We start from the raw sequence: 143,261 nt of genomic DNA on the forward strand, positions 1-143,261 counted from the left end.
GTGGAGCATCCCTTGGTCACGGTCATGTGTGACACCATGGGCTCTGGCTCCTCCCAGCTCAGTAGCACTTGTAGAAGAAGAAGTGAAAATCAGTAACATTCTTTTCCCAGTTTTATATAGAGAAGCAGAAAATATCTGATACATTTCATCTACTCAGTTCGATACAAAACATTTAAAAGGGAACAAATCTCAGGGACAGAATCCATGCGGATGCGGGACCGTGCAGACTATGAACGACTGTGATGCCGGATTGAACACAACCGGAGCTACAGCTACAGATCATGAGTTTCACCAACAACGACCTTGCACTGAATGCTGCTGTGCTTAGCAACAAGGGAAAAACATCCTTCAGGAGAGGGAGAACAGGAATCATTCTGCCCTGGCCAGAGCTCACTCCTGCACACACCACACTCCAGCCCCCCCCGTATTCCAGCATGAAGAGCCTGTAGGATGGACTCTGCTGCTGCTTCCCACTGTCATATGCATTCCCAGGCTGATGCTGGTGGATATTTTCATAGAATCATCAAATGGTTTGGGTTGGAAGGGACCTTAAAGCTCGTCTCATTCCACCCCCTGCCATGGGCAGGGACACCTTCCACTAGGTCAGGCTGCTCCAAGTCCCATCCAACCTGGCCTGAACACTTCCAGGAATGGGGCAGCCACAGTTTCTCTGGGCAACCTGAGCCAGGGCCTCACCACCCTCACAGAGAAGAGTAAAATTCTGTATAGTAATCTAAAATCAAGTCATTTTGGATCAAAGATGACATTTAAGATATGGAACTATTCATTAGAGAAGGAATGTCCAACCCATAACTGCGCAAACCCAGCTGTAATTAAGCATCTGAGCGGGTGTTTATAAACACATGTTCTCATCTAAATGTCTTAGAAACAAACAGCTTTGTTATACCAGTTCCCCCAAACCACAGAAAGCGATGTGACACTGGCACTAAGCAGAGTTACAGCTCTCCTCTGCAGGCTGATGTTCTCCCACATGTACCCTCAAATCTGAGTTGACCTAATTTCAGGGGTAGGATGGGCCCCCAAATGCAAGACAGTTTCTTCAGTAGAATATTCACACACCAACAGAGTAAAATTTCCAGGTATATTCCCAGGAGCACATTATATGTCATGCTTCAAGACACATCCTTGCCTTTATTTAACACTCAGGACCTCTGCAACATCCCCATGCTGGTGACAGAGGTTTCACGGTATCAGAACACTCTGACTTCTGCTATTCCGGTTCCCTTGCATGGGAAGAAGTGTTTCCTGAGAGCTGTAAATCCATTGCATCATTCAAAAAATACCACAAGACAGTTCTGAGGGTTATTTTAAAAACATCTTTCAAAAATGTATTAGAATAAGGAGATTGCAGAGGAAGAGCTACAATTTTTAGAACCATTTTTAATAATTTTTTTTGGAAAAAAATAATATTAAGCTAGCATTGCATGCATGTGTTTTGCATTTTAAACAGCATCTTCCAAAAGTCAATGTGGCCTGGAAAAAACCTTAAAGCTTTAAAAAAAAATGAGGGCAGATAATTGTACTGTAAAATCCATTCTTTTACTTGGCTTTTTCTTTCTTTGTAGAAGAATCCCTAAATCTTCATTTAAACAACTGATAAGACAAAACCATCTTTCACTGACAGAACCCATATTGTGTAATTTATGGAGTGCCATAATAACCATTTTTAGGTACCCATTGCTGGTCAGCACAGTCCCATTGCCAGCATTACCTAGTCACTGTCTCTAAGCTCAATTTATGGTCCCAAATTAGAATGACAGATCTTCACAGATGGACAATTGTCATTGCTCTTTCCCTGTCACCAGAGCTTCGGCCAAAGCCAAGAGGATGCTTGCTCTACACAGGCAGGACAACCTCCTCCCCCTTTATCTTACTTCTCCAAGGCAGCAGGATATTTTACTTTGCTGTTTTACTTCACTGACATTTTTAACTCTTGGTCAGCTTCTGTATTGACAATTTCATGTCTTTTCTTGCCCAGCTCATGTCCCTCAGGCATAGTGGGTGGAAAATGCTGTCCCTGGAGTGGGCAGACCCAGACACTGGGGATGTCCCAGCACCAAGCACTTGTTCTTCAGTTGTTCACAGTCCACATCCAACCTTATGCCAGTGCACTACACATTTGCTTTTTCATTTTATTTGAAAAATGTCAAAATTTGTTAACCTCTCAGTGAAATGCTGCTGTAATTTGTAGTGTTCATTCATTTGTCTTAATGCAAACATCCATATGTCCAGTGCTTACCAGGGGACAAACAAGTACCTCTCCCTGCCCTGCAGGGTCTCAGTCCCTCAGCTTTTTTTGTGGGGAGATTTTTGTCTCTTTTCATGAATTTGCCCCAAAACATCCATCCAAGTAGACGCCTGCCTCCAGAGCTGCCCATGAGCCCTGAAGTGCTTTCTCCGTGGCTTCATGCCCCTCTCCAGTGCAGACCCTCACTCCCAGAACACACGGTTCACTAGACCAGAACCCAGCGTAGTGGAAGGTGTCCCTGCCCACAGGCAGGGTGTTGGAACAGGATCTTTAAAGTCCCTTCCAACCCAAACCATTCTGGGATTCTGTGAACTGTGCTGGGCGCCGGGGCGCTGCCCTGGGCAAGCAGGTGGCCCGTGAGGCCTCATCCATCCATTGTGTGGGGACAGTTGGTGAAGCAAAAGAGGAAAGAATCACAGAACAGTTGGGGTTGGAAGGGACCTCTGGAGATCATCCAGTCCAACTCCCCTGCCCCTGGAGCAGGTGACACAGGAACCTGTCCAGATGGGTTTGGAATGTCTCTGGGGAGGGAGACTCCATGCCCTCCCTGGGCACCTGTTCAGGGCTCTGCCACCTCCCATGGAAAGAAGTTCTCCCTCGTGTTGAGGTAGAACTTCTTTTGGTTTAGTTTATGGCCATTGCTCCTCATTCTGTCACTGGGCACCAACAAAGAGAGTCTGGCACCATCCTCTGACACCTGTTCATGATATTTTTATGGACTGATGAGTTAGATCACCTCTCAGTCGTCTTGTCTTGTCCAGACTAACCAGGTCCAGCTCCCACAATCTCTCCTCTTAAGAGAAATGTTCTGGACCACTCATCATCTTTGTGACTTCCTCTCCTTGTCTCTCTTGTGCTGAGGAGCCCAAAACAGGACACAGCACTCCCGATGTGGCCGAGCAGAGGGGGAGCATCGCCCCCCTGACCTGCTGGCCACACTCTTCCAGCAGCCGCTCCGTGGGGCACGGGTGCAGCCGGGCCCGGGGGGCTCGGGCCGGGGGGAGCCGGGCGTGCGGGGCCGCGGGCTGCACTTTCGCTCCTCGGCCAACAGGTCGCACCGTTCCCCCTCGGCTGGGGCGGGCGGGCGCTGCCCCGCGGAGCCGAGCGAGGCGCGGCGGCGGCGGGCAGAGCCGAGCCCTGCTGAGCCGAGCCGAGTCGAGCCCAGCCGGGCTGAGCTAAGCCCGGCCGAGCCCCGCCGTGCGGCGGTGGCCGCCCCTCTAGCAGCCGGCTGTCTCCACTCCCTCTGCACGTCGGGGAGGCGGAGGGAGGGAGGGAAGGAGGGAGGGAGGAGGGGAAGAGGAGGAGGCGGCCGCCGCCGTCCTCCATTTTGTGGCGGGGGCAGAACCGCCGAGTGCGGCGCTGCCCGCGGAGGGACGGGGCGGGGAGCGCGGGGGGGACGAGGTCCGCGGAGGCAATTAGCGCTAATTAACGGAGGGGGCGCCGTGGTGGCGGGCGGGGTCGGGTCAGGGTCTGAGGCCGGCGGGAGGAGCAGCGGCAGGAGCAGCAGCGGGGGGAGCGGTGCTATCGCCGCCGTGGCCCCCGGAGGGGCAGCTGTTGACTCCCCCCCCCAGCCGGCTGCCGCCCCCCGCCGCCGGTGCGATGGCCGTGGGCGGCTGAAGGAGCCCCAGCGCCCTCCCCCGGACGAGGTAAGGGCGGTGAGGGTCCCGCGGGGGGCTGCGTTTCCCCCTCGGGAACTTCCCGGGAGGAGGCGAGGAGGGGGGGGGCGGTGGCGACGCCCCCGCAGGAATGCCCGGGGCGGGGGCGAGCCGAGCCGAGCCGCCCCCCGGGAGGATCCCGGGGCGGGACGGGAGCAGGGGCCGGCGGCGGGGAGCGGGGACCCCCGGCCCTTGGCCCCGTCGTGTGTCCGTGGGGAGCGGGGGGCGCGGAGGGGGAGCGGGAGCCGAGCCCCGGGCTGGGCTGGTTTTGCAGAAGTGGGTGTGCCAGGAGACGGCTCAACAGGTCCCGACACATTTCTCTGAAAACTGTACTTTGTAAAGGCGATTTTATTGCAATCCGGTGGTTTTAAGTGTTTGCAGCGTTTTCCTCCTTTGGGCAGACTCTCGCAGCTGGTTTTTGACACGTTTCCTGCGCTGGATGGTTCACTGCCTTGGGGATTTTTTTGACATTGGGGGAATTGTCAGATGGAATAACTATATTTTTCCTCCCCTTCATGTTAAAAAAAAAAAAGAAAAAGAAAAAAATAAATAGGCGAAGCTGAAGGTAGATAGTTATGTTTTTCGAGTCGCTGTTGCGGCGTCCACCTTAAACAGCCGAGCAGTTTGGGAGTGCCCCGTTCCCGTTGGTGTCCCGGCTGGCAGGAGAGCGGCTCCCTGGACACGACCAGGAGACCCATCGCCCCTGGAACCGGGGCACGACACACCCCGGACCCTCACCCCGGCACACGGCAGGGCCGCCCGCGGTGCTGCCGAAGGCCCACGAAGGGTTTTGGCGTTGAGCCTCCCCCGCTCGGGACGATTTCCCCAAACCAGAGCTCGCCGGGGTCACCTTAAAATTTTACACGTGGGGCCTTTTTGTTGATCGAGCCTTAACTCTAGCACGCAGAAATAGCAGCGGTGTCGGGGGCTGGGGGAAAATGGGCGGCAGAGCCGCGGGTTTATGATTAAGACGACTGCAAACTCGTGAGTTGGGTCGCTGCGCTCAGGGGGTGCAGCCGTGGCCGGGCTGGAACTGGGGCATTGCCCCTCTGCGGGCTGAGCGCTGAGTGTGAGGCCGTACACAAACTGTATAGGAAGTTTGCCGAGGAATTTACAGTGGTTCTCCAAATATTTATGCTCTCTGCTGGAAGAAAATGTAGTAAATACAAACAGACGAAACTTGGGAGATTTGTTTTCGGTGTGTTTGTTGGAGAGTAGCCGTGAGCGGGCAAAGTGTTGAACGCTAACGAAAAATCCTGCTTTATTTTGAACTAACTTTTATTTATAAATTGGAGATGTATTTAAAGAACTGCGCACGGTTTTTTTGCAAGATTAGCGTGTCGCATTTTAAAATGAACTCGTGCGAAGGTGGCAAAGGCTGTTTTGTGGTGAGGGGTTTGTGTGACTTCTGGAGATTAATAAAGCACGGAGGTTGTGTCTGGCTGGCTCCGGAGGCTCTGTACTGCTGTGAGTGAGGGACCTGCAGGCAGTGAGGGAGCTGACTGGGAAAGGTGATAAATGCACTTCTCCCATGCTCAAGGTGTAATTAAATACCAGGGAAATTTACCTTGCAAAATTTGTGAACCAGGTCCTTTAACAATCCTTACACTTCCTTCATGCAGGGATGGGTGACAGAGCTGGAGAGTGCGTGCAGAGAGGTGTCATGTGCTGTAGGCTGATTTTGAGTTGTGTGCAGATTTAGCAAAACTTTAAAATATGTACTTCCTCCTGACAAGACAGGAAAAAAAAAATTTAAAACCCCTGAAAACAAGCACTGTGTTTGAGGGACGTGGCACGTGTCAGCTCATAGCGTAGTCTGCCCTGCCTTCCTTCTCAGAGCAGCTGAACCAGGCTCGCCAGGCGAAAGATTTAGAGTTTTTATTTTTAAGCTGTTATTAATGTGTCCTTGCTGTGCTAACTTTGACTGCTTCTGATCTTTTTATAGTTAATGGTAAAGTAATGGATTCCAAAGAATTGCTTAACCCGTCGGATCAAGACGAAACAAGGAAAAATGCTCTCATCAGTACCAAAGGAGGGATCGTGATGGACTTCCATCCACCCTTCAGGGGTGGAGCTACTGTCCAAGCCCCTGTGTCTACATCTCCTCTCCCTGCGTCTTCTCAGTCAGATTCCAGTCAGCAACCTGCTTTGCCTGACTTTTCGAAAGGATTAGGAAACAATGTGCCTCAGCCAGACCTTTCCAAGGCAGTGTCGCTCTCGATGGGACTGTACATGGGTGAAACAGACACAAAAGTGATGGGAAACGACCTTGGATTTTCGCACCAGGGCCAAATTGGCATCTCTTCTGGAGAAACGGACTTCAGGCTCTTGGAGGAAAGTATTGCAAGCTTGAACAAGTCCTCGAGCCTGGCCGAGGACGCGAAGGGATCCGCGTCTTCTGAGGTGCCGCTCGAGCCGGATTTCCCGGGCATGGCCGGCCGCAACGTCCCTTTAGAGTCGGGAACTGCAGTCCAGAGCCAGGTTGGCTCAAATGGTGGCAACTTGAAGTTGTTCTCTGAAGACCAAAGCACCCTGGATATTCTCCAGGATTTAGAATTGCCGCCGGTATCGCCTGGCAAGGAGACCAACGGGAGCCCGTGGCGGCTGGACCCGTTGCTCGATGATGGTGGTTTGCTGTCCCCCATATCTGCAGATGATGCCTTTCTCCTGGAAGGAAATCTCGGCGAAGACTGCAAGCCTCCCATTTTATCTGACACTAAACCTAAAATTAATGACCATGGTGACCTTTTACCCAGTTCCAAAATGCCAATGCCTCAAGTGAAAACAGAAAAGGAAGACTTCATTGAACTCTGTACTCCTGGCATCAAGCAGGAAAACATGGGCCCACTTTACTGCCAGGCCAACTTCTCCGGGTCAAACCTGCTGGGTACGAAAGTCTCAGCCATCTCCATCCACGGTGTCAGCACCTCTGGGGGACAGATGTACCACTATGATTTAAATACTGCATCGCTCTCTCAGCAGCAGGATCAAAAACCAATTTTTAATATCATTCCATCTCTTCCTGCCGGGTCAGAAAATTGGAATAGGTGCCAGGGATCGGGGGACGACGCGTTGGCTCCTCTGGGAACGCTCAACCTTTCTGGCAGACCTGCTTTCTCTAATGGCTATTCAAGGTAATTAGTTTTTGTTGCTATTTATTAAAATGCTACAAGTGTGTTTAGCACAGCTCTGTGCATACTGGTTTGTTGTTTGGGTTTTTTCCTTTTTTTCCTGTTTTTCCTTTTTTATTTGGTACATGTGGCTGATCAGACTTCTCTGGGGAGTATTTATTTATTGCCACAGTACAACAGTAGCTTTAACCAACTACTCAACTATTGGTATTAAAGGGATAAAGAGAGAAGGGGGAGCTGGCATGCTTTAAAAAGTAAATAAATACAAATAAAACTTCCAGGATACTGCCTAAAGGGAAAATTGAGTACGTGGTAGCAGGATCCATATGCAGACAGTATGGAAGGAAGTATTTAAGTGTATACAAAAGCTGCTTCGTTCCCAAGGGTTAGAGGATCAATCACTGTGGGCTTTTTTTCCTTCCTAGTGTTACTTAAATGTTATGCACAAAAATAACTTGGTTGCCGGGTAAATTTCTAGAATTACATTTAAGCTGAACTCGGGTTTTCGTCGTGCTCAGTATCACATTTACCTTACATGGACAAGAAGATTCCGAGTGGGAAATACTCAGCAGCTTGTTCAATAACTGCGTTTAAAGAGATAAGAGTATTTGTAATCAGATTTAAACTCTTGAGTAGAATGGTAGAAGGGCTGCTGGGAGAGGGATTTGGGAGCAGGTTGGATTAGGGGACCTGATTAGTAGTACCTGTGGCAAGTGCCTTGGTAGTTGTGTTTTCTTCAAGTAATCCAGAGGTGCAGATATGCCAGTCGGACGCTCCTTGAGGAGTGAGCATGGCTGTGGCAGCTCAGTGGGCAGCTGTACCCGTCTCTGTTCTGATTCCAGTGGGAACAGCCAGTTGTATGTTTTCAGTATGGGTACCCAGTTGCAAGTTTTCGTTAGGATTTCGTGTGAACTCCTAGTTTTAAGTTTTCAGTATGAATACCCACTTGTATGTTTTCCTCAGCTGTCCTGTGTTTGAACAACTACTTGAAAGAGCAGTGTTTGGCCTCCATGGAGGCAGAGGGTTTTGCTTTGGAGTCTGTTAGAAAATGGCTCTACAAGTCCCTATACATAAATCCAGTATTTGTAGGCTTTTAATGAAGTATCTGGTTTAACTTTCTGGGTTTTATTGCCCTGCTGGCAATTGATCCCCAGGGTGTTCCCTGCCAGTCCCAGGGCTCTCCCTGCATGATATTTGCTCCCTTTTCCCATGGTTGGAATGAGGTGGGTGAGGATTTCCCCTTTGTTTCAGGAGGACAACTTTGAGCTTGCTTTCGTTCTCAATTTCTTTCATAGATTCTGATTTTTGTCATCGGTATGTGCTTTTTTTTCTTTGAAGTGTTTAAAGCAATTTATAATGTAAGGGATCCAGAAAAGAAAATCCAAATTAGTGGATAGATTCCACCTTGATATATGAATATTGAACATGCCTTATTATTTATTTTGAGAGATTAGAAATCCTTTCTGCTCACCTTCTGTATAATCAGTGCAATTCTGTGTTTAGTTTGTTTCATGGGGATTTTTTTGGTGGATTTTTTTCCCCTGCTCTTGCTGTATCTTTAATGACAATCATAAACTCTGTATCAAAGTAAGAAGTATTTCTGCACTGGGGAGGAGGATTTCAGGGACTGTTTAACTAAGCAGATTCCCTGGAGATAATGGAAGCGTCAGTTTTGGGAATAATTCTGGGAGTTGCTGCATTGGTTGTGTTTTGCAGAGCTGTGTGGGCAGAACCCAGCACACTCAGAGATGTTTGTCCGGCTTTGGGGAATTTTAAACACCAGTATTCTGTCCTGTATGTCTGATCCTGGAGGGATGAAGATCCCACTCAGGCTGCTAACGTGGGCTGATCCTGCAGGGAAAGGGCCAGCGGCGGGAGATGTTATCAGTGCTTTGTGGAGCAATTTTGGGAGGGTGTTTGTGTTGGCGGGGGCAGGCGGCGATGGGCAGGAGTGTGGGGAGGGCCGGCAGAGTCTGGAGGAGCTCCCGGGACAGCCCGGGGAACGTCCTGGGAATGTCCCGGCAGCACCGGCACCAGCTGCCTCCACCACTGCCCGGTGTTATCCACGCTGGGCCTCAAGTGTTGACGTTCTTGCTTCCTGCAAGGTCGTCTTATATTTTATTGCTTCCTTTTTGCTGTAAGATAATGGATTTTTTTTTTCCTTATGGAATGTGTAAAGAATTTTGAGGTGGCTTCTAGTTGAGTTTTGCATAAAAATTCATTATTCTCAGCTTTATGGAAGCTGTTCTTCCTTCCCGAGGATTTTTATACACTAAAACTGTGACGTCCAGTTCTAAAAACAGCATTGTTTGGGTTTGCTTTATTATTTTTATTCCATAACATTCAGGCAATTCAATTTTCTTTTTACAATGTTTGGGATACTAATGAACCCTGGGTTTGATGCAGGATTTCTCTTTCTTCCTGAACCTTGTCAGAAATATTTGGTCTAAACTGGGTTAGTTTAAGGTGATGTTTTGTGGGTTTGCTTGTTTTTCTTGCAGAAGACTTAACAAAATTGGCATTTGTTTTAGAAACAAAGGAAGGACTCTCTTGCCAGGTTCCCGTGGTCTGTTTTTTTTAGGTACTAATTGTGAGAGGTGGAGGCCAGGATTTTGAGATGCTTAGGTTCCAATAGGAAATATTTCTTGGTGTTGGGAGAATTATTTGGCTATTAATAACCTAATAATTATAGACTGAACATATGGGAAGAAAAGCTGCGGTTCAGTCCTGGTGTTCAGGTTGTATTTAATCTGCCTGTTTAATGGGAAGCCTGGAATGTCTCTTTATATCCACTCAAACTGGAATTGATGTTATGCCATTTTTGAGTGGTTTTGCTTCTAAGGATAGCACAGCATGCTGGCTTTAATGAGACAAGCGATAATCAGGCCTGAGAAAACTAATCAATTTTAGAGAGCAGCAGGAGGGATTCTAAAGTTAACAAGCAGAATGCAAACTTCAGGAATTTGATTAATGGGAATGAATTGGCAATGATCAATAAATTGCTGTCTGTGGAATTGTCAGCCAGTGCTTGTGCTGATGTGCAAATTCTGATGGTAAAACACTGAGGTGCAGTTCCTCAAACCCCAGATCTTGAGCAGCAGGGAGACTGGCTGGCAGGAGGGCTTCGTCTGGGCTCACTTTGGGGTTTCCAAGCACTGAGAACAGAAAAGGTGGATAGAACAGAAGGGAGGAAAGAAGTAGGCTAATGAAGGGAGTTTGCCTTAGATTTTCTTTGATGACCGTGAGACAGCAGCTGGGAGAGGAGTAAATCGCACTGAAAGCATTTGGTGAATGCTTCACTGAAGAACTGGAGGGTTTGCTGTCTCCAATGGGATGTTATTTGTGATTTATTGCAGGTAAAATTCTTCAGTTTTAAGGAAATGGTTTTTTAGCAACACACACTCATAGGGCTCTTGCGTGGTATATACATTAAATCCATTGCTCAGCTCCTATTCCTCTGGTTTCCTGGAGATGTGGCTTGTTGCGGAGACAGTGAAGGACACGGGGAACCGGCCCAGCGATGCAGAGTTTGCTCTGTGTTCTTGCTCTGAGTCTACAGCCAGAATTCACAGAAACTGGGCCCCACTGGCAGTGTTATGGCTTCTCTTATTACAGTTGAAATCATTCCTAGTACTTAAGCTTGTGGGGGATAAGGATCATTAAGGAAGTTTAAGAAAGGGCAAGAGCTGAGAGAAGCCGTTAAAGAGGAGGAGAGTCTGGAAGGGTGAGAAGTTTTGCTGGTTGGTCACGGTCCAAAACCTTGCTTCCAGAAGTTACCTTTCTGTCCTCACTCCTGAACTGGGATTCTTCTTGGGCTCAGGTGTTGTACCAGAAGGAAGGGGAAAAAAGGGATTGTTTACCAGCAGTGGTAAAGGTCAGTTGTCCGTTTGTCTTCCCGCTTTGTTTCACTCGGCTGGTGGCCAAGGCTGGTGGCTTGGCAGGGCTGGATGCAGTGCTTTAAGTGCTGCCTGACTCAGCAGTATATAATGTATGGGACATCCGGAATCGGGTCTTTTTTAATAATTCTATTTTGATATGAAACCCAGACATGTTATTTGGAGTGCTCGGGGTTCCAGCAGTCTGTGTTGTGATTTGTCAGCTTAATGTAATACTGTACTTGGGGTTTGAGTCTGGAAATGCATGGCAAAAAGTCCAGTTGTTTTGGCAGAAAGGGGTGAATCAGGAATGTCCTGCAGAATGTGTTCTATGGTGCTGTGAGAAGGTAGCCAGGTAAATGAGAGGTCGTGTAAGATGTAACCTGCTTTTCCCAGTTTTGGCTGATCCTCTCATTGAGCTGATTGCTGAGTAGTCGAACCCAAACTGTTAAATGGTGCTAATTTATTTCCCTTTATAATGACCTCTATTTGAAACTAAGTTCTAGCTTATAAAATAAGCTGATTTTTGTTGTTGTCCATTCAGTTTTTTTAATCTATCTTCATGGTTGAACCTCTTGTACTCTCCTGCTGCCAGTGAAGGCAGAGCTGTAGTTGAACGAACTGTACTCACGAATCTTCTCAGAAATGTGAAATATAGGTGTTACACAACTCCTACATATATTTACCATGATTACTTTATTGGTATATTTACCTGTATGATTTTTACACTGTGAGAGCAATTTGTCCTTGAGAAGCAAATTTCCCTTTGATTGTTGTTGCTCATTTTGGAAATGAACAAGCTGTGCCTCTTCTACATGTATAAGTAACTGCAAAGTGGAATTATTTTTATGATGTAAAAGGTTCCCAAGTCCTTCTGTCTTCGTGGATCCCCTTTTATAGCTGCTACTCAGTGGGGTACTAACTCTTCTCCCCAAACTCTTGCTTGTGAAGTATTGGAGACACAACTCTATTCATTTTTGGGGTAGGTGAATGCTGCCTGGGCCGCTGTCCCACCCTAATATACTGGTCTGTCCCACCTGTCCCACCCTAATATACTGGTCTAGCATAACATATGTGTTCCTCAGACAGTTCTAAAGGCGTTAGTCTTGAGGTAAACAACATTCCAATAAATCCTGTTTTCAATCCAAGTTAAGAGCAATGGGAGAGCTTTGTAGAGCCGTAGTTACAAATGTCTTGGGTTTATGCTGTTAAAATAACTGCAAGCGTGTCACCTCTGTCGTACAAAAATGAACTTGGAAATGCCTTCCAAAAGTGATCAACTTGGAACTGTTCGTAGAAACACAGAATGAACGTGTGTGCAGCAATGTAATTTCTGGGAAGAATATTTCAGTGTGCTGAATGCTGTGCACCAGGCTCAGGGAGCTTGGGTTAAGCTGCCTTTAGTTTTCCAGCCTTTGTCTCCCACAGCCTCCAGTATACACAAACTTTAATCTTATTTACTGAAGTATTAGTGTGTGGCACTGTGGCATGTACAGATTATTGTTCTCATCCCAGTGGTTTTCTAGCTGATTCACTGTAGTGTGATATCCATTGATACCCATTTATAATACAGCCTTTGCTTAAATAGCCAAGGCACTCGCAGACCAGGAGTTAATCCTGTTCTCAGTGCTGGGTTCTGGAAATACTGGTCAGATGCTGTCAGTGGATGGCCTCATCCCCCTGGGACAGGAGTGAACCAGTACAGCTGGAATAGATGACACATGCAAAAAAAGTAATTTCAGCTCATTGTCTTGGCACCGACTCAGGAGCAGCTCATTTGGGTATCTGTGGGAAAAAAATGAAACGCAGAATCTACAGTTTCTTTGCCCAGTTGTGAGGGTGAGACAAATTGTGGCTGTGGCATTGCTGGTCCACCTGCAAAAGGATGTCAGCAGAGGGTGATCTGCACAGAGTATGCTCCATCCATGTGTTGGAGGAGTTTGGGTATCACAGACTTAATTAAAAGGAAACTGGGAGACTCTGGATGTGCAGCTCTTGGTGCCTTTGGCCAGGAGAACGCGGACGTGTGGGTTGTCCCGTGTGTAACCAGCCCAGCACCTTAGTAGTTACTGGAGGGGCGAGTAATTGTACCTCCAGAAGTGTCATATTGAGTTGGGAAGACAATTTAGCACAATTACTGTGTCTCTCCTAGAGATTTACCTTCTTACCTCACCTTCACTCCAAAGGTGTGATGTTCTACCTGTCCCTCCTGCATTCTGACCTGACTCAGCTCACGCTAACCAACCTCTACTGTGACGTTTTCTGCTGGAATTCCATCCCTGGCTGAAGCAGTGTCTCCTTCTGCTCAAGCCATGCCCTGTACTGCTTGAAATAGAATTATATATACCATGACAAAAGATTTTCCTTCTGCTGCCTGTGGCCTGTCTTGCCAGGTGTATCACCCGGCTGCCTCACGTGTGCCAGAGGTGCGTTTGGCAGGAGCAGGGACATGCAGCTGCAGCTTCCCAAGCTCTTCCTTCGGGAGAGGTAATGCTGGCAAGCACCTGGAGTTGGGTTTTGGAATGGAGATGATGTCAGGTTTGCTTGTTGCTCGTGTGTGAGACACGAGTTTGGATTCCAGGACACGATGTTACTTACCCAGGATATCACGTAGAGTTTTATAATACCGGTGCCTTAAATCAATAATCACCACAATTGTGTGGATTTCTGGAGGAAATTGTGCTCTTCAGAAGTCATATCGACCTCTTGTGTGGAGAACATTTCTGTACCAACCAACTGCCCTCTTAATATGGTCTTGTGTCAGTTGGTCACCATGAAACATCTGTATTCCAGCTGTACCTACAGAGCTCTCGGTCCATACTGAATCGTCCTAGAAAATGACAATCTTGAGGCACTTTGAAAATTGATATCCAGCAAACTACTGATATTTTGTTGTGGAGATGCAATATCATACACAACTTCCACTTTTTCATCAATTTTTTTTTTTTTTTTTTTTTTGAGATTGCAAAGGCAAAACTGCTGGGGAATGATTTCTAAAATAATGATCACATCTTTCTTGAATTCAGTTCACTGCTACTGTAATTTAGTAAAGAAACTGAGTTTCATATTGGATTATACAGTAATACATTCTTCATACTATTTGTAATATGTTTGTACAGTTACTGTGTGTCAGAAAACAGCTGGAGATCATCAAATTTCTGTACCACAGTCACAGAAGATTTAATGTGAAACTTGGGAGCAGCAGGGCACCATTTACTCTTGTGTTGCTTCATTCAGATACTTCTTATTTCTGGTTGCTTTTATTTGTGTAGCTAAGTTTAAAGTTAGAAAGTACTGCTCAGGATGTGAGTTTAAAAGAGAAATGAGGGCACAAATGAGTAGTTTGTCTCAAAATACTGCCTGGGAAACTCAGAAATGTGCTGTGGTGTCAGGGAAGAGCAAATAATGGAGTATCAGTGAGGTACTTAGTTGGTTCAAGTAAGCAAATAATAAGAGTGGCTTGGTTTTCTTTTTTGTTTTGTTTGGGTTTTTTTGGAGGATCTGAGATCTGATACTTTGATCTCAGGATCAAAGGAAAGCTGGGAAAGGTCTTGTTGTTGTCCTTATCCAAAAGATCTGTTGTGGTCTGGCTGCATCGGGCACTTTGGTCTTTTCTTATTAGAAACTTGGGGGCGAGGGTGATTTGGGGAGTTTAATGTGTGTATTGCTGTCTCTGAATATTTGAATACCTGCTTCTCCTGGCTGTACTCATGGAGAAGAGGGGTTGGAACAGGGATGACCTCTTTGTTCACAAGTGGGCAGTAGCTTGCCTGCATGTCACTGGTGAAAGGAGTGTGAAAATGGGATGTCTGTGGTTAGAAATTCTGTGAAATTTTTAGAAAATGAGGTTTTGGTCTTGGATGAGGATCCTCTAGCCATTACACGGCTCCTTTCCAGCTGTGTGAATTGGGTATGACGAGAGAAGACTTTGGTGGCTCTCCTCTTTTCCATCTGGGAAGGACACAGCTGCTCAGGGCGTGTGCGAACCTGACCTTGCTTTGGACTTCAACCCCTCAGGAGCTCTCCAAACTCTGCATGGTATCTCCATGGCTTCACCTGCCATCACCACCTGCTTTGAGAGCACCCTTGTGAAGTTTTGGGGTCCTGTGTGATTTTTGTTGCCAAGCTCCAGCAGGTCCACTCTGCTGCGGGCTGCTCTGCTCTGAGCCAAACCTGGAATCAGTGACAGAAAAGAGCAGCTCATGTGGTTTATTTTTGCTGTCACGGCCTGGAGAACCTGCTTGCCTGGTGTGATTGTGTGTAGGGATGTGGTAATAGGGTCTGGTACTACTCCGTGCCAACGGGGAGCTGTGCCAGGACCACACTGCCAGCACGTCCGATGGTGTGAGTGCCGATGGCCTCATGATGGAGCATCATCAGGAGAACAGGAGACTCTCTGGGGTGTTTGGGGTGGAGAATGGGAACAGAGGGTGCCATTGGACTTGAGGAGGCTGTGCTGGAAGTGCTCCTGTGCCAGACTCCTTGTAATTCATCCACTGACACCTTTAAGAGAGGAGAACACGTGGTTTGGCTGTGGAGGAATTTGACATTTCAATGGATGCGGTGTCAGGAAAGGCTTGTGGGATCTGTCCCATCACTTAAAAACAAGACGCGTGGATACAGCTGTAATGTGTTAAACACTTCATTTTATTTATGATTTCTGTAGCTTTTCATTTGGTAAGATGGTGTAAATGCATTACATTTACACCATATCTTTTAAACAGCAGACCTATCACAGGCACTCTGTCCATTACTGTGTACCTGCATATTTTTAGCTTTTGCTTATTTTAGTTTTTTTTTCTATGAGTTTACTCTTACCTTTCTGAAGCAATTAACTTCCTAAAGCCATCAGCAAAGGCTTTGAATAAATCAGTGCTGAAAAGGTGCATGTGCTGCATGCACGTGTGGGGATTTGTTGTGCAAGAACGCAGTCCAGGCATGTTAACTTCAAAAAAAAAAAAAAAAAAGGACCTTCAGACTTGATAGTTTCATGTCTGATTTCAGTCTGCATATTGATTGCAGTTTCATATTACCTGGATGTTGTTTTCTCTGTTATATGTTTTCTGTGGGTTACCTTTGCTTCTGGGACCTCTGATGGTTTGTTTTACCTGTTGCATTTCTGTTAATATTGTGTTATGTATGAATTTCTCTCAAATTAAATGCATTGTTCCCTATGAAAGTGGTGCACTTGTAGGTATAATTAGACTTTTTTTTTTTAATAAAGAACTCTTCATTGTGGTTCTCTTAAAACGTGGAGCAGGTTAGAATATAAGCCAATATAAGAAAAAGTCTTATTTGATGACAGGCATCTAAAAGGCTTTAAAAATTGGAGATTGCAAACTTGGTATCCAGAATAGGTTTTAGATGCTGGATATGTGTGAAGGAGTATGGAATTTCACTTCACAGTTTAATTTTAGTAAGATAATAAAATGTTTATTGAAATAATAACACTATGTATGAATGACTAAATCAGATTCCTTCTGGGTGCTAGAATTCCTTGTAAATTGGTCTTTAATCAGTGGGAAAAACTTTACTTAGAACAAGAGTTAAACCAGCAGGTGAGTTGGCTGAAGTCAGAAGTTGGCTGTGGGAAAAGAGAGAGGTGGGAGGGGGCTGTGGAGCCCTCTCTGTTGGGCAGGGAGCTGAGTTTTCGGGAAAGGTGGAAATCAGACAGTGCCAACACAGGGCATGTAAGCTGGTACCTAGAGAAGGAAAAGGGAAGGATGTTGGTAAGCGTTGGCATTGACCCCAGCAAGGGCATTAGAGGGGCCTTTGAGGCCCCCCAGACTTGGCCTGTTCTGTCTTTGTACCCTGTAATAAAAGTCGCTTCCAAAAAGAGTCATTGAGGTTGGAAAAGACCTCCAAGATCATAGAGTCCAACCTGTGACCAATCACTACCTTGTCAACTAGACCAGAGCACTGAGTGCCACGTCCAGTCGTTCCTTGAACACCTCCAAGGGATGGCAACTCCACCACCTCCCTGGGCAGCCCCTTCCAATGCCTGGCAACCCTCTCAGTGAAGAAATTCCTCCTGAGTGACATTTTTTGTGTCAACAAGTGGTGAGACAGAGCTTGCACCAAACAGAAACTGAAATGGCCATGGCTCTGTGGGGTAAACAGGGGGAGATTGACACTTGCTGGTGTGTTGGGGTGAGATCTGTGTGTGCAGGTGGTGGGGCCATCGCTCACAGCAAGATGTTCATGTTGGAACCCATCAAACCAAGTCTGGCCAAGCTGCCGACTCGGCGGTTTCTGGGCAGATGTAACCCGAGTGAGACTCAAAGTATGGAGGGCAAGAGGAGGTTATATGTAAGAAATGAGGCTGTACCTCATGTGTTCAAAGGGAAACTAAAAGTGGGAAGAGCAGACAGTGCTGTCAGGGCTGTGTTGCTGCAGATTTAGGGCCCTGTGTGGTTGTACAGCCCTTTCCTGGGGCAGAGGGGCCGTGGCCCTGCCGGAGGTGATGGACACATCTGCCTTGGGCAGAGGCTGGAAAATGACTGGGTGGGAGGAGGTGGATGAGGGGAGGAGTTTCTGCTCAAAACCAGAAGATAAAGAAATTTTGGTGGTAAGAGATGGAGTTAAAGACTATCCTGAGTTATATCTGGCAGTGGGGGGATGGTTTAAAATGGCCTAAAGAAATTAGGTGGTTTTTGCTGTAAGTACAGTCAGAAACAGATTCATCTCTGTGAAACAGTTGTTTCATGAATGCAAGAAACTGTTACCAAATCTCAACTTTAGAATTCAAATGTTAAAATGTTTTAAGATCTTGATAAGGAAACTCCAGAAGAGATAGAAATTAATTTTAGTATGCTGTTTTCATTTATTTATTTCTGTGATCAGCTCTGGTTAGATGATCTCATCTCTAGATTCCAGCAGAAAACATCTGTGATGAGGCTGAAGTTTCACACCACTTCTTCTTAATACTTAATTTTCTGTAAAAGAAATTACTAATTTACTGTATTTTCATTCAACTCAGTAGGATTAGATCTTACTAATATGCTAAATTACTGCATTGAAGAGAGTAATATGTGCTGTATGTGAAAAGAGTGGTCGACAAGGGAATAAAATAAAAAATAAAAAGTGAAAGGTTGTAAGTTAATACTTACATGAAAATAAATTAAGCAAGTTGTTTTCACTACTTTACTGGGATTTTCAAACATAGATTAAAATCAGTTTGTAGAGAATGATTTTACATCTTTGCCTTTTGATTTATAAATGATGTAATCCCTTTTGGGGGAAAGGGGAGACTCGTAATTCTTTTTGGGTTATTTGTTTTGACAAAACGATACTGATAAACTTCAGTTTTAAAGGAAAACTGAACATTAAATTTATACTCTCTGTTATTTGAAGCAGCACAAAGCATGGGCATGATCCTGGATCACAAATACATTCTCCCTCATTCTCCCTCGGTGCTGGAATAGAGCTGTTACTTTAATCCGCATTTCACCAAAAGCCTTTTTGCTGACCTACTTTGTCCCAGCCTAGCCCAGGCTTCTGAGAGGTCGTTTGGCCACCCTGACTGTGTGGGAGGTTATCTGGTGTAGGATCTGAGTCCTGCTGTCGTTTGAGGTCCCTTGGTTTCATTTTCGTGTCGCTTTATGAATTCTGCCCTTCCTGACCACGTGTTTCTGTTAAGCCCCGCACATCAGCCATTTTCTGAACTGCCAAGGAAGCTCCTTGGACACCTTTTTTAACAAAACCCATCTAACAAGTTCTGTGCTGAATTAGTCTCCATAGCTGGAGAAGACAAATCTGTTCTAATGCGGTACCAGGTGATTTGCAAGTTGTGTGCACGATTTAATAAAAATGAAATTTAATGCTCAAACTCCCTCCTATAAAGTGTAAGTGTTGTAAAATCCTGCGTGCTCGGAGTTCTGTATTTTGGGTAGCAGAACTTTCCTTTTTCAGTTCCTATTGAAGGGAGCAGTTAATATTAGGATGCCTGCATGGCGACATCCTGAGTCATCGAGGTACTTGACAGCTACTTTCCAACCAGAGCAACTGGTTTGACAAATGAGCTTGGACTTATTTTATCACTTCAGAGATAAATTTTTAAAGACTCTTTTAACACATTTAAGGTTGGCACAGCTGATATTTTATTAAATAACAATCAAGAGGTTGCTAAGTCCATTTATTTTTGTGCCTTAGTTTGTTCCGTGTTGCAGATCAAAGCTCCGGTTCAGTCACACACCATACCAGTGGGGAGGAGGAAGTGACTGGGTTTCTATTCCTGGCTGACCCCAGCCTCGGAACCGAGGAAGAGCTTTAAAGGAAATGCAGCATTCAGCTCTTTGAATCTTTCCAAGCATTCAGAAGTGCTACCAGCACTGGCTTCCTGCATGCAGCATTCATTTCAAGGCATGGACCTCATAAAACTGCTGTCCTGATTTCAAAATGAAACCAAGGGAACAAGGGAAGCCCTAAAACTTCATGCAAATAGCAAAATTGCAGTTGCAAATTTTATCAAAAACATCCAAAACGTTCTGTTTTTACCCAGCAGGCAGATGTGCAAACCAACCAGGTGGGAAGCAGTGGAAGGAGATGGGGTGGTGAGTGGGCAAGGGATGCCCGGAGCCTGATGCAGCTGCTGGCAGATGGTCTGGGGTCCTTCAGTGTGGGCAGGGAGAGCTCCATGGGGCTGAGGGACACCTGCGAGGGGTCAGTGCAGTGTTAGGGATCTACTGAGTCTGGGTGGCATTTGCCCAGCAGCCCTGAAGGATCTGCCAGCCTGCAAAGATGTCCTCTTTGATGAACCAGCCACCGTGATGGGGCTGCTGGGGGACCTGAAATTCCATAGGACCTGGAGCGCTGTGGGTTGGTGAGCCCAACTTCAGCCCTTGGCAGAAGGGTGGGTTGCAAACCTGTAAGGTCACTGAGCACGTGGAGTCTCTTGCGAAAGAACCATCCTTGCTCCTGGAAGAAAAACACCACCTCAGCCGATGTCCTGGGTCGCTGTGAGGTTGTCAGTGAGCTGTAAATCCAATCGACCTGAATAGATTTGATTTTTTTTTTTTTTTTCCTTTGAGACTTTGACCCTCTTCCTTACCAGAGGCCACTTAAAAAGAAAGAACCCAACAACCCCTGCCTCACCCAAGTTGTCATGGGACTGGAAGAGCGGTTCTTTTATTGTTTGGAGAGAGCTGGAAGTGAAGGGCAGGATATAGTGGTGGCTTTTCAGGATGAGGAGTCACCTGCCTGGTTCCCTGAGGGTCAGTGCTGAGCCGGGGCCTGGAAAGGGAGCATGTGGAGAGATTTCTGGGTTAGCTGATATGGAGCTATTTTGGGTAGTGAGTGCCAGGTTAGAAATCTCTGAAAGCACCGTGAGCGCAGAGTCGAGCGGAGGGGGAGCTCCAGCTGGAAAATATGAAGCTGTGAGCCTGGGGAATATTATCTATGCATTGCTTGTACAGTATGGAGCTCAGAGCTGGCAGCTGGGACTCGGGAGGGGGTTATGGGTTGTCACTGATAGTTTTGGGAAGCCCTTAGCTCAGTGTGCAGGAGCAGCCCAAAAGGATGAAGGGTTTTATTACGAAGGATGAAGGGAACAACCCATGGCCGTATTCCATGAGCCTTGGTGGGCTTGTGTCCGAGTGCTGTCCCTTCAGTACTGCCTGGTCGTGGGGGGGAGCGGGCCCGATATGTTCTTAATTTGCTACCAGAACAGTTTTGTTGATATGTTTGTCTCCAGTGCTTAAGAAATTGCCCCCAGCCAAAATGGAGGGGAGAGAATGGGAAATCCGGGGTGGTTGTGGTGATGTCTTCCTGCACAACATTTTTTCCTTTCCTCATTTTTAATACATGGGTGTGTATTCCCCCTACCCCGTGTTTTATATTCCATACTTCATTTTGTCTTTAAAATTGCAAATAAATCAAGGTGATTATGAGAAGCAAGCTCTTCCAGCTGCTGCCTGGGGAAATTCCTACGGGCTTGAAAGCCATCCTTCACTTGTTTCATGCTGTAGTCATCGTTCCAGAGACATCTAGGAAATTAAAATCTTCTGTTATAAAGATGGGTTACTCTGTCATACATATTATCGTCAGTAATTTCCCGGGCTGTCCCTGTCGTCCCCACACACTTTGTTGTACCAGCACTGAGGAATTGTTTTCCCTCCTGTGCTGCTGCTGTGGATCTGCCACCAAAAGCAGCCAGATCCCAGTCTGACAAAAATCAAAATTCTTCTCTCTTAACATCTCTGCTTTCTCTCCAGCTTAACTGCAATATATTTGTGGTAAATAGTGTAAATATAAGTTTAATGGGATTAATACAAATTTTTAATTTAAATGTAATCTTAAGAAGTGATTTCTCCAAATGCAGCATACTTTGTCCTTCAAGAAAAATGAGACATTGACCATGTTTTAGCCATTCCAATAGCTTATTTTTCTTGATTTTCTAACAGCAAAGGATAGAACTCGGTGCTCTCATATCTCTGATCAGCCTTTCCCAGGGAAGGTGATCATGTTTGTTGTTCCTGTGGTAGCAATGTGCTCTGGTACTTCCCAACTCCTCATTTCATGGGTGCATTAATGTGGGGGGTTTCCAAGCTGAGAAAATTGACTGTGGGGAAGGAGCTGGTTCTTATTTCCCATGTGCAGTTGTGTGTGTTTGGAATATGCTCTGGTTGAGTCTGGAGGTGCAGACCGTGCTGTCGGGAAGATCTGTGGGATCCCACCAGCTGATCTGAGAGGCCTGACCAGGTCCCTTTTCATACATTCTCCTTGTGTGCAGTACATTGTGTTACTGCTGTAACACATTCATCATCATTTCCCATGATGATGAATCTGTAAGTTTTCCCAGAATTGTAATTTTAGTTAATAAAGCTGTTCTTGATGCTGAAGCAGGGAATGGTGTTGAGGGTTTTTCCAGTTCTTTCCAATAGAAAGTCATCGTGCAGATACTGCAGAGTATTAATTGCTTGGACTTACCCTTGTACAACATGTGAAAATTAAGAGTAATACAAACAAGCTGACGACTAGACGCTGCGTTGGTAGAGGCTGCTGTTAAAATATGAATTATTGGCTTCTCCAGCTGGTACTTTGAAGACTTTTTCATGCCTGTAAGTGAGACCAGACTGGGAGCAGCCAGTGGCCCTGTCCTCCCTGGCTGCTGCTCTGCTCCAGGGCATGTTGCTTTGCTCTTATTTCTGGAGCTCAGTCAAGCAGTGTTTTCAGATAACTTCAAAAGAAGTATTTTTTTTTTTTTTTTAAGTCAGTCTTTGGGCAGTATGTCCTTGCTGGAATATGTCACAGTTTGTCCACAGAAGTGGAAAAGCAAAGCTGTGTGACTGCACATGGGGGCAGTTTCTCGAGGAAGAACTGTTTTACCATCCTCACTGCCCTGGGCTACCCAAGATTCTCCTTCTCACAGCCCTGTCTCTTGGCCTGAGCATTTGAATTTCTTTTGACCCTCCAACAGTACATGTTCATGTTGGTTTGTCACCATTATTTTCCATTTACAGAAGAATACAGGAGAATGTTATTACTTTTGTCTTTCTTCTGGTGACTGAGTTGTCACATGCCTTTATTAATGCCTTCAGAGCATCACACTCACTAAATGGTGATGTTTGGTGGGGGGTGCTGTAGATGTTACAATCCCCTTTCTCAAAAATTGGAGTAAAATATTTGATTATAATTTTGTAGCACTCTTAACAATTGACAGGAACCTTTTATTTTGGATCCCTGAGTTAGGCAAGTCTCTACTTTCTTTTTTTATTATTAGTGGCACAGTGAAGTCAGGATCCCAGAATGGGTTTTGTTGGAAGGGACCTTAAAGCTCATCTCAGTCCAGCCCCCTGCCATGGGCAAGGACACCTTCCACTAGCCCAGGTTGCTCCAAGCCTCATCCAACCTGGCCTTGAACACTTCCAGGGACGGGGCAGCCACAGCTTCTCTGGGCAACCTGTGGAGGGCCTCAGCACCCTCATGGGGAAGAATTTCTTCCCAATATCCCATCTAACCCTTCCCAGTGGCAGTTTAAAGCCTTTCTGTTTTGTCCTGTCACTCCACGCCCATGTTAAAAAGGAAAGTGGCTTTTGTCTCCTTCCACATTACCTTTTGCCACTCCAAATTTCAGCTTTCAGGCCAGTCAGTGTGAATTGTGTAATTGCCTTTGGTAAATAAGCAATATCTGGGTTTGCATTTGACAGGACAGGCGTGATGGAATTGACTTGCTGAAGCCTTTTCACTGATAAATGCTCCTTCTTCCCATCCTAGCGATGCTTGTTTCTGTTATATCACCAGCTGTGATTATATCACTGCATGCAAGTAAACTGTACATTCTTCATTACAAAACTTCTATTTAATTAGATTAAAAGGCACATATAGAAGGGCCATATTTAGTATTTTTTAGAGAAGTAACAGGCCAGTGGTGTCTCAGTGTAGACATGCAAATGTAAGACAAACACTTTGAGTCACAGGTTTGAAGACCGTTGGTCAGTCCCAGCCTGTGGGACAAGATTAGGATGTCTGGTTATGAGAGATGGTCGAGGATCAAGTCTTCTCATTAACAAACTTCGATTTTTGTAACTGTCCATCTAAAGCAAGAAGGGATCTCAGCCGCTGTCACTGGCCAGCTCCTTATCACCTCTTCCCCAGCCTGGTTCTGGCTGGAATCACGGGAGCGTGATTAGCACTTGCCAGTGGGCATCACATGCAGGTGCAAATCCAACCCAGCTGCTCTGGGCATGAGGGACAGAGCAAGGATCAAACACCTTCTCACTGTCTCTGAACATCTGTGATGCCTTTTAGGCTGATTAACAGAATATCTGTATGCTGGCAGTGGTTTTTGGAATCTGTGGTGGTTTTATGCAGTAACTGTGTTTGGCTCGGCCTGCTGAGGTGGGGGTGCTGGTGACAGCAGCCCATGCTGTCAGTCACCATGGACCTTCCACAGCTGCTTCTCCCAAAAGAGCCCTTGGACACTCCCCCAGTGCCTGAGGTCAGTGAGGGGTGCAGGCCCAAAGCTTCATCTGCTTTGTACAAGTAGAAGTGAGGAGGAGCTGCTTGGGAAAGCCACTGCTTCCTGGCTTGGGAAGAATAGAGGCACTTCCCAAGGCCATCCTGAGGCTTCAGGAAGTTGGCACATGGCAGGTGCCATCCAGTGAAACCAGGACCTGGGCACCAGGACTGCAACTCCCAAACTTCCTGTGCAGTAAAACTGCCGTGACAGTGAGTGTTCTGTGTACAGTGTAACACTTTGCTTTCAGCCTTTGGAATATTTACCAGCACCCGTAAGTTGGTCTTTTTCTCTTGAATCATAAGATTAAACCTGGTCTTAAATAAGGTAACAGATGCCTGTGACATGTCTCTGTTTCGGGTTTGAATGTGCTCTGTACTTGTGCTTGCTCAAGGAGCACAGAGCCCTGAAAGCTTGAGTGTTTGGTGGGGAGCATGTGCATAGCAGCATTATTTCTCTATAACAGTACAATTGCTGCTTGTACCTAAATGCTTTTGCTTATTTGATGCATAAGAGTTTTAATTTTACATGAAATTTTTAATCATTTTTAAAATAAAAGCTGTACCAAATCAGAAGTGGCTGTAATAGACATCAACGGGGAATACTTTTATCATTGTCTGCTTTGTTCTTCTTTCCTCTCTGAACAGAAAACTTGGTTCTTTTTTGGATTCATGGGTGCTCTCTGGAGTTATCAGTGGTTAGTCAACAAGTAAACACGTACTGTACGCGGGCTGGCGGCCAGCTGGCCCCGTCCCCCTGCAGCTCGGGACTTGCTCTCAGCCCCAAAGAATGCCTGTTTGCTTGGTCATTTCCTTTCCTTTCAAATACAAAAAATAAAACTTTTTTTTCCTCCAATTAAATTGCTTTCCTGGCCTAAATATTAAAATCGAGGAAAGAGCCACTTAGATATTGGGGCTTGGGCAATTTGGAAGGAAACCTTTGAGTTTGCTTAGAAGCCTTCGTGAAGCAGTTGTGCAGATGCCGGGCTGGGAAGTGGCTGGGTTTGAAATTCATCTTTTTCTCATCTTTTCTTTGTGGAGCAGTTTAACACTGATCTTCTCTCCCTAGCTGAGACCTGCGTTGTTTGTGGGAGGTGTTGGGACACACACAGCCCTCGATGGCCAGTCCCCTGCCCCTTGGCCAACTCAGGCACAGCTCCTGACCACAGGCTATCTGTGTTCCTGACACTGAGCTTACTCTGCTTGGAAAATCACCTTTCACAAGAATATTTTCTGCATGTTTTGAACTCCAAGGTGTAGAATGTTACATGAAGCTCTCTGGTAACATGAAGTTACCAGGACACACCTGGCCACAGTAACCTGGCATTTTGCACCACCATGACTCCTTTTCTTCCAATATTTGAATGATCAAATTTCTATAACGTTGAGTTGAAAATATCTGTGCTGTAAGCTGGAGAATAATTAGACTGAATGCGTGCCTGTAATTGATCTCTTTGCCGGTGTAATTATACTGAAGATCTGCCAGGAAATCTGCTTCCTTTCCTGCGTCCCTTTCCTTCCCCCCTCAAAACATGCTCACAAACTCCAAAACAAAATCCTTCTACTGGGAAAGCCTCAGCACGTGGATTGAGGGTCACAGTTGTGGCTCCATTCTTTGACCAGAGAGGGATTTTTTCAAGAGTACCAACACAATGTGTGTATTATTCCTTCCAGCTTGTGGATTCTTCAGTCTGGGATAATGTATGGGCAGGTTTGGAATGGGCTGCCCAGGAAGGTGGAGTCACTATCCCTGAAGGTGTTCAGGGAATGACTGGACATGGCACGGAGTGCTCTGGTCTGGTTGACAAGGTGGTGATTGATCACAGGTTGTACTCGATAATCTGAGAGGTCTTTTCCAACCTCAGTGATTCTGTGAATCTGTTTTCTTGATGGCCTCATTTCGCCAAGTGCTACATATACCAAGAAATTTATCACTGAATGTTAATCTGCTTTTACAAGGAACTTTACAGTAATTGTTTCCTAAATAGCACTCTTAGATATAATCTCTGTTCTTGGCCTCTAGTCTAAGGTCAAAAAGAAATCAGAGAATGCCTTGGCAATGCAATTGAAACAGCAGCACAGGTATTCTTGGGGTTAATTTACTTCTCCTACAGAACAATATTTCCAGCTTAATTTCTTCTGTTTAAAAGAAGACTCTTTGTCCATTTAATGCTGTTTTGCAATAGCAGTTGCACTTCTGGCAACTACTGGGCTGGTTTTGCCTCCTTGGTGGTGAAGGAGCTGCCTCTGCACCCCGCCAGTCGTGCTCAGGGTGACAATGGTGAGGGGGAAATTTTGGATATGAACACATGGATAAGTCTTCTGAGCCTCTTGCAAGGCTTGAGAAAGTCTCTAAGGAAGAGACTCAACATTCTGTAACTTGGGAAATCAAAGTAGTGGAGGTTTTTAGAATAGAGTGAAGACTGATGGTAGGAACCACCTTGTTTTCCAGCTGCCTCCAATAAGTGAAGTAAAATGCTTATTTTACACAGGAAGAGTGTGAGGGAGCTTGCCTTTAAAAAGTGTGTGAAAACTTTCTTTTCATATTGTAATTCAGGATTGAATTTAAAGGCTATTTTGGAAGCAATAACGCTTAGTAGAAACTGGTTTTGAGTATTTTGAATGCTTTTCTCCATTATTAATTTTCCATTTGGAACACTTTAAAGCATATCAAGTCCATTTCCTATCTCCCCGATCGTGTTAAGATTACTTGGTGGTTTCTCTGATCTCAAGGCCTTGGTTTCTGTAAATGACAGCCCCTGTGATATTTATAAAACACTGTTTTTTACTTGGTGGTGTTATTAAAAAACATTGAACAGAAAAAGTCAGTCTGAAAGGAATGAATTTGGTTATTTCTGACTTTGCACTGCTCTCAGGTGGCTCTCGATGGGATAAGGAAGGAGCTGGTGCTGCAGCAGGAGAGCAGTAACGATGGGTTTATTCCGTGTCTTGATAGGTTTGGGGGGGAAGAAAACCGAAGCTGAGCACACTCATTACTGGCTGCAGTTAAGGGTGTAATTAGTCCTTTGCCAGGCTGTGCCATGTGCAAACCCTGTAGGGCTTCAGGCATCTGAACATGTTATATTCCCATAATACACAGAATATTTGGAAAATATGTGCCTGTATGTGTAGGGTGTGTGCAGTTGGACACAGCCACAGGTACATCCCCCATGGCTGGTGATTAACCTCTGACAGCCCATTAATGGTGTGCTCTCTCTTTCTGGAGCCAGGATTTCTCACCCGGTGTTAGCACTGAGCCATGGAATTTGTTTCCTCCTTCATCGAAGTCCTTAAAGTATTTCAAGTTTTGCTTTTAAAGCTTGAAAACACTACCAGGTCACGGTTTGAAGCTCAGCTTAATCATAAGATTTAGTAGGTAATTTCCTTTCATATACTAAAATATTTTTTTCTCCAATTAAATTGCTTTCCTGGCCTAAATATTAAAATTAGGGAAAGAGCTCCTCAGATATTGAGGCTCAGGCAATTTGGAAGGAAGCTTTTGAACTTGGCTTAGAAGCCTTCAAGAAACCGTCGTGCAGATCACAGAATCCTGGGATCATTGAGGTTGGAAAAGACCTCCAGGACCATCAAGTCCAACCTGTGACCCATCCCCACCTTGCCACTCAGACCAGAGCACTGAGTGCCACATCCAGTCGTTCTTTGAACACCTCCAGGAATGGGGACTCCACCACCTCCCTGGGCAGCCCTTTCCAATGCCTGACTACCTTTTCCATGAAGAAATTCCTCCTAATATCCAACCTGAACCTCTCCTGTCACAGCTTGAGGCCATTTTCTCTTGTCCTGTCCCTTGTTCCCTGGGAGCAGAGCCTGATCCCCACCTGGTTCCGCCCTCCTGTCAGGGAGTTGTAATGAGTGAGGAGGTCCACCCTGAGCATCCTTTTCTTCAGGCTGAACACCCTACATACCGGGCTTGGAAGTAACTGGGCTTGAAATCACCTTTGCTTTCTTTTTCTTTTCTTTGTGGAGCAATTTAACACTATTGTCTAGGTCAGAAGTGCTGCTTTTCTTCTTTTACCCTCCTGCTTGTGCATTTCTCAACCCAGAACAGATTTTCTGAGAAAAGAGAGATTCTCCTAATTGTCAGCCCTTAAGCGAAGCTAGAGGAAAAGTGCCAGATGCTGCAGGATTCATGATTAAAATTGCAAGAATAAGCAATCCAGGAAAACACTTATCATTGTCTCCTTGGAAAGGCCGGCCGGCTTATCTCCGGCGTTGGCCTCACCCGCGCCGGCTGCAACTGAGATGAAAAACTACAGCCCTTTAGCTTGATTTGTTACTTCTTTATGGATTATTGCAGGGGACAAATGGCTTAAGTTGTGACTGTTCCAAGCTTTTTGAAGCACCACAGCTTCCAAAATGCAGAGAAGTAGCATAAATAATGGAAGTTGGTGGGTTTGTTACTGTTGTGTTGTCAGAAACAGTTATTGTGTTTCTCTCGTGGTGCTTGCTCGGGTTTTCTTTTGGAACCAGGGAACCCTCAGTGTCCACAGCTTTAGAAGCCGCTAGGAAGTGACAAGAGGGCACACCTTGGAGAATGACTTCTTAGGCTGCACATACAGAATAGGGGTTGACAGGAAAATCTGTATTACAGATAGGAAAAGCTGTATTAATGGTGATGTGTTCACAATCAGGAATAAGATAATACAAAACTTAAGACATTCCTTCCTGTCAATTTAAGTATAATTTATATTCAGACCTTGGTTAATCACATCTAAATTCAGATGTACTGAGGTCTCAAACTCAAGAGCATCATAATTATCCAAAGTTTAGTTTTCTGCATGAAGCACTGCGGAGGAGAAACAGTCTGGGATTGTTCTTTGCTGTTCAGTGTCTCTCTGTATTGCCTATGTAGTACCTCCTTTGGTTCCTGAAGTTGGGTGGAATGAATTTGGATGGTAAGTCTGACCCTAAATTTACATATACTTTTTCACATATATATATATATTATTCTTAGGATGTGTTAGTTCTCAGTTATTTTGATTTTTCCTTTTCTGTGATGGTGGTTAATTTGTTGATACTCCCAGTTGTATTTTAAAAATGGGTTGAGACACTGAAACATTACGACTCTGTCCATCCTGTGTGATCCAGATATTGCTTTAACTCTTAACCTGATTTGTCTCTCAGCCAGATCCTTTATTGCATAGTCACGAGTAGCTTAGATGGAGGAGGCTTCCCCAGGCAAGGTGAAAAGGAGAAGCCCTATGGGGATGACTCCATAAAACCAAAGGACTCCTTATCTCCTGGGAAGGGCAGGGGGATGACTCCATAAACCCAAAGGGTTCCTTGTCTCCTGGGAAGGGCAGGGGGATGACTCCATAAAAACAAAGGGCTCCTTTTCTCACAGGAAGGGCCAGCACAGCAGAACCCCATCTCAGACCCCAGTGGGTACCACCGGTGGTCCTGCAAATGCAGCCACAAACCTGTGCCAGATGAATCCCTCTCCAAACACTTGTTTATCTTCAGGTTTAAGCAGAGCTTTCCCCACACAAAGAGTTAACTGTGCAATCAGTGCTGGGTTTGTTCCCGGTGCAAACCTTGTGTTTGTCGGTGTGACCTTTGTTTAATGTTTCTCTGATGGAACATGTAAGTGACATAAGAGCAGTTAAGAAATAATCTGACAGATTTTAGTGCAGCCTGGAAATACTGCAAGGCCTTGGTCATACACTTTTTGTTGCAGCTTAAAAATACTCCTGAGTTTACCAGGGACTGTTGAGAAGCTGGGCTGGGAGCGCAGTGCTGGAGGAGCCAGGCTGGTCCTGTGTCCTCTGCTTTCAGAGCCTTGTTTGTGTTGACATGTTTGGAATCTCACATGCTGCTTTGGTCTGAACTGCCATTAAAATAAGGAAAGATTAACCACTTTCCCATTTCCTGAAGGTGTTTTGTTACTGGGTTAATTCCTCTGAAGCTTCACTAAGCTTCTCTTATTTGAGTGAAAAGCTTGTTCCGTGTGTATGATTGTGCCTGTACGGGGTCTGCACCCTGGGAGTTTTCAGTGCTGCTTTGGTTTGTTTCTGTGGTACTTGCTGCTGAAAAAGGTGATTGTAAAGCTGGGACTGAGGAAAATGAAGTGTGCCACAGTGGGGTCTTCACAGTAATGTCTGATTGAAATGGATCTTTTTTGCTCCTTTGCTTTATGTTAATATTTTTAAAGGTAGGATTTGACTGATGGATGAATTGACTGATCATCTGACGAATTGAAGGAATTGGCAGATAAACCTTCATTTTTTTTTATCTCCCTATCCTACATCTTTAGCTTTGCCAGATTTTGTCTCTGGCATGCTCTTTTCAGGTGCCCATAGCACTGTCTATGCTTTAAACCCTTCATAGCTTCAGCTCAAGAAGCAGGTTTTTGTATCTTTATATTGTTTGATTTCATCAATCGTGTGGAAAACTAATGGCACACCTGTTCTCTTATAGCCTGGAGCAGGGTCTCTAAACTGAACAGGAATGACTTAAAAACTTACAGGAGTTGTGGATGCAGTATACCCTACATTGAGTAAATCCTGGCCAATGACATAGTTAAAATGTTCTATTTGAGATACCGTGACCTCTTCCACTGTGGCAAATCTGAGTGGCCAAATTGTCAGTGGAAGATTATGGTGAATAGTGAAGGGTCGTAAAATATCTGTCACAGCCATCAGGAGCTTTCTAAGAGCACAGCTGATTGTGATGAATATTGAAATTCACCAAAAGAAAAGAGAGTTTCTCAGCAGGGAAGTTTTTAATACTTTTCTGAAAGAATGATGGAATTCCCACTGTTTGACACTGGCTGTAAGTGCAGCCACAAGGACACACGAGGTGCTCTGGGAGGAGAGCTATGGAGTGGAGGTGGGTGTGTAAGACTTGAGGATTGTCTGACAGTGGATTGTCTGACTATTGTGGGGGTTGTGTGAGAGAGGTAAACAGCCCATTAATGAAGTTTACAGATGGAGTTTAGTTGGGAGGGGTTTCCAGTGCTGCTCAGGAAGAGAAAATACACAAAGAGGCAGAGATGAACAATGTGGCCAGGAAATGGTGTGGGGTTCAGTGAGGAAGGAATAGAGCTTCCTTCAGCTGACAGGGAGGGGGAGAGGAAGATGACGGAGGAAAATGGGTGAAATAATGTGAGAAAGAAGAGAGAGAGAGAAAGAAGGCAAGAACTAGAAGTATCATGGGGAAAAAAAACCAAACCACAAAAAACCCCAAACCACCAAGGCAAGAATTGCTTGTAAAGTCCGGGCGTGTGCAACAGGAGGGATGTGGTGAAACATTTTTATAGTCTTCAGTGTGTGACATGGTTGCCAAGTGGAAATAAAAGCAGGTAATAACCTACTATGTGTGCATGTTATAGCAGAAATTGTATCTGTAATTGCTTAACAGTGTTGACAAAAGTAATTACAGCCCTCTACTAGATAATTCAATAAAGTTGACTTAAAAGTGCCATGGAAAATACATGCAATATACACGTCATACAGGTCTGTGGTGTGCTATTCCTTGCTTGGCCTTCTGAGAATATTACACAAGTTTAGGTGTTTGATTTTGTGTCAATAAACAAACTCATGACATGCTTTTCTTTCTGTTCATGTGGGGAAGAGTGGTTTCATGTTTGTTCTTTGCATCCACTGTGTCAGAGACCAGTTAAAATGAAGTGAAAGGGTGTTCTGAAGAATGTTAAAAGTGGTTATAAGAGTTTGGGAAATGCCTTTTATACAGGTTTCCTTGGTTTTAAGCTCTGTTGTGTACACACAGAGATCTGGATATGAAAGATAAAATGCACTGAAAATGAAATGTGAATCATGAAGAAAAGCCTTTTGGTAGCATTTGGGGGAGGCCTTGACCTTTCCCTTGGGGGCCTGAGCCCTCACAGTGCTTGCCCGGTAGCAACTTTCTGATTTTTAAGTCACCAGGAATTTTGAATTTTCTCCTTATCTTTCCTGCAAGCGTTCCTGTTCCTCTCTTAGGAGGTAAAAAGGGAATCTACCCTTTCAAGTGATGTTACTGATGACTAAGTGGGGAACATAATCCACATGAGTTGGTGCTGGACCTCAATTTGGGCCTTTGGTGCTGAGAACATATTGCAGTCGTCATCCTCTGTGACTAAGATCTCAAAATCGTCAGAAATATTTTTGTCTTCCAGCAAAGTACCCAAGATATGATCATTTTATTGGTTTTTGTTTGTTTTTTGTGCTCTTGAAAGCTGTCATGAAAGCTGATTCCCTCCTCACTGGATTATTGTTGCAAAAGCCCAATCTCCCTTCCCACTGCATTACTCTCATTAAAGCCAGCTCGGGCTCCTCCTTGGCTCATGTCTTTAGCTGCTCATGCGATTGCTGAAAATAAGTGGATATAACGTTGAATTTCCCAACAGGGGATCAAAGCATACTGAAAACATACATAAAATTGGGGTAGAATGGAGTGGAAAAACAATGAGTCAAATTGAAACCAACAGGAATGAACCACCACTATTCCCGCTGGTAAATGCAGAACGTCTGTGTGAGTTCATTTCAGGTCACATCCATGTGAAACACACCTGTGTTTTTAAAACGTACACCAGTAGTATTTATGAGCATCTCTTCTCCCAAACAGAAGTCTGTCTTCAGGACCAAAACAGTAACTTCTGGGGTTTATGTTTTTTCATTTTCAGTTTTAGGTTGAGCATTGGCTGAAGCGAATGACCAGTGTGCACATCCATACAAAATTTAAGGAATTTAAGGAATGTTGACCATCCAAAATTTAAGGAATATGTCACTGTTAAAAATACAATCCTCATTCACCAGTTGATTTATTTTGGAGGGGAAAAGGTTTGCTTCTCCTTCCTACAGACATTGGGAACATAACAGACATTTTTTACTGTGAGGTAGGTTTTGGTTTTTTAGCTGTCTCTGCTAAAAGCAAATGTCATTTAAGGAGAGTATTTTTCTTGCTTAAGAACATTGTTTAAACTCTGGTTTGGCCTCTTTCTTTTTGGTTCACTGGTGTTTTTTGAGCTTCTGGACTCCTGTTCAAAGTTTAAAGAACAATAACCAGTCAAATGTAAAATAATGTCAATTGAATCAACCTATGACTCAACAGTCAACCGAGTCATCCTGGACCTGCACCAAATGGACTGAGGCCAAACCCTAAAATTGGCATGCATCCCTGTCCCTCTTCTCCATAGATCTCCACTGAAGCAGAGCCCAGGGTGCAACGTGCTGGTTAATATTCCATAATAAACTGCTCCACGTGTAAATGTATGTTTCTCATTGACAAAAACCATGAGGGCATGTTGTGCAAGGCTCACCTGGACGGACGAGGAAATGGGGTTTGTGCACCGAGGAATTCACCAGCTTCAGTTTCTTCAGTATCAGTTCCTCTCTGAGCAGGGCTTCCTGGAACGACTGGAGAAGGAATTAAGGAAGGAACGTTCCTTTCTGCTTCTCTTGCCCTCTCTTCATCTTTCCTTTCTCCTCTTCTTCCTCCTCTTCGGAATTAAGGTTTTATTTCTACTCATTTATTTGTGTTTATTGAGTTGTATTGCTTTTAGTTTCTTTCTTTATATTTAATTTTTGTTGTTGTTGTTGTAAAACAGGAATTAGCTCTGCAGTGCTGCTAAAAGCACAAACTTGGGTAAGTGTGTGTGTACAAATTCATAAAAATCCACGTCTGGACCTCTGTTAGAGGGTTCTAGTGGCAGCAGAGTAGTTTCAATTTTGTTCTGTTCTTTCAGAATAGCAGAAATGAACTTTCTGGTTACCAGTCTAAATTTATTTATAGCTTTGTGACTATTTACTTGACTATGGAAGGATTATCCTGCAGATTTGGGGCTGTTCAGCGTGGCAAAGGTTCCAGGGAGACCGTGGAGCCCCTTCCAGTGCCTAAAGAGGCTCCAAGAGAGCTGGAGAGGGACTTTGGACAAGGGCCTGGAGTGACAGGACAAGGGGGAATGGCTTCCAACTGCCAGAGGAAAGGGTTAGATGGGATATTGGGAAGAAATTCTTCCCCGTGAGGGTAGTGAGGCCCTCCACAGGTTGCCCAGAGAAGCTGTGGCTGCCCTGTCCCTGGAAGTGTTCAAGGCCAGGGTGGATGGGGATTGGAGCAACCTGGTGTAGTGGAAGGTGTCCCTGCCTGTGGATGAGATGATCTTTAAGGTCCTTTCCAACCCAAATCCTTCTGTGATTATATGATTCTATTGCAGTTTAGTTTAATCTTTTACTGCCTTTCTTTCAGTACCATTAATATTTTTCCATGTACGTTAGAATCAGCTTTCCAGATGTCTTTCCTCCTTTCCAGCAGCATCATTTTGGCAGCCTGCATACAGTCCTGTGATTGACACAAGCACTATACATGGCTCACACTGAGGTCATTAATGGAACAAGTCCTGTTAAATATTTTAAGTTCAGTTCTTCTGATACAACATTAATGTGTGTTGGAGTTAAGGGGTCAGATCCTTTTCCGATATATGCTGACTATGTAGGATGAGCCAAAATGCTGTGGCTGGTGTGAGCTCATGGGTCTGTTCTAATAACCACAGAATATCTGGTGCAGGAGTTCTGCTGTTGCTGAATCCAGTGTGTTGGCATGTGGAATTGGTGTGTTAAAGGGTCTGTGTTAAGACAATAAAGTTTTGAAGGGTATATTGGCTCTTGGTTAGTTTAGAAAACTAAGAAACTGCTTCCAAGACAGTGTCATAAATGTAAAACACACCTCTGGGGCTGCTGAGATCCAAAACAGAAATCACAGAATCACTGAGGTTGGAAAAGACCAATCACCACCTTGTCAACTGGACCAGAGCACTGACTGCCACGTCCAGTTGTTCCTTGAACACCTCCGGGGACAGTGACTCCATCACCTCCCTGGGCAGCCCCTTCCAGTGCTTGACCACCCTTTCCATGAAGAAATTCCTCCTGATGTCCAGCCTAAACCTCCTCTGGCACAGCTTGAGGCCATTTTCTCTTGTTCTGTCCCTTGCTCCCTGGGAGCAGAGCCTGACCCCCACCTGGCTCCACCCTCCTGTCAGGGAGTTGGAGAGAGTGAGAAGGTCCCCCCTGAGTCTCCTTTTCTCCAGGCTGAGCCCCCCCAGCTCCCTCAGCCGCTCCTCATTCTTTATTCACAGACTGAGTGGACCGGAACTGTTTCATGGGGTGCGCTTAAAATAAAAAAAAAAAATCTGATTCTACTCAAGATTTTTGCACTGTATTCTACAGGGTGCATTAGTCTTCCAGCCATCCTAGTTTGGGTGCACCTCAGTCTGTGAGCACCGAGTGTGTACCTGTGCAGAGGGAGCAGGATGTGTCTGCAGGATTGAGTTCTTGAAGGGACGGTTTTAGAAGATTCACAGCCTACCTGTAAATATGTATAGATCAAATGCATGTGTCATCCAGCAAAGCATAAAGAATTTGAGAGACCCAGGATGATTTTATTCCATATTCTTATGTAAAGTTTTTATTTAAGTATAAAGGTGCTGGCTTCTGTCTGGCTCTATTTTTGTTTCCTCTTCATTTAAGGAAGCAAGGGTGCACAATGAAATTTTAAAAAAAAAGAAACAACACAAAGCTTTGGAAAAATATGCCTGAATTGATTCATATAGAAATGAATTCTACCCTTGAAGGTAAGACTTTTTGGCTGCTTTACTGGAGCACTGTAATAAATATAAAAGTTTAGAACACATAATTTAATTATCATATTCTGGCCATAAATGCTTTAGGTCTGTAGTACATTTGAAATCCCAAGAGTTCTGGCTGAGGTTGCAGCTGCAACATCAATTACCATTTATCCATTCCAAGAAAGCTTTGCCTGTGCCCTTGAAACCTTTACGTCCTGGAGAGTATCCAAACGGGAACAAGGCGTCGCGTCGCTCCGTTCGTGCTCCGTTCTCCTCCTGAGCAGCTCCAAGATGGGAGCGGACGCCATTTCATGGTGGGTCCTCGGTGCCGATGGCTCTGGAGCTGCCAGCGGCTCCTCCGAGCCCGCCTGGCACTGCTGTGTTGGTTCCAGAGAGCTCTGAGTCACCTGTGTCTCCTCGGCAGGTTTGGGAATAGAGGTCGTGCAGACTTGGAGAGAGATGGAAGCACCCAATGGTTGTGGGGAGCCCTGCTGTGTCCCACGGTGGGTTTGCTCCATGCAGTGTGTTGGGAATCTCCACAAACTCCATTTCTGATTCTGTGCTGCTGGTACTTGCCTGTGCTCTCACCATTTATTTTTATTTAACAGAGTATTGATTGATGAGGCATGAACTGGCAGTGCTGGGAACAATAGTCCCTGCAGCCTATGCTGACCAGGACAGACATCAGCTCCCTGGGAAGCCTGTTCCCAACAACATGTGTTTGGCACTGAAGCACCACTAAACTAAGGGAATTGCTGTCTCTGCCTCTCCAGAGTGGCCAGTGGTGTCAGGCATTACATGTTGGGGTCTCTGTGTGTCCAGTGTTCCTCTCCTGGGAGTATGTGTGTTCCTTCTCCAGCATCCCCAACCTGATGTGATCACCGTGCTCCCGAGAGCTTCCTGAGAGCCCTTGGGAGTGGAGGCTTGGGCTCAGGACTGGCAAGGGGAAGGCAGGACTTCCTGTGCTTTCAGAGCCTGTGTGTACTGAGTTTTCTAGTTAAATCCATTTAGTCATATACTTAAGGAGAGCAGAGCTTATGTTTGCAATACAGGTACTTAAAGATCTCTGGATTGTTCAGGGATCAAACCCCACCAGTGCCAAGGTGTTACTAGTTTGACAGGAAAGGTATTAATTTCAGTTCATTTTGTTTGCCAATAGTAAGTGTATTCTTATACATAAAATCCTACATAAAGGATAGATGTAAAGCCTTTCCTTTGTGTGAACTGAAGTCACTTTTTTGTCCTGAACTCAGTCTGGATACTTTGGTCAAGGTCCTTGTTAGGATGTACCTGTGCTGTTGGAAACATAAGCAGAACTGTGTTGGTGTTTGAGGTGACTGTACAGAACCACGAGTCCTACAGCTTTAGTTGTATGAAGGGATGATAAAATGTGTGTTGTGCAGATGGAGGGTAATTCTGAGACTTTGCTGCTTTAGGAATGTCTCATATTTTAATTTCTTCTGTGAGTTAGAATCCCAGTACTTCGTTGGCAGGATCATTTACTCTGATGGTGTCAGGAGGAGGCACAGCAGTACCTGCCCCTCCAACTGCCCAACAAGTGCTTTTCTGCCTCAAGTTTCTGTCTCTAGCAACGAAGGAAATTTGGCCATGGCCTTCCAGAGTGACACATGCCTCATGTTGGCCTTATCTTGGCCGTGTCATAGACATATTGCACAAGATGAGACCGTTAGTTCAAAATCTGGTTTCCTGGCTTATCGGGTTTTTTTAATACAGTGTTTATCTGGGTGTGTGATAAAGGAAACGGTGTTAATCGTCCTGGCTCTCAGAGCGGCTGGAAACCAGGCATGCTGGGGGGGTTTATTTACAGGCTTTGGTTAAATACTGTAATCCAGAGTAGATTTTTAATTTGTTTGGCATCATTGAGGACATGCTTGTCATCAAGATCAGCACTCCTACCAAAGCAGTCCAGGTCTCCATTTTAAATATGAAACAGGAGAGAAAACTGAAGAATAGATGGGTCTGTAAGGAAGTTGTTTGAAGGGTGGGTTTATGGGTGCTGAGTGCTGTTAGCACCCCAAGATGCCTTGGCTCAGAGTCCATGACCACGTTTTTAATGCCTCTGACGGTCCCCGTGTGTCCCCTCAGTGGCACCTGGCCACACCGGGGTCTGGCTCTGTGTCTGCAGAGTTCACAGGCAGCCTGGGAGGAAAACGGGGATTCTTACCAATTTCAGTCTCTTTAAACTGAAGTAAGAACGTTGCAAGAGACAGAAGAAACCAGTGGTTCAGCTTCTCAGCAAAATGAATTTTTGGAGTTATTTTCAATTGGCAAACACACTTCTGTTTTAATAGTCATGACAAGTCTAGTGTCAACAGCCTTGGTTTAAAATTCTTTCCTGCTTGAACTGAAAACTACTTTCCTGCCTAAGTGAGTATAAATAATAATTAATAGTTTCTCTAGTTAATGAAGAAATAAATAAGCAATTCAAAAAATGTAATCAGTTGGTGTCCGCAGCCGAGTGTTTACATTGTTCTCATTGCTGGAAGATAAGGAGGAGGCCCAGCTGGCAATGACATTGAAAATGGTTTCTTTACTCTTAGTTTGGTGATACCACTTACACCGATAAGTAACTGCCTTTTAAGAGTATGTTCACTCCTGAGGTGAGTTGTGCTGCAGAGCCAGGACGTGCAGTGGGCTGTGTTTTGGGGTCTGGGTGTATCAGGACTGAAGGAAACTCAGAGATTTGAGACACTAGATTAGAAATAGGAGTAAAATGAATAGCCCTATCAAAAGCCTAGTCAAAATAAATATAGTAAAATTCTGAACTGTTTCTGCCCATCCTAGACATGCTGCATTCATTGTTTTCCTTGGAGGTGGCACTTGAGCATGAACAGCATTTTCTTACAGGTGTGTACGAGCCAGTTGCAGATGTTGCGGGTTTGTAATTTCTGACAGCACCAGGGTATATTTTAGTAGTCTCTAACTCTGAGAAAACCTTCCATTATGCATTTTCCCTGAAGTTCTTTTTGTTAAGGGTGACATTTGCTAAGCTGATGGCTCCTCTTTGACTGGCAGCCTCCAGATTTCCTGAGCTGCTGCTGCTCCTACTCCGCAGCTTGCAGCCATTTCCCTTAAATGCAGACAGTTTTTAACCAAGTCATCTTTCTGTTGCACACATGTAACTTGTTGTTGGTGCTAATTTAATTCACATTTTTAAGAAGACCTTCACCAGAACTGTGCTCAGGCAGGGCACGTTTTGGGCAGAATGTGATCCAGGCTGATTATCCCAAGCTTTCATGTGGTGGTAAAAAGAGTTGGAGGTTCTAGACTGTAAATGACCAGTGATTTTGGTCTAGCTTGCTAGAGTTATTTTCCATAGAATCATGGAATCCCAGGATGGTTTGGGATGGAAGGGACCTTAAAGCTTATCCTGTTTCACCCCCTGCTGTGATCAGGGACACCTTCCATTGAACCACGTTGCTCTGAGCCCCATCCAACCTGGCCTTGAACACTTCCAGGGATGAGGCAGCCACAGCTTCTCTGGGCAACCTGTACCAGGGCCTCACCACCCTCACAACGAAGAATATCTTCCCAACATCTAATTTAAATCTAATCTTGAAGCTTCAGTAGTTCTGTGACTTTCCTTTTAATAATGCAGCGTAGCAGGAAGGGAGTGTGGTGGTCCCTGTCCCTTCTGTCTGGGCTGTCACAGCCTGACCAGGGACTGAGGTGCTGGAGTGACCGACTCGCCCGGCCCTGGGACTGTCCCAGGCAGGAAGATGAGGGACCTGTGGGAATGGAGACCCCGAGACAGGAAAACCTCCCACCACCATAAACATTACCACACCTGGCTTTAGTGCAGTTTGACCCTTGAGCTGGGTTTGAAAGTCTCTGGTGAATGATTAACACCAAAATGGCTTTAGTTAAACAACTTGATTTCTGCAGAGCTCGTTACCGGGGCTGCATCTTCGTTAAGGTTTTCCATTTTAACCACTTTGTTAAGGCTTTCCATTTTGCCCCCATATGTTTCCTTGACTGGAAATGATAACTACATCTATACAAATAAATAAAATCAGATTGTATATAAATAGTTTTGAAAGTACGTGGGAATGGAACCCACATCACAAATAACACCTTGCCTCTCAAAATAAAATTTCATCAAAATTTTTGCAAATTTGGAACCCTTAAAATTGGGAGGTTTTTACCCTCTCTCATCTTTCGTGCTTGATAGTTTGGTAGGTTTTTGTTGCATTTAAACCCATTTCTGCAAATACTGCAAGTTAGCTTTTCTATTATATTATCTCAGAGCGTAATTTCCCTGTCTTACCTCTTCCTTAGGAAGTGGTTGTTTGTCTTTTACTGCATATAGCTTTATTAGTAAAATACTTGTATTAAACATTGCTCTAGTTAGATGTGGCTCTTGCAGGAGCCCTTGTGCACTGTAATCCCTCCTGGTTGTGTTTTACAACCAGGGGCTGTTGGTGGCTGGCAGTTCTCCACATGGTTAGTAAATATTGCCCTTATCTGATACAGCCAGGCTGGGAAGATATGCCAGGAGCCCGGATTAGATTGCTGGCTACTGCTTTATTAATCAATGTAATCATTTATTTTTAGTTTTCTAAGTCATATCATCTGTTTTCTTTCTCATATTACATTTTCTTTGGTGCTGGTACAGAAAATGAACCCTGTTTAAAAATTAAAGGTGATTGAAAAGTTTCATTGGAATATGTTTGGCACTGCCATGGTTTCCCTGACAGCTGATGAATGTTTCCTTTAAAATGCTTTTGTCAGAAATTTGAGAGGTATAAAGGGGTTTATTTTTGTATCTAAATTAACTGTCTTCAAAATTATACCTAGAAAGATGTTTCCATCTTATTCTACTTTTAATCGTTTTAGTGAAGCAAAGTTTTCAAGTTATATATTCCTTATTTAAACTCACAGGCTCTCAGCCTATACTTCAACGCTTAGTCCGAGGTTTTTATTCTAAGAAAAGGAGCTACTGGGCCTAAAATTTAAGAGAAAATAAGACATCTTAGAGTAGCTCTTGACTGGCCAGTGATTACTGATTGTGGAAGGGGGGTTGTTTGGTTTTAGGGTAGGTGTTGGGGTTTTTTAGTTGGGATTTTTTGCATAGGACACCACAAAGTAAAGAAACAATTCAATTCCTTTTTCCAAATGAATCAGTAAGTGGTGGTGGGGAGGAAACACATGAAAGAAGCAAGTAGTGTATGTATCACATGAAAGGAAGCAAACCTCCATCCTTACAGTGTTCATTCCTAGAGGTCTCTGCACTTGAGGAAGGCAGACGTGCTGGGTACAAATCAGGATGAGTGTGTAATTAAAGATGCATGTTTGTAAGGACATCAAATAGAGGGAACTGGGTTGAATTACATTCCACCATGGCTTGGATGCTGAGGGGCGGATTGTGCAACCGTAGGGTTTTATTAGATCTCTCTGTTCTTTAAAAGAAGACAAATTAATTGGAAAACCCAGCAACGCCATCCCATGGCTCATAAACAGGGATACAGTCCATCAGTGAGCTGACAGACATACTGATGGTGGTTGTCAGCCTCTTGGTAGAGTAATAGAGGAGAAGTGCTGCAGCATTCCACAAATATTTTCTGAATGCAGAGGAACAGTGTGACAGATTTGAGCTCCATTCCAAGTTCTGGAAAGAAGCCTTCTTTCCTTTGGGAAAAGAGAGGCCTTTTTCTTCCCTTCTTCCTCAAGGCTCACTCATTCTCCTTTATTCCCACTGCCAGCCTTTCCTGTTGAGGCCTTTGCACCACCCTTGTCCTGCTCTCTTCTTCCCACTGCTCTTCTAGGATATTGGAGCTGTTGCTGTGTCCCTGTCCAGTGTTTTCTTTTCTGCTCAGCCTTCTACTCTGACTGAGACACAGCTCAGCTCCTCCCTCAACTCAGACACTGTTTTTTAGGGGGATGTACCCTACACGCACCCTAGGTCTTTGCCTGCCCGTGCTCTCACAGTTTTTCCCCTAACCCAAGTAATTTTCACTTTTCTCTGCCCTCTGGTTCCATTTTTGTCGAAGTGAGGACTTCATTGACATGTTTATTCTGGTTTGACTTTGATCCCTCTGTATTTGAGTGGGAGCATTCCTTTTCCTTGTCTTTTTATTGCCTAAATCCCTCTTAGAAAGAACAAACATGATGGCAAAGTCCTTTGAATTGCTAGATGGGCCATTTCTCAGGTACTGTGGGGTTGGGACATATGGACCTGTTCAAAAGCAGAGCCTCCCAGGTGTTGAAATGTTCTAATTTGGGCTGGAATTTAAGGTTTGTGTGAATGTTTGAGATCTGTGGGGCTTTTGAAATGTGTGACCAAATCTGGTCAGACTTTCTTGAGGAGAGGAAAAGGAATTTTCCATGCAAAAACTAGCCCACATGCGAATGTTAAGCCCACGCTGGGGAACGTGGATGGTCTGGAGAATTTCCAAGGAAAGGCACCAAAGTCTTTAAAAAAAGTGTCATTTTTCTAGCTTCATCTGGAGAGTGGCTGGAACCCTGGGGAACAGGATTTTCTGTGAAAAGCATTTTAAGTGAAGCAGACGGTATAGAAATTGCATTTTAGGAGTTTAAAACTCTGTTGGAAATGACAGAATCACAGAATGGTTGGGGTTGGAAGGGACCTCTGGAGATTATCCAGACCAACAGCCCTGCCAAGGCAGGGTCACCTGGGGCAGGTGACACAGGAATGTGTCCAGGTGGGTTTGGAATGCCTCCAGAGAGGGAGACTCCACTCCTTCCCTAGGCAGCTATTCCAGTGCTTTGGAGGCCCTCCATTGAAAGCCTCCATGGAAAGTTCTTCCTCACGTTGAGGTGGATAAACTCAACAAGCTGGGCTTTACAGGAGGTGTGGGGCAGCCTCCGGCGGGCAGTGCCGTGGTTGGGGCTGTAGCTCAATAAGATCAACCTCTGAACTCTGGCCCAGCACTGCTGGCTCAGCCCTGAGGATTAGAAGCAGCTCCAGGGTGATTACGGTGGAATGTTTGTTGTTCTAACGGGGATTTATTTTTTTCTTAACGAACTAACCCTTCGTTTGTAGCTGGGCTGTGTGTACATTGGAAAACCAGGCCCTGATGTTAGGAATGTATATACATTCTTCTCCTAAACTGCTGCGGTGAAGCGATCACTTGTTACTGTGAATATTTATCAGTATATGGCCCAACTTGCACAGCTTCTTGCATAACAGGATCCCAGTAGAAAACTCGGTGATGGTGCTGGAAGCGGAGCCCTTGTGCAGACTGCAGGGAATGTGACAGTAATGGAAACAAGATGGAGTAGGAACGTGTTTTAAGAGTCAATTTTAAAGGCTGGGATAATTGTGCAAGAAACTTGGCTTCAGAAATGTGTAAGGGAAGGAATCTTGACCCAGCCAAATAGGCCATGAAAAATCCATACAGTTTTCCTTAGGTTTTACAGAATTTCTTGTTTAACTCATGCAGAGTCTGGTGCACTTTGTGTGCAGAACTGTCCCACTGGAGGGTGAGGACAAGCCATTTCTGCAGGTACCAATGTTGTGTTTGCCTCTATCCCGTAGATCTTAATGAAGTACTTTTCTGCTTTGTTTCAGCCCTGGAATGAGATCAGATGTAAGCTCCTCTCCATCCACAACCTCAGCAACTACGGGACCACCTCCCAAGCTCTGTCTGGTGTGCTCCGACGAGGCCTCCGGGTGCCATTACGGTGTTCTGACATGTGGCAGCTGCAAAGTGTTCTTCAAAAGGGCAGTGGAAGGTAGGCCATGCTTTGAAGAGTTTGCTGTTTAAAGATGTGAAATCCCTGCACATATCATCCACGTTCAAACCATTAGATCACTGATCTTGTCATAGTAAATCACATTGATAATGGTGCATTATCCGAAGCGTGGATTCCATTCACACTGATAAAATGCTCCCATTCACTCCATGTAAAAGGATTTATTGTTGTCTTGGCTTTTGTCTGTTTCATGTTCTTTCACTGTTGTTTTTGTTTATTTGTCCCGTTTTTATACAGATATTTGTCTGTGTGCATTAGATTTGTAAAGTTTGTGATTTTTCATTTGAAGGTTAGCTGGTTTGTATAGAAGATTGGTAAATCTGTTGTGTGTGAGGTTGTGGTATTTTGCAGTTTTTCTTGTAAGCACTGTTGGTTGAACTGCATCCATGTCCCTGTGTGACTTGCAGGTATCTGGGTAACAGGGACATGTGTGTGGTTTTGGAGGATTAAGATTTCTGACTAATCACAGGGAGAAGATCAACGTAGAAACTAGAGATGATCGAAAACTAAATGTGAATAAGGGCTCAGTGATTTTGGGGCTGCATCAGTAGCTATTTTGTAACAGACTAGGTTGTACCTCAGGGTGTGTGACTCTTGGCTTCAATATCAGATGCAGTTAAGTTGGAGCATATTCCCAGTGTCTCTTAAAGGATGGTGATTCCTGAGTTATGAATAAGAACGTCATTATTAGTTACACCCTCCAGGGTTTCCTGTCTTGTGCCTTCCTCGTGCACCAGACTCGTTTTGTGCTGACATTTTGGTAATCCGGGATGTCTGGAGAAGAGAGAAGGCTGTTTGATAAAGACATCATTCAGTCTTTAGAAGCAGCACTTTCCCCCAGTTCCCAGCTCAGTGGATGCCATGGGGAGCTCTGGGGAGCTCTCAGAGGGATCAGAAAAGTCAAGTTCACATGACAGTTTTTGCCTGTCACAAGGGGAAAGATGTCGGCCCTGGGGGAGCTGAAACTGTTCCGAAGTATAACGAGGCAATGGGAGCTCAAGTGCAAAGCACTTTATTTAAAGCAAGTAATCATCTGTACCTTTGATTAAAATCAGGTCACTGGAGATCCCTCAGGAGATATATTATGTGGCAGCTGGATATGTGGCATAGCCATGGTTTTGCCTGTTCTCAAGCTTAAATAAATCAGAAAGGTATTGATACAGGAGAGAAGCAATGCAGTGATTCCCTCTGATCAGTGATGCAACTTGACTCATCATATATCAACTGTATTGGTATTAAAAATATAAGCAAGCTTGTGGCTGAAAAATGGCAGTCGGATCCTCAAGGCTTACTCTGCTTCCATTTTTATTGTTCCGTGAATTATCCCACCCTTCAGAGGATCACAGAATCGTTTAGGTTGGAAAAGCCCTCCAAGATCATAGAGTCGAACCTTTTACTGGTTACCACCTTGTGAACTGGACCATAGTGGGAAGGATTAAGCACCCTTAATCCTTCCATGAGATATCATGAATGTTTTCAGGAGCCGTTCCAGGATCTGTTAGTCTTAGTCTTCACTTTAAGGAACAAATAATTTGCTCTTGTCTTTTATAGGCATATTTTTTATTAGGAACACATGTGAAAGGAATTTGTTTCTGCAATATCCTTTTTATTAGTAGCTGCCAGGCACCTGTTAGTATTCAGATCAAGCTGACTCTGCACACTGGTTATCCAGCCTTTAGCCAAAGCCCTTTTTTCCACCTTTGTCTCCAGGCCTGTGGTCTGTGACAGAAATAATCACAGAAACTGAAAGTGTCAGTGTCTAGAAAGTCCATGTAAAGTGTATTCCTTTCAGCAAAGAATAGAACTAGAGAAGAGGGAGGATGAAGGTGGGACAGCAACTGTATATTTATGCACAGTTCTTCACACAAACAGGCTTTCAGAAACCCAGAGAGGCCAGAGATCTTGTTTTAGCTCTGATTTTCATGGTGTTTCAGAGTCTAGAGCCCTCGTGATCGAGTTTTTCCTGTCGCAGAACCAACCCTGTTCACCTCCCAACATTTTATCCCAATACACCAACCTGGATTTTCACCGCTCCTCCCACGTCCACTTCCTCGCCTTGGAGCAGATCCTCACACCTCCCTCCACTGCAGATTCCCCCAACACCTCTCCTTCCTGCTGTGCTCCAGATTAGCCCTGTTCGTCAGCAGTTTTAATTCCATCTTCCAAAGTCCTTTGTCTGCAATTTCTAACCTTTTTATAGGGCTGATGTGCTCAAACGAGCAAGGAGTCGTTCAGTGCCATAGAGCATCAGAGACCCCGACACCGCTGGGTGCTGCAGGCAGTGCGACGTTGTGGAATAGCCAACTTCTCTGTAAAATGCCCCAGTGTGCCCCAGATCCCCTTGGAAACGTCTCCATTGGCTCACTACTGGTTTTTACCAGAGTATTTGTGAAGTATCTTTGGGTTTTGAACAATGAAGAGAACTGAAGCGAGTTCCTTTGGCACGTGCTCTGGGCAGCACTCAGGCATGGAGATCAGTTTCCCTTCATTTTCCCACGAGATGTTCACGTGGCAAGAAGGCTTTAATGTAATGTAAGTCAAAGAAATAGTGTAGTTTGCCCCCTGAAAAGGCAAGAATAGGTGAGAAGTGAACAGAAGAAACAAAACCTTCATGGAGAGGAGCCCCTTTGTTCGGAATAAAATGGAACAACTGCTCAGAAAATCTTCACCTGAAGTGTCTGTATTGTTGGGTGAAACTGTGGTCTCATCAAACATCTTTGGGAGACAGGGAATTGTGGTCTCCTCCTCTGCAGTGCTGACAAATTGTCATCAGTTTATATTTCATGTGTGTGTACAGATATATTTGTTTATATGTATTAATTAGGGTGCTAATGGCAAACAGAATGGTGAGTCCTGGATCTGTTGTCTAAGTTGATTAAACACAAAGATTACACAAGGGTCAGGAAGGCTCCTCTTCCCCAAACAGAAGAGGTGGGAGAGTTCATTCAGAAAAATGTTCAGAGCTTCCTTGGAATATCAGCTTGAGACACTTCATGGGATAAGTTTGACCAAAGCCATAGGAATGGACTCTGCGTGCCCATAATTTTCACAGCTGACTTGAAAGAAATTCCTTACCCAGGCTGTTTTACTGTGAGAAGACTCTTGAACTCTGTTGTTAATAGCTCTGTATTTGGAAAATACATTTCTCACAATATTGTGCTGTCACGACTTTGCAATATGGTGTAAAAGCCCAGGCTGCAGCTTTCTGCCCTCTGAAGAAACATATTTCCTGATCCCTCTCTGGGAGAAGGATCTATCCTTTAGTAATACCTTTCACTTAGTAAGTTATATTGAGGCATTTGGTCATATAATTCAAATAACTAAGAATATATACTCTTCTGGTGCCATTCTCTTAACAGCTAAGAAATAGTGACTTAATTTCTGTAGTTCAAGTTGTGTTTTTAGGGTCACTTTTACTCTAAATCTGTGAATCCAGAAAAATGTCAAAGAACTTGGTTTGTCTGGGTCAGGCTGCAAGTTAAACAAGGAGAAAGTTTCATGACTTTCAAACTGATGAAGCTGAGTCTGTTCTCTGTAGAAATCTTTCCAAGTGTATTCTCAAGATATGTTTGTGAATGTTATTTGTATCTCTTGTCAAACTATTGAGAGAAATGGGAAACCTGCTGTAGAAGAAAGATTTGGTAAATGTAAGGGAAAAACAGTTTTAAAAATAGAAGTTGCCTGATACTAACAAATTAAAAATAGGATTTTGAACTAATTTATTGGCTTCAGGGTCTAATTATGAGAAATCTGTTTGGATACATGAAATCAGATGTATATTGATATTTTTGCAAGACATGCAGTGCAGTAGGTAAAGGTCTTACATCGTCTCCAGACCCTTAATGACTGAAAGGATGAATGACTTCAGCTACTGCTCTACTCGGGGAGCTTATAGTTGTTTTGTTTTTGTGCACACAGGGCAGCACAACTACCTGTGTGCTGGGAGGAACGACTGCATTATTGACAAAATCCGGAGGAAAAACTGCCCGGCGTGTCGCTACCGGAAATGTCTGCAGGCTGGCATGAACCTTGAAGGTAACCATGTGTCCACATCCCTGCTTTGGGTTGGAATCCTACACAATAAAGGCCAGGCTGCTAATGAAGCAATGATTGGAGCAGCACTTCAATATGTTAAAAGCAAGTGCTGCATTTCATGAGCATTTTAATGAGAGGCAGGAGGTTGTTGTGCTATTTCTCCTGTCTGTGCTCAGTTGCTCTGTCTGTCGGTGTGTTCAGTAGAAGTGAGTCATACACACAAGCTAGGGTTATTTTTTGTTCCTGTCAGCACATATATATCTCGTTGCTTTTTCATGGAATCTGAGACAGGAGAGTTCTTGGGGAACACCTGGAGGGAAATTAAACACCTGTAGGGAGATGTGTTGTCTGCCCATCCTCACTCGGGAGAGTGACTTGATACTGAAATCACAGAGGAGAGGGGCAGAAGTGGGGATTATATCTTCAAACTGAAGAAAATGGAAGTATTTTTGTTGATGCTGTGGATTCTTCCTCAATACCTGTCAAAATCTCTCTAGAAAAGGTCAGTTAAGTAAATAAATTTAACATACCAGTACATAGTTGTTCTCTGCTGAGTCCTCAATGGCTTATGAGAATCTGAAGGCCATGTCAACTAAGGATTTAGCAGCAGTTGTAAAATGGCATAAAACACTTTTATTAGTGTCAGCTACGTTTTATGCTTGCTATTTTTCCCTGAGCAGCAGAGATTAACACAGTACTTCCTAACACAGTTATCCGTGTGGTACTTGTATAATGAAAATTGTCAGATAAAATGAAAATGTCAAAAAGATATTTGTCAGCTCCCAAGGATGAACAGAATTCCATTTCAGTCAGTGATAATATCCTTTGGTAAGATGTAAGTGGTGAATTAAGTTAAAGAGATAGATGAAGCACATACTGGAGTCCATGTTAACACGTCCTTTCTTCCTCCTCTGCTTCCAACCTCCTTCAGCAGGACACAGCACAAGGTTTTCTGTGCTGCAGGTGCTTCTACCTACCCCTTCCTTCAGAGCAGAGGGAACAAAGCTGAGGGTCTGAAATGCTCTGTGACCCACTTACAGGCACATCCCCTCCTTCAGGATGGAGATTTGCTGGCAGAAGGGATGTTGCTGCTCGGTTTGTTGAGGTGTTACCATGATCTGTGTGCAGGATGAGAAGGTACAGCCAAGATCTACAATAGTGGGTTCTAAAATAAATCACTAAAGCACATGAAGTCATCAGTGAGTGTCTCCCAGGAGCTGGATTTAGGTTTTGGGCACTCCCAGTGGGCTGGACCTTACACTTCAGAGATCAGAGCCTACTCTGGGTACCCACTAGGGACAGGTCACTGCCCTGCTGGGGCTGGTGTGGCCGGGAGCAAGGACAGGGAACAGCAAAGACTGAAGACAGTTTAAATGACACAAAACCCCAGAGTTTTTGCTTTGAGGTGGAAAAGAGTGAGTTTTGGTTTAAGGCTTGTTTCTAATTTTTCTCTCCATAGTTGTTTTCAAAATACATGTATGATATTCATATATTTATTTACATGAATAAAGCACTTTATTAGTTGTAGTATTCTGATACTAAGATATAGTACTCTCACAGTAAGCCTTCCCTTCCTACATCAGTTTAAGTAGACACCAATATCGCTGTGTCAGGCTCCAGGACACAGAATCAGAGAATCATGGAATGGTTTGGGTTGGGAGGGACTTAAAGCTCGTCCAGTTCTACTCCCTGCCATGGACAGGGACATTTCCAGTAGACCAAGGTTGCTCCAAACCCTGTCCAGCCTAGCCTTGACATGTTGAGTGACCCCTCTGCAGCAAAGAAAATCAAATGGAATGACATCGGATATTTGCCACTTCTCTGCATGTAGGTTGGAGCCTTTCCAGTGTAGTTTGTCTCACTTTTGGCACAGAGAATCCTAGAGAATAGTGAGGTTTTGGAGGATGGAGATTGTTATATAAGTTGTTGGGGAAGGCGGGGGGGGTGAAGTTTTTATGTCTGAGAGGGAAAAGGAGTCTTGAAACTCAGCAACACAAAAATGGAAGAACTTGGAGTAGTGTGAAAGGGTGAAAAACACCCTGAAAACAAGGATTTATGGGACAGATCTGAACAGATGGGGAATAGGTCGTGCAGAAAAGCAATCTGGGAGGCAGCATAAAGTGCAGCAGAGACTAAAAAGCAGTTTCTTTTATCTTTTCTATTTTAGGGTCACAGTTCAGAAATTACTGTTGTTTAAAAGAGAGTTAAATTTGCATACTTTTTAGACAGTAATTTCTTTTTGACAAATCCCCTGCTGCATCCTCGGTGCATAAATAATGGTTATAGCAAACCAGTGAGTGATCAAAAGAGATCCCAATATCCAGCTTGTCAGTCCTTTGGCCCTTTGCATTCACCTGATGTGCTGCTGGACTTCTTCTATGAACCTGCCCTAGCACATTTTGGGTATCTCAGTTCCTAATAGTGGATTGCACTGTTAGGTATTGGGTAGAAGACTAATTATTTTAAAATCAATAAAAGAATCCTGACCCGCTCCTGTCCTGAGATGAAAATGGCTCCTTCTACCCTAGTAAAATATTACTTGTTAATTTTCTATTGGCCTTTTTTTATCACAGAGTCAGTAAGGTTGAAAAAGACCTCCAAGATCATCAAGTCATCCCTTTGGCCCTGCTTATCACCCTTTTCTAGAACTTTCTTTTTTCTTTTCCATGTTTTTTTGGGCTACGGGGCCTGGAAAAAAAATCAAACTATGAAACTGCAGGTACAAGAGATTTGCACAGCAGAATAATGATATTTTGTACTCCAACCTTTATTTCCTTGAGTTCTCATTTCCGCTCCCACCGTTAATTGGTGTTCCTTGGCACCCTTTCTCTTTGTGATGTGTTGGAAGAAAAGATTTATTGTTAGTTTTTATGCCTGTAAAAAGTTGTCTCATAATTTTTTTGGCTTTTCATGCTGCTTTTTACAGCTAAACTTGGCAATTTATGAGTTTTTTCTGCAGTCTTCACTTGGAATTTATTTCAGATTTTTGAAGCACCGTTTCTTTTTTCTAATCCCATTCCCTGCCCTGCTCCAACTGCAGTGGGCTTGTTATAAATCCCAGTTTAGCAGGAAAGTGCCTGGCTGTCCGGGGTGGTGGTGGCAGGTCCATTGCCCACCTGGCTCAGGTGCAGGACCATCTGCCCACGGGGCAGGGAATAGGAAGCCTGTGCAGCCTGGGTGGATGCCAGACTGTAGGAGGTTGGGAGGGTTTTGTTTGTTTTTAACAGAAAATTTTGGATGCTTTTCTCTCCGTGCTGAGTTTATCTGTGGGGGTTATCTCCTGTAACATGCCCTAAGGAGCTGGGGTTAAATTAGTGGTCTTTTTATATTTGAAAGTAAATTATACAGAAATACATTATCTCAACCTTTTTTTTTTTTGTGAGTTACAGCTATATATCTAAGTCAAGACTAGTAACACAGCCTCATAAAAATTCTTGCATAATAATTTGCCTTATCAGATCTATTTATTTTGATTATAATTTTATTAGGCTTTCTGGGCTGGAAATACTCCATCCAGGTGTCTGCAGGAAGCTGAAGGCATGTGCTTCTAAATTTAAGTCAAAGCAGTTCATTTGCTCTTCAGAACATGGATAATGGGGCAAAACCCACTAGAATGTGGAAAGGATTTTAGAGCAGCCATTTCAAAATTAGGACAATAACAAGAAGCTCTTTGCTCCAAGGAAATAACTGTTGCTATTCCCCCACAGCAGGTTTGTGGCCAGCCTACAAATATTTGGGAAAATGCAATTTATACAAGATCTGTAGAGAATTCCTTGTGTTTAGCATTTGATTTCTGAAGGCCATGTCATAGCCAGTGGGTCCAGGAGAGAGTTTCATGTGTTGTCACACTGCAGAGTTGGTGCATTTTGGATGCTGAGAGATTCTGAACGGGTCAGGAGGAACTTTGAATGTGAAACCACATTACATGATGCTTTTATGGGCTACTGATTTATGTCAGAAGTTTCAGAGAAATCAATTAATTAACTGAGGCACCCAGGGAAAGAACTGGTTTCATTTGGTCTCTGTTAAATAGCGTGTTCTGTGTGGCTGCCTCCATCCAGGAGAGCCAGAGCCAAGCAGGAGACTCCATTATGGACAAGATGCTAATAAAATCGTTGCTCCAAGTTTTTGTAGTTTACAGTTAACATCTCTGTGTGATGTTTTATTTATTTGGCGAATGGGTTTTATGGTTTAATTACACAGCAGTGATTTATATGCAGGAGAAACTGGCAAGAGAAAAAGCTCCTCCTGCCCAGCATTTTCAAAAAAAAACCCCCTGTTTTCCCTGGCTCAAGAGATCCAGTAATTCCTTACCCATTAAATATGCTTTTTCCTTTCTTTTGCCTGGTTCCTATACTTAATATCTTCAGGAACTTTTAAAGTCCTGCACATATTTCCAGTGGTAGGATTTGGCCTTGTATTTTAGGATCAGCCTTGTAAGGTACCTGCGGACATTACTGAACGTTTAGAAACAGCAACATAAATGTGACTTTTATTAAAATGTAAAGCAAACTTACTTTCAATGGAGGCTTAATTAGAATTCATGTGAAATGATTTACTTTATGCACAAATGCTGTGAAGGTTTCAGTGACCCGGTCCCAGCTGCAGGGAGGAGGGAAGCAGCGCTTCCTCTGCTGCATTTTTATCGCTGTGCGGTCACTTTCCATCATCTCACCTGTGACTTACCCAAACTTTCCTAGCTCGCAAAACAAAGAAGAAGATCAAAGGACTGCAGCAGGGAAGTGCCACGGGAACACGGGATGCTCCCGAGGCATCCGGGAACAAGAGCATCGTCCCCGCCTCGCTGCCGCAGCTGACGCCGACGCTGGTGTCGCTGCTGGAGGTGATCGAGCCCGAGGTGCTGTACTCAGGATACGACAGCACCCTGCCCGACTCCAGCTGGAGGATCCTCTCCACCCTCAACATGCTGGGAGGGCGGCAGGTGGTGGCTGCAGTCAAATGGGCGAAGGCAATCCCAGGTAACACACGAATATGTTAATTCCTGAGTGCGGTCTTCTTACTGTGCTTAAACTCCGTGTTTCTTTTCCTTCAAAGCTGTACAGATGAAGTTTTAGTAATAACTGGGCTTGTTCATGTCTCAAATACTTCTGGAGTAGAAAAGTAGAAAAAAATGCAGATGCAGAAATGTATTTACTGCAGATGAGCTCATTTTACTTGAACATTTTGACCATTGGATCTTAATGTTCATTTTAAAAGTAATATAGAGAACTATTTTTATTAACTCTGTCTCCACCTTTTAGAGTCACAGAATCACAGAATTGTTTGAGTTGGGAGGGACCTTAAAACTCCATGCCCTGCTGTGGGCAGCAACACCTTTCACTAGACCAGGTTGCTCCAAGCCCCATCTGACCTGGCCTTGAACACTTCCAGGGATGGGGCAGCCACAGCTTCTCTGGGCAATAAATAATTATTTCTTGAATATTTTTAGCAAGTCCTCTTGACTTTTACAGACCAGCACTGCTGTGCTGCTTCTCTGGTCTGTGTTCATGGATGGTTCTTTTTTCACTCCCCTTCACCGTATCTGCAGTTTTTTCTTGACTGGGAATAGGTGTTTGACTGTTGAATTCCGGGGTAAGTCAAGGTGTTCATTTTCTCCCCAGCTCTGTAGCAGCACAGTTAAACTGACTCTTACCTGGGGAACGGGGGAGATTTGTTGCTATTTTGGCTCCCACCTGAAGACACAGTTAGACACGGAAGAAGTGATGTCAGATCTCAGCCTAGGACATAACACATGTCATCTGTCTCGGGAGAGGCCAGGGCCAAGGGTAGCTGAAGATCTGTTTACTCCTACAGAACAAAGACCAGTGTTTATCTCCCTCTCACTCGTGTCAGTACTGTTACCTACCTGTTCTCAGAAATGCTGGCAGAAACACCTCCATGACGCATGTGTTGCCCAAAAATAACATCACAGAACCGGTCTGCCAAAAAAAAAAAAAGAAAAAAGGAAAAAGAGTCTGATAATGAGATTTATGAATCATAATAGTGCCTCTTTGAGCAGAGGAAATAAATTAACAGTGAGAAAGAGACTGGAAAACTCAAATATATCTGTGCCCAGCAGATATGTGACTGGAGAGTTTTGTGTATGTTCTAGTTGCTCTAGTGGTGATTGGTCACAAGTTGGACTTGATGCCCTTGGAGTTCTTTTCCAGCTTTGGTGATTCTGTGTCAGGGCTGTTCACACTGGGAAGTTACACGGGATTAGCTCAGTCTGCTCTAGGAGAGATTCACATGCACACACTTCCTTCTGGGACAGGTCTTTGGGAGACCACCTGCTATTCCCAAATCCAAATTTAGATTCCATTTTATAAAACACTTCTGTGTTCATCGTCTCTGTTGAACGGTTTCCCTAATTAGCCAAGCCCTTCAGGTTAGAGCGTATGCTCTCAATGGAAATGCCAGTCTTCTCTTCAATAACTACATTAATAGCAACTATTCTTATCATTGTTATCTCCTTTCTTTTGTTTGCTGAGGTGGTTCCTCATGAGTATTTAATTGTATATCCTGCTCCTGGTTGTAGCCCATCAGCCATGCTGACAGCATGCCAGCATTCCTTGCCAAATCCTTTCGCTGGGATTTCAGAATAACCTTTTCCTGAGGAGGGTTTGAGCACAGATTCAAGGTTTGACCCCGTAAGATTGGAATCACTTCGAAATCCTTGGTATTTTTGAAGCAGTACCTGGTTGTTCCTGCTGTCTCCAAAGCCAGGAGCTGTGTTTGAAGCTGTCAGACAAACCAAGTTTGTTCTGTATTCATCTACTGGCTGCTGGCTGTTGGCACATCTTCAGGAAGCAGCTTTTTAGATGTTCTGAGCTCTTTAGATGTCAGATGCTTAATAAAATTAGATAAAATCAACTTGAATTCAGGCTCTAATAATGATTCAGTGTGGCACGATAGATTCCTGCTAAATGTAGGCAGGATCTGATAGGAACTAGTGTTGTAAATCCAAAGCTGCCAGCATTTTCAGACTGTTTGAAGGACCAGTTGTCAGATTTTACCCATTTCCTCCTTGTTAATGCTGCATATGAGATCACAAGCAGTTAATGCTGGTAACTAACGCAGTACTTATTTTGTAAGTTCTGTATACAGTTATTGTTGAATAAGAACAAAATTTTACATTAAGGCATTTATTGCCTGGTGGACTGTTCTTGTGAAAAGTAGCAAGCCCTGTTATTTTTGGAAAGCAGCCCAGTGAGTTATAGTGTATATGAAATACAATTGTTGCCTTTTGTGATCTATCTGACTGACCATCAGTTCCAGATAACCACATACACATATATTATGACTTTTAAATATTACATCCCCTTTCACTCCCTGTAGTGCCTGTGCACTGATAACACAGCAGTTGTGCTGCTCATGACCCTGGTCCTTTTCCAAGTCATGCAAGTTTTTTGTCCTTTTTTTTTTTTTTTTTCCGCAACTGACACCACCCCCCCTCAATTTTTTATTTTTCTAGGTTTCCGAAATTTGCACCTGGATGACCAAATGACCCTTCTGCAGTACTCCTGGATGTTCCTAATGGCTTTTGCTTTAGGCTGGAGATCCTACAAGCAATCCAATGGCAATCTTCTGTGCTTTGCACCGGATCTGATCATTAACGAGTGAGTAAGACCTGCCACAGTGTTTTTCTGGGGTTTGCACTCAAGGGGTGAATCACTGGGTAACAAATCATTGCAGAGATCCCAGATCTGCCTGTCATTTGCAACTTGTTTTTCTTTCAGGAGCTTGCTTAGCGTTTTTAACTAAGTCAAATGAAAGAAAGGTAATTGAGATATTAAGTGTATTTATATCCAGGAGTTTTTGTGGGAGGTGTTTGTGCTTAAATGTTCCATATTGTGACTGTTCCAGCACCATTCACTAGAATCATTCATGTTATCAGAGCCAACACAGTCAGAGCTAAAAATATGTTAGGGATGGAGAGAAAATTTTGGCAAATTGCATAATGTTCTGTCTGTTTAGTGTATAAAAGTGGCAATATGGTCCTACCAGTTTCCCAGAGTTCCCGATTCCTTAAACATTTCTTTCTGAACTTGATTAAAGTAGGCTGAAAAAACAAGGTTACAAGTGGAACAACCTTCCTGATTTATATTTTCTTGTTGAACTTTGTTATCAATTTTCAAGCAAAGTTGAATTCGGTGGAATATTCGGACATATTTTTTTCTTGCACCACACATCATTATCCTTGTATTTTTCCAAATTTGTGTTGTGCAGCAACTGTGCTGTAGAGGAGGGAAAGAGGGAATTTGGGATTGTTGAAGTGATTGCATCTAGTTCATGTCTCTTGTTTCATGGCCTTGCAGTGGAGGCAATAGAATTGGCATGCTTTGGCAGAGTCACAGTATTTTTGGTTCTGTTGCACTTCAGAATCAGATCTCTCAAATATTTTCGGTGTTTTAAAAAAACATAATAGTTGTTGCATTTTCTGTGTGATCAGCCATTTACATTCCTTTGTCATGTTTATTCCCTTTTTTTTTCCCCTGTGTAAATATTTATTCAGACTTCTATAAACTATAATCATTGCCTTATAATAACTTCAGAAAAAAGGTGTGGAGGAGATGGCAGGTGAGGGCCCATGTGTGTACTTATGTTTATTAAAGTGCTTAGAATGTGTCTCTGGAGCAGAATAATCTCTATGTGGTGGAATTGAAATAATTGATGTCACTAAGTGTAGCAACATCTACTTTGCCTTACATCAGAGATCTCCTGCTGTTTTATCACTGACTCAAAACCACAGATCTTCACAGCCAGGTGTTGATATTCTTGAAAAACACAAAGCTGCAAGGATAACCCTGTTATAGTAAACAGTAATTCTTAAATTCCTTCCAGTTACAGTTTGGTACATAAATTGTAGATCACAATGACATTTGTTTTCAATAAAACACATTGACTGAGAGAACTGCAGTTTCTTCTCCAGTGGGCTTAGAGGTTCTCCATAAAACTCTCTGGTCATAACTTTTTATGTCCCATCCCTCAATAAAAGAGAGCCACCTCGGAGTTCAGTGTGACAAACACTGACTAACAATAAAACCGCTGCAGGAGTCGTGAGAAGGTTCCGGAGCAGGGAAAGCTGCAGGGGCACCTGGGGCTGGGATATTGAGCAGGACAGGCAGAGGCATCATGGGCACTTAAGCAAAAATGCTCTTGGATTTTACTGCAAGAAAAAATTGCCTTTGGATTTGAATGATCAAATGTGGCCACATAGGATAGATTCAGTAATAGTTGGTATCTGACAGTGGGGCACGGGGATAACACAGACCAGAGCATGCAGAATTACTTCCGTGGTTGCAGAGAAGTGCAGTTACTTCTGATTTAATTTTCAGGTTTCTTTCAGTTTCCGAACTTTAAAGCCTTATCCTCATATTTGGTGCAATTCAGTGTCTTCTGCTTCAGGAAGAGAAACTCCCATCTTGGCAGGGTCTCCAGTGAAATAGTGGTTCAGTTGGACCTAACTGCAAAATACTTTTTTAAGATTGATTTTTTAATGGGATTAATTAGACTTTCTTTAGCTGCATGTATCCGCTCAAGCATCTGAGCAGCATCAGCCTTTCATGCATTTATCCTTGTGCCAGCCCTGGCCAGTATCATCCTGTGTAGTTACAGTTTACTTACATGGAGTAGCAAGATCAAGGTAGCTCAAGCAGTCTGTGGTGAGAAAGAGGATTAAATTCTGTTCTTTTTAAATCTTAGGATGGCAGCTTAGCCATTTGCTCAGTCTTCTCCTAAAAATTGAATATGTATTGAATATTTCACTTTTATGTCTGTATTCTTATAATTTATTTAATTTTTAATGGAGGTATATCTGTACTAGCTGATAATATATGTGTTCACACACAAAATACAGAACTCAGTTCAGTTGTTGAAACGTGTGGCAGCTGAATAAATCTTAGGCTTTAGGCCATTATTTAGTACTTGGAAATGGTTTAAACCTGTGATTTTGGAGTAACTGTTTCCTCAGTCTGTGGTTCAAAACATGCCCTGCTGGAACGGGCACTGGTACTGGATCAGCTTTTGGCCTCTGGGTATGTCACAATGTGCCCGAAATTACAGTGAGCACAGTGACAGTGCACAGTTGTGTTCATCAAGTAGCAAATGCCATTGAAGTGCTGCCCAGCTTGAGAAAGAAGTTCCTGGAAGTTCTGGGTCTTGGGATTTCGACTCCAGTTGCATGTTCATCATCATAGCTCCTTGCTCTGAGGTGTGAGGTCACTTCCATGGTCTTGTTTGTCCTTCCAGTCTCATCTGCCATACAGAATAGCTGTATTGATGTATTTGATTAGAAAAATAACAGTGATTACAGTTTTATAAGCAATGTTTTGTCAGTTCTCTTATTCCCCAGATTTTTTTCCCAAGGTTCTTTTGTAACTCCTGTGGAGTCAGTGTCATCTGGTGTTCAGAACACCAGCGTCCTGTTTACTGGGTTTCAGTCTTCCACAGGCTTGACTGAACTGAGTGACTCACAGCAGTGTTGAAAACTCATCACGTGCTTTTATCATCCACACACGTCCCCCAGAGCAAGCACACGTATATCCATGTGTTCCATGGTCTGGGCTGAGCTGGAACACCACCAGTGCCCCTTGGGAAGCTGGTCCCTAAAGCAGAGGGGTATTGGATACTTAACAGAGCAAGGAGATGATTCATTACAGCAGGATGCCTTCACAGTGATCAAATGCTGCCAGTCACCTCTTTGAGTCTTTTTATGTACCTGGCAGTAATTGCAGAAGCCTTGAGTTGCTGCAGCCCTGCCAGTGTCCCTGGGGAGCTCCTGTGGCTCAGTCCAGGCTCAGCGGCTCCTGAACTGCCATGGAGTGCAGCTTCCCTGGGATTGCTGGTCCTGGGTATCCCAAAGCTCTGCTTGAGAGCCAGCATGTTTCTGTGGGTAGTTTCAGCTAAGAAGGCGGCACTTGTGGTGTCCTCACTGAGTACAATGTCTATTTTAATTAACTAAATATAGCATTGAGTTGAAGTGTTACATCTGGTGTATTTGTGGGTAAATTAATCCATGGAGATGGTAAATGGCCTGTGCAGGGAGGGGAACCAGGATCCTGGGCAGGCAGGGAGAGAGCCCTGAACCCTGCCCTTCTCCGGGTCTGTGTCCGTGACCTGAGCCCTGTCCCCGGGCAGGTTCCCTGTGGCAACTGAGATCATCTGATGTGCCCTGGCCAGGAGATCTGAGATGGGAATGGCTGGGACCTCTTCCCAGAGCATCTGCCAGCATTTAGGACAAGGCAGTGAATCAGCCTCCTCGTGCTCTGACACAGCCAGATCCGCAGCCTCTAGGGCACAGGGCAGAGCTCATCTGTGTGCTCAGACCTCGCTGAAGGGAGGGGGCTGTGCTTGCTCTCATTTTTTGGGAACTACAGTTTGCATAGCCCTGGTACTGCCCAGAGTTTGTGTGTCTTCCTATGGATTCTCAGCCTTGTGGATATGGTTGAATTTACAGCAGACAGAAACAAACGACATTTCATAATGTTTATTTTAACCTTCTGCCCAGAAATGGGCATAGTTTTACGTGAGGAAAACTGCTGAGCCCTGTCAGAGAATGTGTTTAAATTACTCAATTTGAAATCTCTGAGATGCCCTTTGATACAGCCCAGAGGGGTCAGGACAGCGTTTGCCAAGCAGCCAGATGGTGGCTTTGTGTCAAGTGCCCTGAGAAACATCCCACAGCCCAGCATTGCACTTACTCCTGTTTCATGCAGCTTTACCTTGTGTGCACTTTGTATTTGTGCTGCTACTCCTTGATTATGGAATGTAACGTAAATCCAGTGTTTCTGGGTTCATGTGCGAGCCCACAGACTGTGGCTGTAGGTACAAGGCAGTGTCCTGTTCCACTCGGAAGGAATTGTCCAACAGCTCCATTTGGAAGCAGTGGAGTTTTACACTTGTGCTTGTTCTAGTTTAATACTGTTTCATAGCTTGTATTTCTGTCTTTCAACCCCCCTTGGAATTCCTATTATTCTCTGTTTTTTCCATCTTGAGAAAGGTGTGGTTCTTCTTTCCAGTCAGGGTTTTTTAAGATGCTTGTGAGGGTGCATCACATACTCCTCCTGCAGGGCTAAGGAAGGGAGAACAGAAAACTGATCAGCTTTGAAGGAACTGTAGTTTCATAACCGAATCTTGCTTCTAACTTTCACAGGGATCCCATTTTGTCTGTGTGTAGATTTTAATACTGAATAGGTGATGACTTAGGAAAGGTGACACATCGTTAATGAAAAATAAAGTGCTGACATCACTGCAGAGAGATTGTGTACTCACTGCTTGGGAAACAGATTATTTTGCCTGTCTTTACCAAAACAAAAACATGGAAAAGCATAAATCTGTTGTACACGCTTCACAATTAATCTGTTCTTCGTTTCCCACCCAAAACTAATTCTGCAATATTCACAGTACCCAGCTGTTAAAGGAGATTGTTATGTCAGATGAGCTACTACTAAATAAAAGGAAGAGTTCCTATCTTGATGCAAGGTTTCATTGAAACAAGGAAAAAAACCAAAAAGAATATATGAAAACATAATGTATTATTCTGATTCCAAGATTTCCCTTTGGTTGTCAACATGACTTTCCATTTATGGTTAGAAACTTGATTATTACACTACAAAGGTAATGACATTTAATTGCAGTGCTAGTCATCGCTTTATGAACGTGAAAGGATACAGGCATAAGAAATTTAGAAGTTACAGAAAGTTGCTGCTGTCAGTAGTGAGGAAGTATGTGTTAAATCAGGTGCACTTTGCAAAAGTATTGAAAGAATTAGAGAAATCTCATCTCTAGGGTAGCACACCATCATGTTTCCTTAGAAAGATGAAACACTTTGGGACTGCCAGGCTTGGAGAACTCTGTCGCACAGTGAGTGAACTCGATTTTTATGTCGAGTTTGTGCTGACGTCTGTTGATAACAGAGCTTGCTGACGGTCCTTGGTAGAGACAGGCTCCCTTTGTGGCGCTGGGATTCAGCACGTCAGGCTGCCTCGTTCCGCTGTGCTGGGCCGGTGTCTGTCTGTGTAACCAAGGCAATCACCTCACTGGGCTCACAAGAAAACGGAGCGTCATTTCGCTGTGCGATGGCTCACGTACAGCTTGTCGTCTGCCTCTGCACCTCCTGCTGCTCTGAGTGCAGCGTGGAAACCCAGAGATGTAGAACTCTCAGATATCTGGACATGTCACTAATTTGTATGCTTTTATTCCTCAGGCAGAGGATGAATCTCCCATGTATGTATGAACAATGCAAACACATGCTTATGGTTGCCCGAGAGCTCTCACGGCTTCAAGTCTCCTATGAGGAGTATCTCTGCATGAAGACATTGCTTCTCCTCTCTACAAGTAGGTGAACAGCTCAATTCCCAACTTTTGGCATTTTTATCTACAAAAGTATGTGATAGATTTGCAATAAATACTGTAAGATACACTTATATAATATGCTGCATGATGATTTTTATCTTTCAGTAAGATATGCTGGAGTTAAGTCACAGCTTAGTAAAATTCTGTCTGTACTACATGAAAGGTCAAATGTGGTGTCACAAGTCCTTTCAGAATATACAGAAATAAACTAATATGAGACAACATAACTAATATTGGTTACTGTATGTAAATTACTTTTACAGTGTTATTTTTCCCCTCTGTTGACATCACTGTTACCCAATGACTTTGTTTTCGCTGTGCTCTGTGGGGCTGTAGCTCCCTGAGGATCTCAGCTGCAGCCCTGGCTTGGCTGCAGTCCAGGGACTCACCCAGCAAGGAGCCTGTATGTGTGTGTGTGCTGGGAGTGGGTGTGAGCCGGGCACCTCGCCTCACACCAGGAAAGCCTGTGCCTGTGTGTCCTGGGAAATCCCATCCCACGGCCGTCATGGCGATTCCTGCAGTCCCACGGGGCTGAGGGAGCTACTGACATGCTCTTGCTTCTGCTTGTCAGGTTGGTTTTAGTTCAGTGCAGTGACAGGTGCCAGCGTGCTCTGAAAGTAGCAAGAGCAGCAGTGCAAGTCAAGATTTTTCAGCGTAATACTTCATCATCTTCATCGGATGGTTTAGGTTGGAAGGGACCTTGAACAGGATGAAAAGTAAATATTATTAAGTTTAAACAGTTTATTACACAGAGGGTGTAAACTTTCCATATCTTTAATATTTCCAGTAAATAACAGCATTAATTCTTACAAAGAAATGAGAACTTTGTTCCCTTTGGGCTTTTCCCTGATAGGAGCAGGAGGAATGTGCACCCCAGCGCTGTTCATGTTGCAGGGCAGTGAGTGATGGGTGTGGGCAGGGGCACTGGGCTGCCTTGGCCCATTCCCTCAGGGCCCAGCGCCCCATCAGCCTGGCAAGACCTGGCACAGCCTCACTGCCAAGCCCAGAACTGGGACAAGGGCTCTTTTCACAGGAAACTTTCAGCCTCTCACAGCCATGGGCTTTGTAGGAACTTAAAACTTCCCCAAAACTGCAGATTTAGAACATTTTCTGGTTGATTCTGAAATCTCTCCCAGAAATTCCTTAAGTGTTTTGGGTGTGGTGTAGGCCAACTTTCCTTACAGGAACTGGAAATTTCCTTAGAGAAATTTCCATGGCAGAAGTGGTGACAAGGCAGCACTGGCAGAATTCAGGCCATTCAGGAGTGAGGCCAGGCAGGCACTGGTGCTACCCAGAGAGGCCTCTCCATTCGATTTGCAGTGAAAGACAATATATCTTCATATTTTGTTGAGTACATACATTGTGTAAGTGGTACATTGTGGAACTTCTGCAAATTGAATGGCTGAAATTTGTATAGCTCTTTAATCCACGACTTTGCAATTTTAATTGGTTTATTGTGTTTCTGTGTTAAGTTTTCCAAGAGAAGAGGAGGAGTAAAACAGGAATCCCACACGGGTCTGGACATGTAGCTCACACACAGACATAGCTCACGGACCTTTTACATGTGAATTATTGAAACAACAGTTGACTTGTTTCATCTCCTGTGTAGGCAAGGCAGACAAGAGACTTCAGCATCTCTCAGATGCTGACAGTGCAGTGAGGGTTGAATTTTCTGAGGAAGGGAATGTGCTTTATGGCCTCTGTCCTCCTCTCTTGCTTTCAGTTGCCTTTGTCTCAGCTCTTTCTCTTCCCTATCTTCAGCTCTTTCCATTCACTTCACCAAGGAGATCAAAGGTTTCAAATGAAGGATGTTAAGGACCACTGGAGTCCATGTTCTCCTTTGTCCGGGTTAGTTCTTGGCCTTTAAGGAGGACCATCCTCATAGGAGGATGTAGACACAGGGACTTAACGTGGATTTGAGTCCCCACACCTTGGGTTTCTGACGCCCAGATATTCATCTGCCTGGCACTATCTCAATGTCCCATCCCTATTCCAAAAAGCTCTGTCCATGCCCCGATTCCTTCATGGCTCGGGCAATCAGGTGGTTGTCCAATCTGTCAGTCCTTGCCTGGACGCGTTACTTGATCCATGTCAGGAGGCTTGGAACTAGATGATCTTTCAAGATCCTTTCTGAGCCAAGCCATCCTGTGATTCTGCCCTTGCTCTTCTGCTGGCATGCAGAATTTTTATGGAATCTTTCTAATGTCACGTTTCCTCAGACATGGAGAACACGGGAGCTCCAGCCCTGATGGTTCTTCATCAAGGCACTTTGAGGGCTGGATGTTGTTACCATCATGGACTGATTCCCTTCCCTCTGTTTCTTGGAGCGATACCTTTGGGGATTTTGTTTTATTTTGCAACAGTCCTGTGCTTTTTGTTCAGCTAGTCATCAGTCCCAGTTCCTGCTCTTTCCTTCTCTCTCTGCTGTCATTTCAAGCAGTCCAAGTCTTTTTTCTTCTGGTCATTTTCATAGAGTCACAGACTGGTTTGGTTTGGAGGGGACCGTAAAGCTCATCTCATTCCAACCTGGCCTTGGACAGTTCCAGGGATGGGGCAGCCACAGCTGCTCTGGGCTACCTGTGCCAGAGCCTCACCACCTCACAGGGGAGGAATTTCTTCCATATTTCTAACCTAAATTTCCCCTCTTACTCCTTGTCCTGTAGTTCCTGATGTACGAGAACTTAAATAGTGACACAGTTCATAGCTTTATAATGTCTTAAAAGTTCATATCAATGTTGCAGTTCCCAAGGAAGGCCTGAAGAGTCAGTCTCTGTTTGAAGAAATCCGGATGACGTACATCAAGGAGCTGGGCAAGGCCATCGTGAAGAGGGAAGGGAACTCCAGCCAGAACTGGCAGCGATTTTATCAACTGACTAAACTGCTGGACTCTATGCATGATGTAAGTCCTGAAAGGAATGCTGTAGGCATTCCAGATAAACACGTTGGGGCGGTGACAGTGATCTCCTCTAGGCTTTTATTATTTAAAGGGATAAATATCACGGGGGAGGAGGAGGTCATGCCCCCCTACTGTCTAACGAAAGGCAAATTGACAGCCGTGAACGTGCTGCTCTCAGGCTACTTCTGCAGTGGAATCCGCAGCAATTAATTTTGTAATTAATCTAATTTTCAGTCCCTTCAGTTTTTAAAAATTATATTGCTTTAAAATGGAGGAACTCAGAAACTGTAAATGATTTGCAGTAGTAGCAGAGATGTGAAGTTTAAAAACTGTTATGAATTTATGGAGTAGCTGAAATTGCATTGAAATAATTCCTCAGTGCTATGTGTGGTGTTAGCAGGATTCATTTGGCAAGGAATTTCAGAATTCAGTCTGTCTCCTTTGGAATTTAATTCTAAATTACACAAAGCAGTCCCAACAATGTTTAAAACAGGGGAAACTTTGGGACCTCAAAACTACTGTTTTTTATGTGTTACTGTACCAGGCACCTGGAAAGATCTAATTAAGCTTGTACATGTGTATGTCACTTATCTGCTGGAATTGGAATTGATACCGAATCTCTTCAGTGTTTGCATCTGTTGTTTGGTTTATATTGGAGTGCCATTGACAAGAATTAATTAGTTAAATGAGGATACCTGTGCCTGTCCTGTTGGAGCAGGGGTGAGGGGTGCTGGGATGTGCCTCATCTCCGTAGGCAGGGGTTGGGTGGGAGGAGGATGGATGTGAATGGTTCTTCTATACATCTTCGTGTGCAAGTAATTCTTTGCCTTATCACTTGTAGGTGGTTGAAAATCTTCTGAGCTTTTGCTTCCAGACATTTTTGGATAAATCCATGAGTATTGAGTTCCCAGAAATGTTGGCAGAAATCATCAGCAATCAGATACCAAAATATTCCAATGGAAATATCAAGAAGCTCTTGTTTCATCAGAAGTGACTGCCTTAACACAAAGGGTTGCCTTAAGAAACCGTCACTCGATAGCTTTGTTTTGTAAAGAGAAAACCTACAGAACTTGTTCCTTTTGTCCTCGCAGCGGTGTTTCTTTTGTAATTATGCACTACATGTGGTTTACAGAGGGCCAAGAGTTAGGCTGGAGAAGCAGCGGATTTCTCCCATTTGGGAAAGAATTGGGGAGAAAGGAAAGGCAAAGAAATCGTAAATTGTATTTGTTAGAAATTTTCTCTCTCCCCTCGTGCACCATCCCCGGATGCATCAAACCACCAGTGACAAGCTCTGAGGCTGTTACGAACATTCTGCTAATTAATTAATTGCTGCAGTTGGCTGGAGACAATTTTTTAGGCGTTTTGTTTTTTTATTTTAGTAAAGTGTTTTGGATTTTTTTTTTTTTTTTAAAGTTAAGGTAGCATTTTGGTTTATGCATGTAACCTGAAGAAAGTTTACAAGTGTATATCAGAAAAGGGAAGTTGTGCCTTTTATAGCTATTACTGTCTGGTTTTAGCAATTTCCTTTAACTTTATATACCGTGAACTCAGCTTGTTCATTTTTTCTTACATAATTTTTTTGTAATACTTCAAGATGCCTATTGTACAGCTGGTTTTTTAAGGTGGGGCAGCTCGTAGCTTTCCTAAACGACCTCTAGACAGTAAATCCTTGAGTAGATTCATGTGAAAAAGGGTTGGGCTTTTCTAACCTAATCGCTTTCAACTGTCAAAGCGGCTATAAAAATTTGGCTTTTTTTAAGGGCCAGGGTGGGTGGGAGAACACTCTCAAATCTCAGTTCAGTAGATCCGAATGAAATCCTTTTGGTATATTGCAGAAGTGTTGGATATGCAGATTCATAGAAAATTAACCCAGTCCTCACTGGATGTAAATGAGCAGGTTATTTTATATATTGAAAAAAAAAAAAAAAAGAAGCCTGATTTTTGCATATGATGCAACAGCCATAACGCAAAGAGTCATGGGCTGCATTGATGCCAAGAAGATCAGTCCTGACTGCCCATCAGGAAATTTTCAGGAAAATATGCATAGCTGCAGAAAAGTTTACTTCTGTGTGGAGAAACTCACATTTTCTATACACTTAAACCTGTCATCACACGAGTATATCTGGAAACCCCCACGGACAGAGGAGGTGGACGTGTGATTGCACCCAGTGGTTTGGGTTTGTTCTCCTGGACGGATTCCAGAGTCCTCCTCTTCGGGGAGATGTCTGAGCGGCCACACGGCTGTGACTGGATATCCCAGCTCCAAACTCGCCTGGTTAGAGACCCAATTCCACATCTCCACCCGTCACTGACTGCTCCATCCTCTCTCCTGGAGAGCAGGAAAGCTCCGCTACTGAGTTCGTGGTCTTAGAGTTGTCCGTCAAACTTTCTGTCTTTGTAAGGCTGCAGCCCTTCACACTGAATTCCTGGCGTGCCATAAATTCCCATAGGCCATGTGGATTTCTCCTTGTTGCCATTGATAAGGATATTTTCCGATGTTTAGAAGCTGTAGTAGCCTTTTCTACGTGCACCTTAACAATTTTCTGTATCTCAAAATTGAAATATTTACTAAGCCACTCTAAAATTTGATTTTTACTCAAAGTGGCCAGATTATTTGTGTAATAGAAATGAGAAAGATCATCTGAGAAAATACAAAACCTAATATATTTTTATATTTAGTTATAGTTTCAAATATGTATAATCGGTATATTCGCTGATACGAGAAAAGAAGGGAAGGGCTACTGCAGCTTTAAAAGCAATTTATTAAATGATTGTAAAATAGCTTGTATAGTGTATAATAAGGATGATTTTTAGATGACAGATTGCTTTATCATGATACATGTAATTATATTTTTTGTAGGGGTCACAAATATGATGAGTGGGAACCCGTTCTGTGTGGTTTGGCTGGAGGCAGCACCGGAGGCGTCGGTGTTCGTATCCAAAGAAGTGCTTTGTTCAGAGGGGAAAACCTGTGCTCCGTGGGTGTTTGTAGGGTTGGGTTTGTGTTTATTGAATCACTGTGTAAAAATTCCCGTTGGCTTTTGGGTGGGATGCTCCTATCTGTATGGTCGGGAAATGCTCCCGAGGCATGGCTGAACCAGACCCCCACTGCAAAAACTGTCAGCCAGGACACCCAGCTCTGAACTCCTCCCGGGGGAATTTCGTACACAACCTCACTCCCACAGCAAAAACAGCTTCAAAATTGGGCAATAATCCACATCCAGGTGCCAGCAATATGTAAATACAGAGCATGGGGTGTCCACAGCACATTTCTACTTTCAGCAAACATTGGTTTCCAACTGAAATAGGAAACTCAATTCTCCTTTCTTAAATCTCTTTTTGAATGTTATACCTATTAAAAAAGATCCTATATTCAGTACTTTGGAGTAAAATAGCACCTTTAATAAAAATAAATAATCATTCTCTCCTTTGATCTGTACGGAATATGTACATTTTGTAACAATTAAAGGTCAGGATTTTAATTATGACATCCAACCCAATTCCATGGGAATCCTCACTTGCCCAGTTGCGATACAGATACAGATAGGAGTTCGGTGCTATTGGGTTTTGGGAGGGCTCTTTGTTTCAAAGGAAACCTGCTCTTACTTTGGAGAATGTTTTATAAACTTGTATCCCCAGAGCCCTCTGTCAGAGCTCGGGGCACAGCGCGTGTGCGGGTCGGGGTGCACAGACCCCAAACTTGGCATTTTTGCCAGCAAAAGCAACTGCAGTGAGCTCCAACAGATGATGATGGAGTTGGGGGTTGGAACTGGATGAGCTTTAAGGTCCCTTCCAACCCAAATTCTGGGATTCTGTGATCCCCCCATGAGAGAACTGGTCATGTAGGAGGAGAGGCTCTCTGCCCCTTGTGTCTGTTTGCCTGTATGTTCATTTTTAGTCTGTGGATTTAAGGAAAAACAAAGGAAACTGTGATGTTAGAGAAAGAATCGTCCTGTACGTGCTGTTCAGTTCTAAACTTCACCAGTGAGAAAACATAGTGCTTTAGTCAGCAGTGAGAAGTCCATGTCCTGTTATCCGTAGTCCGTGTAGCAGTGGGTAGTCCCTGCACTCTGGATAAAGCAGGGAGAATTCTGACTTTGGCTCTTCAGTGCCTTATCACAAAGTGCACGGATCCGCCCAGGGACGGCGGGGGCAGCTCAGGACGCGCCGGGCGCTCGCAATGGCCTTATGGGGGGACACCGGGACAGGGGGGCGCTGGGGGGCCGCCACGAGGGAGGGCAGAGGGAGGGGGGCTGGGAATAGGTGCCAATTGATGTCGAAAAATGACCTCGCCATTTTCACAGAGAAAGGTAGGAAGGAGGAGGAAGTGCCTGGATGAACGTTGGCTGCGGGAGCATCCCGCGGTCGAGTTTTAGCGAGGGAGGACTTCAGGGACATGACTTAGAGTGAGATTTTATAAAGATTGTATTCTTATATCCCTGGAAGAGTTCAAGGCCAGGCTGGATGGAGCTCTGAGCAACCTGGTCTAGTGGAAGGTGTCCCTGCCCATGGGTTGTAATGAGATGGTCTTTAAGGTCCCTTCCAACCCAAACCAGTCGGGGATTCCATGATTATATACCAGTCACGCTCTATCGTTAGCCCAGTCTGCAACCAGGGGTTGCTGAGCCATCGACATCACATAGGAACCAAATTTTCCAGGAAGGTCGAGAGCCTCTCCAGCCAGAGGCCTCGTATCCAAGGAAAGGCTGTGTGTGTGCGTCTGTGTGGAAACATCCCACCTCCAACAACCTGCACAACAGCAGAGTCAAGCGATGGGTCATTACTCTATTTTGTATATTAAACAAAAAGATATATACTGGGGACAAATCCTATATCATACCGGTGTATGGCATTATTAAAAAATCATTATTTTTATCACAGCAATTTTAAACAGCATAAAAGAAAAAATTAAACCAGTGACTCCTGTTTAAAAATAAAAGTTGTAGTTTTTTATTCATGCTGAATAATTCTGTAGTAACAAGTCTGTAGTTTTCACCTACTCAGTGAAATGTTGGACTGTAAAAGCTTGTGTGGAATTGTTGAACATTTATTTTTTCATTTAAATTTGCTGTTCTGGTAATACAAAGCCACACATCTGTACAGAAGTTGCAGTAAATGTGAGCCATTTACAGCAATGCCGAATAATGGACAGAAACCATATAATAAAATTCTGCTTTTTTCATTAAATGGCTCCAAAATGCTTTTGTGGAGTTTTTACTGTGATCCTGGAGAGGGTTGGGTCCGACAGCGAGTCGGTTCATTTGTGGTGGTCTCATTATTCACCTTATATGCAGGAATTATTTGTACTGGGGTGAATTGCTGCTGTAGAAGTTCTGGAGCTGGAGAATTTCTGATCATGAAGTCCAAATTAACAATTTAATTGAAAATCACAGCTGCCTATGTTTTGCCTTTGCATTCTAATGTCCGTTTTCTGGAGGAAAATCAGCACCATGGTTCTCTAATGTAATCCAGAGCGGGAACGTGCCTTGGAGCAGCCTGACCTGTGCCCACCTCAGAGAAGGGCTAAAGCTACTGGGCCAGTTCAACTGGGGAAAACGGCACAAAATGTTTTGTAACTAAATAAAGAATTGATTTAGGTTCCCTGAACAGCTGCAGCTGCTCCATCCCTAGAAGTATTCAAGGCCAGGTTGGACGGGGCTTGGAGCAACCTGGTCTAGAGGAAAGTGTCCCTGCCCATGCCGGGGGAGTGGAACCAGAGGAGTTTAAGGTTTCTTCCAACCCAAATTACTCTGTAATTCTATGATTTAAAATGTATTTTGTCACTGCAGTGGTTCTCAACTATCTGATACGTGTCAGAATGTGATAAAAGCTCCTTCCCAAGGCAACTACCGGATGCCAAATGTTAGTGATAGAAACAAAATGTACTAGAAAGTCTTGGGCATTACCTAGGGGGGAGAATGTAAATTGGGGTGGGAGTCCTGGGCAGAGGATGGGCTATGGGAATCCAGCCTAAGGGGTCCTGTGCAGCAGGGTCATACCTTCCCAAAGGCAGGATTTAAAACAAATTGTGAAAAAGGACTTCCTATATCAGCAACACTGAAAGGTGCCTCTGTCTGGCTGTGACAACATTGCACTTGGTTTCATAAAGAACAGAAAATGCTGTCATGAAGTTCCTTCCCTGCCATGTGGCCATTGGCGTTTTCTAATGTCAATGTCTCTCCAATCCATCAGTAACTAAAACCTCAGCACAGCTCATGCCTTCACCCCCTGAGCAGCAGAGCGAGTTGTGCTGTAATAAAATCTCATTTAACTGCAGCATAAAAGGCCGAGTTCCCAGCAGGGAATGATTTCTTTGAATTGTTTGCAATTAAAACAAAGCTTACATAAATTTCCCTTCGGTAATTCCCAGGCTGGATGGCTGTGGATGGGGGTCAGAGGCAATACAAGAACAGGATTTATGATAACCGCGTTTATTTGTGAAACAATTGTGGAAAGATTCTTTAAGCATCAGATATTAGGATAATATAACTGCTCTGTGTCTCATGAGCTCCAGCTTCATGGCAAGTGCATCAAGTCCTCAGTGTGTTCATGTTCCACATGAAATCCCAGTTGTCCCATTCCATTTATAAAATCATTGACATCAAAACCATCTGTGGACCAGGTTCTGATTCCTTGCAGGATTTCTGCCCCTCCTGTGCTCTGTCCCACCACACTGGCTTTGTGGCTGGAGCGTGGCCATGGTGCTGCCCTGCCCTGGGAGGGCGGGTTGGGGGCCATGAGGCTGCAGCCCTCCCTCACCTGCTGCCTTATTTTGCAATTCCTTGCTTTCTGGAGCTCTATCCTTAGCTTCCAAGAAATTCGGATGAAGCCCAGCATGAGATGGCAACTCATGATTTCTGTTGTGTTCACATTATCCCAATAAAACAATGGCATTTCAGACTGGTTTGGAAAAGACGCCATTAAATGCCATTTTTACAATTTTGACATTTAAGATTTGAGCTCTTGAGTTCATGTTTGTCCCTGGGACAGTCCCCAATGGGCCAGTTTGTCCGAGGCTGTCTCCCCGCTGCAGTGGGAGCTCACGGAGCTGTGCCACATAATGCACAAATACTGGGATTCTACAGAATAAAAGACTCCTTGGTTGTAAGTTACTGGTTATTCCAGAGGGGCTCCCAGACATTGCCAGTGTTCTTATCAAGATATCATCAGGGACTAGTCCGGGAGGGAACCCAGGACTCTGCAAGCTCAGGTCCTGCAGTGCTGCCATAGGGATCCAAACCATTTCAAGTCCCTAAATCCAAGATGTAGTCATTCCTTCAGACCCAGCTGACCCTCATTCCAGAGGTGTCTCTGCTGGTACCTGTGCCCATCTTGGCACCAGCTGGATGCTGAACTGCACAAGGGCACTGGCCAGATCCGTTTCATGGAACCACAGACTCATTTGGGTTTAAAGGGACCTTAAAGCTCATCTCATTCCACCCCTGCCATGGGCAGGGACACTTTCCACTAGACCAGGTTGCTCTAAGCCCCGTCCAACCTACCTTGAACACTTCAGGGATGAGGCAGCCACAGCTTCTCTGAGCAATGGGGTCACATGTCAACAAGTTTGGTTCATTTCCTTGTCAGGGTTACAGATAATTTTGATATTGGCAGACCTGAAAATAATATATCTACTGCACGTCCATTTTAAAATAAAAACATGTAAATATTGAACTTGTCAAAGTGAGACTACAGGAGCCACAGGAAGAGGAACCCTCTGAAGGGAATAGAAGTTCACTGATGTCCAATGCCCAAGTCCATGGAAAAGCAGATAAAAATCAACCTGGAAGAGGGGTAAATACCCTTATCCAATCCATCACAGGCCTGGCACAGCTCCAAAGCATAATTAAGGATATTCTCCGAGGTCACAACAGGGAACTTCTGAGTTTAAAAAATAACAAGTGGAGTCCTTCTAATTATGGGATCTGTGATTCAAGATCAAACCACATGAAAAGGGGGGAAAACAGCTGAGGCAGCATCTAATGTGGGCACTAATTCTGTGGCTGATGCAGGAGGACGGGGTGAGACTGGGAAAAGTGACCTGGTGAGCCCAGTGACAGGCATTGGGAACGGGGGATGTGTTCCCAAGGAGCGGAGCATAGGGGACTGTGTTCCCGAGGGGCTGGACAGGGGAGGCTGTGGCCCAGAGGAGCTGAGCATGGGAGAAATGTATCCCCAAGGAGCTGAGCACAAGGGGGATGCATCTCTGAGGGACTGGACATGGGAGAAATGCGTCCCTGAGGAGCTGAGCACAGGGACCTGCTGCAGAGCAGGGGTACAGGCAGTGACACAGGTCATGGGGAGGGGGCTGAGCCTGCTGTCCCCATCCCCCCAGGGTGACTGCCTTGGCTCCAGTGTACCCATGTCCAGGCTACTGCAAGAACCCATCCAAAATTAAACCCCAGCATTTTTAATTCCTCATTTCTCTCACACCATTTTCTTTTTTTCCCTTTTTGGCTCGCAGGCAGAACTTCCACAGCCGAGCTGCAGCCAAGCTGCACGTGTTCCTACCCCAAACAAACACAGGACTGGCCTAAAAGGCTCAGACCAGAGCAATTACTAAAAATAATTTAAAAAAATCCAACCAGCCCGACCCAACCCTTGGCAAGCCAAAGAAAACCCGAGGGACAAGGCTCTCACACCCTCCCCTTGTGCAGAGATGCTTCTCCCCCCGTGTGGGTCAGTCCCTCACCCACCCACACCCACTGCCCAGGGGCAAACCCAGCCCCTCTCTGGAGCCAGGAGAGGTCGGGGGTTCCCCCTTGGGGTCCCGGGGGGCTCATGGTGCTGGTGTCCCTCGGCTGTCCCTTCCATGGGCAGCGCTCCCTCCCATCACGCTGCTGGGATTTGCTGAGCATAATGGGGCTGAAACAGCTCAAAGCTGTTGGGCTAAATATATCGTCGTTGCTGGGGAAATAAATAATAAACAGCGGCTCGATTAGGATCTGGTGGTGTAATTGGTTCTGCTCCGGGTGGCTGGAGGGCAGCCCCGGCGCTTGGAGGAACAGCACTTCAGGTACCAACACAGCAACAGTTAATGAACAAAAGACCCAACCAATCCCAAATTAAAAAAAAAAAAACCAACAAAAAAACCTCACAACAACAAAAAAACCCAAAAAAACCCAAAACAAAACAAAAAAATACACACACACACAAAAAACAAAAACAAACAAACAAACCCCCAACCCACAGACACACGCAAAAACCCCAAAACAATCCCCCCCCCCCCCCCCCCCAAAAAAAAACCCAAACAACAAAAAAACCCTAGAGGCAGAAGCAGCACGTCCATCCCCCAGACCCAGAAATAATTATAGGTAATGGCTGCAGCAAAATTAACAAGCTTTAGAAAGCAACATAACATCTCCGGGATCTGTGGGACAGGGAAGGCAGCTGCACATCAGGCAGACGGGGCTCGAGGAGCAGCTCCAGGGCCAAGCAGGAGCAGCCAAGCCCCCGTCCCGCAGTGCCCCCGGTGCCCCCCAGCCCTGCACAGGAACCGGATCCCGGTGGAAGTGCCACCGTCCGGCTCAGCCGGGTGAGGAGGACACGGCAGACACTCCCTGCTCAGCCCGGCGCTGGCTGCCGTCCAGGCCGGTAGCTCTCCCTCAGGAGTCATTGTAGGTAAACAGCATTAGAATAAGCTTGTTTGCACAAGAGCTGCTCCGGCAGCGGCTGGAAGGACGAGTTACAACCAAACCCACAACCCGCAGCTGCCGCAGCAGCGGAGCATCCCGGCCGGATGGGCTGTAGGGCCATGGAATTTCACCGGCACAGCCCCGACCCCTCAGCTGGCCGTGGGCACCTCCCGCTGTGGCAGGGCCGGGCACAGCAGCACTTCCCAGGGCAGCCTTGGGAAAAGATCCTCACTGGCTACTGGAGCAGCGGGAACCAGCCCAGGCTGCCCACGGTGCCATCAGCTGGAAAGGAGAACTTACCTTTAGGTGTGACTTTGGACAAGGGTCACAGGACAAGAGAGAATGGCATCACACTGACAGAGTAGGGTTAGATGGGATACTGGGAAGAAATTCTTCCCTGCGAGGGTGGTGAGGCCCTGGCACAGGTTGCCCGGAGAAGCTGTGGCTGCCCCATCCCTGGAAGTGTTCAAGGCCAGGTTGGATGGGGCTTGGAGCAACCTGGTCTAGAGGAAGGTGTCCCTGCCTATGGCAGGGGGTGGCACACGATGGTCTTTGAGGCCCCTTCCAGCCCCTGGTGCCAGGGAGACGCTCTCATAGAGAGTTTCTTCACTCCTACATTCCAGCCCTTCTGGGGCTCATTCCCAGAGCCTTTCTCATCACCCATCACTCCTCCACCGCTCTTCATTCACAGGTGGTTGTGAAGGAAAGCTCTGAGCAATCTGCAGATATTTAATTATCTGATTGCCCTGGGTAACAGCTGGACCCCAGCACAGGGCAGGGAGGGGGGAGCAGCAGGCAGGAGGCAATGAGGGCTGCGGGGTCTCCCAGAGAGATGGACCCACAGCAGCAGGGACACAGAAATCTCCCTGTGGAGATGGGTTTGTTCAAACTCCACCTCGCTCCCACCTCCAGCCCCTGTTCTGCCATCCCCTCCTAATCCAAGCCCACGGCTGGTCTCCAGGACACCCGGCTGATGCAGACTTTTCCCCCTTCCTGCGTGCGTCAGTGAGTTTAGAGCCCAGGTGTGATTTTTCTAGACCCTTTTGTCTGAGGTTTAGAAGCAGAATAAGCTTCATTAGCAGGAGGGAGGATTTACAATAAGTAATAGGTAGGTGCTACCTTGTGAGCCGTCAGCATTGTGCTAAATTACCAGCTGCTTTGCCGAGCTCATCTGCAAACAATCAGCTCCTCACCCAGAGAATAGAGCCTTAAACAGCTATTTCTTAAAAAAAACCCTTTGCTTTTAATCTTTATTTCCCAAAAGCTAAAATTTTGAATTAGCCCAAATGTACAAACTATAATTGCTTTGAGGTTTATGGTTCATTAGAATAATTAAAATACCACACGCTCGCTGATAAAATACCACGTCCCTCCACCACCAGGCTCTGGGTTTGTGCAGGTAAAGTCTTCCCTTGGATACAGACCCACCTGATCCCTCGATGTGCTGAACTGCTGTCAATGAACCAGGGGGTTTGGATGCTTTTTTTGGAACCCCAGTCTAACCGCAACCCAAATCCAACCCAATCCAATTCAACACAACCCAATCCAGCTACAACCCAACACCAAACCCAATTCAACTCAACCTAATCCCAACCCAAACCCACTATGACCCAACAAACCCAGCCCAACCCAATTAATCCAACCACAATCCAACCCAACCTAATCCCAACCCAAATGGAACCCAATCCAAGTGCAACTCACCACCAAGCCAAAACCAATCCGAGTACAATCCAACCCAAATCCAATGCAAACCCAACCCAACACAATCCCAAACCCAACCTGATCCAACCCACCCCACCCAAAGCCCCCAGCAGGGCATTGGGAGGTGTGACAGGAACGCTGGCAGTAGTCTGGGTGCTCTCAAACCACCTGAGATGCTTCACTTGCCGATTCAAAACTCCTGAAAATCAGTAAAGAGACAAGGGCAGCCTGACCACGGGCCTGTGGGGACCTCAGAAATGCCACGTGTGTCAGGGGACACTGGGACCAAGGCTGGACCGTGGTGGCCTGGCCTCACCAATTTGTGAGACTTGTGTCCTTGACCTGAAACATGGCAGGGCTGCGCCGTGAGACTTGTCCAATGTTGGTTCCAGCAGATATTATTGCACCACCTCTTTTTTTTTTTTTTTGGTTTAATGCCCAAAATGACAGGCCAGGGACCGTGAGAGAGGCTCTGCCCATGGGCAATGCCACCACCCAGCTTTCGTATCACTTTGACTGATGACTTTAATATTAAGCATCAAATGCCCTGTCAGGCTGGTTTAAAAAAGTATTTCCTATCTTTAATTTGTCTTGGAATAAACTGATGTTTACGACACTATTAAAGCTGGCCCAAAAAGGGAACATTTAGTAAGCGTTCCAGCCAAATTTTTCTTTTTGGAAAGTTTTAATTAAAAAAAAATATTCCACTGGCTCTCCTGTAAGAGCAACAACTTAGGCTTGATTTCCCTTTCCTCCAGGAGACGTCTTGTAAATATGTCTGCATGGGACTTTTGTTCCCAGAAACCCTCTAGGTAGCACATCCAAAAGCTCCCCTGTGCCTCGGGAAAGGAACTTACTCCTGCCTCAGAGTAACGGGAGCATCCGAGGAGCCAAAGGGGACACTGCATGGAAAGGTTTTGTGGGGACACGGCTGGCAACAGCCTCCTGGCACCGGGTGGGCTGTGCTGGTGCTCACACAGCATCACTAAACAGGCCCTTAAATACCGTGTCCCTAAATAATGCCTTTTGGAGTGGTTTTGGCGTGTTTGCAATTCCCATTCATCCACAGCATTCTCTGCTCTGGCAGCATCCCGTGAAGGCAGGAGTGATGATGGAGGAGCAGCTCTGGATGGGACAGTTCCAAACAAAAGCAAAGAGTGGTGACAGAGGAAATATTAAGCATTTTTTAAAAATCCTTTCCATTAGTCCTTCCCATCCCTCTCCTACCCTCCAGGAAGGTGTTTTGTTACACCTGCCCCAGGCAGGGCCAGTGCCACCAAGCAGCCCCAAGGTTCCAGCACCAGCCACAGTCATGGAGTGATGCTGAGGCAGGATAAAGCCAGGCCTCATCTTATGCCAGAGCTGGATAAAGCCCAGCCCCGTCTGATGCCAGGACTGGAAGAAGACTGGCCCCATCCTCAGCTTCAGGAAAACCAAGAAACAGCACAAATGTTGACTATTAAATCCAAGCATGGACATGAACCAGCAATGTGCCACTGAAACACTGGCATTATCCCTACAAACCTCTCACCCTCTTCTTCCAACACCTCAGAGCAGAGACCACCAGGCAGGTGGGGAACATCATCCCTGCCCAAACCACACCAGGCAGGTGAGGAGCACAGAGCATCCCCCGAGGCACTGGGGTGTTATGGAGAGGGTGTGATCCCGTGGGAACAATCTGTGCTGCCTGCCCTGGAAAGCAGAAAAAAAATGATTGACTTTTTCCTCTTTTTTTTTTCCCCCAAGACAAAAGCCCAGGAAGTTTAATTACTGTGGAAGAAACGTGAAGAAGGCTGAAATTTCAGCTCCCTCCTCTCTCAGTGACACCACAGAGCAAACGAAGCAGCAGCCCAAGGCTGGGGGAGGTGGGGGATCAGTGTGTTTGGGAGCGTCTCTGTGACAGGTTTCAAATGTCCTTCACTTCTCTCATTACAGCTCTTCTAAAAATATCAAATATAGATCTTTCCCTCATAATATTTTAAGATACTCTATTTATACATTAATTCTTTCAAAAATAAAAAGTGACACATACAGCAATTCAGTCACTCAGAGTCTTAAAAATTATTACAAAAAGCCACAACATCCATCCCCAGGGCGGCGGCAGCGGCGCTTTGGTGCAGGACTCACCACCGCGGGCTGGGGGTTCTTTTGAGACTTTCTTTTATAAAATATAATAATTCCAGCTCTCAATATCCTGGCTCTGCAGTCAAACAGGGCTCCTTCTTCCACCCTCCCCCGTAAAAATGATCTGGAATGATGAGGGACTTGCACACTCGCTCTGCCGAGCCCTTGCAGTGTGTCCATGGAGGCAAGAGCATCCTCTGAGGGCAGATGGAGCTGAAGGGCTCGTCCTTTGCTCTCCACAGAACCCAGGTTGGCCACACCAACAGCAAATGCTCTGTGAGGATGGAAATAATTCACCTTGCACAAGCAGCACTGCACAGACTTGGCACGGACAGACAACACACCAGGCTGCAAGCAAGGAGATGCCTAAAAAACAGCGCTGGAGAGTGGCAGACACAGCTTCAACACGGCTCATCAGCGGCCTGGGCACTGGTGGGAGCATGGATGTGTCTGTGCAATGGGAATTGGGAAATGGAGGTACCAAATAGCCAAAAAACAGGAGCAGGGTTTGTCTAGGGCTGCACCAGGAAGGCAGCGTGGGCTGCTCACCTCGCCCAGCACTGAGGTTTATCTCACAAAAATTGAAATCCTTAAAAAAAAAAAAAAAAAGGGCTTGAGAGGTTTGGTCCAAAATATCCTTACTCTGCCATGCCAGCACCTGCTGAGCCCCACCAGCCCTGAGCCCCCACAGAGCCCACCCAGGGCTCACTCTCGCCTGCAGGACCCGGCACTGCGGTGGCACGAGGAGGGCGGTCACCTCATGGGGGCTGCCCCAGCCACCACGGGGGGCTCGGCCCCCTCAAAGCACTGCTGCAGCCCCAGCCTGGGGTTTGGTGTCAGCCGAAAGCACCCCAACCCTTCCCCTGCCCCCAAGGTCAGGGTGCTCCCTGGCAGCATGGAGAGTGTCACTCAGGCCAGCTGGAATGCAGGGAGGGATCTGGGAGCACAGGACTTGCTGCTGGCCGCTCCTCCTTGGCAGGAACACTGGTGAGTGCGGGTCCCCCAGCTCCCACTGATGCTCCATGCAGCTAGTGAATGGTCCTGCTGTGAGGAACACCCGGCTTGGGGGCTCTTGTGCCATTCACAGTCTGCAGGCTCAGCCCCTTGGAGCACTTGGCTGCAGTGTGGAGCTGTGCCTTTCCTGGTTTTCTCATCACTGGGATGTGGGCTTCGGGCATCTCTCCATCTCCCCAGGACTGCTCCCATGCAGCCCTGGAGTGCACACCGGGAGGAGAGGAGCATGTCATGATCCACACAAACATCCATCCAGCGGGCACAGGGATGTCCTCACCCCACGTCACACAGGGGCCTGCAGGACTCCGCCATGGATACCATGGAACACTCAGCAGTGGCGCTGCGCAAACCCACAGTTATAGGAACTCCACATAGTTCTCGGGGATCAATCCTGTCTTGCCATTGAGGGTCCCTTCCAGCCAGCCAGGCTCCTGGGATGGGTGAACTGTGGAGAGAAGGAAAGGGCAGGTCACTACAGGAGGGGACTGGGGCTGCTGCTCCTTGTGTGCTGACCACATCAAAGCTGCTCTTGGAAGAGAGTGAGACCTTTAATTTGTGTTTATTTTTAAGAAAGGAAAACTAACAGAGTTAAAAATGAGCTTTGGGGTCCCTTCCAACCCAAACCATTCGACGATTCTGTGAACACACCAAGGGGCTCAGACAGCTGAAGTGCTCTGTCTGTGCCTGCTCTCCCGTGGGATTCCTCGGCCTTTCCTTCCCCAAGTGAATCCCACCACACGATCAAGGAGCCACACACTCAGCTGCAGATGGCGTGTCCACATACTACCTGGAGCTGCTGGGCTGAGGGAAGTGAAGCATTTGGGATAAAAACAGGGGTTCAGAACTTTCTCCAGATTTGGGCTAAAATCTCTTTGAGGTTGGAGAGCATGGTCACATCGTAACCCTGCACATCCTGGCTCGGCCTTGGCCCAGTCTGGGAGGGAAACTGCATTAGCGAATGCTCCCGGCGGGAAAGTAAACCCTACAATCTGATTGTGTGCAACCAGAAACCTGATCAGTCCTCAAAAGCCTTTCTTTATTCAATCAACTCCTGCAAATTTGCTGATTTTGCAGGAGCCAGGCCAGGGCTACACCGATGCAGTGTTTCAGAGCTGCCCCAGCCTCCCGTGACTCTGCAGGTCTGACTGTTCACGCCATGTCTGGAACCAACCTGGACAAGACACGAGTTTAACTGGAGCTCTCAAATGTGCCATTATTGACCATGTGGGTGTTGCTCACTGTGGGCAGCAGTACTCCAATATCCCCACTGGATTAAGCTGCTGCTTGGTCACAAACCTTAAAGTCCAACTAGTACCTGTCTGCATGTATTTCTGAGATCTGTTTGCCTTTGCTGGGGTTTGCAAAGCCCCTTGATCACAGCAAGACTCCCACCAAGCTGTGTTGGTTCTAACTCCAGCCAACGTGAGCCCCGACTGCGCTGCTGAGTGACTGGAACACACTGTGTACTTTTTCCCTTGAATAATCCATTGATTTTTATCAGCAAACATAATGTATTTAATTCAAACTTGTTCTCCTCCTAATTCCCCTCCGAGCTGCTCTGATTCCCACGGGCTCTCAAAGGGGAGACCATGTTTATTTATTAGATGACTATGGAGCTGCTTAGATGAGGGGTTGTCTTTAATTCACATGGACTCATTATCTTCCCCTTTCTGCTGTATTCTCCTCTATATCCCAGGGCAAAACCAGTGTCTGTGGTAGCAGCTTCCCAAATGACAATGCATAACATATAAAAGCCAAGAACTACTTGGAAAGTAGTAAAAAATCTTTTCTTTACACTGAGATTATAACTAAGCCAGAGCTGCTCAGTTCCATGGGGCACAGATACTTGGTGCAGGAAACAGAAAAATCTATGTTCATTAACGTTGTCTTTCACTAAGCAAAGCCCACCTATTCCAGTGCTCAGTATGCAGAGGGACAAAGCACATGATACTTTTCCATCTTCTGCATGAAACATGACAGCAACTGCACAGAATATTTCTGGTGCTGGTACGTGGAATCTAATCTCTTTTTTACCCAGAAGCCCTCCAGGAATGGCTCTGTGTACAGCAAACACTGGGGCAGTCCCAGCTCACTGGGTTCTCCCTTGAATTCAGAAGAGGGGTCTGTACCCGTGGGAGGGACCTGGTACAGGCACAGCTCTTGCCATCCTGCTTTCCCAACACTCCAGGAACAACATCCTAAATATTGCACTGAAAAATGAGCCCATGTACCCCCAGGACTCACCGTTGTCAAACACGGTGCCGGCCGTGAAGGAGAGCTCTGAGTCGTGCTCGGCTTTGCAGGCGTAGAGCGCGCGGGCTTTGCGCAGTGGGGAGCTGCAAAGAGAGGGCAGAGGTTGGTACAAAACCACCCAGACAGACCAGCACCCCCTGCTGTGCCCAGGGGCGGCCACGTCCTTGTTGAAGAGGGGTCCAGAGGCCTCTGCTGCTCTGTGAGGGTCCATGGCTACACTGCTTGGGGGAAGCATGAGGAAGACACCAGATGAGGCTGAAGGTTCTTGGGGATGAGCCACAATTCACCACAAGGTAAATCCCAATCTGACCCCAGCTGGCACTACGAGGACTAGAGCCCAGACTGGTGCCCACACAGCAGCAGCCCAAGCCAAGGTCCCCAGGAAAACTCCAGGCACTGGGCTGGAGCTGGAATGTTTCTGTGAGTCTCTGAGGGGCCATCACCAACCAGAGATTGAAACAGAGCAAAGGTGTCACCAGCCCCGCTCTGCCAAACCCATCACTCCCGGGTGCAGCTGCAACCACAAGATTTCTCAAAGAAAAATCAGCACTGGGGGAAAGGTATTTCAAAACAGAAAACCAAGCAGGTCCATGAAGAATTTGCTGCACTTCTTTAGAGACTGTACCTGAAGGTAAAAAAGATTTAACAGCCATTAGATTTTGCTGGAAGTGTCAGCGTGCCCACGCTGCGGGGGAGGGAACCGGAGTGCACAGAGCCAGGAATGGAGTGATCCACTGACAGAGCAGGGAAAAGGAGGGACCTCAGGGTCCCCCCAGCAAAGCGCAGGCGTACAAAGCTGTCCCCACACATGGAGCCTTCTGGGTTTGGGCTGGAGCAAGGCTGGTGCAAAGCTGGGACACTGCCAGGCTACAGTGACGGTGACAGTGCCAACCTGCCCAGGCACTGGACCACCCCACCAGCCAGCTCCATCCAGCACTCTGCAGGCTGCTCAGCTGGGACATGGCCAAGAGAAGTGATGGAAGTGCCCCCAGGAGCTGCTGGGGTGGGGAACAAGGCGTCATCATTCTCAGGTCAGTGCTTTCACCAGCTTTTATCTTTCCAAGGACTTGAACTTCCTCAGAGTTCCCTCTGAGCAAGCCCAGGGAAGCAGCAGTGCTTTCTGGCAAAACCAGCTCCCTTCCACAGCAACCCCAAACCAGGGGAGCTGTGAATGGTTTTGGCTTTGCAGTGAAGAGTCCTGAAATGAAGGTCTCTCCTTTCAGAATTCCAGCTGCCTGACACAAGCAGCTCCCAAACACTTAAAACCCAGGATGGGCAAACAGTCCTCCCACTCCAGAGGGTCCTTCACTGCCAAGGAGGCACCACTCACGTGGAGTGCTTGAGAGACCATCAGATGAAAAACAAAAGGTATTTTCAGGCTTACTGCCTTGAATTGTTCAAGTTGTTGGTTTTCTCCCCAAAAACCAACCCTTGCAGCCTGGCATCCCTGAACCCAACCTGCCCCTTGCCCACTGGCTGCTCTCTGGCTGTCACTGTGCCCAGCCAAGCCCTGTGGGGCTTTTGGGGACCCTGATGGTTGTTCTCGTTCAGTTCCTGCCTCCAAGCATGGTCCAAGGCCAGCATGGCACTCCAGAGTGTCACCCATCTGCCCTTCTGTGGGCACTTGGGGGCTGCTGAGCCTGACCCTGAGGAGGAAGGCTGCTCACAGGGCATCATGCACTGGCAGCCTCCACAGACATGCAGCAGAACAAATCAGTGCCTTGCCAAGGGGCAGCAGCATTTGCATGGCTGCAGGTGTGGGGAAAGAGCTTGGCCTCTGAAGAGGTTTGACACATCTCCCAAGTGCAGGGATTGGTGCCCCAGCTCTGCACCTGCCAAGGACTGGGAGCCACGATCAGCCGGGAATGGCAACAGCCTCTTGCTCCACTGTGCCAGGGTGGGCTCAGACAGGAGGAATTCCATTCGAGGGCACCCAGCACATGGCCCAGCAGTGACACTGAGTGTCTGCAGGGACCTGCAGTGCAGGCCCTGTGTCCACAATGTGGCACGATGGCACTGCAGCACCCGCTTCAGCTCCTGGCACCCCGGGGGGACCCCACAGGGCTGGCACACAGCACACCCTGACCCACTGTTCCAGGGGCCACTGGGAATCCTCCATTGGTCCATCTGCAACTTCCAGGACCAATTTGCTCCAGAGATGCCCAAGCACACAGACATGGGCAGAGAGCAGCAAATGCCTGTGCTGCCCCATGTCCTTCACCCTCCTCAGATCCCAGATGAAGCAGTGGCCAGAAAATGGGGGATGACTGTGCTTTTCAAAGGCTCTTTACTCCTTGTAGTACACTTCTTACCTGTTGCAGAGCAGAGTAAAGCCAACTCAGGAGCTGAAGTGGCCAGAGAAAACCACCAAGACCAGCAGCGACACCGGGCACTGTGGCCACGACCTTGTGAGCACCAGCTCCTGCTCGCCTGGGCAGGAGATTCCCAGAGGCCCAGGGGGGTTCAAAGGGTCTCTCCTGGGGAAAAGGGTTTGAAAGCTGCTCTCTTGCTGAGTGTAGACAGCTGTGTTGCAGGGGTTCGAGCAGCATGCAAAGGGAAAGGGAAGTGAAGTGGGAGAAACTGGGGAAATTAAACAGAAATAGCAAAAGCAACAAAAAGCAAAGCGAATTGTGCAACAGACCTGATGGGGGATGAGTCGCTGGACGTAGAGGAGGTGGGCATAGGACTTGATGGCGCGGAGAACATGGGCCAGGACGGTGAGAGGGGTGACGTTGGGCTTGGATTCTGAGGGCTGCAAGACATAACCAGAGACCTTATCAACGTGCAACCACAGCAACAAACAGCAACCGAGAGACAGTGAGACGACAGCCGACGATAGCAAGTGCCTTGGGAGTATTCAGAGCATGAGACACAGCTACGAAATGAAGTGCCAAGACCTTGGGAAGTGTTTCAAGGCCGGATCTGCATTTCTCTGGACAACAAGAGCTGGATCTTCCAATTAACCCCTGCTCCATCGTCCCCTCTGCTGAGGAGGGGTCTCACTGATGGCAAGCCAGCCACTTACCTGCCTTATATTTCCCACAGTGCTGCCATAAATAGCTGCTGGTAGTTCTGGACATTAATGATGCCTGTGACCAGCCTCCACCCCCTCTGTATGTCACTTGTTGCAGTGCTCATGCAGTTGGTGCTATAAAAATGTCATTGATTATGTTTTCCACGTTTTACATCGCAGAACTCTTTTTTTTTCCCCCTCATGCAAACAGCTCTTCACTTTCAAGACACAGCTGTCAACTGAAGCTGAATCAATTTACTGAACTGGTAAATGCATGCAGAAGTGTTTGGTTCCTTCAAAACTGTTCGATTCAGGTCATTCTCTGGTTCGCTGAAAAGCAATTATTGTACTAAAATACCAGTTTGACTCTGATTCATCTACTGTTTCTATGTTTAGGAACTCATTGGTATTCCCTGTCCAATTCAGATTATAAACTCTATCCCTGATAAAACAACAGAAAATCCTCTCTCCACTGCAAATGCTTCTGTAAAAGCGAGAAGTTTTGTAAAAGCATCATGGTTTATGTTTTTTCCCTTGAGAGAGAGACAGTACCTCTGATCACACAGATCTGTGATGAGGTGGGCAACCCCCAGGATGTCCTCATCCCTGTCCCTGAGCTGGGGCCTCCCAGGGGAGAGGGAAGGGATACAGGGAATTGGGGATCCAGAACATGTGGGAGAACCTCAGCCCTGCTGGAGCAGTTCAGACCAACAATTTAACCTTCTGTAGTGTCCTCTGGCTGCCACCGCACAGGGATATTCATGACATGGACACTTTCCTCCTGGAAATTGGACCACCCCTGCTTAAGGCCAAACTCTTGGCTTTACTCCTCGTAGGAGCTGTGTCACTGGATTCAACAGACATTGATGAATTACAGGCAACACCTTTATTATGTCAGAGGATTATATGCATATAGAAATGGGATATGACAGTGCAGCACCAGAGGCTGGAAAACAGGGAATGCTCACAGGCAGGCTATAACCAGAGATCCTCAAAATGTTCTGCTAATAATAATCGTTATTTGAGAACAATCTTTTTGCATTTTTTATCAATAAAACTGTCTGTCATTTGAAAAATGAGTAATTACCTGTTTTCCTTGGTCTTTAGCAAACCTGACAGCCATTGGTACTTACCAGATACTCAACCTACTGCCACCTCCAAACAGAAGGAGGTGCTACCAAGACCACCAAGTCATCCCAAATTGCCAAAATGAACCCTTCAAGCATCAGTTCTTGTGAACAGATGGCACAATAATTCTCTTCTCCGAGAGGAGCCTGGCCAAGGTGGAACTTGGAGGGGTGATGAGCTGGTGACTAAAATGTAGCTGGGCCTGACCCACTGAGAGTGGCCACCAACACCCACCAGCCCTCTTGCCACTGCACCCACCGTGGCTGCAGGCAGAGGGCTTGGGGTGCAAGAGGACATCTCACTGGGTGTGTCAGTGTGGGATGGGGCACCATGACATCCCACTGGGTGCGCCAGCGATGGGACAGCCACCACCTCCACCACTGGCCTTGGTTGTCCTCACTGCACGACAGAAGGAAAATCCAACTGTACAGGGCTCTGGGACTAGAAATTCCCAATGCACTTTCTGAGATGAAATCATGTCAAAAGAATGCAGCTCTCACTTCCCCTAAAGTCGCTCTGTCATCGCTCCACAACTGCGCACCTGCTACGCTAATGGCAGTGGGGAATGCAATCAGCAGGATTCTAGATGTGTCTGCAATGGTGGGTAAAAAAGCTCGACTGCAAGCACTGGCACTCAGGCCAGCCTCTGCCTAAGAAGTTATCAATAATTTGGAGTAGGATTTTGGTGTCTTTGGATCCTTGGTGGCAAAGAAAACACTGTCCATGTCCACCAAACCAGTGGAGAGAACTGTTAACTAATTGGTGTGCAGACCACTCTGTTCCCATCAGGCTGCTCACAGAAGAGATGAACATGGTCTTACAATGGCCAAGCTGCTCCTGCACAGCTCTGCAAGTCCGTCCAGCACATTTCCTCAAGAAGAACCCATGGATACCTCAGGACCCACCTGAACTGCAGCCCAGCACATACAGACCTCAGGGTATGATGCACACAAAGGGTTCATCTCCCTTCCATGAAATATAGGTCTTTATTTTCAAGATGCTGCTTGAGTATCTCCACTCTGAGCTTATCTAAGTGCAAGACCCAAGTCCTGTCTCGTTGGAGATGTCAGTGCATGCAATCAAATGGACTATCCCAGCATCTCTGGCATTTTGGAAAACAGTTTTCTTGTAGGATCCAATTTCCTTTGTTTCTCATGAAAAGAGCAGAGGTGGTGAGAGGCTGGGGGGAAGTGCTGGCTGCTGCCTGCAGGCAGCAAATGTCATCTGGACCTTTTTTTTTCTTTCTTCTTACTCGGGAGGGCTTTGCGAGGGGCTCTTCCTGTTGGGTGCACAGTGGAAACAAAACAGAGAAAATTGCTAAGAACCAAAACCACCAGAAGCAGCAAACAAAGAAGTGGCTCAAATTAGTCTTCCAAGGTGGGAATGGACATTTCCTCAGCAGAAGCAGCCAAGGGAACTCCATGATTCTGTAGCCCAAGGCATCCCGAGGCTCTCGCCTTTCCTGCTGGTCCATCTGTGCCCTCGGAAGCAGCGACTGAGACCCCGTGGGGAGGGACCTCTGCCAGGAATGGGCAGGGTGAGGAGGGCGTTGTGCCACAGCCTCTGCGGGGGCACCTGCACCTTCCACTGCATGTGGCAATCCCTCTGGCAATCCCACTCTTCCAGCAGTGTACTTTGAAATGAATTTAGGAGCTAAATCCTCCTCCCTGCTTCTCGTGCCTGCCATACACACTGCCTTTCTCATTCAGATGTTTAATTTGCTGCCCAAACATGTTAAAAAAAGCAGTAACTCTTGCTTCAAAACTCTGCTGGAGTTGTTGGAGCTAAAAAATCTCTCTTCTAACCTGTTTTCATAACCTGCCTCTTTCATTCCTCTTCCTCTGCAATCCGCCCCGGCTGCCTCACTTTCCTCACCCAGCTCAGGCCCTCCAGGCATGTGCAGCTCTGAAGGACTGTTCTCAGTGGGTTTCCAGACAACTTCTGCTGCTTTGTTCTCTGGGTTGAGAGGACATCAGTTCCACTTCAAACATGTTTACAACTTGTTGTTTATTTTTGTGGAACTTGGGGCTATTTCTGACACAGAACATCTCACAGCTATGGATGGGCAGAGCCCACTGAGGGATTAAAGCCCTTTCATGAAATCACCTCAAGAAAAACAACAATATTCCCTTTCTGACATGATCAGTACCTGACTGCAGCATAATACATCAAGGATCATCCAGCCCTTTACTCCCTGATCCATTCCTCTAGAACAAAGCTGCAGAACATAAGGTTCTTCTCAAAGATAACCAGAAAAAAGAAAATTACAGTTTTGCGTAATGCCAGGGCACTTCAACTCTGCTGAAACAAGGACAAGACTGCAGGTCCCCAGCAGACATGGCTCTGTTGCCTGAATGAAATGGGACGCAGCCTTGGGTTGGGAAGCTCATGGAGCTCATGCAGTGCTGCAGGTCCTAGCAAAGCTTGGAGTGGATGGATGGGCTCTAGGAAGCAGCTCCTGGGCACTGGCTGCACTGTGGGTCAGTGACACACCACCCCCTACCTGACCACCAGCTCACAGGGCTCCAGACTGGCAGGGTTCTTCCTCTGTTTGGTACTTTAACACAAGAAAAATGATAAATTCTCTCCAGAGTTATTCTCTCGGGAGTTATCTTGCTGCATGGTCATTTGGGTGAAAACAATGACACATTTAGGGAAATAAGCAGCCAAAATGCCCTGTGGTCAGCACTGCTTGACCAAACTGGTCAAAAAAAAAAGCTCAAATTCTTCAGCATGGACCTTCCCCACATCTCCATTTACCAGTTCCCCATTTCCATCTCCATCAGCACAGATTACAGGATCTTCTTTCCAAGAGCACGGACATGTCCCTCTGTAATCCTGGTGACACCCAGCACATGGGTGTGTCTTGTCACTTTGCTGCTTGGCTGAGTTCCCACATGTAGAAATATTTCCCTGCTTTAGTCATTTCATAAATCATCTAAAAGCTTTTCTACTGGAATAAGAGAGAGACCAGATGAGTCCTGACTTTGGGAAGGAGAGCTGGAGTTGTTGTTTCACTTAACAGACATTCCCATTTCCAAACGGAGCCGGATGGTGCTCAGTGGTGCAGAGGGATGTGATGACTGTGCTGGTTTGGTACAGAATTCTGGCATGGAGCTTACAGCCTGCTGTTAATGCTGGAGAAAGTGAGTGAGTAAGCAATGGATGTGTTTTCAGCATGAGTAAGCGTTGGAGGCACTGCAGGAAGGAAGTTTGCAGGACCAGCGTGGTGTCAGCACAGGTGTCCTCCCCAGCAGGTGAGATCCAGGTGACGGGAGCATCGTGCCATCTTAATGTGGAACAGTATTTCATTAATAGTTACACAGTTCATTTATAACAGAGAATTACCAGCATCACCAGCAAGTTACCGACCCACCAGTCACTGCTCTTATGTGGGACCAGCACTGGAAGTGGGACAGGCAGGGCAGGGGAACAGAGGCAACCACAGGTCCAACCTGCCCTGTCCAACCTGGCCTTGAACACTTCCAGGGACAGGGCAGCCACAGATTCTCTGGGCAACCTGTGTCAGTGCCTCACCACCTTCACAGGGATGAATTTTTTCCTAATATCCCATCTAACCCTGCCCTCTGGTAGTGGGAAGTCATTCCCCCTTGTCCTGTCACTCCAGGCCCTTGTAAATAGTCTCTCTCCATCTTTTCTGCTGGCTCCCTTCAGGAACTGGAAGGGGCAACTGGGTTACCCTGAAGACTTCTCTTTTCCAGGCGGAACAATCCCAATTCTCTCAGCCTTTCCTCACAGCAGAGATGCTCCATCCCTCTAATCTCCTTGCTGGCGTCCTCTGGACTCGCTCCAGCAGGTCCATGTCCTTCCTGTGCTGGGACCCCAGAGCTGCAGGCAGCTCTGCAGGTGGCATTTCACCTGAGTGGGGCAGAGGGGCATGTTCTGCCTCATTCCACCATTTGCTCAGCAGCTGTATTTTCTGCTCCATCAATATCCCCCCTAACTCTTCCTTTCTGCCCAGAAGGCTCTCAGCAGACTCAAAATCAAGCTGGAGGGTTTTATGTTGAACTGAGTGCTTTCAAACTGTGTTAAAGCTCTTAATTATTAATAGAAAAGTTGTAATGTGGCAGTAGGAAGCCAAACTGGCAGTTTAGAAGGGAAGTGTTGGTAAATCAGGAGCCAGCATCTTAGTCACGGCTTCTCCATCGTGCTGCAGCTTCTAACACGAGGTAATTCTCCAAGTCTGGGTGCATTAGTCACCAACAAATTGTGTTCACAATTAAAGAGAGCTCAACAGTTCTTCAGAAATCTCTCATTCTCCCTGGCATTCAATGCACTGCTATCTTACACCCCCCAGAAAAGAAAACTCTCCCATCTGCCACTCCAACAACCATATGGGACTCTTGGAAAATGAAGGAAATTAAAGTCCCTGTGGGAGCACAGCTCCCAGATCAGCCGGGAGGGGTTGGTAGGACCAAATATTTGAGCTAAACATATCCTGTGCACTGGGCGGCCCTGCTCCAATGCTGAGCCAGGTTTGCCAGACATAAGCAGCTCAGACCTGAGGTATGTGGCTGAGGGTGACCTCGTTTCGGGAAGCTGGAGCTGCAGGGAAGGTGACTGATATGGAATGATGCTGTCCTTGCTGCCAGCCACCATCACCCTGCACTGGGGGACGACAGCCCCGACCCCCTGCCCGAGGCTCTGTCAGGACCAGCCCTGCAGCACCGCCCTGGGAGCCCAGCTTTGAGTGCAGGGCAAGGGGATTTGGTCTTTATTTCCCCAAAACAAGTCTCCCTTTTGCTGGCAGGGAGCCAGGAGGGATTGCCCAAGGGAAGTGATGCTGGGAGCTGCCTGCTCTGCCCCAGGGGGCCTCAGGCTCTCACAGGAGCCCCAAAGGAAAAGCCATGCTCTGCAAGCACCCAAGGAGGGCAGAGATCTTGGGATGAAGGAGAGCAGAGATTTCAGGACGGCAGCAGTAACCATCCCCACAAGCTGGTATTGCCAGCTCTCCAAAGGGAGAGAAGTTCCCTTTACTTTTTAAGTAATTTCTGGAAATGACCAGAACAGCTACTCCCAACCATAAAAAACTCATTCCTGGCTAAGGAATATTCCTCACATAACTTGATAGGAGGCCATTTCCAGGCTCAAATCCTAACAGAAAACAAAGAGAGTTTATTTAAGCCTCATCAAACTCTCATTTTTTACCATACAAACATTCTCCCCGCAGCGTAAGGAGCCAACACCTGCCCACGTAGGGCACACGCAGTGGGAAAAACAATGGGGATTATTTGGGCCTGAGAAGGTGATTCAAGAATAATAGATGAGTAAAGCCACTGCATAATAATTTTCTGCATTTACTTGATTTCCTTGATTTTCTTTTGTTCATCTGGCCTCGTGCTGCTTTGTTTTGCAGCTTTCTGAAAACATCAGTTACGAAAGCTGAGCAGGGCATTTCACTGCAAAACCCAACAACCACAATACTGAAATGATCCAACCTTATCATATTTATTAAAAGAAATCCCATTTTTTTTCTGTTCTTTCTTTTTTCATCCTTTTTTCACTTGAAAACACCAAACTTTGTAATAACATTTTTGCCACAGCATCTCTCACCAGCGAAACTCTCCTCCTCCTCCTCCAGTCGCACATCCCCTCCCAGTGCAGCCCAGCTGGGAGGTGTGAGCACCACAACCCTCCCAGTTTACTGGCCCAGCCTCAATTCCTCTCCCTACCACCAAGCTGGACATGTATCCTTGGAGAACCCTTCCCAGTAATAAAATACAGCAAAGATTATTACATTCAATTCACTTCTTTCGGTTGGTTATTTTCCCACTTCTTATTCCTCGTGCTCTTCCAAATCTCCCTGTGCTGTACCCACTGCTGTGCCCAGAGTCCCCCCAGAGGTCTCCAACACAACCTCCTTCTCAAGCAGGGGTTGGAAGAGGCCTTAGAGACCATCCAGTTCCATCCCCCTGTCATGGGCAGGGACACCTTCCACTAGAACAGATTGCTCCAAGACCTGTCCAACTCAGCCTTGAACATTTCCAGGGATGGGGCAGCCACAGATTCTCTGGGCAATCTGTGTCAGGGGCTCACCACCCTCATAGGGAAGAATTTCTTTCCAATATCCCATCTAACTCTGCCCTCTGACAGTGGGAAGCCATTCCTCCTTATCCTGTCACTTCAGGTCCTTGTCCAAAGTCCCTCTCCAGCTCTCTTGGAGCCCTTTTAGGCACTGGAAGGGGTTTTAAGGTGTCCCCAGAGCCTTCTCTTCTCCAGGCTGAACGCCCCAGCTCTCCCAGCCTATCTCCAGAGCAGAGGGGCTCTAGCACTCGGAGCATCTTTGCAGTAAAAAAAAAGGGGGAAAAAGGGGATAAACTTTCCTTGCTCCTCAGGGTTCCCACAGAGTCAGTCTCTAGTGTGATCCTCAGGCACTGTTTGAAGCAGGCAACGCTTTCTGTGCCCACACCTCGCTCCCCTCTCCCCGCTCCCAGCCCTCAGCCTGGTGTGGTCAGAATCCAGAGGGATTTTCCTCTCCTCCGCAGGGGACACAGCCACTGGTGCTCATGTTTTAGCAAGTGCTGATGCAGGCAACAACAAAAGATGAAACACTGCTCCTTTCTCCTGTCAGTTCCTTTCCCACTGCTGGCTACACCGTCCAGGACACCTTCCCTGCTGGACGCCTGTGGATCCCTCACTCCCTCCGGAGCCGCGGTGCTGAGCCGGGAGTGGGATCGGTGCCAGTGTGCGGGGGCAGGCGGGGAATTGGCAGCGGTTCTTGCACTCCTGACAATGTCCCAGCTTAGCACAGCCTTGTCACCAGTGTCTGCACAGCGGGGTGAGCACGGCCAGGGGATTGGGTTACCCCCAGGTGAGATAAAGCGGTGCCGTTACAGCTCCAGCTAATTTATAAAGTTAATTAGGCACAGGGATCTCCTTTCAGAGGAGACAGGATGTCTTTGTGAGAGAGCAGCCCTGTTCTCCTCGGCCCCTTCAGGGGGAATTGTCAGCCCTTTGCTGGGAAATCGGATCGCTCGGGAGGGGTGGTCACCCCGGGACAGCCGCCCCGCGGGGGTGGTCCCCATCTGAACCCTGCTCACGCTCCGCTCCACAGCCCAGCTCCTTCCCAGCCCTGGCAGCTGGAGCTGCCGGGCCACTGGGGAGGTTTGGGACGTTTTCAGCACTTCTAGTGCCTGTGTGGTGCTGCTGGAGGCCAGCACTGCCTCAAAAACACTCCCACAGCCGTCAAAAGACTTTTACAAGACAGAGTCTGGGCTACATCCTCGATTTTGAATTCGATCTCCCCACAGAAAGAGAAACTAAAGAATGCGTTCGGCCGTTTCGCTAAAATATTTCATCCAAGGTGACATTTATAGGTGGCAGGAAGACCTAATGTACCATCATTTTGCTTTCAGCAGGCTCAATAAAAATTTTGGCTGGGCTTGTGCTTGAGATTCTGCCCAAGAGAAACTCAGATGCCGACTGAGAGAAGAGCTGGGAGTGGAGTTGGGTAAGTGGGCTGAGCAGACCAGACCAAACAGAAAATCCCAGGACTCTGAAATCAAAGGGGGCAGGCAGGCAGAAGAGGAGAGAGAGAAAAGGAAAGGCAGGATGATGATCTTGAGCTCAACACACCAGTGCAGAGCACTCATCACACGCACTCAGCACACACAGTGCCTGCAAGTGCCCCGGGGAAGGCTTTGTTGCAGCATCTTTGATTCCTGTATCCATCCCCCCACAATGACCGGGATGTATTTGAAATTCTGCTCCATTTGAAAGTAAAATTTCCAGTAGCCAATATTTGTCTGAGGCAGTTTCTTTGAAGAAGATGCTGCTATGCAGCGATCTCCACAGTAATTACAGGAATTAGGAAAGCAATGGGAATGCAAGGTCTGTATTTTTTTTTTCCAGGGCTTTCCAGAAAGCTGCCTTTTAAGCATCATGTGCTGCTGAAATTTAAGGTGCTTTTTTTAGATCTCTTGGGGGGAAATCTAATTTAATTCAGCTTGCGAGAAGCACCCTTAGATGTTCCCAGAGCATCACCCGAACAAAACAGTGCTCTTCAAAGGCAGAAACTTCTGAGAAGTCTCCTGAGAAGCAGCACTGGGAAAAGCTGTGGATTATGGCAGTCAGGCTGGAGGAGCTGCAGGATGATCTGCAGTGTGGAGCTTCTGAAGACGCCATCAGTCTGTCTGTCTGTCTCCTGCAGCCACCCACACATCCCACACGGAAAACAGCACCCACAGACACAGGAAGGCAGTGGATTCAAAGCTGGGAAAGGAATAATGAGCACCTGACCCCATTGGTGAAGGGCTCTCAGTCTGACAAATTATTTTTGTTTTAATGGATGAGCCTGGAGAAAATACTTTGACATACAACCACTGGATCACATCGGCTTGGCCACAGGGCTGAAGACTTATTTTATGAGAATATGTGGCTTAATTTTCAAGTTCAATCTGTGGAAAGTTTCTAGACCAAGAGCCAACTGAAAAGTGAAAGAGCCAAAGCTTTGCACAGTTGTTGTGCCAAACTCCAGGGCATGTGAAAATCCCACACAGCAAAGGAACAGATCCCACCTTTTCCTCCTACGAGCTCAGAGGGGCTGGTGGAGGCGGCATCCCATCGGCACAGGGCTTCTCTTGCCCAAACATCCCACCTTGAATGGAAGTTTGTCACTTCCCTCTCCCCTCTCAAAACAAATCCTGGTTCCTGTGGCCCACTAGCATCGTTCTTTTCCACACATCTTAAAATACCTCATGCAAGCACACAGATGCTCAGGAAATAAATTCTGGATTATTTAAATGCAACATGGGAAGGAATTCATAGAATCATTAAGATCTGACAAAAGACCTCCAAGATCAAGATCAAACTTTGTATGAGATATATGTATATATATAGAAAATTTAAGACATATGGCCATCAGCAAATAAGCCTCAGGTATATTTATCTGTGGAGTTTACTGAGTTTGCTGCTTGTGTTTTCCATGAGCCAGGTTTAAGGACATTTGCCAGAGCCCTGAATCACTCTGGTTTACTGAGCTCTCTCACCACAGGCACGATCTAGGACTCCCAAGCTAAAACTGTTTTAAAAGAAACAAACATCCAGACACCCTCGAAACAGTCTGCACCAAAAAAAAAATAAATAAGTCATAAGATAGTTTGAATATTATGTCATTTGGAATCAGTCAAGCAGCAGACTGGGAATTTAAGGAGTTTTTCATAACTAAGAGGACTGGGAGATAGGCGGGTTCTGTTCTAACCTGGCAATGATCTCTGCTCCTCCTGAGCTCAAACCAATCCTTGTCTGAGACACAAAATCCAGTGCCTGGCGCCGCCTGCTCCACCCCTACCCCATCTCTGTCCCATCCCTGCCCCATACCTGCAACATCCCTGCTCCTGGGAATGCCCAGGTCCTCCAGCAGATCCCCAGAGCAGGATGTTGACTTTGCTGGCTGGAGCATCTGCCTTTTTCTTCCAAAATTTGGCCTTTTCCCCTCTCCCAGGCCCCAGCCCACCCTGCAGTGCTGCCAACCACCCTTCACTGTGCTCATGATGAGCCACTGCAGCAAACCCAGTTTTCTTTTGGATGCAGAACCTGACACCTCAGTTTTGCTGTGCTGTCCCTATTCTTTTCTCATAAACTTTTAATATTTCCTGTCACTCCAAACAGGAGAGGAAACACATTTGGGGTAACTTCAGTCCACTCTATGTCAAATGCCACAGGCTGACTTTCAGCTGCTGGGACAGTTCCTGGCCACAACCACTCTGCCCTCCAGACAAAATGATGAGCAGATCTGGTTTTAGGGGTGTCCCAGGGTTTTTCCTTGTTCCCACGAGCAAAGCAACAGCACCTCAGACCTCTGTGAGAAGATGGGAAAGACGCAAATCCCAAAAAGCCACACGAGGAGGTATCAAGGGGAGGGGAGAAAAAATAATTGTGCATCGTGACACTGCCTGGAAGGCAACACTGTGAGCAGCAACTTTGCTGACGAGCCAGGGTTGCTGACCCAAGGTTGGGGGCACTTCTTGCACCAGCTCCAGCCATCCCACCCCACCAGGACCACAGATTCCAGGTGTAAAGCCCCCAGTCCCAGCCTACGACTGCAGCTGGGAAGAGGTCTGCTCCTCTTATAAAGCAATTTAGATAAGGCTTTTCCGGAGCAGCTCTGATTACAAGATTTCACATAATCCCTAAAAAATGCCATTTATTGTTTGGCAGCCCGAAGATCTGCCCCTCGGGGCTGGCCTTAGCGATCCAAACCCAGATTAGGCAGAAACCCAGAGTTTGGGGATCTGGGCTGAACTTTGCATGACTGCACAGAGCTAGGATAGAGGAAGACACGGCCCTCCAGCCCCAGTTTCCATCTGGGGTTTGCTGTACCCCACCTAAGGGTGCTCAGAGAATCAATTCCCCTGACAAAGGGCAGTAGAGGACACACAGTGGCAGACGAGGGTCCCAGGGGGACCCCAGCCCTGTGCTGCTGGCCCTGACACGCCTCTCCAGCTCTTGGCTTTCTCTGGAGCCACAGTGGCTCCCGGCCAGGCGGCCACAATGCAGTGGAAGGAAGAAGAAACAGCTTTGTTTTACCCAAAGCCTTGTAATTAATCAAGTTCCTAATTCCTCGCAGTCCCACGTTCTCCACCCCAAATGCACCAGGCAGCTTCCACCCATGTCAGAGAAACAGAAAATGAAGTAAAAAAGAAATGTCTTTGCTATGGCAGGCACCACCCAGGTGGCATTTAGAGTCCAGAGAAATACAGGACCCTTCCAGGCAGGCTGGCAGCCCCATCCCTGCCAGCCTCTGGCCCCTGAAATCCCCTCCTGGGCACCTGCTCTCCCACCCAGGAGGAATTCACACAATCACAGAGTCATTCAAGTTGGAAAAGACCTCCAAGATCACTGAGTCCAATCTGTGACTGATCCCCACTTTGTCAATCAGATCAGAGCTCTGAGTGCCATGTCCAATCATTTCTTGAACACCTCCAGGAGGGGTGACTACCACCTCCCTGGGCAGCCCCTTCCAATGCCTGACAACCCTTTTCCAAAGAAATTCTTCCTGAATTGGACTCTTCTGAGCACAAACCATCCCATTTTTATCATGACACATGGCAATACAAAACACCAGTGCGTTTTCCTGGTCTTTTTCCAAATTAAAACTGGGGCTGAATATCAGGGTGGGAAAGAGCAGGTGATAATCCAGGTTCCTTGGGGACAGGAGCACTTGATTTATAAGCAGATTCCTTAAACAGAAGTCCCAGAGATACCATTTCAGGGGGCCATTCCCAAAGTGGCTGCCGGGAAGGCAGGATGAGGGTGGGACCTGCTCCTGCGCCTCTGCACCTCTAATTGCCATTATTCTTCAGGAATATAAACAACAGGAACGAGAGAACAGAGAGCCATGAAACCTCAGCATAACAAGGGCCTGGGAGCAAAGGGAAAAGGAACTGGAGGTCAGGAAGGTTAAGGGCTCATTTCTGGCACATCACAGCCCCTCTGGATGAGGACAGATGGGCAGACACAGCACAGTGGGCACTGCTTGGTCTCTCCTGAGGCTCAATCCAGTTCTTCCAGGGAGGAACCAGCAGCATTTAAAGGTCTATTTACTTCTCCTCACATGCTTTTTGTGTCACAGCTGATAACTGACAAAGTCATTTGCATTTTTAAGGGATCATTTATTCCAAACAACCCTACCCTATCCTGTTTGATACACTGCCCCATCCCTGGAAGTGTTCAAAGACAGGCTCGACAGGGCTTGGAGCAACCTGGTCTAGTGGACGGTGTCCCTGCCCATGGAGGGTATTGGGACTGTATGAGATTTAAGGTTCCTTCCAACCCAAACCATTCTGGCATTCCATGATTCTGCACTGGTTTGTTTCCTGCTGGACTTGGATTTGGGATGATGAAGGACTTCACAGCAGAGCAGAGGGATGGGGCAATGGGAAGAAGGAGCTGCCTTTCACATGGTGCAGCATCGCCCCAGTCCCATGGCTCTGACGTGCTGTTCCCTCTCCCAGTGCCCCACAGCTCCCTCCCAACCACTTAGAGAAGTCCCTGGTGGAGGCTGTTTTGCAAATACAGTAATATTTGAAATTTCTCTCATCTTCAGGCACGGAAGGAGAAATGTTCAATTTTAACTGGGATGTTTAATGAAGATTTATTCCAGTCCTGTAAATCAAAAGCATGTGGGAATAACTGCTCTTCCTTGGATTAACTGGGTTATTTTTTCATGACCACTAGACCTTAGATCTGCTGCTCGTTTGTTTCCATACTCATGGAGGGTAAGAAATAGCCATACTTGGTCAGTGAGAAAATAAAGTTAAATGCAAATAGACATGCTCTGACTAAATCTGAGTTTCCCAAGGTTACTATTTCCCTAAATGCCAAGTCCCTGCGGTGAAGGAGGGGCAGCAAACAGCCTGGGGTGGGGCAGGCTGGCAGCATGAGGGGCTCAGCCTGGTCCCTATGCCCAGTGCCCTGAGCCCATGGGTGAGAATGGACACCACCACTGGGAATGCTGATGGGCCTTGAGAGCTGTGGAGAGCAAGAGACACTGCTGAACACAGGCAGGGGCATTAGGGTGGTGTTGTATCTCCTTCTCTACCCCCTGCCATGGGTAGGGACACCTTCCACTATCCCAGGTTGCTCCAAGACCCGTCCAACTTGGCCTTGAACACTTTCAGGGATGGGGCAGCCACAGCTTCTCTGAGCAACCTGTGACAAGGCCTTACCACCCTCATGGGGAAGAATTTCTTCCCAATATCCCATCCAACCCTGCTCTCTGGCAGTACAAAGTGATTCCCCCTTGTCCTCTCACTCCATGCCCTGTCCAGCTCCCTTGGAGCCCCTTCAGACACTGGAAGTTGCTACAGTCCCATTTGCTGGGCATAAAATAACTGCTGTTTCCCCTCCTGTGGAGCAGCAGCAAGAAGGGGTGGATGGAGCAGCTCATCCTGGCACTCACCCATGACAAGTTGACAGAGGGGTGCACAGCTACTCCTGAAACGGGGCATCCTGGGACCCAGGCAAGCATCCCACAGGCCAGCTGGGAATCTTGAGTGCTCTGTCACCCACCCCAGCCCTCCCTGCGTGCCTCTGGCACTCCCTCCCATCTGAAAAGCCAAGGCAGCAGCCCATGGGTACCGTTTGCACATAGAGTTCTTGGCTGACCCTCAGCTGGCCCCAGCCCACCTTCGCCAGCCCTGCACAGCCAGAAATGACTGCGAGAGCACACTGAATTCCTGTGACTCCACTGACCCCTCCGGCCTGTTTTGGCTGCTGTTTACTCCCCAAGCTGCACACACAGGTTGCTCAGTTTGCAGACAGCGGGACAAGAGGCCGGCCAGGAGCACCCAGCACTACCCAACAGCTAATTCAGACTGAGGCATTATGGTTATTTTAAGCACTAGAAGGTGATTTTAAGGAGGTTGTGTGTATAACACTACATGGCTACTGCTGCCCATATTTGCAGCACCCACCTCTGACCTGCCCTCAGCATGCCAAGCAGCTGCTCATAACCCCAGTACAGCAGGGCCCTCACACAGGGAACGCTTTGAACGATACAGGGGACACAGATGAGATCAACAGACAAATAAAACAGAGGAGAAAAAACACAAGCAAACTCCAATCAAGGTGTTGGTTATCTACAGTAATACCTCCACACCACAGGCTGCCCAGGCAGAGCCGCCACAGCACCGTGTTTCTCTTAAAAGATTTAAAACCCACAGTCTTAAATATTTCAGTTTTCATGATCATGTATTTTAGTTTGAAAACTTCCTCCACTTCAGCTGAGGTATGTGTCTGTGCTCTCTCCTTCAGGTTTTGCCATGTTTTCTACACAGGCAGGATAAAGAAATCTGATGGGATAAAGAAACCTGACGGGACACAGAAACCCAGTGGGATACAGAAACCCAACACTGCTGCTTTGGACACAAATGCCTCCCTGGGGTTTGGTGGCCCCGGGAACCAGCTGCGGTCTCCAGGCACCCACAGCCCAGTGACAGCTCCTGGCACAGGACAGTCCCGCTGACTCACCCAGTACAACTCCTGCCCAGAGCAGTTTTTCCATAAAAATAAACCCAGCCCTAATAAATAAATGCATTCCCATCGTAAAAGCCCGATTGGTGGCTGGGAAGGAAGAGCCTGCGCCCTGCAGCAAAACCATTTCCCTCTGGATTGGTGAAGGAGGACTGTGCTCCAGGGAAGGTATGTCAGAAGGACCCCATTCCCCTGGGGAGGGGGACAGGCGTACCAGCACCGAGGCAGGGGGATCTCATCCCCAGCACAGCCACTGCTGTAACACCATCGTGCCCAGAGACCAGGGAAGAAGCGACACACGCTCACGAGGGGGATTTAGGAACTGGCGCGGCTCCCGGTGGAGCAGACCTGGGGGATACATGAGCATTTAGCAGGGAGCCAAGAGGCTTTTGTAAACAGAAGCTCAAACAAACATCTCTCATTTCACAGATGGTGCTCACAATTTACAGCATTGCACATTTAAAGGCCACCTCGGGCGCATGGGTGCTCCCTCCACGAGAAATTCTCCAGACCTGTAGGCCTCAATGTTTGTGCTCCAAAGAGCCCCCCACTAAGACCCACAGGAGTTATTTCCACAAGAACATTGGTTTTCAACTTAGTAAGAAGTAAGAACATCAAAATGACCAAACTCCTTTCCCTGCAGTTCCCCAGTTTGGGTGAGTGCAGGCTCCCAGCTCAGCGGTCAGTCAGCTCGTCGGGGCTGCCAGGAGAGCCAACCCGTCCTGAACGGGGCCTCAACACGATGGCCCTGGTCCACAGCTAAAAAAATACAGAAAATACTGAAGAGTGCAAGAAAAAACCCAAAGTCCTGAAGCAGAGCCCAGAGACGAGTCTCCCAGGACCAGCAGAGAATTTGGCAGAGTGTTTGAAGGAGCTCAAAGGCTAAGGTACCCCAAGACCCTCCCTGTGGCCACAGTCCGTAATTGTGGGCCTGGTAATTCCAGGGGAGCACCAGAAACCCTTGCACGGCAGCACCAGATGCCACAGCCTGCAGCAGAGCGTGTGGCTGCCCAAGGCTTCCTGCAAAGCCCAGATTACTCAGCTGCTTGGAAAAACAGAAGCAGCTTTATACAGACATTATTTGGGCAGCCCCGCGGAGCCACCGGACACTGGCACCATTCAGACACCCTGCCCCGACCCAGCCCACAGCCACAGGGCAGGGGTGGGGACAGACCCACTGCTGGCAGCCCTGCTCACTCTCCTCATCCTCACCACTGCAAAGCCACCCCCCCCCCAACCACTGCCCATGGAGGGCAGAACCCCACGGAGCTGTTAAAACCACAGGCACAGCCTTTGCTCCTGGGCAAGCAGGCACAGAGGGGTGAGTGACGTCTGTACACACAGTTTAATCACAATACAATTAAGTCAGATGCCTCATTGGAAGACTGGATTAAAGGCATTTGATTTAAATATTTGGGGTCATAAAGAACTTCTGCCTTGTGGTACTACTCACTTTAACACTTACTTTTCAAACTTCAGCTCAACATGGACCAAAAACTCATGTGTTCCTGCATGTGCACAAATTATCCCATAATCACTGGATTTGAGGAAAAGCACTGAATGCCACAAGCACTGTCAGAGCCACAAGCTGCCAGTGCTGCCCTGCTTGGCCCTGTTTTACTTTGCAGAACTAGAGGCCCCTGAACTGGCACATGCACCTGGTTCAGTGCCAGGCTGCTCACCTAATCCCTTGGGAACAGCATGGTGCTTCCGCTCTCCAAAGTGTCACACAGCTTTAACTGATTTATTCTGCTGAATTTCTTTATAACTTCTGTTAAGAAAGAAATTATTATGAAGAGGCAACTCTTGAAATCTGAAAAACTGTGAATGTGGCAAACAATCCCTGTTGGGTCCCAGCAAGACCTGGGCTCACAAACCTTGCTCTATGATAAGCCACACCATTTTTTTCCCCTTAAAGGATAAATAAACTAAAACCATCCTACTGGGGGAATGGGACGTGACTGACTCCAGAGCTTCAAGCAGATATGAGACAGAGATGCATCTTTACTCTGCATATAACACATGTAAAGCATGACCTTGATTTGGAAGTGTCCTACCTTTGGATGCTCTATCCTGCCCCCACAGCGCTCCTGCCAGGCAGCTCACCCGCAGTAGGAAAATCCACAGGGAGCAGGCACGGCGTGGGGCTGGGCCTCACAGTCCTGCTCCCAGGAATGCTGAGGAGACATCGGTGTGGTGCTCATGCAGCTCAGGGTTTAGTGGCAGTGATGATGAGGAGGGAGGCAGAGCAGATGATGAAGTTGGATGAAGCCTGTCTTGGCTGCTCCACACTTACCTTCCTGCTGGGAGTACCCAGATGGGCAGGGCCCATAGGCATCCCACCTGCTGGAGTGAGGGCTGGACCCCAGACCTCCAAACCCAACCCTGGTGCCAGCCAAGCCAACAGCAACAAGATTCACCATCTCTGCAGCACCTTCCCTGGCACTTGGCCGAGCCCTCCACCGGCATCCAGCTAAATCAGGAATGTCCCTGTCTGCTCTCAGGGGACGGGGGATGAACAGGAACTAGAAGTGTTTGAGGCCTGTGGGAGGACTGGAGGGGTGGGAAGGAAGGTCTCCCTGAACTGAGAAGGTCGCTGTGTGCAGCGAGGCCATGAGCTGCCATGGTGGGAGCAGCATTCCTGCCGGCCGATCCGCAGGGATGCACAGGGGCGTGCCGAGGAGCACCAGGAGGAAATTGGGTTCAGCTCCTGAAGATCTGAGCAGATCTTCACATGACAAGGAGGGGAGGTTCTGTGGGAAAATGCTATCAGGCCTGGCCAAGCCACGGCAGGAAGGAAATTCCCCCAGCGGAGCCGCCATCGCGCGAGGGCTCTGCTGTGGCGAGTTCAGGGACTTCGTAAATAACTCGGCCATCCCCAGGGAGGCATTGCTAAGGTCGCTGTTTTTTCCCTTGAACTTTCCAGATGAAGGAAGCAATAGCAGAAGCAACAGCACAGATTTGGCCGGAGATCAACTGTACTGACAACAGTCAGAGAATTGAACTCAGAAGAAAAGTCCTTTGTGTGTGTTGGAGTTATCACCAGATGGGCTGGGCAGCCCTGGAAGTTCTGCTCAAAAATATTCCACATGGGCAAAACCCTCAGAGCTGGAACTCACTGGCAGATGTAACCCACAGTAACTAATTCCACCGTTTAGACCAAGTTAAAAATGCAGGGCACATGCTTGGTGCCCATTAAAAATTAAAATGTTAAATTGTATTCTTCAGCAAACTGCTGGGATTGAGTAAGTAACAACCCTGATTAAAGATTAAGGATGGAGAGTCTATAAAACACTAATTACCACTGTACTTACAGGGAATTTGGCCTGTTGGGTTTAATTACTTCTAGTTCAAGATCACTTGAGTTCAGGCTGGGCTGGGGAGCGCTGTTGGAGTTGAGGAAGCTGTTTACATTTGAAGAGATGACGGATTCCAGGCTGGAGTTGATGATACTGTTCCTGTTCTCCTCTAAAAAACACCAAAATCCAAGAACCATCAGCTGTCACTGAAGGCAAAGTGAAGAGCAAACGACTGCGAAGGCATCGAGTGTTCCCAGCAAACCCTGCCCCATTGCAAACTGGGAGCATCTCCCCAGAGCTCAGTTAGTTACAGAGATATTATACATTAAACCACAAAAAATACCAGGTACTCTTCGCTTCTTTTGGTTTTAAGATGCAGGTACATTTAAATAAGCACCATTTTTAGTAGGAAAATACACACTTTTCTCAATGCATTAATATTTCGTATTCCCAAAGACATCCAAAATGCCCCAACCTGAAAGAAATTAAAATGTGAACTATGCACAGGAATGGATTTGTGTTACTGAAATCAGCTCCCAAGGGATGGAGTGTTTGGACAACAGAGCAGGACAAGACTTTAGATCAAGAACAGGACAGATCACCCTAAGCTGCCTAAGGACCTAAGTTTATCTCAGCAAAAAATGCTTCAGTCTCATACTTGACATCATTACTGTTGCTCGTTCCTGTCCAGGTCTAAAGGGTAAAGGGAATGGGGTCTCTGCTCCATTTCAGCTCAGCTCTTTCAAAATGCAGAGCCATGGTGGGACAAAGACCCAACTTTGGATCTGAAAAGGAATGGGATGTGTTGGGCATCCCCCACTGCTGGGGGATCATTGCTCTGCTGACAGTCCAGAGCTTCCCGTTTCTCTTGATCACATTAAGAGGTTTTCTCATTATTTGTGTAACTTCAGCAGTGAGCACTGACAATATTGTGCATCTCAAGCTGACACCACAGCATGGGCCCCTCCTCATCTCTGCCCCAGATCCCCTAAAATCCCATTAACTCATTTCCAGGAGAAGCTTTTTCCATATGAGCAGTAATTGTAATTGTGAGAAGCAATTAGCAACACTGATGGCACGACAGCAGCCCCAGGCAGAGAACTGCTGCTTCTGGGATGATGCTTTCCTGAAAGACAGGCACCTGCTGGAAAACACATAGAGTCCTACTTCAAGGATACATCTTTCCAAAATTATTTTTCCAGTGCACAGTAATATGGTCCAACTACAACCAAAAAGCACAAAGAAATATGGAAATCCTCATTCTCAATCTCCCTTAATTGCTATCTCTGCTTGTGCAAGGAGAACATGCAATATTCATCCGTATCTTGCGCACATTTAAAGAGGGATAAGAGTGCAAGAGGAACTCCTGGGATATGTGAAAAGCTAATCCTGAGCACACAGCAGAAAGGAACTGCCTGTAAAACAGCCTAGTAGGAGCGTTGTCTCAGACTGTTGAGGCAGCTCTGCCACTGCTCTAAAGGGAAAAACCACATCAGCCGCAGGTTTGTGGATGTCCCGAGCAGGGTCCGATATTCCTTGTCCTGCTCCTTTGCTGGAGCTGCTGCATTTCCCAGATACCTGGACAAAATCAGCACCTACATGGCAGCAGGACAGGGCTAAACCTTGGTTTATCTGAGGTTGAGTTTATCTGCCAGAGATGAGCCAAGGCCAAGGACGTGTTAATTATGTTGATACGCATCAACATGTTCCTGAAATTGGGTCTCCTTAATCTTGATCTGCAATGAGTCACCACGGGGACAAGCAGCACAGACACCTCTCTGTCCTCAACTCTGTGAAAGTTGAAACCTCTGGGTTCGGAGGGCACCAGCACTTTGCAATGAGAAAGATTATCCATGCAGAAGACAAAGATGGAAAAGTAAAGAAAAGCAGAGCGCTGAGCTCCACAAGTATCGACATGCAGACATGAGAGCCAGCAGATGAAATGAGAGAGAAATTAAGATGCCTAAGGACCTAAAAACCCCAAATCCCTCTATTTTTGTATCTGCCAGAGCAGGTTTTGGGCAGCCTGTTACAGACCACCTAAACACAGATGACCAAGCCCAGGGATTGCTCACGCTGAGCCTGGCTGGACCCAGGGTCGATCTGAGTCCCCAGAGTGTGGACTAACACTACAGCTTATTATTTCCAAACATTTTCTACCCAAGACTGAAGTCCAGGAATAAGCTCCATAAGCCTGACAGATCAGTGTGGATTGTCTGCCTAATCTCCACACCAGCCACCAGCCAATATCAAATTAGAGTCCCCGTCAGCCACGGAACTGGAAGTGTTTCAACTAAAGGGGAAGGGAGATGAATGGCAGAATCTGAAACTCCTGCTTTATTTTATTTCCTCCTTTTTAAAAGGCTGAAACTGTGTTTTGCTTCATGTTTTTAAATGCTTATGTGAAGGATTCTTTGCTGAGAGATTTAATTTGGTCTTAGAGCTACAAGAGCAGAACTGCGTTTTAGCTAAAGAGCACTTCCAGAGTGCAGAAGGGAGAAGAGCCACTTTGCAAAGAAGAAGAAGAGCAAGAGCTTCTGTTAATAAACCAAACCTGCAACTTCTCTCTGAGACCCCCCTGGGTCAGTTGTGGGCAAAAATGGGAATGTTTAACAACAAAATAATCACTATAATCATAGATTAATCACAATGATCTAATCCACTCTCTTGCATTACCCTGGCTGTTGAACATGATAATTTTCAACTTACACACAGCTTTGTATGATGAATTCTAGTGAAAATTTTACAAAGATATTGGACTTCGATAAACAAATTTCAAGTAATGGAAAATCCACTGTCCCACTTCACTTCTTATGGTAAAATCATTCTCAGACTTAAAAAATGTGCACCTTGTTCCCCTTTTGAACGTTTCTAGCTTCAGTTTTCAGCTTTCAATTTCTGTGGTGCTCAGTTGTGTTTGAGCTGCTGCCCAAGCCCTTGTGCTTCAGACTGACTTTGAGCCTTGGCCCATCTCTGGACCAGTTAGAAAGGAAACAAAGAAGAAAGGAAGAAGAAGAAAGGAGTAAGAAAGGAAGAAGAAATGAAGAAAAAAGAAACCTCACATTATTCTTCAAGTGACATGTGCAGCAGGGATGGCAAACACTGAATAAAATGGTAGTGGCTTCCCAAAGACACAGGAGGAAAACTGTGAAAACATTGCTTCATTTGGGAATAAATAAATGCAGAAATAAATACATGAGCTCAGTTCCTCTTCCAGGCATGGGGAGGATGGCACACAAGGGCTCCAGCAGCCCATTGACCCTGGAGTGTGACAAGCAACTGCTTAGTTAGCAGAAAATAAATCACTAGGACTGAATTTTTCAAAAGGAACTTTTGATATTTGAGGCTCCTCCGACAGCTGTGCTACACCATTCCCAGAGCACGCTCTGATGCCACCACTGCTTCCTCAAACTCACACGGATTGTTTCGACACCCTCCAAAATGACAGTGCCTGGTAATTAACAGTAACTCAATCAGACAAACCCACATGTTTTGAGAGTCAGCAAAGTCCACAGTGACCACTCTGTCCACCCTGGGAAGCTGGGTTATCTCCAGCCCTCCCCTGCTCCTTGCTCCATGTGCGCTTGTTCTGCTCACCAGGACACTCTGGCTTTTTGATCAAACTGGGAGAGCTCCCAGTTGGTTCCAGGAACACATGGCCTGGATGAACCAGAGAGCTGGGAATTGGGTTTATGCTGTAATGTGAAGCCACAGCCTGAGCAGACACATTTCTGCCACCCCATGAGCAGGGATGGGGCCTTGGCTCTTTCACCCAGATATCTGGAGCATCAATTAGTGACAGAAATGGAAAGATGAGCTCCAACATTTTTAAACTGCCGTGGTACATAATCCTCAGGAAAATGCCAAACCTCCTGGCCAAGTTTTCCTCTCTGTAAAAGGCAAAGTGCCTGAGGGCATCCCAAAAGGGTTGCCCTGTGGGGATGTCGGCAGGTGGCCACCCTCGGCACAGGTGTGGCACCCGCGTCCCGGCAGCTGATGACGGCGATGATGGGGGCGAGGAACATGAGAAGGGGAACATGCAGGGGCCAGTCAGGTGGGGAAGGGACAGCAACACTTTATCCCGTGCTACAGCAGCCTTGTGTCGAGCCCTGGTTAAGGGCTCAGATGCCAGGAGAGCTTCACACTCCCCACCGATGCAACAGCAGAGGAAACTGAAGCCTGACCCTGTTATGGAATCATCTCTTCCACTGACAGCAGTAGAACTGCACGGGAATGGCATGGGAATGACAATCTGTTAGGCATGATTAAGGCAAATATGGAGGGCTGAGAGGGTGGCTGGGCACTTACGCTTCTCGTTGGGCTGGGGCGTGTGGAAGAGCGTCAGTGGCCGCTCGCTGCAGGAGGGAGGCTTCGAGTCCATGCTCTTCTTGCGGGATAACAGCAGCTGTGAGTTCGACGCCAGAGCCTCTGGCACCGTGTTAAATATCTGTTAAAAATAATAAACAAGTTGTTCTCTGGCATCATCCTTCGAACAGGACAGCTGCCCACCTGCCTGGGCTGCACCACTCTACAACCACTCTGCAGCGCAGCCTCTGAGGAAGACATGTGTTCAACAGGGCAACATTTTAGGTAGAATTTCCTAAATTCTACATTCCTGCTCTGTCTGCACTCCTCTTCTCTATTTTTCACCCAAGATGCACATTGTAGGATGGGAAGAACCCTGACACTCTGGCACTCTGCTGAATTTTTGGGGGTGCAGATGATGGTGAGTGTCCTGGACAGACCAGCCATCACTCCCCCCGTGCCCCCTGCAGCGCAGCCTTGGCGCCCACACTCCCACGCCTGCAGGCCAGCTTGGGAAAGTCTTTGCAACTTCCAGCCACAGCTGTCAGAAAACTGAGTAATCACATTTTTCTCAAGGGGATGGAATTTTAAAACTGCATGAACCCAAAGAGAAGCAGTTTTGTTGGTTGTTGATATTTGGTTATTTATTGTCCCTTTTCTGGATCCCCAGGCTCAGACAACAGCAGCCTCCATACCAGCTCTCTCAAGGTCTCGCTTCATTGCCAGAGCTCATTAAACCCCATCCCTCAGTGTCTTTCCTGCTTTACCTGCCCCTACCAGACTGTCAACCAGCACGGACAGGGGTTCCCAACAGGAAAACTGCATTTTGGCACTGCCCGCTGCAGCACGGGGTGGCTCCTCTGGAGCACATGGCTGTTGCCACAGTCACTGGCAGCCATCACAGTGGCCACCAACAGCTATGGCCACGGTCACCAACAGCCATTATCACAGTCACCATCAGCCCTCTCCAGTGGCCATCACATGCCACCAGCGAGTGGAGCCACTGCCAGCAGTTAACGGGTTTGTTTCATGAAACAACAACATCATCTTCACACACACACACCAGCCCTCCACAATGATTCCTACAAATCCCTGATAAAGTGCCAGGACGCCTCAACCAAAAATGTCAATGTCCTGTCCCTCCCAAAAGTGCACAGGGGCAGTGAGAAGGGCAGCGCTCGGCCCTCGAGAGGAGCTGATGACCCTCTCCCAGTGGATCGAGCACCACATGGCCAAGGACATCCCTCCCTGGCCTTCCTGAGGACATTGCTCCCAGCCTCTCTGTCCATAAGGACTCCCTGTCTGGGCTCGGGATCAGCCCTGGAGCCGGCAGCTGGGGTGAGGCACAGGAACTGGAGCTGAATCCCTGTGTCCAACTCCTGCGTGTGCAGCAGGACCCAGCAATGGCCCGGTGAGCGCTTGGATCTGACTGCACGGTGGGACAGACAGAGAGATCATGGAGCCCTTCCTGGGGAGTTCTGCAGTGCTCATTCACACATTCCCAATGGGCTCAGGGATTAGCGGAGAGAGAGGCTGCCCCAGCCACGCTCTCTGCAAGAAGCACCAAATGTTGTCACCCCACACACCTGCCCACGGCCATTCCCACTCCACAATGGCTGGTTCCCAGTCTCCCCATTGGAGACTGGGGACTGGTGTCTCCCCAGCCTCTTGTGTGGATGATGCACCATGTTCTCTGCATCCCACCAGCCCTCCCCAGCCCCCAGCAGCTCACCAGCCCACCCTAGCACCTCACCAGCCCTGCCCAGTACATCCCACAGTCCCAGTTAGCCGGGCTATTCGTGGCTCACACAGCTGCACATGCTTCAGGTGCCTTCCCTGGCTCTGGGACCCCACCATGAGCCCTGTGCTCAGCAGGCTAAATACAGCTCCTGGGAGGCAGGATCCTCAGCACAGGGGCTGAAATTGGTCCCAGGGCACCCTGTCTGCCCTGGGCTCCACTCCCCACACCCAGCACGGCCACTGCCTCCTTTAATGTGCTCTTGCTTTCAAATTGCTTTTCAGTAATAAATTCACCTTGGGAAATATAATGAAATATATAAACCAAGCAAGATAAAAGCATTGATTTATGAATTGCATTTTACACAACAATTCCCACAGCACACTTGAAAATAAACTTCCAGGTTTCTGTTTCAGGTTTTTGGGGTTTTTTTTAGTCTTTTATAATAAGAGAAGATACATATGCTCTTCAGTGAGGAACTCAGTGACTAAAAGCAGCCTCATTTCAAATGCAGCTGGAACATCATTATGAAACTATTTTGCTAAAACCTTCAGCACTGACATCTTACCATAACTTTGCATTTCTGTTAAAGCCTCCAGTCAGCCCAAATATCTGATGGCCTGCACTGCACCCTCAACACAGGCTCTCCAGCTGCTCTTGTGGAGGCAGGGAGAGGTGTGGGCAGCTCAGGAGGCATTACAGAGAATTAGGATATCTTTTATAATACATAAATGTGTTGCAGTCACAAGCACACGGAGGAAAGGCCGAGAATCGCTCATGGATAAATCCTGTTAAGGAAAGTGGCATTGGGGTTCGTTAGGAAGTGCTGGGCAGCAGAGCAGGGCATGTGGCTCCTGCTCAGCTTCCTTAGGCTCTTGTTTGCTCCATTGTAACACCTGGCAGGCAAACAGAGCCATCGTCCCTTCATCTCCAAGCCCTGATCCTACTCCCATCCCAAGGTTATTCCACATTTCCAGAGGATCTGGTGTCAGACCCATGGGAGATGGCCCAAAGGGCAGCAGTTCCCAATGGCAGTTGTAATTTAAAGATAAATGTAAGGGCTGTAACACCTTGATGCATAGGGATCTTCCTGAGGAGAACATGCCTGAACTCCTTCATCCCAAACCAATACCACAGCCTTTCTGTGCCCACGGAAGCAATATCTCCAAGAATCAGAGATCTTGTCTCCCTGACCCCACTGGCTGCATGTTTGAGGCCCCACTGCAGCCCCATGCAGCTGTGCCCCAGGACTGCTGCCCACACCACACAGAGGTTCAGCCTCGCATGTGAACACACAACAAACCTGTCCCAAGATGTCCCCCAAGATGCCTGTGAGCAAAGCCCCATGTGAGAGCTGTGATGCCACCCTGCACCACCACCCTGGTCGGGGCAAGCTGGTCTCTACTTCTACCTTTGCAGCCCAAATGCACAAATTAGTTACTTCTTTCCAACCAAAACCAGACTAACAAAAGAGCATAATCATGGAACTGGACGAATTCAGAAGAAAATGGTATATTTTAGCACATGCAGTCACCCCATGCAGCCAACTGGGAAGGACAGCCAGCACGATGGCCCCACCGAGCCACCACTGCTCCACTGACAAAAAACATCCTCATGGCCAACAAACACAAATGCATCAAGATTCAGGAGATCAATGCCGTGGATAAAGCCAGGACTTGATAAACCCAGACTTAGTCAGCAAAGCAGGAGCCAGCCAAGGTGTACATCTTGCACTGGCTTCCTTTAGTGCTCATCTCTCTTGAAACCAAGGACAAATTCCTACTAATCAGTGGAAAGCGGGGAGAAAGGGGATTTCTGTCATGGAGACACAGACATGCTGACTCATACTGGGATGCCAGGAACAGCTTGGTTACCCAACTGCAGCCCAGGAACAGGCAATTTTGGCACCTCTGTGCCCTCTCCTGAGCTGTGTCCCTCATTGGTGACAGTGTCAGGGAGGTGCCAGCTGTCCCTTCCCTGGCACAGCCCCCCCACCTGCAGCAAAGCTGCCAGTGCTGCTGGTTACAGGGAATGAAGGGGGCCCTGGGAGAGGGGGTTCCCACTGGGAAAGAGAGACTAATTCCTTCCCATAAATAATTGACACTGAAAGAAGCCAGGGAAGCCATTACCTTCTCATGGTTTTCTATTAAAATTTCAATCACGATGTTCTGGAATTTGATGTCCATAATGGCAGCGACTGTTTCCTCTTGAGGTCGAAGCAGCGTCGGCCCAAACACCACACCCAGATTAGCAACAGTCATCAGGTTCTGCTTGTGATTATCTGCAACTCTGGGGAAAAAAAAAAGAGAAAGAAAATGAAGTAGGTGATGGAACTAATCCGCAGGGAACCCCCTCTCTGCTCTCCCTGACTCGTGGCTGGCACAAGGCTTACAACGCTGTTTACATTTTTTATGCTCCTGGTGAGCTCCTTGAAGGCTCAGCCATGTGGAAAAGTACAAATTTAACTGTTGTGCTCCTGGAGACCTTTCAGCCTCCATGAATTGACTAATCCCACAAAACCCCAACCCCGCGCCAGCCACCGAGCCTCATGCTGCAAACCACTCCCAGGAAAACATCTTGAATCATTAATGCTTAAAACCCTTCTGAAAACAAATTGTTGGACCTCTGACACAACGCTGCTCTCCAACTCAATGAGTGACCTCATATGTTCCAAAGGCCAATTCCTTCTCAGCCATTCCAGCGCTGGGCTGCACCAGAGGTCAGCCCCATCCAGGTCATCCAGACTGGCTGAGAGGTGACAATGGGTCTTTACCCTCAGATCCCCATGTCCCACGTCTGCCCTTCTCCATCCTGCTGAGGAACCCACCTGAGATGAGCACCCGTTCACCCAGGGACCCACCAATATTCAAGCTTCCTCCCTGCCACCTCCATCTCTTTTTTGTTCACGAGGGCACAGACCAGTTCAGAAAAGTGAAGCAGCTCGTGCTGAGGACGTGCCAAGGTGTGTTTGAGGGGTTACCTTGGAGCAGCTCCAGTTGGTCCCTGGTCTTAGTGATGCAAATCCCCACCAGCCCTAATGGGGCATGTCCTGTGCTCTGTCTCACCCCGAGGATACCGTGCATTGAGGACACACTGCATGCAGGAGGCAGCCCAGCAGCCCCCATCCATGTCAGACCATGGATGCCAGGGACCAGGTGCTCAGCTGCTCAGTGGCACAAGCCTGGTTGTGGCATGGGCAGAACTCGCTGGGTACCATGGACTCTGCTGAGTCACACGGGGACACACGTGCGGGCGGCGCAGCCCTGCAGCCCCGTCTCCCCGAGTCTTTCTTGTGGTTTTCTCCTGACCTCTTCAACCAGGAAACACGGCGGCTTCAGGCTGTGTGCTCACACAGTTTTAGCCTAAGGGAGTTTTAGTGTCTTTTCCCCTCACTCTTTCTCTCCTGTTTCCATGGATAAATGCAGCGGAGGAGCACAGAGTGAGGCTGGACTGCCCCAAAAATTCATTGCCATGAGCTTTTACTATTGATCTTGATATTTGTGGGCATACTCAGTGTATTTCAGCACAGTGTAAGCACAGGCTGGCTTAAAAGAAAAGATGCTTTTTGTCCTTTTCCATCCAAATCTCACTTGAACCAGAAAAAAACTCATTCCTCATCTCTATATACAGCTCCTCAGGCAGCAGATGGGGACCTCAGCACAGAGTAGGGCTCAGGGCTGCTGGTCTAGCTTCTCCCAACAGAAGCATCAGCCCTACTTACTGACCAGGCAAGAAGCCTCACTTCGGTGCATGTTACATCCTGGAGAACAGGCAGAGCTTTCACCTCCGCTGAGTCTGCGCTTAAAGGTGGGAGGTCCTGGCCAAAGCCCCTCAGGAACTGGTGGAACCTCCCTCTTACCAGTAACTCCCCCCACTGTCAGGAAGCTCTGAATATTTTATCACGAACGTGCGGGAAATCTCCAGTGTCAGTAAACACTGTGGAAGATGGGCTGCCCTGGAGACGGGCTCCAGCACAGAGATGACAACTTTGCCAGTGCTGAGATGACGTGCTGCCCACAGGGCTGCTGTCACCCCATCCAGGCTGGACATTCCCATCCCCAGATGGGCACAGAGCCTCTCCCCATCCCCATCCTCACCACAGCCAAGAGCACACCAAGCTGTGCACTGGAGCGCTGGCACCACCCACTGTGACCCACAGGGCCGTGAGAGGGGGAGAAAACTTTCCTTAGGGAGTCACAACCCCATCCAGCAGTGAGAAAGGTAGAAGTCCAGTAAGAAACATTATATGCTATATAATACTTCTACGAGGACTCAAATCTTCCCCTCAATCCCACCCATCTCCTCACCAAGACACTTACAAACCCCAAAGACATTTTCGCATTGCAACATCTACATTTCAAACACACATTCACGTGCTCCTAACTCAATTTGGAAAAACACAGCTGCAATTCAAATGGCTTTGAAAAGTACTAATAAAATAATAATTTTAGTGATCTTCTGCGGTTAGTAAAACAATGTTCATTTATAAAAAAAACAACCTAATTGATCTAAGTCATACAAAATTAGGTCCCTCCATTTCTCATTACCGTTACCATGTCCTACATCACTCTAATAAATTGCACTGTCACCAGCTCATTACGGTGAGGCAGCTGTGCGTGGCCCTGGTAATTATTTCAGACTGAGCTATTAATGGCTTCCCAGGCAGGACATGGTCCTGCAGCACCAGCCACGGACCTGCCCTAGCAATGTCCACACAGGTGGCCCCTTGCCTCCATCACCAAACTCCACTGTGTTTTATTTTGCCTCTGGAAGTGTGGGAGCCATTCAGCAGCTGTACAATCTGGCTCCTTTCTGGAATAAACCTTAGTGGCACATGAACTCCTGATCTGCATCCCAGGTACTTTTCCAGCAATAGCCTTCCCCACACTGGGTCACCACAGCTGTGCTCCAAAACATGATTCACCTTTCACATCCTTCAAATTCCACAACCATTACCCACAGGATAATTTACTCTAAATTATACCTCTTCATCATCTTTTGTACTAGGAAATAATGCCACAGTTTCTAAAGATGGGGTGTTCTCAGTCCAAAGTGAGCTTAATGCTGGGGCTGTTCAGCAGGGACTGGCAGTGCCATTCCTGAGCTGCCCTTTAGAAGGTTTCCAAGCATTCACTCTATTTTCCTTTTAACCTGCTGTTTCTTTCCGGTCCTCAGTGCACTTTGAAAGAACTGCACTAACATTAACTTTGATGGGTCCTTTTTCCACTCCCTCTCCATACCCACTTTGGAGGAGTCACATCCAGCACAGGGAAGAAGCAACAACTAATGGAGGAATGTGCAGAACCTCTTCACTCCTGCTTGGGGCTCCCAATGGGCCAAACTACCACTGGCTTTTGGACTCTGGGCTGTGCCTCCTCCTCTCAACACATGATGTTTCCCACATGCCTCCCTCGAGGATCAGTGGGAGATCAGCCTGGCAGCATGGGACAGTCCTTGGCCATGGGAATATCTGCGCTCAGCAGTGCCTCACCAAGGCACAGCTCCATGAAGGCCTGACCCACTTGGTGCTGACACAGGAGCTGTGCTGGATGCTGCCAGCACCCAGCCAATGGCACTGAGACCGAGCCCAGGACACCTCGGGCCGGGAGCCCAGCGCTCCTGTGGGAGCTCCATCCCAGCAGGTCATTCCCCAGGGTGTCCGTGGACGCCGCTCACTTTACACTCACTTTCAGCAAAACAAAGGAGAACAGGAGCGGAGTAAATCCATGTCGTGTGTTAAATTAGATTATGCCCAGGTTGCCTGGATACCGTATAATCACTGCCATGACCAAACACAATTTAATACAGGGTAATTGGTAGCCAAGGTTCAGCACAGGGAAAGCACAGGAACAGTAAATATTCCCTGCCTGCGCTGGCTCGCGGTCGGCCATGGGCAGGCAGCACGGCGTGGGCCCTCACTCCTCTTACCAAGATTAATGAATTTGGTCTTTTCAGCCTGCTCAACAACTCAAACTCATTTTCACTAAGACCCAGTTAAAGAATTCATTTGCTTCTCCAGCAAACTACACAGGTGCTTCCAGTCCTCCCAGTAAGAGCCAGCACTGCAGCTGAATATCATGCACAGGGCCCAGGACAACAGAAAATGGACCAGCATGAGACTTCTGGGCTCTGACCTGGCACCAGTGGGATCACTTGACACTGGTGGACACGGTCCAAGCCCCTGCCCAGCACACTGGGCACCAAGAGCCACAGAGCTCCATGGGGCTGCTCCAGTGGATGCCACGGGGGCATCCGGCTCTGCTCCCCACAGAACTCCTGTTTCCTGTGTCCAGAATACATACTTTGTGTATGTATTTTATATATGTGTATACAGTTATATATATATATATATATTTGTGTATGTATTTTATATATAAAATATATGTATCTGCGTATCAGCCAAAAGTGTCATTATTAGTTCAAATATCTTCTCTGATTCAGAACAAAATCTCTGAGTAAACAACCATTTGAAGGGAACAAAGGTAAAGTCTGGAGTGTTTCTATTTCCATGCCTGGGACAAACCTTTGAAAACAAAGTGCTTGTTGTGGCTGGCCTAGCAAGTCCTTGGAGGATGGAAAATAATGCAGCTAATTCCTATTGCTACAGGTAAAAATCCATCTCCTGTCTGCCATCACCAATAGAGCTGTTTAATGTGAAAAGCCAGTCACGCAGAGGCCAGCAATTCCCAAAATTATTTAGGCTGCTCTAGGCAGTCTGACAGAAATTAAACACTCACCTTTGACTCTGGATGTGCATGAGAGGTAAAAAGTAGAGGGAGTACAAGCAGCACACTGGGATCTGAGGGGGACCTGTGGATCCACCATCCTGGGTGGGGTGTTGGTGCGTGGCAGAACTGCACTTACCCCATGCTAGTGAGAGCCCACCAGGGCAGCAGCTAAGTTCCCACCCAGTTCATCCAAAGAATCATAGTATCATGGAATCATTTAGGTGGGAAAAGCTCTCCAAGATCATTGAACCCAACCATTCCCTCAGCACTGCCAAGGCCGCCACTAATCCACGTCCCCAAGTGCCACATCTAAATGGCTTTTAAATCCCTCCAGGGATGGTGACTCCACCACTGCTCTGGGCAGCCTGTGCCAGGGCTGGACAATCCTTTCCATGAGGGAAATTTCCCTAATATCCAACCCAAAACTCCTCTGGCACAACTTGAGGTCATTTCCTCTTGTCCTGTCGCTTGTTATCTGAGAAAAGACCAGACCTCCACCTGGTTCCATTCTCCTGTCAGGGAGTTGTAGAGCATGAGAAGGTCCTCCCTGACCCTCCTTTTCTGCAGGCTGAGCCTCCCCCAGGCCCCTCAGCTGCTCCTGGTGCTCCAGACCCTTCCCCAGCTCTGCTGTCTATCTCTGGATACGATCCAGAAATCCCCCCTGGGGCAGCACAGCCTGTGCTCGAGGAGGCTCAGCACAGCCAAGCTTTGTCCAGGTGGAACCCCACAACTCCCTGCTCCCAGTTGCCCCCACTTCCAGCCATTTAATCTGGATCTCACCTAGGAATGGACGGACGGACACAGGCGGCTGTGAGCGCACACAATTGCTGGTATTTATCAGATACAATCTAATGAGTTCTGGGAAATGTTCCTGGGTGCATTTAACTCATCCCTGCACATTATTGAGTTTAATTGTGCTGCAGCGTATGAGTGTGTAGGTGGAGAGCGAGTGAGGAACCAGGCTGGTCCCTACTCGATTTCACCCCTCTCCAAGGGGCTGGCAGAGTTGTGTCCCAGGAGATGGTGGCCCTGCAGCTCCCTGGGGATGAATCACTCTTGCTCAAACCCACGGTGGGTCTCCCAGCCTTGGGAACGTGTCCAATGACCAGGAATGCAGCAGGTGTTTATTGCAGGCGTGTTGTGACCACGGCGCCCAGCGCAGAGCTGGTGAAACCAGCCGTGCAATTCCACCTGTAGCAGCGCCCGGTGGTGTCCCAGGCAGCTAAACTGGTCAATCACACATTCCCAAACCATTCCTAAAAAGGCTATGTGCATCATAGGAGGTGACAGGGACACTGGTCTGCAATGGCTGCTGGGAGACAGCCATGGAGAACCAAGGAGTGTAGCACCTCAAAGGAGCCTGGCCAGCTCTGCTTCCTCTCATGTTCCAAAGGCACCTGAGACATGGGTTAGTGGTGGCCTTGGCAGTGCTGGGGTAATGGCTGGACTCAATGACCTTAGAGAGGTTTTCCAACATTCATGATTCCATGATTCCCAAGCTGGAGCACACAAGCACAGAACTGCCACACTTCCAAATTGCACAACCGCTTCTTTATCCTGCTCTTAAGGCTCTGGACATGACTGCACTCTTTGGGCTGCTCTTGGATGCAGGGAGCTCTGCAAGGGCCAGAGGAGTCTGGAGTGGCAGGAGGTCGTTGGGCTCAGTCAGCCACATCTGTGGGAATTGGGAACATCTGGAATACGGACAAACCCTGCTGCCTGCAGCCCAGGCTCCGCAGGCCACAAGCTCACAGCTCCGCACCCTCCCCAGCCCCACCATTCCGGAGAGGAGAGCCAAGCCTGAGGAATGTAGATGGAGGCCAGCGGATCCAGAAGGAGGACAGATCACCAGGGAATGACAAGGGGAAACTTGCTGAAAGCAAAAACCTTCAGAGACAACACTGAGGACTAAAGGGGTCTCAAGCGAGCAGCCACGCTGCTCTCAAGTTTCCTGCTCAGGCAAGGATCAAAACTGTGCCTGCACTGATTCTGAGTGCTTTGACGTGCTTCAACAAGACTCTTTTTCTCCTGGGTGAATCTGGCCACAGCTGGATGCTTGGGTTCACTCCCAGGGAAAAAAAAAAAGGGCTCATGTTGCACTGAGAAGATGCCAAGGCCAAATGTGAGGTTCAGTATCAGCGAGTCTGATCAGTGCGAATTCCAAACGTGCTGCAACTTGCAAGGAAAACACGCAGGGACCTGTAACGCTGCTCCAGTTCAGGCTTCCCAGACCAAGCCAATGTGGTTTCCAAAGCTATCCTCTCCGTCCTCTTTGGCTTTGGGCAAGCTGAGCTTGATGGGGGATCTCAGAGGGATCTCGGATCTGCTCACTGACCCTCAGCCCAGGGCTGAGTGGTGCCGGGCTGGCACATTCCCTGCACCTCATCACAGCATCGGCAGCACTGTAGGTTTCCATCAGCACCCTGGTGAAAGCCACAGGCACGGCCACGACTTGATGTTAAATGTCACTGTGGTTTCCACCTGCACAAATACAGCAGCCAAAGGGGCCTCACCTTCAAACACCCCCAGGGACAGGGTGGAATGGGGGCTGCCACGGCTGCAAACACCATCCCCTGTGCCATTGCCATCCCCAGCCCCAGCACCCCAGCAAAGCCCCTGCTGAACAGGCAGGTTTTCCTTCAAAAACAGAGCTTGCTGGTGCTGTCACATTGCAATAAGAAACCCACACAGCCAGCAGGGCAATGAAAGCCCCAAGGAGAGGTATAAGTTACAAACAATCCTTTGAAACATCTGCCGCCACGGTAAGCACTGTGCCGAAGTCTACAACCTGCTGCGTGGAAAACAGCCAAAGTAAACGGGCTCCCTGGGAGCCTCCTGTCAGGAACTGGCACTGGGGTGAGCAAGTGCAGCTCCCACCATCCCTGCAGGGAATCATTCCCAGTTGGAGCCAGGTCGTGGGGCCACATGCAGGAGGTGCGTGGTGCACACCTGTACGTTCACATGAGTGCAGTGGCCATGGGGAAGGAGAACAGAGAGGGGGTTTGACTTTTTTTTTTCCCCTTAGAGGTGTTTTAGAGCACATTTGCTTCACAAAGGAAAGGTTAGTGCCCACTCCTCCAAAATACTGAATTTTATAGAACAACAATTTTAGAAGAAAGAGAATACAGGAATAACCAGCTTTGCAGAACAAGTCACAGTGAAAAACAGCAGGAAAAATGCTTGTCCCACCTTTGCCAATGATTGAAAACACCCCTCATTCCCCCAGTCCTGTGTACCCTGCCACACACATATAGGTTGGAACAAGATGGCTTTAAAGGTCCCTCCCAACCCAAACTTTTCTGTGATTCTGTGAGCTGGAGATCATGGGGAAAACTGCAGCTCAAAGACATCTTGGCGCTGGTGATTTCTGGTCTCCTTCCTTGTGCTGAGAAAAGATTGGACTAAAAATTACTGAGTTTGGTTCAGTACTAGGTCTACTCATATAGAGCAATCAAGGGATGTGCTCATTAAGACGTCTCCATCCCACTCTGTCTGAGGCAACGGCACAGACACCACCAGGGAAAGACCAGCCAGTTATTGGAAATCTTTTGCTCACTCTCACTTCAATCTGTTTCCATACACAGTTTCAGTTTCACTGTGATAAACAATTAAAAAGAATCCAGATATAATTATGTGCTATCAACAACCTCTGTCCCACCACACCAAGTTCAAACACAAGCCCACAAGCATTCACACTTGAGGAATGCAGAATGCCTGGTGCTGCTCCTGGAGATCCCGGGCATCAAGTGGGAGCTCAGCAGAGATGTTCAACCACAGAAACTCCACAGCTAACCCGGTATGTGCTGCATTACAAGCTTCTAAACCATCATGCCAGGTTGGTGACATCAGCTTTAGTCCAAGACCCCCATTATCATACCTACAGACATGAGTCTTGTGCGGGAAGAACCTAACGAGAGGTGCTGTAGGCTCCAGAGCTCATTCCTCTCCAGCCAAAAACTGGGGAGCCTGCAGAAAATATAAGGACCTTTTGGAGAAGCTTGGAAGGAAAAGCTACCAGCACACACACAACTGCTCCATGGACAATCCAGGTTGAGGGGGTTAAAAGTTCATTTGCAGAAGCAGATGCAGATAGCTAATTTAGACATTACAGGAAGTCAAGCCCAAAAACCCAGCGAACACCTACAGGGTTTTTTGTGGTGGTTTTTCTTTTTAATTCTGCAGAATCTCAAAAACAAAACCAGAGAAGTAAAAGGAAGGCAGAGCAGGCAAGGGGAAGGCAGGCACAGAGTGCTGCAGGGCACACTGTGCTGTTTGGGCTCTGTGGAAGCATCACCAGCTCCTCCACCAAAACACATGAGGTAGAGGAGAGCAAAGGGGAAACCAAAGGTGTTGCTGTGCCCCACGAGGCTCTGACACCTCCGGCTCCAAAGCACAAATCATACAATCATGGAACCAACAGAATGGGCTGCGTTGGAAGGTACCTTAAAGCCCACCTATTTCCAACTATGGAAAAAGGAAAAACGGGCAAAGAAAGCGTGGCAGGAGCCTGACACGAGCCTGAACCAGGACAGTCGAGTTCCAGACAGGACTCTCCCATCTCCAGCAAGGCAGCACGTGCCTACAGGGAATCACCCTCCATGTGACCTGCCTTTTGCTACCTATGGGAGTACCCAGATCCTCTGGGTCACCCGAACTCCCAGGGCTTTGACCAGGGGTCAGCAGTGCTGTGATCCAAAAGGAGCAAAAACAGGCACTGGGCAAAAAAATGGCATTCCTGAAGCCAGTAATGAGGACCACTGCCTGGCCCAGGGCACACTAGCTCAGAGAATGCTCCCTGTTTGCTTTTGGCAGCCAGATCAGGTGAGGTGCATATGAGAGAGGAGTATCTCAGAGGCCTCAGTGGCTAGTGGAAATTTCCAGAATGTCCGAGACAAGAATGACTTACTGGAAGCAATACATAAATCAAGCAAATGAATAGTTACCAGACAGCAGCATAAACAGCTGCCATGGGGATGAAATCAGACCTGCTGTGCCAAGAGGCGTCAGCCTCCTCGCCGGCTGCACCTTCGGGGGAAACCAGGAAAACAAACCAAGGAAAAGCACATTTCTGGGGGATCTGCCACCACTGGTCCCATGCAGGTGCCTCGGTGGGTTCCTGAAGTCGTGGGCACAGAGCCCACCATGGCGAGCACTGGGGACCAGTTCCCAGGGAGTTCTGCAGGGCAGCATGGCTGGGAGCGCGGCACAGGGCTGCCAAGGCCGGGACTGCTCCACGCCGAGGAAAACAAGCACAGGTTGTATTTTTAGGCAGAAGACCTGGAGCAATTTTTTTCTTCTTCTCCTTTGCCAACAATCCCTCGTACAGCAGCGAGCCCTCCGGAACGCGCCGCACACCGTGCCCGGCCCCTGCCCTGTCGCGCCAACGTGGGTTTTGCTGGATCCCCGACAGCAGCTGCCCTGCAGAGCCCACGGAAAACATCGGAAACCATCGTGCTGATCAGCAGCAAACAATTTGTGCCAGAGATAACAATCACTGTATTCTTGGTTAAAAAACCCAAACTAGAAAACACCACCGGAGCAAAACCAAAGGGAACCAGTCGGTGTTGGCCAGGTTGCAGCTGGGAGAGATTAGAGATAATTAATTCTGCTAAATACACGTACACACAGCTTGGCTGCAGCCTGCTCCATGGTCCTGACCTTGGCCAGGAGAGGAGTGGGTGTGTGGGTCAGGGGACACCTGGGGCAGCGGCAGCAATGCTGGGGGGATGCCGACCCACGGGAGGGTCTGGGGGCCCTGTGGAGGATGCATGAGCCCAGCACCACCTTCATTGGAGAGCTGGACTCACTGCCACGAGAACAAAGCAAAGCTCAGGTGTCAAATTATGGCCACGCACAAAAAATAATTCTTGAAATGTTTGAAATATAATCAGAGTGAAATCCTCCTGCTCTGCACCTCCACAGCACAAAAAAGAAGAAAGAGACAGGGATGATATTGCAGCTCCACAAACAAAACCAGCAATTTTCTGCAACCAGCTCAACTCTGGCAGTGCCTGTGCCAGCCCAGCACCACTGTGGGAGCCTTGCTTAGCTTTGACTTACTCGACAGAAAAAAAATTGGTTTAATCATAGCATCCCAGAATGGTTTGGGTTGGAAGGGACCTCAAGCTCATGTCATTCCACTCCCTGCCATGGGCAGGGACACCTTCCTCTAGACCAAGTTGCTCCAAGCCCTGTCCAACCTGGCCTTGAACACTTTAGGGACGGGACAGCCACAGCTGCTCTGGGAAACCTGTGCCAGTGTTATCCAGTCTCACTGACTGTCATCAGGATACAGGCACAGGCTCAGGGGATGGTCTGGGCTGTGGGTGCTTAGGTTTCCCTACTGAGATCTCCTCAGAAAAATATTAGAACAAAGAGATCTTCTTGCTCTCAGGAACAGTAAAACACAGCTGGGTTTATTATGGGGATCCTGAGAGTGTGAACATGTCCCAGCAAAGAAAATTAAAGGGTTTACCTACTCATGGGTCAAGGAATAAAACTGTAATAGCAAGTTTCACTGGAACTAGGGTCTGCAGAGCAGGGGAGGGAATTGCAGCATTACATTCCTGATGAAGGAGCATGAACAGGAATCACTCCTGCTCTGTGTGTCTTAATGGACAACTGCCTGGACACACAATCATGAGATAGTGTAAACAGTCTTGGAAATGCAGTAAGAGGCAGAAATCATGTTCACTTTCTATTGATATGCCCTTTTCTCTCCATCCTATCTGTGCCTGTTCCTGAGATCTGTCCTCTCCTTCCTCTGCTAGTCCCTCTCACTGCACTCCGATTTTGGGGGGCACCCAGCTGCCACAGGGAACCCACTGCATTTCTCTGCTATGCAGGAGGAAGGGCACTGCTGATTTACCTCAGAGGCACTTGTCCTGTCTGATACTGATGTTAATAATTGCCATTTTTGAATGTATCAGCTTTCTGAGCACGGTTTTATTGCTGTTAATAACTGCAGCCCCATCACATGAGGAGCCCCACGTCCCTCATCAGAGCAGCAGTGCACCAGTGCACGTACACCCCAAAAACCCAGAAGCCATAAACCAGTGAGAACAGGCTCTTTTTCTATTCAACTGACACAGCCCAAGTTCTGTTTTTAGTGTCAGAAATCTCCGCAGCAAGACTGTGAGAAATATTTTTTAGCTCATCTGATAAACACGCAAATCCTGATTATTCATATGTTACTTAAAATAAAAAACCCAAACAGAAACAGATGAGACAATCCCCTCCAAGCAGCGTGGCCCAGCTTGGCAGGGCCTGGCAGCGGACCTTGGCTTTGCCCACGTTAGCTGTGGGTGCCCTGCTCTCAGCAGCACCCAGACCCTGGCTGGTCCCACCCCTCAGAGCATCCCCGTGGGACAGCCAGGCCCCATCCCTTCTGCAACACGGCCCCTCCCTCCAAACATCTGCTGCAGATGTGCAGACTTATCTCCACTTATCCTTTAATATGGCTTTATGGCACTGCAGCCTCAAACAGCTCATTTAGAAGAGCTGTGGCAACAAGCCCTGTCCCCAGCTGCCCCCCAGGTACTCCTTGAGCAGAGTCCTGCTCCCAGATCAGGGCGCTGCTCCTGGAGCAGGGCCTGCAGGATTGACACTAAAGGGATGCTGTGAGTCCATGCCTGGGGTTGGCTGAGCCTCTCCCTCCGCAGCCCAGGATCCCCCAGGAGTAGCACCAGGGCTGGGAGAGCTCAGCAGAGCAGGCTCTTGCTCCTCAGCTTCCTGCCTTTCTCTGAGATAATTTTTTTCCTATTAAATAACACTATGAGCTGTTTCTCTTCCTAAAATAGCAACACCACCACACTCGCTGTTTGTTTTGTTTCAGTTCCTTCCCCACCAAAACAGCACAAACCCCACTGTACACCTGCCTCCCCCTCCATGTCTCACTCCATCACCAGGGTTTCCTTTAAATGGAAAACACTTAAACAATTTTGGATTCCTCACACACATAAAATCCTGGAATGGTTTGGGTTGGAAGGGACCTTAAATCTCATCTCATTCCACCCCCTTTCAGGAATGGGGCAGCCAAAACTTTTCTGGGCAATCTCAACTGGCCAAGGGGAGCACCCAAAAGAGTCTGGCTCTGGCTTCAGGCTGTAAATACAGAAGGTTTGAAACCAACACCTAAACGAGCTGTTTGGTTTTTAACAGCCTTGCCAAGGAGTCCATGGAGACACAAACCCACGTCACAAGAAAGCATCTGGAGTTGGTTTTAAGCCTATTTCAAGCACCATTTGTTATTTTTTTCCCTTAAACAGATACCTTGGGTTATCCCAGACCTTCTCCTAAGCAGTCATCCCGATTAACTCATTCCCCAGGTTTCCCAGTCCTGCCTCATCCCTGCTGCTCCTGCAGCACCAGTGCAAACTGCAAGAGCAGGTCTGACCCCGCAGCCTTGAGGCTGTCACAAACATCTGATGATGCTTTCACTTTTAAAACACTAATCAAAGGTTTCTATGGGAACCTGCAGGAGCAGGAAGAAGATGGGAAATTACAGGTCAGCACTATCACTGAAAGAAAAAAAATTATTCCATTCCTTTGCCCTCAAAAAGTTTCAAGGTGACCCAGAAATACTGATTCATCGGGGTGCATAAAGGCAGAAAATACACCCCAGAGTAGTTGTCTGTTGGGCAAAGAAATCACTTTTAGTCCTTTAATGCCAGGTTTGATTGGAAACTCCGTGAGGAGCTTCACATCCGCTCTACCTCCTGGGCAGCCAAACCCCACTCCAGGCCACTAAAAGCAACACGAGATTCCCAGTAGCTTATAGGTTCCTGGTGCCAACACAAGGCTGGGTCAGGAAGCCCCCTTCCCGCATCCTTGCCTCCCTCATCCCTCCTCTTCTCATTCCTCCCTCCCACTCCACTCTATCGCTCAGCCCTTGGTTCACTCACACACAGGTTTCCAGTTTCTCGCCAACCAGATATGACTCAACACCACACACACACAAGGAAACTTTTCCACCGCTATTAACTTTCAGAGGAAGTGGAAAAAGGAGAGAAAAACACATCAGTCATAAACATACTTTGCCAAGTGGTTCATGAGCAACTGCAGCATCTGCCTGTTTTTCTCCGGGAGCCGATGAACGAGGTTGTGGATCTCTGACACTCTGGACTCCTGATTCTCCAGTTCTGTATGGGAAATAGAAGATGATTTATCTCTGCATCAGGGGCTTGTTATGGGAAGACTCATAACACTAACTCCAAAAGATATCCCAAGGACCTGCTCACACCCAGGCATGCTGTGGATACTATCCATGGCACTGCTCCTTCCTACCATCTCCAAGCAGTTGATTCCAAAGGAAGACACTTAATGAGCTGAAACTGAGCTGAGAGCTGATGCCTGTGAACAGCCAGTGGTGAGCAGGGCTGGCTGTAACCAGAGTGATTTCAGCAATGGGAATATCAGCACGTTACCCTTTCTGTATGTTCAGTGTGCCCAGCAAAGGTCAGGCAGGAGCATCCGGTTGGATCCACGGGTATTAAGTGGGAGCTGCTGAGAGAGGCCACCACCACTGTGCCCATGGACTATGTGAGCCCTCCTGGCCCTGGCTCCTTGTACAGTTGCCAAAAGAGAGCTACCTGCTCCCAGCAAAGCCCCTTCTCCCAGGAAAGTGACAGGAACACAGCACAGACATCTGAACCACCACTGGTGCCATCAAACACCCGTGGGCATTGTTTGAACAACAGCCTCCCCCACCTTGGCAGCTGATGGTCACAACAAGCGGGAGCCACCGCCAGCTCTGCACTCCCAGCACCATCTGTGCTTCCTCTTCATCTGGTCACCTCCCAAACAACAACCTGCCCCGTGGCTCTCCATTCTTATTCTACTTTCTGGGCCGGGAGCCCGGGAGGTCGGTGGGGAGGCAGCAGGGCAGAGGGAATCTCAGTAACTTGCAAATGAGGCTCCACTTTGGGAGCGGGGCCATAAACATCAACAAACTCACTCGCTGCTTTGATGAAGCTCCTTTGAAACTGGTACATCATGAGGGGCCCTGGGAGCATTCTAGAAGATAAAAAGGAAACAGGCACAAAACACATCTGGGGAACACAGTCCACACACAGAAAGCTTTGCCTCTACCACAAATTCAGCTCCATTTTGAAAAGTGTAGAATTAAGCAACAGCAACTCTAATTAATTCCCCTCATCAGAAAGAATAAGATCTATGCAAGTACCTTTGATTTATTCATCACTAAATTAATCTTTAATTTTAGCATTCCTTCAGTAACATGGAGTTTCAGTGCATTACCAAGCCCCTGACTTTCAAGTAAGTTTAAAAATAAATTAAAAAGATAAACAAGACTAGTTGTAAAACTTTCACAATCCCTGTTCCCATTCAATTCCCCTTGCCCCCTCCCACTGCTGCATCCCTTCAGAGGGTCATACTGGTGCTGCCTACGTTCCTCTTTGCTTTGCCAGTACTTCAAACTCTGGAGCAAATGTTGCCAATCATGCAAAATTCTGTAGTGTTCTGTGATTTTCTAGGCTGAGATCCACCATGCTAATTACCCTCACCAGCCTAATTGGATTTAGCTTCTCTCTTGTGCTCCCTCACTCTGTCAAACACAACCCAACGCACACAACAGCCATAGAGAGCAAGAAGCTGTGGTCACAACAGGTAGGAGCATGTTGTGGATAATGAGATGCTGCCGGCTGCCAACACCCGAGCCCGGTGGGAAGATACCCAGGACGATAAAGGCATTGACTTACACAGAGAAATCATAACTACACTAAAGCTCAGCACCGCGTCTGGAAAAGCTCTACAGCCGCTGCCCTTTACACAGCACCGCCCCCACCTCCTGCCACGAGCTCAGAAGGTGGAAGTCCATTGGGAAAAGCTCAGAGAAAAGCTTAAATCAAAGCAGGAGATGCAAGAATGAGCTTTTAAAATCATGTTGGTATGATACGTGCATCTGTCAGAAATGAGTGTGTTCCCCAGATATACTCACACATGCTGGAAGGTCAGGGAAAAGCCAGAATAAATTACCTAAGAGCAGTTTCTGCTGTTTCTATCACAGTGCTGTTGCTAAAGGTCTGCAATAAGGGGCAGTAATATCCCAGACTACCACTGAACCCCTCCTGAAGCCAGGTGAGGGTTTTCTCCTTACCTCAGGTATGTTTTCAGTGCACTTGTAATGGTCTTGATCTCCCACTCTGCACAGATCTCTGTATCTGTCTCTGTGGCTGTTTTGGGATCTAAGGAAAAAGACAAAAAAGACAAAAGTGAAGCAAAGTGAAAACGATTCCATTTTGTGCCAGCTCAGCTGTGTGGAGAGGCTCTCATGTCCCACTTTATTTGCTATTCCCAGCCCAGGGACCACAGCCAACCCCCACAGACATGTCAGCAGGGGAGTGGGGTTCATCACCTGGGATGGGCCACATTCACTGGAACAGGACAAGAGAAAGGAAAGGGAATCATCCATCCCAAGCGAGGACATGGGCAGTTTGGCTCTGAGGGTGACAGGACAGAGGGCACAGCAGCCTGTGGTGCTCAGTGACAGCGGTGATGGCCAGGCACAGGCAGGACACAGACCAAGGGCACAGGGACCCTCTTCCCACTAATGCCAAACATCATCCTGCATCTGCCTCCCCACCGAGGCAATCACAGCCATCTCCTGCACAGCCACCATCAGGCCAGCAGGATACTGGTCATGGATACCTCAGGCACAGCACTGAGTCCCAACATGGCAACGGCTCCATGCCAGGGTGAGGAGCACGGCCAGGGAGAGGCAGGGCATGGATGTGCCCCATGTGCTGATCTCTCCCACATGGATGCTCCTCCACGAACGCGCTTTGCTAACTCAGCGCTGGAAGCACAGTCAGGATCCTGCTCCCACTGAAATCCCAGGGAAGCCTCTGCGGGGATCCCGGGATCCCATCCGTGCCAAGCGTCCCTGGGGAGCGGCGCAGGCGCGGGGGCTCCCACCATGCCCAAGGCCAAGGCTGACACAGCCACAGCTGCTCGCACCATCTGCTCCTACAGGCTCAGCTCAGGGGGTATTTCTGCCTTTTCACAGACACAAATAATGCACTTTTGAATTTTAAAGCCCCAGGTAAGCATTGGGTAATTTTCAACCTACTTAAAAGAATGCCCTGAATAGAGTTTGGCTTTCCCTTGGAGCAATGGGTTTATTTTAATTCAAAAACAATATTGAGAGGTGCACCTGGAAAAGTAAACACGTGAGAAATGTATATTCACACAAAGATCACGGGTGTCTCACACAATGATCACACAAATGAACTCCATACTCCCATGTCAATGCTGAGGAAACTTCCTACTGCACTGCCTTTATAAGGAGGAAACTTTAATAGAGTCAAAATAAGCTTGGCAAAGTAAAAAAAAACAACAAGAAAACAAAACGCCCCAAAAGTTCCACCTTTTTTTAAAAAAAACTTTTTAACCGAAGTAGAACAAACAAGTCCGGACTGTGTGTCTTTGCAAAACCTCATCCAGCAGTTTCTAGGCAGGATCATGGCACATGAGGTGAAATTCCACAGTCGGTCCCATGAAAAGGCTCAGAGCAGCTAATCAGTTCCCCTTGACCTTCAAATTTATGAGTCTGCAAAAAGTGAGCGCCGTGGGTTCCAGCTGCAGCATCTGTCTCCCCAGGCAGCGATGCTGCAGCCAGAGCCGCAGCTCTGCCTCCCACAAGGACACACTTCCACAGGAACTGGGGTCAGTGTGGGATAGGGGCTGGAAAAGCACCCATAGCCCAAAGTCAGCATTAACCCTGGAGCTGCTTTTTGCTGCCAATCACTGATGTCTCTCACAAATTTCTCCAGGGCGAGGGGAACCACCTGGGGCACTACCTCATCATCCAGTTGTAATTCTCACCAAGAGACTTCCAAAACAGCCACAGGGACATTTCATCCCAGCAGTGAGGGGCCTGAAGGAGCCCACTCCCAGCCCTTATGGCCCACATGGAATAGGAGCAAGAGCAGACCAGATGCTGTAACTCATGCCAGTGCTGAATTCAGACCTGCTGGTGCCCCCACTGTCCTCTGACACACTACCACAATAAATCCTTTCACAAGAGCTCCCACTGATAGAAGTTTGGTTAGGTGTTGAGTTTTGTCCTCATTTTGATGGCACCTGGTGCTGGTAAAGGCTGGGGAGATGACCTGCCCCTGGAAGCACCCCCCCAATGCTTCACACTGGTTCAGACCGTGACAAGCTCTGCTGCCCCAACCTGAAACCCACAGGCTGGGGCTGTCCCTGATCCAGCTGCTGCCCATGGGGAGCTGGTGCTCCACAGCTCCTGCACCGACCTCCTGCAGGGACACCTCATGCCAAAGCCCTTCCCGGCAGTGTCACTGACACCAGCTCAGGGAAACTTGATCTTTTTGCCATTTAAACTGTATGTGAAGCAGTAACGCTGCCCACATTCATTTCTAAATATAAGGGAAACCTGATGTTGTAAGCACAATTTGGTTCCTCCGTTCAAAAGAGTTGGATCTGAACGGGAGTGTCCAAGCAGAGCGGTGCTGCTGCCAGCAGGATACTGGAGCCCTGAGGGCAGCAAGAACAGATGGGGTTTGACAAGGGGCATGTTTCTGCGTGACACTGACTTCACAGACAGCCCAAACACTGGGGCTGATGAAGATTTGATCACCCACAATTTGGAGAAAGATATGGAGTCATGGGTTTGCAAAGCATCCCAACGATTGACGGCACGGGGGATCCCCAAAGGGGGTCCTGCTTCCAGCCTCCACTTGCCTGTAACAGGGCTTCCAGCACCAACAAGTAACGAGGACACGCCAGGACAAAGGAAAACCACCAGCAATATATCACCATGTTATGAGACACGAGGTCGACAGCTGAGTGGCTTCAGTCGCCGAGGAGATAATGGATGCTGGATGGCGTCCAAAACTGGATCCCTCCCAGCCCCAGAGAGCTCTTCACCCAAGTGAGTTTTGCCATCTGTCACAGCCCCAGGACTCACCAAGACCAACTCTCCTCCCTTAGAGGAGAGTTCGGGGTCCATCGCTCTGCCAGCCCACAGGACGAGGCGCAGCAGCACGACAAGCACCACTAGAGGACCTGCCTGTGGACCTCCTGCAACCCTGAGCACCCACCCCAGAGCAATGTTCTTCATCTGATGCTCTAAAGCAACCGTGCCCAACGTGTGCCACGGGAGAGTGCTGCCTCCCCTGCTGGACCTGGGGGCCACAGGGCACCTTCATGTGTCCCACAGCCTGTGCCAAACTTCTCTAATAAAAGCATCAGTCACCAGCTCTCATGACTGCAGTAAACTTTCCAAATGCCAGAGCAAAGCTGGCACGCAGAGGTCCCCTGAGCCCGGATTTAGTGCTGTGCCCTTCTGCTCCAGTCACCCCTGGATTACCAATTTTCCATAGGTTCGTGCTTACAGCAGTAATAGCCACCATGGGCTTGGATCAAGGAACACCTCAATGGCGTAAAAAGAAGGGGGAATTGGAAAAGGAGAAGGAAAAGATGTTTAAAGTGAAACATAACAGATTAAAACTTCCTGTGAGGAGAAATGAGTAGAGAAAGGAGCACTGGAGTTTTGTGAGGGCAAGGAAAATGAAGTCTTGTAGCAAAGGAACGATCATAAGTGAAGCGAAAGACGAAAGAGACCAGAAATGCCACTTATTTCCCCAAGGAGTAACAAACACATTTAATAGGGCGCTAACAAATTATTAAGCATTTGTTTCCCCATTCCCACAACAATTACATAGGTGGTTTTGCCAAGTCTGAGCAGCACCAGACAGGACTGGCTGAGAGGCAGCTGCCCTGCTCCAGCTCAGATGTGTTCTCTCTTCAACTGTGTGTCCAAGACATGCCTGGACAGACACACGGACTGCCTAGGGCTACAGCTGTGGGATGGAAATGCTGACTGTAAGGCCAGGGGCTGAAATGGTTTTGTCCCACACAGCCTGAGCCAATCTCAGCACCAGCCTGGACCACGGGAAGGGCACAGGGAGCAGGGAAGGTGCTACTGGAGGGGCAGCAAACAGAGCAGAGAGAGGGAAAGCTGAGTTCCTCTTTGGGTCAAGAATAACCTCCAGGCTGTAGTTGACATGGAACTGGGCTTGGAAGTCAGGATAACAATTCTCCAGTGTATCCCAAAAAGTGTGACCCAACACAGGGCTCTGCACCGTGGTGGATGATGGAAACACAATACTTCCAAAAAAGGAACCAGTCCAGGAAAAGTCAGCCGTGGTGCCCCGGACCTGCCCCAGGAACAAAGACCAGCTCTCTGACACCAGACCTATTTGCTCCTACACATTCCAGTGCTCAGATCCAGCCCACGGGAACACTGGTTCAGAGCACAAAGGCACTGGGAGCAAACACATCCTTCTCTCTGGCCATCACACCCTGTCAGAGGTGAGAGGCTCTGAGGCTGCTAGGCAGACACAGGGGGCTGCACATCGGGAGCCCCAAAATGTCAACACCGAGCTTTGTCACAGTGTGATCCAGCAGCTTTTCTCTCCTGAGCATCCAAAACTGCAAGGTCCAATGCCTCAGGCACAAGGGAAACACATGCTGGAAAGGTCTGGGCAAGACCGTGATAAACAGGCACAAGAAGGTCCGTAGGGAAAGCAAGAAGAGTCACAGGCAGCATGCAACACGCAGGAGAAAATAATTTCAAAGTGTGCTGGGAACAGGGGGGCAGGTAGGAGATGAAAACCCAAAGCTTTCAGCTATTTCTTTGAAGATTTTGCTTTGCATTTGGGAAGGCTGCCAGAACTCAAGAGTGCATATGAGCAGACACCAGTGACTGCACCAGAGACCTCATAAAGCAACGTCCTACACGAGTCCTACCTTCTGACTTGTCAACAGTGCCCAGGGACCTCCCGGCCTCTACCAGCACATGGTCCTAAGGGCACATTCACCACAATTAGAGACTCCAACAAGAGCCTCTGCTCCCAGCTGGCAAGACTTCAAAGCCGCACAGTCAGCTTGCCTTTAACAAAATACCAGATACTTACCCATTAATATACTGAGCAGCTTTTGAACTCTGGAGTTTACTCCAACAATCCGGTAGAGACCCTGCTCATTGATCCCTAGGAAAAACAAGGAGCTTATTAGGAGAAGGTCACAAGAGCTGCTAATATTTCTTTCATTTCTTTGGCTTCTCAAATAGCAAAGCCACTGAAACCTTCTCATCAATTACACAAAAAATTATAGAAGAGGGTAAAATTTGGGTTTGATATCAAGGACTTCATGTAATAAAAGTGTTACATTCAATTAGCTCAGGAATAAGGATCTAAGGACACCTTTCCTCCTCCCCACAGCCATCAGGGGAGCTACAGTTTGCCCCATGAAGGATCTGCACTTAACAAGGGCAGTTTGGGAAAATTTTACTGTGCCACATTCTTCAGGTTGAGGTCTGAGCCTTTTGCATTTCTTCACTCCCCCACGTGGGGCCAAGAGGCTCACAAAAATCCTATCTGTATACAAGGAGTCTTCACAAGAGGCTTTGGGGAAGGACTGCCATGCCCACCTCTGTTATCCCACGTGAGAGGACATGCTTTGCAGCATTCCTGCAGCAAGGATGCTCAAATGAACCCCTGGCTTTAGTCCCATCCCCTCTTTTGCACACCCAGTGTGTTACTGCCCAACTCTGCCCCAACGTTTGCCAAGTCCAACCACAGGGTCAACGCGTGTCTTGGCAACAGCATCAGCTCGAGCACGTTACTGGGTTCATCTGATGTGGATCTGAGGGTTAATGAGTCATTTTTGTCCATGAAAAGTGCGGGAAAGCAACTGCTCCACTACCAACAGCTGCAGAGCTGCCCCAAAGCTGCCCTACCTCTTGTTTCCACAGCATGGATGCACTTCTTGATGATGCTGAAGCCGATACTGTCCAGCTGGGCAGCTGCAGGGGAAGAGAAAAGTGATGAACACCTGGCAGAGGGAAAGAGCACAATCCTCTTCCTGAATCCTTGCCATCCCCAGTGATGCTGCACCACTGCCCAGATGGGGTAGGGAGGAGGAGAAGGAGATAAATGAGGTGTTCAGGGCAGAAAAGCCCGAGTACAGCAGCTTGTATCAGGTGTAACCCAGGCAAGCACAGATGCTGACTGTCATTCCAGCCTCCACATCCCTCTGAACCAGCCCCTCCACACCCACTGAGAAGCAGAGCCCTGGGCTCAGCCAGGCATCTACCTCTGTGGATGGTCAAAAATTATTTTAGGATCAAGGTGAGATAACCCAAATTTGTCTGGAAAGTTGACAACAGATTGCTTGGAAAAAAAGAAATCATATATTTTTGACACAGCAAATCCCCAAAAATGGCAGTGTTCTTGATGAGTCCCAGGGAATTCCTACACATCCTTTCTGCTCTGCATCCAGCTAACCAAGCCACACATGTGCTGGAGAGCAATCCAAACCAAATAGTTCTGTAATTCTATGAAAATGTGGAGGTAAAGACATCACATGAAGAGGAGAGAGCTGACAGCACATGACAGTGGAAGAGTATTAGGAACTGGGAGATGGGAATAAATTTTGGGTCAAACCTCTGTATGAAGCACCTCCTATGCCCAGTGGGAAGGGAACTGGTGATGGGGGTGCCCATCAGCACTGTCCCTAACCACTCCTGCCCCCAGCAAGGCAAAAGTCCAGCTGAACAATATTGTCCCGTGAGCCACCACACACATCCCACTCAGCCTCACCCAGCACAGATGTGCACGGTTCAGGTTCTTTTATTAGCACAGATGAAATATTTATTTGGAGCAAATTAGGGTGTCCCAAAGGCAGCTGACTCTGCCTAAGCCTGAAAGCTAAAACATTGGAGTTAATGGGATGTACAACTCAACTCATTCGCGCCAATGCAGGTTTTCACTTTTAATTTCAAGGAATTAATTGTACACAGATCCAAACATCTGCTGGAAAAATTCATCCCACAGACAGCTTTCCACCACTGCCTGGAAAACACTGCACCCAGACAGCTATTTGTTATGGAAAATTACTTCCTTCCTACAGAAAGGTTTAAGAAACCTTCCATAGGAAGGAGACCCACAGTGTGCAAAGCTTCCCTGGGCTCCAGACTCCAGAGAATGCCGTGTTGTGAGAGACACAACTCATTCTATGGAAAGTAGGGCAGAAAGAGACCAGTGCCCAGGGCTGGCAGTGCCCTCACAGAAGGGCACGTGCAACTTCCCTCCTTTGCACTCCCCCTGCTCACATTGTTATTCACACATGGATCCACTGCTGCTCCATGACCAGCTGCCAGCTCACGGTTGCATGGAGCAGTCCCTTCCTAATCCCTTGTTTTCAGTTCTCTGCTGGGGGTGTTCTTTGTCTGATGAATGGCACAAGGACCCAAAACAGTGCAAAGTAAAACAGCTCTATTGTGTTTTTCTGGGCAAGCAGGCTTTCGTGCCGAGCCAACATAAGCACACAAGCTGCAGGATGCCTGTGCCATAGGATGTGTGGATATCCAGAAGCTGCAGGGCCCTTTCCTGGGCACCTGGAGGGCTCCAAACACCACTCCCCAAACATAGATGCAGCATAAAACCAATGTGCCTTTTGCATCAGCAGGGCACAGCTGTCATACCTCAGATCACTGAGGTACAAGGGTACCTGAGAAGCACAAAACCACAGTGTGGAAACCCTCTTTTATCAGCAAACCTGGTTCAGCAGGTCTGATCAGCCTTGGCTTGGCACTGATACAACCCTGACCTTTGGGTGTCCCTGCATGGTGCTGTCCAGCCAACACAGATCACTGTTTCAGGCTCTCTGAAGTTCCTGGTTTATGGAAGTGTCAACGATTTCATAAAACAATAATTTTCCTTTTGTCCCTCACATGTTTGGACTTGAGCAAAAGACACCTCCAAGCCCCAAGGCCAGGTTGGACAGGGCTTGGAGAAACTTGGTCTAGTGGAAGGTATCCCTGCCCATGGCAGGGAGTGGAACAAGATGAGCTTTAAGGTCCCTCCCAACCCAACCCAAACCAAACCATTCTCTGATTCCATGATTCTATAACCCTGCAGAGCCAACTGCCCCATGGCCAAGCAGGGCTGGGATCCCACCTCCCTGCAGCAATAGCAGGGGCAGGAAACACAGCAGTCCCTTTGGATGGAAGTGACCTGGAATAATCCCCCTAAGCAGATGAATTAGCTCTTCCACTCATTGCTGAGCTCTGGATCAGGAAAGGTCAGGGATTTATTTGCAGTAGTTACATCCAGGAATAATATCTGATTAAACATCCAAAGTGCCTTTATTCATCCTTAAATTTAACTTTTAATGAGCATTGTAAAAGCTTGATTTCCCCTCTCACAGAGCAGCTGCTCTTTATCTCAGTCATTTACCCAACGATTCAGTTCAGCAACGGCCCAGATCAAAGGCAGATTTGGATCTACTGCTGTCCAGATCACAGAATCATGGAATCATCTCAGTTAGAAAAGCCCTCTAAGGTCATAGAGTCGAACTGTTGCCTCAGCACTGACAAGGCCACCACTAACCCACGTCCCCAAGGGCCACATCCACACATCTGTTAAATCCCTCCAGGAATGGGGACTCCATCAGTGCCCAGGGCAGCCTGAGCCAGGGCTGGACAACCCTAATTTCCAACAGGCCCTGTTTGCCTGTCTAAGGGCAAGTAAAAGAGCCCCCCTTGAGGCTCTCCTTCCGCAAGGAAGGATGTGAGACTCAGCTCCAGGCTCTTCCTACAGCAGCAGCATTCCAGTGCCAAGGACATGCACTACCCAGGCTGTAATTAATCGATCACAGTAACATTTTACATTGGCAGGAGTGATACACATCCACCTGTATTGCAGCTGCTGCCCAGACACACCCCCACACCCATCTGACCTTCAAGTAGCATCACATCTCTAGTGCTAGTGAGTTGGTCTCATCCCATTCTATTTTTGCCCAGCAGATTATTTCTATTTAATCCATTAATTCCTTTACTTTACGCTGATGTGGCATATCAGAGCATCAGGAAGGGGGTAGGACTGAATCAGCTCTGTGCAGCTTGGCTGGCTCCAGCTGTGTGTCGGTCATGGCAGTGCAAGGTCAAAGCAGCTCCTCTGCCTCCCCATCACACATTTCTGTGCCATGAAATGATCACTGGCTTGAATTGTTTCAAAGACTTCAAGGAAATAAGAGCAACAGAGGCAGGGAGAAACCAAGAAGCAGAGACCAGAGAGAAACGAGTTTTCAAGTCTCAAACTACCAGTGAGATGCCAAGTTTGGGAAAGGAAGATTGAGGGTTAATTTAGGTTCGATAAAAGGAAGAAGTTTTTTACAATGAGGGTGGTGAGGCCCTGGCACAGGTTGCCCAGAGAACCTGTGGCTGCCCCATCCCTGGAAGTGTTCAAGGCCATGTTGGACAGGGCTTGGAGCAATCTGCTCTAGTGGAAAGTGCCCATGCCCTTGGCAGGGGGCTGGACTAAATGACCTTTAAAGGTCCCTTCCAACCTAAACCATTCTGAGATTCCGTGACTGTGCCTGCTGGGGTGGCCAGATCCACACAGATAAGGGCACAGCAGACAGCACAGCCAAGGGTCTCAAGGTATGTGAAGAGCTTGTGAAAATAAAGACAAGTTTTGATGGAGTCCTCAACTAATGGGGAACCAAGTGGAAGTGGAAAAAGGAGAGGGAAATGGGGAGAGAAGGGAAAGGAGTTCTTCTGTGCTGTTCCATGCAATAAGCACAAATGGTCTGGAGGATTTGTTTCCACAGAGTGGGGCAAGTCCTTCTGGTTTGCAAACTAGTGCATCTAAATCCTCCTGGCTCACGCAGTTCAGTGACACCCACTCACCCCCTCAGCATGGCTTTCTCCCCCCTCCCAAAGCAGATTAAGATAAATCACCTGTGGGCTGATGGCCATCTGGCCACTCAGCAGGATGTAAAACAAAAAGCTCTGTAAATTTAGACAGTGGCCAAAAAGTGCCACTACAGAACTGCGAGGTGCTGTCATGCTCCCATAAGTACAAGCAGGAAGCAGAGGTATAGAGGTTTCCAGGGTCAGGAATTGCATCCGGACCCACTCAATCACTGCACTCATTTCAAGTCCTTATAGGAAGCTCCTGTATCAAGGGCTGCTGGCAGAAAGCCAGTCCCTGAATCAATTTTAGAGTGGCTGGTGAGGCAAGCAGAGATCCAAGACATGGATTTAATGAGGGCTGAGGCAGTTCAGATCTCTGACCACACCAGCCCAGCCCAACTGGAGGGTTCAGAAGCATTGTTATGTACACAGCCGAGGGTTCCAACCCTCTTCCAGAGCCAAGAAGGACAGTCTGTGGAGCAGACAGGGAGGATCCTTCTCACTTTTAAGACAGACCATCAAAATGGTCTCTTAAGCCAAATCACCAGGTACAGTCCTGGCAGTGCCAGGGGCTGTGTGCAGGGAACACAGAGCGGTGACAGCTCATGGCCAGGTAGGATGGAGCTGAGCCAGTCCTGGTCTCTGTGTCTCAAAAACCCCTTTTGCCCCTCCAGAAAACTGAGACAAGACGAGCTGTTCTAGCAGAGTTCCTACCCCACAGGGCATTGGCCATGCTGCCCTTCCTGAGTGTGAGGTACAGCACTGAGCTCTGCAAGGATGACCTGGGATGCACAGAGCCAGGCAGAACACATGGAGGAAAGGATGGATGTGCAGCTGATGCCAGGGAGGACCAAAGGGAAAGAAAAATCACGGCAGAGAGAGCAGAGAGGGGGAAGAGACTGCTTTGTGCAAGGGCTGAAATGCGTGTGAGGAACATTAGCTGCAAATTATACCAATTACTGTGAGAAAAACGCTTCAGCTCAAGATGAAAATGCCGTGTCTGAGGCAGCACAAAAATGAACCATGTACTGACCGTCAGCCCAGGCCACCGCGTGACAGGTTTTGAGGGAAGGACAGAAGGGACTGAGGGTTGGAGTATTGCAATTATGGCAAATCAAACCTACTGGGAAATGGCTCAATTAAGGGTTTTAAAACACAGGACATAAGAGGCAGGACCAGGTGCGACTGTTCCACTAAGAAGAAAAACAAGCGCTTTCTTGACTCAAGGCTTTGATTGCCTGAACTACAATAAAAACAGCTTTTTTATTTTTAAGGGCTCTTGTTGTCAATCCTGATGAGACAGGACCTCCTCACTCCTGTATTTGTGCTCCAGTTCCCCTCTGGAAAGGCACATTCACACTGTACATTCTGGCTCAGAAAGGAAAGCTGGTTGGTCCCAGGTGCCACCTGAACCCTCTGCTGAGCATCAGGAGCAGGTCCCAAGGCCACCAGCACCCCTGCACTGCCCTTGGGACACCATGGTTTGGGGCAGGAGGGGACACATCTCAAGAGGTGGAGGGAACTGCCTTGCATTGCTCTCCATGGCCCCAAGTCCCACCATCAGGTTTCTGCCTCTGGTCCCTGTTGGGTGCCAGACACAGTTTTCCTTGGGTCACCCTGTGGTCCCCACGCCAATTCTTGTCACCCCCTGGCCCAGGGGAGCCCAGCACAACCCAGTGTCATCAGCTTCTCCTGCTGACCCCCCACATAGCTCAGTCACCCTCTCAGGGGTCAGGCTTGAGAAGAAATACTTACTGCCTTCACTCTGGTTGTCCTTGTTCGAGTTGTACACCTGGAAAACACAAGAAGAAAGTCTTATGAGGACCTGGGCTCCAGCTGGGAAGGGCCTGCTGACATGCCTGGTGTCACCCCAATGGTGTCTGCTGCCAGGACCTGCCTCCACCTACCCCAGCAACGAGGTCCCCAGAGACCACCATGACTTTCTGCGCCCAAAGGCTGCAACTCTGGAATTGTAATAAAATAATAACTAGGATAGAACTTACAACAAGAGAATGCAAATGGGATGGACCAGGTAAAACCAGAACTACAAGGCTTTTTAAACAAAATGAAGGTGGGGTTGTACAAGATGACCTTTAAAGATCCCATCCAAGCCAAACTATTCCACAATTCTATGACTACTCTTCTAAAAGACACACATTAAGGACATAACCTTGGAGCAAAACAGGCAATTCCCTTACAGGTATTACAGGAATCTCTGGTAGGTGCAGCTCAGACACGGAGCAAGCAGCCACCCTCTTCAGGTACTTACAGCCTGAGCAAATGAGTCAGGCAAAGAGTACAAGAGGAAAAGAAATGTCATTAACTTAGAGAGGACATGAAGTGCAGCAGGATGAGGCAATGCATCCAGCACTTCCCACAGCAGAGCCACCGCCGGACTCCATCCCAAGCCTCTCCAGCCTTCAAATATCAGTGCTCCTCCTCCCATCTTGATCACTACTACAGCCTGGCTACTTGAGATGAAAGTGATGTTTCAGTGGATACAACTAAAAGAGGAAAAACACAGGCAGAAGGTTTTAATCATGGTGTGAGGGCGGTTTAAAAGCCCAGCATAATGCCAAGAGCAGCTGTAAGAAGATCAGCCTTAGACAGGTTGTATTTCTCCAGCTCAACAGAGTAAAATGGTTTAAAATAATCCTTCAGTACTCAGAGTCCCTACAGGAACACACACACACCCCCCCCCCCAGAGCTCCAGCAGCATCCCAGCTGGAGCTGACCGCTGCACCATCCATAGGACAGGACAAAAAGCCGATGCCGGCTGTTGGAGCTGCATCGCTCACACCCTTCCTCTGCTGGGAACAGGGCTGGAAGCCCTCTTCCATAGGGAGCCCGGCACAGGGAGCTGCCTGCATCACATGCTTCCTCTCAAAATAGCCGGGGGGGGAAGGAACGTTTCCAAAGGCCGTGTTGACAGCAACACACCGGCAGCAACAGCCGCACAGCCTCGGCAGCGGGGACGGGAGAGGCGCTGGGCTGCAGGCTCGGCATTCCCTCCACGGGATCCCAATCTCTGATATTAACACTGAAGGTGGGAGGGTCTGTGCTCCCAGTGGTGTCCCTGCTGCTGGGATCTCCCCTAGGAACTCCAGCAGAAGGATGAGGCTGCAAAGCTGACTGTGGTGTCCTCAAAGGTTCAGTGCCAGCGGCAGCCAGGCACGCACTGTTCACCACAGCAGAGCTCACCATGGTGCCCCAAAACCAGTCCAACACCCCCACCACCCAAACCAAAAACACCCCAAAAAGGCTGTGTGTCACACAGCATGTCAAAATTTGGGCACATAAATAGATTCCTTCCTTGCAGGTCACTCAAACAAACACAGGCTATTCCTGTGCTCTCCTGCCTGTCTGGGCACCAGCCAGAGGGCAGCAGGACACCTTGGATCAGATCTGCCACCCAGGACATGCTTTGGGGAGCACAAATCTAATGGAATAGCTCAAAACCAGGAGTTTGGGCAGAGATCGACCCTTCAACACTAATTCCTGGGATAGTTCCAAGGAACACCTTTTCCCTCCCTCCCTCTCAGGGCACTTGGCTATGCAATGCAAGACCAAGTAGAGACAACTAATTGCAGGAGAAAATCCATCAGGCCACATCTGGCAAGCGGGGGATGATTCAGCAGCAAAACCAGCTGCAGTCAGCAAGTGAGTTTTCCTCTAGGAACAGTGTTTATATCAAGAAAATAAAATATGTGAAAAGAGGGAAGGAAACCACTCGTTGGTTCCTCTGCCCATGGTACTGCCCAGCAGCCCCAGCCATGGCGCCAGCCTTCCCTAAGGAGGTTTTTTTTCTCCACCCTCTGTTGAAGGGACCAGGGACAAAGCCTGAGGTGACTCTTACTCGAAGGCTTGGAGACACATGGCCCTTCTTTGGGATCACACGCAGGCTTCATGCCCTGGCTCACTCCAGACATACAGGTAACACTATATACAGTGAAGGATGGGGCTTGGAGCAATCTGGTCTAGTGGAAGATGCCCTTGCATATGGCAGGGGGTGGAATGAGACGAGCTTTAAGGTCCCTTCCAGCCCAAACCATCCTGCTCGAGTCATGGTGCACAGCACATCAGATACAGGGAGATCATCACCCTGTGCATTTGCTGTTCCAGTTTGTATCCATGAAACAATAGAGATTGTTAATCACCAGAGACTGCTCCTAAAACAAGGGAAAAGGGCAGGTAAGGAAACAACATGCTTATGCCATTAATTGCAAAGTGTGCACACAACGAGAAGGAAGTTTCATGCAGAGGTCAACTGCAACCATAAAACAAGGAGATACTGTGATCCTATATCCATCTTATTGAGGACAAACCTTTAATCCATTGTCTGTTAATCCATTAACACCACTCTACATCATCAGGGTTTTAAACAAGCCCCAAATCTGTAATATCCTTTTGTTTTCCAAGAAAAGCATTACTTTTTAAAATAAATACTTTTCCTACACTGCCTCAAATCTTTTGGAGAGCGATTTTTCAGGATAAGAGAAAGTTTCCAAGTTTGAGGAAGGGGCTGCTGTGTAAGAGGTCCAAGAAGTCCAAGAGTGAGGCTTGTCCAGTGCCCCAAAGGTCACATCTGCCCCCTTGACAAACCCTTGGGCTCCTGCCCAGCTTGGCTCTCGGGATGTTAATATTCTATTCTTTCCAAAACAGCTCTGATAACATACTTACAGCACAGGCTTAAAGCACAAGGATGCTTCCGAAGATTAAGCCTCACATAAGACAGTCAGTTGATGGACCAACCTCCCCCTGCGAAAAGGTGTGGAATTTTAAAGAGGTTCCTTCTATTCCCTACACTACACACACAGCACCAAGCCTGGGCCTGCAGCACCTCTGTCCCAGGAGATATAGGCACCTAGTCGGGTCCTGGAAAACCTCTTCTGGACCCTCTTCCAAACAACTGCCAAGGGCTGGATTTGATTTTTTTCCCACCCAATATCCTCTCTCTTGCATGTCTGCACACAATTCCCATGCTCGTGTTGGCTGTGGGCTGCCTCACACAGGATACAGCACCGGGACACGGGGTTCCGACGCTTGTGCCAGGTAAACGCGAAGGGATGGCACAGTGACACCTCACAGTGACAGCACCCAACAAACACCCAATGTGGGAGGGCTGTCAAGGACAGGAAAAGGCCAGGCAGGAGCTCTGCAGACACACACATCACCCAGTGTCGAGCCAGACAATAAAATACGATTAAATAAGTGTATTTTTATACCCACACACTGTTTTCCTGTTGTTAACACGCTCTGGAGAAAACAGACCTAAACCCAGGAAGCTTGCAGTGGAATAAAAAGCTTCTTTCACTTTTCAGTATTAGTCATGGACAAAGGGTGGGAAATCTGAGGGAAAGAACATCACTCAGAGGTGAAGGGCCCATGTCCCACGGACACGTGTGGGAACAGGCTGGGTCATAAAACTCAGAACTGGGGCTAGTGACTAACGTGCAGACAAATCCCTGCCCTGCAGCACTGTGATGCTTTAACATCACCCTCTCATTAATTATTCCCATTTGAGTGTATCTTCAGAGCCAAAATATCTTTACTAGGCAGTTTCAGAAGTGATGTGTATAGAAAAAATATATATTAACCTAGTGAAAAATCTGCAGACCTTGATGACTTGAATTTAGTTTCCTAAATTCATACTGTAGATGGCCAAATATCCTGAACAAAACCAGATTGTATCTTTTTATCAGAAGAAGCTACTGCTGTTTCATTCCTGTAGGATCACTGCTGTTTGGAGGTTTAAACAAGGCCTTTATGAGCTATTATTGAAAAATTCTAAGATCCATCTCTAAGTATCCAGAAGGATAAATTTTATAAGAGCACAACAGCAGTTGCAACTCATGACTACTTTGACACTTGCACTATGCTCAATTATGAACTTGATATTTAAGATAATTCATCAAAGAACAAGTTATTTCCTTTGGTGAGATCATTTCACCAAATATACACTTCCTATAAAACGAGGAAATAATTTTATAGGGATGATTAAGAGGTCTGCAATGTTCAAAGGTGTGCTAGAGGAACACATAGCCTGGGAAGCACCACCAGCCATTCTGCTCCCTCGGAGCCGGTGATTTGAGCCAGAAGGTAACTCACTCACATCCACCTACAGCCACAGCCGAGTGCTTGCTCCTCAGTCCACATCTCCATGTGCACCAAAGTTTGGGCAGAGGCAGCAATGCAGACACTGCATCTCCTCCTGCCCCCTCCAAATTCAGTCCTGCCATTACCACACATACACACAACGATGGAGCTGTGGGTAACTCAAACATCAACTGTGGATTTTCCTAATCAGAAATGCTCTGAGAGCCATCATTCAGAGCTTAAAATACCCTTACAGCCACTGACAGTCACCATCAGGAGCCTAGAACACCTCTAGAGACACCATCCAGAGCCTAAAATACTCTATAGACACCAACAGCGACCACACAAAGCCTAAAATACTTCCACGGGCACTGATGCCCACCATCCAGAGCCTAAAATAGTCCTACAGCCACTATTCATCATCTGATGGCACTTTCTGCTTGTGCACAAATAAACCAAGAAGAATCTGATCCATCAGTTTTCCAACCTGATCCTAAATAAATCGCACATGTGAGCGTGCAAAGAGCAAATGGGTGTGTGGGTGGTTTGGGATGAAACTGGATTGTGGGAGAAGAAAAGGAAAAGGAAGTAGCTGGGAGTTAGAAGGGGAACTACGAAAAGATGATGTTAGGTAATTTAATGTTTATTTCCTCATTTCAGGGGTCACACTGTTGCCCAGAGTGTCCATTTACCTCCACAAGACAGACTGTGCTCTCGTAAGGCACTTGTAGGGGTGCCATGAACTTTCTGTGAATACACATTTCATACAAAAAGCAAGTTCTCATTTAAAATTTAAAATCCAAAATGGTCCAACCTAAGCTGCATCCCTTGGAGGTTGCACAGTGTTTAGCAGAGTTCCAAAAATCCTTCAGGTTCCAACATCAGCAGGAAATTCTGCGCAACGGCTAAAATTGTCCAGTTTCTCAGCGGGAACAGGGATTTAAGGAAAGCCTTGGAGACCAAGAGGCCAGCAGACCTGGTTTGGAGGGAGTGAAACCTCCATCTGAGAAGGATTTCAAGCACTATACCCTGGAGTGGAAGATTTGACCTCACACTTCTTTCACTTGTGCTGGGACCTTCCCTTCAATCCAGATTTTCCATTTGGACTATCAGAAGGGGCCAGTCCTGCCAGAATTCCCTGGTCTCCCTGGAGAAGCACGGTGTTTGCAAGGCCCAGAGCAATGGAAGGAAATGCTGCAGTATTATGCAATTTCCTTGTGATTCATATTCAGAAATCCTCAAAACAACCAGGAACGAATCTTTCAACTTTCAGCTCAGAAGATGTACAAGCCAAAAGGGTATAAACAGATATTCTCTCAGATTTGGTAGCCCAAGTGGCTTCCCAGCCACCCAGGATGAGCTGGGAAGATATGGGCAGGAGTAGCACAGACATTCCATCTGGGTGTTTTGTAACCCTTTTATAAAAGAAAAGGGAAAATGGGCTGAAAACCAGGCTGGTGTCCAGCCATTCTGACTGACTCAGCTGGTGCTGGGGGTGTCTGCAGCACCCCGAGCACCCTGGAGCTCCAGCAGAGCCCCTGCACAAGGCTTCACTCAGCCCAGCATTGGGAAACACAGGATGGAACTCTCATACATCTCTTTTCCCACCCGTTAATTGCCCTACAACAGAAGATCCACTTGGAACAAGTCTTTCCTCTTAATGTCTTCCTCAATTGGACACCAGCGATGCACCTGACTGTGTCCCCACACTCCAGACCATATCCCATAGAGAGCCATATCCATGGTGCACACAAGGATGCCCAGAGTGGGGCCAGAGCCTCTGACCACCCAGGGAGCCCTTCAGAGATGGCATAAACAAACCTGGGGAGGGGAGGACACCCTATATCCTGTCCCCCCAGCAACAGGGAAGAGGAAAGAGGAAGGATAGAAAGGAATAAAGCAGAAGAGAAGAGTGAGATGGCACAGGTATGTGCCACGCCAGGATCCTCTGCACCTGACACCCGCGCTTGGCACAGCACTGCAGAGATGCTGCGTTG

The 143,261-nt window shown here is 47.2% G+C and overlaps 2 protein-coding genes and 1 long non-coding RNA gene across 5 annotated transcripts in view; 1 reads left to right on the forward strand and 2 right to left on the reverse strand.

Annotated features, from left to right (window-relative positions):
• Positions 1 to 3,580: 3,580 nt before the first annotated feature.
• NR3C1 (nuclear receptor subfamily 3 group C member 1) lies at positions 3,581 to 68,676 on the forward strand. The gene is made up of 9 exons (XM_027643271.1): positions 3,581 to 3,915; positions 5,870 to 7,058; positions 43,018 to 43,181; positions 47,121 to 47,237; positions 51,938 to 52,216; positions 54,712 to 54,856; positions 60,445 to 60,575; positions 63,335 to 63,492; positions 64,331 to 68,676. The coding sequence occupies exons 2-9, from the start codon at positions 5,884 to 5,886 to the stop codon at positions 64,481 to 64,483; spliced, it is 2,322 nt and encodes a 773-aa protein (XP_027499072.1). The 5' UTR covers positions 3,581 to 3,915; positions 5,870 to 5,883; the 3' UTR covers positions 64,484 to 68,676.
• Positions 23,650 to 34,740, reverse strand: LOC113947059. Its single transcript, XR_003527630.1, has 3 exons — positions 34,636 to 34,740; positions 27,470 to 27,499; positions 23,650 to 23,661 (listed from the first exon to the last, which is right to left on the reverse strand). It is a non-coding gene; the product is annotated as an uncharacterized LOC113947059 (long non-coding RNA).
• A 5,667-nt stretch (positions 68,677 to 74,343) lies between the features above and the next one.
• Positions 74,344 to 143,261, reverse strand: part of ARHGAP26 (Rho GTPase activating protein 26) — a 115,789-nt gene continuing 46,871 nt past the window's right edge. Inside the window, exons 12-23 of one of the 3 annotated variants that reach the window (XM_027643344.1) lie at positions 136,924 to 136,960; positions 131,209 to 131,274; positions 130,385 to 130,459; positions 125,539 to 125,626; positions 124,378 to 124,436; positions 123,457 to 123,562; positions 109,824 to 109,983; positions 105,960 to 106,098; positions 101,667 to 101,820; positions 82,858 to 82,968; positions 80,208 to 80,299; positions 74,344 to 78,408 (exon numbers count right to left, since the gene is read on the reverse strand). In XM_027643344.1, coding sequence (XP_027499145.1) covers positions 78,320 to 78,408; positions 80,208 to 80,299; positions 82,858 to 82,968; positions 101,667 to 101,820; positions 105,960 to 106,098; positions 109,824 to 109,983; positions 123,457 to 123,562; positions 124,378 to 124,436; positions 125,539 to 125,626; positions 130,385 to 130,459; positions 131,209 to 131,274; positions 136,924 to 136,960 — 1,176 coding nt within the window. In that variant the 3' untranslated portion in view covers positions 74,344 to 78,319. Of the gene's footprint in view, positions 78,409 to 80,207; positions 80,300 to 82,857; positions 85,637 to 101,666; positions 101,821 to 105,959; positions 106,099 to 109,823; positions 109,984 to 123,456; positions 123,563 to 124,377; positions 124,437 to 125,538; positions 125,627 to 130,384; positions 130,460 to 131,208; positions 131,275 to 136,923; positions 136,961 to 143,261 lie in introns of those variants that run through there. The other 2 variants (XM_027643345.1, XM_027643346.1) reach the window with 2 other exon arrangements.

The sequence above is a fragment of the Corapipo altera genome, unplaced genomic scaffold (genome assembly GCF_003945725.1).
Source record: "Corapipo altera isolate COAL_440 unplaced genomic scaffold, ASM394572v1 75, whole genome shotgun sequence".
Classification (NCBI taxonomy): domain Eukaryota; kingdom Metazoa; phylum Chordata; class Aves; order Passeriformes; family Pipridae; genus Corapipo; species Corapipo altera.

What these genes read in the sequence shown, in the direction of transcription:
- NR3C1 (XM_027643271.1), top strand. Translation starts at nt 5,884, where the DNA reads ATGGATTCCAAAGAATTGCTTAACCCGTCGGATCAAGACGAAACAAGG. An exon ending in TTCTCTAATGGCTATTCAAG is followed by an intron (nt 7,059 to 43,017) that starts GTAATTAGTTTT and finishes GCTTTGTTTCAG; the next exon opens with CCCTGGAATGAGATCAGATG. An exon ending in ATTGCTTCTCCTCTCTACAA is followed by an intron (nt 60,576 to 63,334) that starts GTAGGTGAACAG and finishes TCAATGTTGCAG; the next exon opens with TTCCCAAGGAAGGCCTGAAG.